Source organism: Doryrhamphus excisus, linkage group LG8, assembly GCF_037039965.1.
Source record: "Doryrhamphus excisus strain RoL-2023G ecotype Guam linkage group LG8, RoL_Dexc_Guam_v1.1, whole genome shotgun sequence".
Taxonomy (NCBI): Eukaryota; Metazoa; Chordata; class Actinopteri; order Syngnathiformes; family Syngnathidae; genus Doryrhamphus; species Doryrhamphus excisus.
In genome coordinates, this window is record NC_136364.1 from 20,391,582 (window position 1) to 20,528,734 (window position 137,153).

The 137,153-nt window shown below is 40.1% G+C and overlaps 5 protein-coding genes across 10 annotated transcripts in view; 3 read left to right on the top strand and 2 right to left on the bottom strand.

Moving 5' to 3' along the window:
- The window catches only part of LOC131134459 (transmembrane protein 120A-A-like), a 40,338-nt gene extending 1,073 nt beyond the window's left edge, over positions 1 to 39,265 (bottom strand). For 2 of the 3 annotated variants that reach the window (XM_058079778.2, XM_058079774.2), the window contains exons 1-10: positions 39,059 to 39,265; positions 30,986 to 31,107; positions 4,877 to 4,995; positions 4,650 to 4,766; positions 4,502 to 4,561; positions 3,616 to 3,711; positions 3,277 to 3,366; positions 3,133 to 3,198; positions 936 to 997; positions 769 to 861 (exon numbers count right to left, since the gene is read on the bottom strand). In XM_058079778.2, coding sequence (XP_057935761.2) covers positions 769 to 861; positions 936 to 997; positions 3,133 to 3,198; positions 3,277 to 3,366; positions 3,616 to 3,711; positions 4,502 to 4,561; positions 4,650 to 4,766; positions 4,877 to 4,995; positions 30,986 to 31,107; positions 39,059 to 39,080 — 847 coding nt within the window. In that variant the 5' untranslated portion in view covers positions 39,081 to 39,265. Of the gene's footprint in view, positions 1 to 768; positions 862 to 935; positions 998 to 3,132; positions 3,199 to 3,276; positions 3,367 to 3,615; positions 3,712 to 4,501; positions 4,562 to 4,649; positions 4,767 to 4,876; positions 4,996 to 5,841; positions 6,262 to 30,985; positions 31,108 to 39,058 lie in introns of those variants that run through there. The other variant, XM_058079775.2, reaches the window with a different exon arrangement.
- gdpd1 (glycerophosphodiester phosphodiesterase domain containing 1) lies at positions 7,267 to 15,285 on the top strand. The gene is made up of 11 exons (XM_058079779.2): positions 7,267 to 7,453; positions 7,586 to 7,725; positions 7,957 to 7,999; positions 8,074 to 8,209; positions 9,572 to 9,617; positions 9,813 to 9,934; positions 11,013 to 11,102; positions 11,178 to 11,311; positions 12,959 to 13,018; positions 13,125 to 13,176; positions 14,024 to 15,285. Exons 2-11 carry the CDS (start codon positions 7,590 to 7,592, stop codon positions 14,156 to 14,158), a joined length of 954 nt encoding a protein of 317 aa, XP_057935762.2. The 5' UTR covers positions 7,267 to 7,453; positions 7,586 to 7,589; the 3' UTR covers positions 14,159 to 15,285.
- Positions 39,266 to 50,386: 11,121 nt separating the features above from the next.
- Positions 50,387 to 104,069, bottom strand: hip1 (huntingtin interacting protein 1). Of its 4 annotated transcripts, XM_058080899.2 has the most exons (32): positions 103,783 to 104,069; positions 98,602 to 98,727; positions 77,889 to 77,952; positions 77,398 to 77,540; positions 76,036 to 76,092; positions 75,368 to 75,448; positions 73,923 to 73,999; positions 72,834 to 72,895; positions 70,554 to 70,694; positions 68,222 to 68,279; positions 68,021 to 68,096; positions 67,613 to 67,756; positions 67,296 to 67,393; positions 66,584 to 66,656; positions 66,258 to 66,441; positions 64,824 to 64,912; positions 64,607 to 64,723; positions 64,359 to 64,460; positions 61,265 to 61,459; positions 59,971 to 60,118; positions 59,813 to 59,899; positions 59,613 to 59,720; positions 57,977 to 58,113; positions 57,786 to 57,896; positions 57,649 to 57,707; positions 57,081 to 57,174; positions 55,991 to 56,091; positions 55,780 to 55,885; positions 55,558 to 55,681; positions 55,413 to 55,474; positions 52,395 to 52,512; positions 50,387 to 51,216 (listed from the first exon to the last, which is right to left on the bottom strand). In XM_058080899.2, the coding sequence occupies exons 1-32, from the start codon at positions 103,783 to 103,785 to the stop codon at positions 51,206 to 51,208; spliced, it is 3,156 nt and encodes a 1,051-aa protein (XP_057936882.2). In that variant the 5' UTR covers positions 103,786 to 104,069; the 3' UTR covers positions 50,387 to 51,205. The 4 variants fall into 4 exon arrangements, with proteins under 4 accessions (XP_057936882.2, XP_078649125.1, XP_078649127.1 ...); XM_078792999.1 differs by lacking the exon at positions 50,387 to 51,216 and having other exon boundaries at positions 51,638 to 52,512; XM_078793001.1 differs by lacking the exons at positions 50,387 to 51,216; positions 98,602 to 98,727; positions 103,783 to 104,069 and adding exons at positions 88,242 to 88,321; positions 88,418 to 88,715 and having other exon boundaries at positions 51,638 to 52,512.
- A 107-nt stretch (positions 104,070 to 104,176) lies between these two features.
- Positions 104,177 to 106,461, top strand: bcl7bb (BAF chromatin remodeling complex subunit BCL7B b). Its single transcript, XM_058080903.2, has 6 exons — positions 104,177 to 104,342; positions 104,756 to 104,831; positions 104,911 to 104,998; positions 105,175 to 105,336; positions 105,733 to 105,836; positions 105,926 to 106,461. The coding sequence occupies exons 1-6, from the start codon at positions 104,230 to 104,232 to the stop codon at positions 105,995 to 105,997; spliced, it is 615 nt and encodes a 204-aa protein (XP_057936886.2). The 5' UTR covers positions 104,177 to 104,229; the 3' UTR covers positions 105,998 to 106,461.
- A 1,746-nt stretch (positions 106,462 to 108,207) lies between these two features.
- baz1b (bromodomain adjacent to zinc finger domain, 1B) lies at positions 108,208 to 121,615 on the top strand. The gene is made up of 21 exons (XM_058080897.2): positions 108,208 to 108,958; positions 109,714 to 109,830; positions 111,013 to 111,157; positions 111,519 to 111,711; positions 111,888 to 112,009; positions 112,136 to 112,333; positions 112,405 to 112,593; positions 112,674 to 113,949; positions 114,050 to 114,199; positions 114,316 to 114,454; positions 115,281 to 115,414; positions 115,555 to 115,669; positions 115,756 to 115,854; positions 116,143 to 116,320; positions 116,477 to 116,662; positions 116,768 to 116,915; positions 117,052 to 117,199; positions 117,308 to 117,426; positions 118,623 to 118,753; positions 118,832 to 118,938; positions 119,960 to 121,615. Exons 1-21 carry the CDS (start codon positions 108,840 to 108,842, stop codon positions 120,591 to 120,593), a joined length of 4,647 nt encoding a protein of 1,548 aa, XP_057936880.2. The 5' UTR covers positions 108,208 to 108,839; the 3' UTR covers positions 120,594 to 121,615.
- The last annotated feature ends 15,538 nt before the right edge of the window (positions 121,616 to 137,153 follow it).

A 137,153-nucleotide genomic window follows, 5' to 3' on the forward strand; every position in this document is an offset into this window, starting at 1 on the left:
TCTTGCCTGAAGTCAGCTGGGATAGGCTCCAGCATACAACCGCGACACTAATGAGATTAAGCAGTATTCATTTGTATTTGAATTTAAGACCACAACATCATCAATCCCAAAAGAGGGCAACTATTTTTTTTTTTATTATTATTATTTATTATTTTTATTTCCAAATGTTTTCAAATAAGATCACTGGTTAGGGGGCTAATAAAAAAAAAGTTGGAGAACCACTGCACTACATTATAAACATACTGTACTATACATTCAGGGTGGAATTGAACCCGGGTCTCCTAGCTGTGAGGCCTGCGAGCTAACCACTCATCCGCCATGCAGCTCCCGGGTCAACCATTCATTCATTCATTTTCTACCGCTTATCCTCACAATGGTCGCGGGGGTGCTGGAGCCTATCCCAGCTGTCTTCTGGCGAGAGGCGGGGTACACCCTGGACTGGTGGCCAGCCAATCACAGGGCACATATAGACAAACAACCATTCACACTCACATTCATACCTATGGACAATTTGGAGTCGCTAATTAACCTAGCATGTTTTTGGAATGTGGGAGGAAACCGGAGTACCCGGAGAAAACCTGGGAGAACATGCAAACTCCACACAGAGATAGCCGAGGGTGGAATTGAACCCTGGTCTCATAGCTGTGAGGTCTGCGTGCTAACCACTTGACCGCCGTGCCGCCCCGTACTATACACAAGTACACAAATATATTACATTAATTGTAAAAAAAAAAAAAAAAAAGCTCATGCTGTGTTTGTAAACCTTACCCACAGTCAGATCCATGTTGTGTCTTTCTCCGAGTGCTCGGAGTCTGTATAGACATCCACTCTGATAATAACACTGCAGACACTGAACAAAACCTACACATTCACAAAGATGCGCTTAGGTGCCTGCACAACCTGATATGACCAACTTTATCAAGACTTGAGCTTACTTTGATAAAGGGAGTAAGCCAAGAACTGGTTCCTGAATACCTTGTACAGGTTGCCATCTGGCCTTGAGAACAGAAGGAAGAACATTTGAACTTGGAAAAATATAAACGCAACCCGGTTATAGCACCACAGGTGTGCTTTTGACTGGCCACAATAAAAGGCCACTCAAAATGTTCCGTTTTCATGTGAGGTGAGGGGAGAGGGAGGCTGTGGCCTGTGGAATTTGGTTTGCTCCTCTGCAATGACTGTGAAAGTTTGCTGGGTATCTCGACTGGCCACACTAAAAGGCCGCTCCACATTTTTAGTTTTCATGTGAGGTGAGGGGTGGGGGAGGCTGTGGCCTGTGGAATTTGGTTTGCTCCTCTGCAATGAAAGTTTGCAGGGTATCTCAACTGGCCACAATAAAAGGCTACTCCAAATGTTCAGTTTTCATGTGAGGAGTGGGGGAGGCTGTGGCCTGTGGAATTTGGTTCGCTCCACTGCAATGACTGTGAAAGTTTGCTGGGTATCTCGACTGGCCACACTAAAAGGCCGCTCCACATTTTTAGTTTTCATGTGAGGTGAGGGGTGGGGGAGGCTGTGGCCTGTGGAATTTGGTTTGCTCCTCTGCAATGACTGTGAAAGTTTGCTGGGTATCTCGACTGGCCACACTAAAAGGCCGCTCCACATTTTTAGTTTTCATGTGAGGTGAGGGGTGGGGGAGGCTGTGGCCTGTGGAATTTGGTTTGCTCCTCTGCAATGACTGTGAAAGTTTGCAGGGTATCTCAACTGGCCACAATAAAAGGCCCATCCAAATGTTCCGTTTACAAAACACGACTATAGTCACATTTATACTCTTTTTATTTACAACATATTGCGCAACTGCAGGGTCTTGAGACACATGCTAACTCGCAAACTAGAGAGCTAGCGACCTAAACGGTAGCCTTCAAGTTATTTCCTTTAAACTTAAATAGCCAAAAACTTACCACTTCCACACGGATAGGGAGGATAACTATTAACAGTTATTTAACCTTTAACATGAACATTAATCAAATGTAATAATTTTTTCTGGGTACATGATACCATACAGCATCCATAAAGTTTGCTGGATATCTCGACTGGCCACAATAAAAGGCCCATCCAAATGTTCAGTTTTCATGTGAGGTGAGGGGTGGGGGAGGCTGTGGTCTGTGGAATTTGGTTTGCTCCTCTGCAATGGCTGTGAAAGTTTGCTGGATGTCTCGACTGGCCACAATAAAAGGCCACTCCAAAAGTTCAGTTTTCATGTGAGGTGAGGGGAGAGGGAGGCTGTGGCCTGTGGAATTTGGTTTGCTCCTCTGCAATGACTGTGAAAGTTTGCAGGGTATCTCAACTGGCCACAATAAAAGGCTACTCCAAATGTTCAGTTTTCATGTGAGGTGAGGGGTGGGGGAGGCTGTGGCCTGTGGAATTTGGTTCGCTCCACTGCAATGACTGTGAAAGTTTGCTGGGTATCTCGACTGGCCACACTAAAAGGCCGCTCCACATTTTTAGTTTCCATGTGAGGTGAGGGGTGGGGGAGGCTGTGGCCTGTGGAATTTGGTTTGCTCCTCTGCAATGACTGTGAACGTTTGCAGGGTATCTCAACTGGCCACAATAAAAGGCCCATCCAAATGTTCCGTTTTCATGTGAGGTGAGGGGTGGGGGAGGCTGTGGTCTGTGGAATTTGGTTCGATCCTCTGCAATGGCTGTGAAAGTTTGCTGGGTATCTCGACTGGCCACAGTAAAAGGCCGCTCCAAATGTTCAGTTTTCATGTGAGGTGAGTGGTGGGGGAGGCTGTGGTCTGTGGAATTTGGTTCGCTCCACTGCAATGGCTATGAAAGTTTGCTGCATATCTCAACTGACCACAATAAAAGGCCACTCCAAATGTTCAGTTTTCATGTGAGGTGAGGGGTGGGGGAGGCTGTGGTCTGTGGAATTTGGTTCGCTCCTCTGCAATGGCTGTGAAAGTTTGCTGGGTATATCGACTGGCCACAATAAAAGGCCAATCAAAATGTTCAGTTGACATGTGAGGGGTGGGGGAGGCTGTGGCCTGTGGAATTTGGTTCGCTTCTCTGCAATGGCTGTGAAAGTTTGCTGTGTGATAAAACTGTATATTTTGAATTTTGGCCTTTTATTGTGGCCACATCTGTGCAATAACCATACTGTATTTCAAGGTTAATTTATCTATATTTACCCACCATGTCAGCATTACACCAGACAAAAAAGCTGAGACGTAGTGATGGAAAACCCACCAGCCTTTAATTCTGTAACGTAAATAAAACATAAATTAGCTGCCAATCTCAAACATACAATGTGTATGTGTACAACAACTTTGGGCTGACCTGGAGCCATTGGAGATGAGGATGCTTTCCCTGATGGTCAATGTACAGTAATACCACACCAGCAGGAAATTAAGGATCGCATCAAGAAATCTGAATCATGGACAAAACCCTCCATGTTATACAACACATATCCACCTCTTTAAATCAGTTTTTAATGTCTAACTTTTTATACCTGACTACTGTGCCCCGCTTTTACCCATTCAACTATATTTTGAATATTTTGAAAAGTGCTATACAAATAAAATGTATTATTATTATTATTTATTACTTACTGTACATGTACGTGTGTGGATGAACTACATGAATTGGGAAAGAAAGGCACAGCTGCTGGATGCTTACCTGTAGCTCACAAAGAAATAGCATACAAAGGAGAATAGCAGCAGGACAACAGTGAGGTACAGCTTGAACTTCTCATATTCATCTTTGTAAGCAAATCTGGCAAAAAAAAAATAAGATTAAGATTAAGATATGCCTTTATTCGTCCCTCAGTGGGGAAATTTGCATTGCACAGCAGCAAGAGTACACAATCAGTTAAGCAGTACAAAATACACAATATAGAAAAATAAACAATATAAACAACCAAAGTATTATCAAAATCAACAGTTTTACCCAGAGTTATACACAAAGACAATCATTCAAAATCTTCCATTGTGACAAAATTTTTGGGACCTTTATGAATACATCACATGACTTAAACCAGGGGTCTCAAACTCAATTTACTTGGGGGCCACTGGAGCTAGGGCCTGGGCGAGACTGGGCTGCATCAGGTTTTCCCCCAAAAATTTGTATTATTTATTAAAAACAGAAAAATAAATAAACTTTGCTTTGGTTTCGATTTTCTATATAGCGCAACTGCAGGGTCTTGAGACACATGCTAACTCGCAAACTAGAGAGCTAGCGACCTAAACGGTAGCCTTCAAGTTATTTCCTTTCAACTTAAATAGCCAAAAACTTACCACTTCCACACGGATAGGGAGGATAACTATTAACAGTTATTTAACCTTTAACATGAACATTAATCAAACGTAATAATTTTTTCTGGGTACATGATACCATACAGCATCCATATCAAACTTGCGCGGGCCGCACTAACATTAAACTTTCATATCAAGGCGGGGGCCTCAAAATAGTGTCCTGCGGGCCACATTTGGCCCGCGGGCCGCATGTTTGAGACCCCTGACTTAAACTAACCCATAGAAGGTAAACAAAGGAAACCTGCACTTACTTTGATTGTTTGCTGAGAAGAGTGACGTTTACATTTCCGAGAACCAAACTGAGGTACAACCTGAAACACAAAATGTCCTTATTTTTACTCACGTATGTCAATTTAATTAAGACTAAGATATGCAGGTTATTGTCACTTCAGTTGTCACCCATTTTTCTTGGGGAGGAAGGCTTCCATTTCAGACAATGTATTGGGTCGGATTTTTATTTTCTCTTTGATTTGATCTAGGCTCTTTGCGTCTTCTTCGGACAGTCCTTTGCTGCATCTAGGTGATGACGTAAGAACACATGACCAGGATATATGAGACGCATGTCTTGCTTTCAGTGTCTATAGCAATATCTTTTCAGGCATGCATGTGTTTGTGTTGACAATTACTTTTTCACAAGTGATGATATCTCCTTGAGTCTTTCTCGATGATGGGAAATGGCGCGAGAGCAGCTGTTTTGCAGTTTGGAAATTTCATCCAATTTCTGTAGGTACAATCGATGTGTCTCCTGGATGATAGCAAAAAGAATTAGGTCTTAAATACAAGAAAAATGTGCAGTCCATTCATTCATTCATTCATTCATTCATTCATTCATTCATTTTCTACCGCTTTTTCCTCACAAGGGTCGCAGGGGGTGCTGGAGCCTATCCCAGCTGTCTTCGGGCGAGAGGCGGGGTACACCCTGGACTGGTGGCCAGCCAATCACAGGGCACATATAGACAAACAACCATTCACACTCACATTCATACCTATGGACAATTTGGAGTCGCTAATTAACCTAGCATGTTTTTGGAATGTGGGAAGAAACCGGAGTACCCGGAGAAAACCCACGCAAAACTCCACACAGAGATGGCTGAGGGTGGAATTGAACCCTGGTCTCATAGCTGTGAGGTCTGCGTGCTAACCACTCGTCCGCCATGCAGCTTCCAGGTCAACCATTCATTCATTCGTTTTCTACCGCTTATCCTCACGAGGGTCGCGGGGGTGCTGGAGCCTATCCCAGCTGTCTTCGGGCGAGAGGCGGGGTACACCCTGGACTGGTGGCCAGCCAATCACAGGGCACATATAGACAAACAACCATTCACACTCACATTCATTGGAGTTGCCAATTAACCTAGCATGTTTTAGCATGCAAACTCCACTCAAACTCCACATAGATATGGCCGAGGGTGGAATTGAACGCTGGTCTCCTAGCTGTGAGGTCTGTGCACTAACCACTCTTCCACCGTGCAGTCCAACTATACTAAATTTTCTTTTGGAAATTGTCTATAAAAGCAAAACATTAAGTATAATATATGAAGTAACTTCTTCAGCAATCTTCAGTTTGCATCCACTGTATTGAGCGGTTTCTTACCTGAGCGTGCTGATTTTCTTCTTCCAGGCATCCCCACTGCTGCATAACATCTGTTAAACCTTGAGGCATTTTGCGATTCCTTTTTGCGTTTGTAAATAATCCGATTTTTTTGATTTTTTTTTAATGCAAGCAGTAGAAAATGAATGAATGAATGAATGAAATGACTAGCAAAGGTGAGCTGAAGTAATACTCCTTAGGGTGTGTGTGTGTGTGTGTGTATGTGTCATAATAATGGATGTTTATTGCAGAGAACTTTGACTTGGAGAAAAAAATTCAGACTTGGACATTGTTCGAAGTTCTCCGTTTATCACAGTGCTCTGTTATCAAATGAAAAGCTTTGAGTGGAAGGTAAGGCTGACAAAAACTGTACAAGAAATTGTGACCTAATAGTACCTTGCCAGCAGATTTGGAGTATATCATCATGGGTTAAATATTTGCTTAAACACTTAGTATTCTTACTCATATATAATGCCTGACAAATTCCACAAAGTAGCATAAAGGCAGTGATTCTACTGTTTGAGTTAAGAGCTAGTACAATTAAAATGTTGCCAGCCATGTAAATAAAACACAAATAGCTCACATTAACTTTCTTTTGGATGCAACTGAAGAACACTGTTTTAATTTTCAGGGAAAACAAACTTATTCGGTTTGTTTGGGTTCAAATGAAATATGAAAGTAAATGTGACCAAAAGTATATATAAAAATATATATAAAAATTCTATTATATATTTATTATATATATATTATATTATATATATTTATATCTATATAATATTATATATAATATATAATATTCACAAAATATTCGCTCTTTTGTTTTCTTCTGAACTGAAAATATTATATGAATCACTGAAACTGATATTCAAAAACAGAAAAGCACTGAAAACCTTTCATACATTGGAGAACGTTCTAAAACGTTCTATTTTGTTGTTCTTATTTTCAAGCAATATCCCTCGCACATTCCTTTCTTTGTTATTTATTTTTTTATTTATGTTGATATTTTATATCTATATATATATTTTTTTATATCTGACTGCTGTGCCCCGCCCCGCTTTTACTCATGTTTTAATTGTGTATTAACGAATGAATGTTGTATTTTGGTGTGTCTTCTACACTGTTTACTTGCTTTGATTCAACTCCATTCTTCTGTAAAGTGTCTTTGAGTATTTTGAAAAGCGCTATACAAATAAAATGTATTATTATTATTATTATTAAAAATGTATTATTGTTCTGTAGAATTGCACTTTTATGTTCCTGTAATTCTGCTTATACTGTTTTATACTGTTTTGTAATAGAAGATTGTAATAAAATATATATAAAAAAAGAAAAAATACGGTTGCATTCCCAGTCCGATAGAGGGCAGTAGTGCGCTCTTATAGTAGATTATAAGCCACGTTCTGTGCGTATTTATTGACAAGAAGACGACGAAGAAGAAGAGTGAAACAAACAGCTGAGCGGTAGAAGGTTATGCACACAACTGCGAGAATGAAGCCGCACAAACGGTGACAACACACGGTATAACTGCCCGGTTATACACCAACTATAGCCGTTTGGGAGTAAAACCTCAATGTATTGCGAAAAAAGTGGATATTCGGACACGTTCATGACCAAGGTAAGCGTCGGAATTGTCAGTGTGGACGTGAAGTTAGCGTTCGTTAGTCAGCAAATGTAATGGACTCTTAATCGTTATAAACCGGAAATGTATATTTCAAACTCGTTTTTGTGTGTGTTTTTTTTTTACAAGGAAGATGTATGGCGCTGTGTACGTCGTGTCCACGGTGACAGGCTACCTCCTCACCTCAGCTCTGTTGCTAAAATGTCCTACTCTTCTCCATCGGAAGAAGAGAGAGATGTTCCACGGCAGGCACATTTCTCATCGTGGAGGTAAGTGCACTTAACACCGTAGTGTTTAAGTGCACTTTGACAGTCTGGTGACATCCAATGCAAGGTTTCAAATATTATATATATATATATATATATATATATATATATACTGCATTCAATACCTCTCATATTCTGTTGTCTTATCTCAAATCTATATTAATGTGATTTGATGTGCCTAATGTTGTGGACAGTGACTGTTCATACCAACCTTACTTCTTGTTGACGCTGCAGGAGCAGGAGAGAACCTGGAAAACACAATGGCGGCTTTTAAACAGTAAGTTGATGCACGAATCCCACTGGCAGTGAACAAAAAATTTACAGTCGAACAATATGCGTTGGTGCGTGCAGCGCGGTGAATCTCGGCACAGACATGTTGGAACTCGACTGCCACCTGACAAAGGATGGGCAGGTTGTGGTATCGCACGACGAGCATCTGCAGAGAGCGACAGGCATGGATGCGTACATCTGTGACATGCCGTATGCGGTGAGTAGCAGTAATGGTAATGGTTTTATTTCATTTGAACATGCATCAGATTACAATTGAGTGCATCCCATAATCAGTTCCCAGTTCCACATGTCCAAAAGGAGTAGGAAGAAGCAAAGCTTATTAAATCCTACCCCTCCATCTGGTACTTTTACAATCAGTAACTGTTACATTTGTTCACATCCTGCTTTCCATAATACAGTTTACGTTTTGTTTTTTTTTTTAAATAATGTACCAAAGTACGAGGTGATGTCTCAAGGCTTTATAAGCACTGCTCCATCAACCAGTTCCAAAGTCGCAAGGTTATGGGTTCAAATCTCGACTCAAACCCGTTTTCTCAAAAGAACTTTTCCTGACCCCGTTGGTAGACTTCCTGGTATCTGGAGGCTTAAAAGTGAAAGCATAAATTATGCGGTTGCTGCCGAGAGGTCTGCCCCCCCCCTCCCCCCCCACAGCAATCACAAGTGCGTCTCGTTATAAGCCACGACGGTTGCTGACCACTGTGCTAGACTATATATTCAATCATAGCTAACGTTTGTAGCTAAACTTTGCCAAATTGCTATCATTAGCTGACAACAATTAAACATAACTATTGTTACAACAAGCATAGGGAGGCACGGTGGTCGAGTGGTTAGCGTGCTAGGAGACCAGGGTTCAATTCCACCCTCGGCTATCTCTGTGTGGAGTTTGCATGTTCTCCCCGTGCATGCGTGGGTTTTTTCCGGGTACTCCGGTTTCCTCCCACATTCCAAAAACATGCTAGGTTAATTGGCAACTCCAAATTGTCCATAGGTATGAATGTGAGTGTGAATGGTTGTTTGTCTATATGTGCCCTGTGATTGGCTGGCCACCAGTCCAGGGTGTACCCCGCCTCTCGCCTGAAGACAGCTGGGATAGGCTCCAGCACCCCCCGCGAGGAAAAGCAGTAGAAAATGAATGAATGAATGAACATCAAGCATAGTTTACGTTATGTTTAATTGTTGTCATGATAGCAATTTGGCAAAGTTTAGCTACAAACGTTAGCTATCATTGAATGTGTAGTCTAGCACAGTGGTCGGCAACCGTCGTGCCTTTATAACGAGACGCACTTCTGATTGCTGTGAGGCGGGGCAGACGTCTCGGCAGCAACCGCATAATTCATGCTTTCACTTTTAAGTCCCCAGATACCAGGAAGTCTACCAAACGGGGTCAGGAAAAGTTCTTACATATGTTGCCGGTCACTTTTGAGAAAACGGGTTTGAGTCGAGATTTGAACCCATAACCTTGTGGGTAACAGCAGCGATATTAAGTTACCAAATATGGTAACCTGCACCTCCATATTTGACATCATATGTGTGATTAACTTCTGTTTATTCCGTGCAGGAGTTGCCTCCCTACCTCTGCAAACTGGGTGTAACCTTTGAAAGGGGTGAGTATGGCCAAGCTGGTGCTGTCATGCGGATATGAATGATGAAATGACTCTGACTTGATGATATAGAAAAATGATAAGCACTCCTGCAGGGTCTGTTAGATAATTACAATCCTTTTTATATCGTAAGGAACGGCCTTGGGCCGCTTACTGCGTCAACTTGACCCTCTTATCAACCTGTCCTTGTGTGTGCAGAATGTTTCTGCGAGGGGGGAGAGGATAAACGCATCCCTCTGCTGAAGGACGTTTTCGAAGCCTTTCCTGAAACGCCTGTCAACATTGACATCAAGGTCAACGATGACACACTCATCAAGAAGGTGTGTGTGAAGCAGATATTTGTCCTGAACTGGTCTATTGTTGATAGTATTTGTGTGGCAGGTGTCCGAGATTTTAATTTTAATTTTAATTTTAATTTTAATTTTAATTTTAATTTTAATTTTAATTTTAATTTTAATTTTAATTTTAATTTTAATTTTAATTTTAATTTTAATTTTAATTTTAATTTTAATTTTAATTTTAATTTATGGGTTAAATTAATTTTTTTATTTTAATTTTATTTTAATTTTTATCCTAACATAATTTCTGTTTTTTTAATTTTAATTTTAATTTTTGTCACGTACCGAAATACGAGGTGATATGACCATACAGTGACATAATGGGTACCATAGTAATGGTAGTGGTTTTATTTCATTTGAACATGCATCAGATTACAATTGAGTGCATCCCATAATCAGTTCACAGTTCCACATGTCCAAAAGGAGTAGGAAGAAGCAAAGCTTATTAAATCCTACCCCTCCATCTGGTACTTTTACAATCAGTAACTGTTACATTTGTTCACTTCCTGCTTTCCATAATACAGTTTAATTTTTTTTTTTTTTTAAATAATGTACCGAAGTATGAGGTGATGTCTCCATCAACCAGTTCCGACGTCACAAGGTTATGGGTTCAAATCTCGACTCAAAAGTGACCGGCAACATATGTAAGAACTTTTCCTGACTCCATTGGTAGACTTCCTGGTATCTGGGGGCTTAAAAGTGAAAGCATGAATTATGCGGTTGCTGCCGAGAGGTCTGCCCCGCCTCACAGCAGCCACAAGTGCGTCTCGTTATAAGGCACGATGGTTGCCGACCACTGTGCTAGACTATATATTAAATAATAGCTAACGTTTGTAGCTAAACTTTGCCAAATTGCTATCATTAGCTGACAACAATTAAACGTAACTATTGTTACATCAAGCATAGGGCGGCACGGCGGTCGAGTGTAGAGTTTGCATGTTCTCCCCGTGCATGCGTGCGTTTTCTCCGGGTACTCCGGTTTCCTCCCACATTCCAAAAACATGTCCAAACATTCCAAAAATTGTCCATAGGTCTGTTGTTGATAGTATTTGTGTGGCAGGTGTCCGAGATGGTCATCAAATACGACAGGGAGCATCTTACAGTCTGGGGCAACGCTAGCAACCAGATCGTCAGGAAGTGTTACCAAGAGGTATCGGTATTATACGTACATCCCGTTCAGTCCAATATGGAACCGTAAGACCATCTCGTGTGCAATGTTTTGCAGAACCCTCGCATTCCGGTGTTGTTCAGCTTTCCCAGAGTGTTGCAGTTGTTGGGCCTCTTCTACACCGGCCTTCTCCCCTTTGTTCCATTAAAGGAGCAGTTCCTGGAGATCCCGATGCCCAGTATTATTACCAAGTAAGTGTTTTGAGTGGAGCGCGGTGTTGCATAACACACACACGGTCTGGTTGGACATTGGTCATAACCGCCAAAAACATGCATCAGAAGCAGATAGCAATAGTCAACAAATACTTATTGGATCGTAATCGGGTCAAAGGGGAAGCTGTTCTACACGGTGTGGATATCAAATCAAATCAACTTTATTTGTATAGCACTTTTCCTGCAAAGACATGCAACACAAAGCGCTATACAGAATTAAAAACAATTACCACAATTAAAAGGAAAAACAATTACTACCTCCCACCCTCCATACTAGACACACACACACAGTAGGGAGACATGGCATGGCACTGAGGATCGAGGAAACGCCCCCTTTGGGGCCATCCACACTGGGAGGAGCCGCAGGCCGTGCCATCGGGGGACCAGCACCCGGGCCCCCCTGACTCCGACAAACGGGCGGACCCCCACGTCAAATGGAGGAACCCCCAGCCGGCCGGGTTGAAGGGACCCAAGGATGGCACCCACTCAGCAGACCCGACACAGGACCCCCAATGAGGAAATACTGGAGTTAAAAGCTAAAAAGACTAAGAGCATAAAATAGGACTAAAAAGATAAAAACGTAAGAAAAGTTCAAAAATATTAGTTAAAAGCCTGATTAAAAAGATGTGTCTTTAATATTTTTTTAAAAATATCAACAGTCTCCACAGTCCTGAGCGTCTCCGGCAGGCTGTTCCACAGGTGGGGGCCATAGTGGCGAAATGCTGCCTTGCCGTGGGTTTTTGTTCTGGGTTTTGGTATTGTTAAAAGGCCAGTCCCGGAGAACCACAGGGTCCGCGGGGGTGGATATGGTAAAAGCAGAAGGTGCAAGGCCGTCAAGACATTTAAAAACCAGTAAGAGAATCTTAAAAATATAAAGTAATATAAAATATAAAGTATACTGACATGTCCATGAAGTTCACTCGTGCATTTTCTCGTATCTGTTTGGGTTAGCCCAAACTTCCCTACCGCTGTTATTCAACAACACAATCCTAGTCCATCAAGCAAGTTACCAGTAAGCGAGTTCACCGAGCTCACGATCTCATTCCACATCACTGAATCCTTTATCTTTAAGCACCCTGTCACGGCGTCCACGACCAGCCCAACTATGAAAAGAGTGGACTCTACTCCCTTGACTCACTAGTTAAACATTACGTAACAGAATATAATATTATTTAAGTCGCATGCATATTTTGTCCTCCATAATTGGATACAAAAAAAATTATTAGGAAAGCAGGAAGTGAACAAATGTAACAGTTACTGATTGTAAAAGTACCAGATGGAGGGCTAGGATTTAATAAGCTTTGCTTCTTCCTACTCCTTTTGGACATGTGGAACTGTGAACTGATTATGGGATGCACTCAATTGTAATCTGATGCATGTTCAAATGAAATAAAACCATTACCATACATATCATAAAAAGAAAATTCCACACCTTGTGACCCCGGTGTATGTGCATCGTCATGCCACATATTTATGAATGGTCACATCATTGCATAACTGAGAGTATAAATGTTCCATTCAATAATCCCATAATGCCACTTAGACCAAAGGTTATTTGACTTGCAGTGTAAATTGTATAATAAATTAAATAAATGTATTTATGTATCATCTTTTCTCTTGTTACAGGCTATATGATCCACACAGAATAACCAAAAGCCAGCGTTTCATTACCTGGCTCGCAGACAGGTGACTTGCTCATCACTTTTTGTAGCCTTTGCGGCTTATATTGTTTTTTTTTAAGTGCTATATTTGCTATTCCCGCAAATGTTTTTTTGTTGTTTCCTCCAAACAGCTTATTGATGAGGAGAGCTCTCTTTCAGCATCTCACTGCCAGAGGAATACAGGTAAGATACTATCGCTTCATTTTTCCTTTTGCGTACTGTCGTGTGTGTTTGTCATTGCACATGTAACACCTTAGTGTATACCATAGCGCGGGGGTCTCAAACACGTGGCCCGCAGGACGCTAGTTTAGGCCCCCGCCTTGATATGAAAGTTTAATGTTATTGCGGCCCTGCGCAAGTTTGATATGGATGCTGTATGGTATCATGTACCCAGAAAAAATTATTACGTTTGATTAATGTTCATGTTAAAGGTTAAATAACTGTTAATAGTTATCCTCCCTATCCGTGTGGAAGTGGTAAGTTTTTGGCTTTTTAAGTTTAAAGAAAATAACTTCATGTTAAAAAAAAAAGTTAAATAACTGTTAATACTGTTAATTTTAATCTGAAAAAATAATTTGTCTACCCACAAACTATATGTTGTTAAGTTTTTATTATTTTCTGTTTTATTATTATTATTATATTTATTTATTACTGATTGATTTTCTTTATTCTTGATTTGTTTATTTATTTTTCATCTTATTTTGTGTAGAAAAATAAAAAGTAAGATATTTTTATTTTTCTACACAAAATAAGATGAAAAATAAATAAACAAATCAAGAATAAAGAAAATAAAAAGTAAGATATTTGAGAACAGTGGAATGTTTTATCAGAGCTTTTCTTGTAAAAAAATTGGAACCAAAGCAAAGATTTTTCATTTTTCTGTTTTTAATAAAAGCGTTTTTTTTTTTTTTTTTTGAAAACCTGATGCGGCCTAGTCTCACCCAGACCCTAGCTCCAGTGTCCCCCAAGTAAATTGAGTTTGAGACCCCTGCCATAGCGTGTAGTTATACCTCTTTATGTCGGGTTCCAGGTGTACATTTGGGTGCTGAACGATGAAGAAGATTTCCAGAGGGCATTCGCTTTGGGAGCCACAGGAGTTATGACAGACTTTCCAACCAGGCTAAAAGACTTCTTGGATCAGACTGACGTTGCCAAGCCTCGATAACACGCCTACTCCATACACCTCAAGCCCTTTAGAGCACACATTATCACCGTCGTGCTTCAGCATTATAAAATGTATACACTGCTATTAAGTATTTTATTCATTCATCCATTTTGATCACTATTATTCATTCATTTATTTTCTATGCCGCTTAATCCTCGCCAGTGTCGCACGGGTATGCTGGAGCCTATCCCAGCTGACTTTGAGCGAGAGGCGAGGTACACCCTGGACTGGTCACCAGCCAATCACAGGGCACATATAGACAAACAACCATTCACACTCACATTCATACCTACTATGGACAATTTACAGTTACCAAATAACCTTAAAAAAAAGTTGAATTATTTTACTTGAAAGTAACTTGAATTTGTTAGCATAATTTTTTTTTTTTTACTCAAAATGTCTCCAAGAAGTATGCACTGATACAATAGCGGTCTTAAAAAAAGTCTGCCATGACAAAAAATAGTCTAGGTGGGCAGCTTTTTGATTTTAATTGACAAGGCCGGTGTGGGCATTAGCCAATATGCGAGTAAACACACTGGGAAGTTGCGTTGAATTTCTACAAAGACAGTGTTGTAATGCCATCTTTTTCACTTTGCACAAAAAAAGGGTGTTTATAATCTGTTGATTGCAATGAGTGTTGTTATCTGTGGTAGTTTTTTTTTTAATAACACAAGAATGTGTCCTAATGATTGACTTTCTTTATGTGGGGAAAAAAAATAATTTGAGGACTATCAAACATTCTGTAAACAAGAATGTCAGATTAGTGCCAGCGCTTTTTTTTTTCCTCCATGTGCTCTTTGGTTTAGCCAGTGAGTTTAACTTTTATATTGATTAATATTTAATATAGAGTGAGTACCTCCCCCCCAAAACATTGTGTTTTGCAAGAATGTCATAGGATCTACCAGTATTACAGGTCTCACAGTCACTGATCGTTTGTGTTTTGTTTGTATTTCATGTCTTTCTTGCATGCTCGTGTGTAATATTCACTGGTGTCTTTATTTTAAGTCCTCAGGGTGTTCACACTTTCACTTTCTTTTCCACGTTATACAAATGGATATGGGGTTTATTGTAACTGATTTGTGGAAATATTGTGTAAGCGCATCATGCAATAAATGTGATACAATCTATTATATTTATTTGAGTTATTCTTTATTAGTTTTTAGCATAATTCATATATATGATGTTATTAATTCAATATGTAGTGTATGAAACTGGTAAATTAACTCAAAACTTATTTTGTAATACCACATTTGATGGGAGATTTCCAGATATTATAGTGACTCGCCACCAGGTGGCGATAACGAGTTAATATAGAAGTACAGTACAGTAGCTGTGTAATGAAAACAATTGCTCGTAATAGAAGGAAAAATGCTTGTCCTTACGATGAGTTCGACCGTGTATGGTTTTCACCAAAGCCCGATTTATTTGTTTATATGCACTTCCACGATACCTTTTAATAGGATTTATAAATATACTATTTATAATGGGCTGTTGCTCTAGTCTGAGCCAATCGGCTCAGTGTTGCTATGTTGTATCACTTCAATGACTGGCCAATACACATGTCATTTATTTGTCAAGCCACACCCCCTTTGCCAAAGAACAAACAGTCAGGCTGGAAAATGTTTCTCGTCAAAATATACTTGCTGTTGCACCGACGAAGCTTTGACATTGAGACTGAAGTAAGAACAGGAAGTTAACATTTATTCGATCAAGCCTGTAAATAATAATGCCTTTGTATGGGCTTTAAAGCCGTATAATCTCGGTAAATATGCACATATCATAGCCACAACATAATGCTAACCACTATCTCAACACTGTATCAACTTTGATGCATCGTAATACTGTGCGCATGCGCCAAGTTTGTTTTTAATGTACTAATGTATTTATATACACAGCAAACCACACTACAAAAGTCGTCTAATGACCAAACCCAGTACATTATAATAATCAACACCGATATATAATAAACACTATAAAAGGTACAAAAGGAGTAAATACAGTCCAAGAAACACAACCCCTGCTAAAAACGAAGCAATAACGGAAGTACAAGGAAGAGAACCATCTAGCTCCGGCTGACCGTGTCTCTACACTCTTTACCCTCCTCCTCCGTAAACTGTGCTGGGCATCGTTGCGCGTCAAAACATTGCGTCTGTGCACGACTTACCAGGGCCCAAAAGAACAGGAGGCAAGAGACAAGAAAACGAGAGGACATTTGCAGTATACGGAACACCAAGGCAACCTTTAGGATTGGCATTGCTACTACGAAAACGAGGAGGTGCGACATTTTTTTTAGGCTACGCGGAGGTGCCCTTTTCTCCCCCTCAAAGGTACAACTATTTTGTGTGCGTTGTTTTACTTTGCTGCATTTCTATGTGTCAAACACTATTATAATATCAGTGTAAGTTTATAATGAGTGTTATTAATGTTGCCAAAAAGTATTATTTTGTGTCGTGCTTAAAAGGTCGACGTATTTGGGCTGGTGTTTTTTTTTTTTTTTTTTTGGGAGAGGATAGTATGGCAGCCTAGCTCTATAAATAATACATACACTTTATCCTCACATTGTTTATTCTCTCTCCATAAGTGCGTGTCACATGATCCGCGTGAACGCGCGTGGCTGTCGTGAACCCCGATACATGACAACACATACGTAAGTGGTCTAGCCGGGTTATCCTATATAACCCTCTCAACGTCACCACCCGGGTCACTGCAGATGCTCAAACCTGTCAGTGTTGAATGGTGTGTGTGTGTTGTGTGTGTGTGTGTGTGTGTTGTGTGTGCGCGCGCAGGATTGCTGAGCTCAGGCATCCCTGCCATCTGGGTTCCGTGTGGTGGCTGAAGTTCTGGCCCAGATAAGTGTGCCACTGCCTGTGACCTGATTCATACAGTAGGCAACACACACACACTGCCGGCCCTCAGCCTGCCCCCCCCCCCCCCCAAATTCACAATGGCGTGTCTTGGTTGGTGTGTATTGATGACACTTGTGTAGAATCATGTTCACGCTGTAAACATGATGCTTCCTCCGTGTGCGGATATGGTTATTGATTATGGGTAGTTTCATTTCATTGGCATTAAATGCCTCTTACCCATTAGAATTTGGAGTCAACTTTGTTGACAAATTGTGCATGTTGATTAATTGGTTAATCAAGAGTTATTGCGGGCTGCAATAATCCCTATGTGTACTATAATATATCCATCCATATATGTTCTATAATAATAATAATACATTTTATTTGTATAGCGCTTGGTGGCATGGCGGTCGTGTGGTTAGCGCGCAGACCTCCCCATGCATGTGTGGGTTTTCTCCGGGTACTCCGGTTTCCTCCCACATTCCAAAAACATGCTAGGTTAATTAGCGACTCCAAATTGTCCATAGATATGAATGTGAGTGTGAATGGTTGTTTGTCTATATGTGGCCTGTGATTGGCTGGCCACCAGTCCAGGGTGTACCCCGCCTCTTGCCTGAAGACAGCTGGGATAGGCACCAGCACCCCCCGCGCGACCCTCGTGAGGAAAAGCGGTAGAAAATGAATGAATAATACATTTTATTTGTATAGCGCTTGGTGGCATGGAGGTCGTGTGGTTAGCGCGCAGACCTCACAGGCTAGGAGACCAGGGTTCAATTCCACCCTCGGCCATCTCTGTGTGGAGTTTGCATGTTCTCCTTGTGCATGCGTGGGTTTTCTCCGGATACTCCGGTTTCCTCCCACATTCCAAAAACATGCTAGGTTAATTAGCGACTCCAAATTGTCCATAGGTATGAATGTGAGTGTGAATGGTTGTTTGTCTATATGTGCCCTGTGATTGGCTGGCCACCAGTCCAGGGTGTACCCCGCCTCTCGCCCGAAGACAGCTGGGATAGGCTCCAACGACCCCCCGCAACCATCATGAGGAAAAGCGGCAGAAAATGAATGAATAAATAAATGAATAGCGCTTTTCAAAATACTCAAATACACTTTACAGAAAATGGAGTTGAATAAAAACAAGTAAACAGAGTAAAATATATGTTAAAATACAACATGCAACTCTATGGCGGGTGGTGGTAGGCGTATGCTGGAGTCTATCCCAGCTGACTTTGTAAGTGAGGCGGAGTACACCCTGGACTGGTGGCCAGCCAATCACAGGGCACATATAGACAAACAACCATTCACACTCACATTCATACTTATGGACAATTTGGAGTCGCTAATTAACCTAGCATGTTTTTGGAATGTGGGAGGAAACCGGAGTACCCGGAGAAAACCCACACATGCACGGGGAGAATGTGCAAAACTCGTGATTCGAACCCAGGTCTTCCACTTATGTTAATATATATTATTTTTTAATTGAGTTTGTTTTACTGCTGCTAACATGGAATGATGTATAGTAATAAATGATGTATCGTGATAATAAAGCCATTTCAATGGCGAGCAGTCATGTGGTTCCTGGACAGTGGAACACGTTTATGTGGATGCCTCACACTGGCTGACTCACATAGTTTGTTGACATGGTTTTCCTCCATTCATGCATATTTTTTACTCAGATTCTTATGTTTTCTTGTGATATTTTATCCATTTATGTAACAGAGCAGTGGCAATAATTTTGTTATTTTACAAATCATTTCTATTTTGGGTGTTGTGTGCCCCAATAAAGTCCAGTTTCTTATATGCAAGCTGTAATGTTTTATGAATGGCAACAGGTGGTTTGTTCTGTCTGTCACTATGCGTCGCTGGTATAGATAGATAGAACAAAGATGATTTTTTTAATGTAGCAATTTTTTTTAAATGCAATTGTATGATGTTGCAATGACCTCCCATGGCACAAAGTGACACTGGCTGGGAGTCACTGATTTAAGGGATTATGTGCATAAGCATAGTTATAGGAGATGGGACAAGGCAGGGCTCTACATTAAAAACAAACATTACTTGCCCATGGGGAATCCTTAAGGTGAGAACTACTTGCCCGAACTTGCCCCATGTAAAATGAAAAGACTGCCATAATGATATCATCTAATTTTTGTGGCATCACATGAGAATCTCAAATAAAGATTAAATGATTATTATTTCTTGTGGTTGTTTTCCTACATAGATCATGACGTTGCATGGAAATCTGGATTGTCAAGAGACTTCTAGGCACTTTGCCTTGATAAAATACTTGTTTAGGAGGCACTGTTTCATCAGTTTTTGGTGTTTTCCTTTAGAACAGGGGTCTCAAACTCAATTTACTTGGGGGCCACTGGAGGTCCGGTCTGGGTGAGACTGGGCCGCATCAGGTTTTCCAAAAAAAAAAAAATGCAATTAGTAAAAACAAAAATGTTTTAAAAACTTTACTTTGGTTCCAATTTTCTACAAGAAAAGCTCTGATAAAACATTCCACTGTTCTCAAATATCTTACTTTTTATTTTTCTACACAAAATAAGATGAAAAATAAATAAACAAATCAAAAATAAAGAAAATCAATCAATCAGTAATAAATAAATAAATATAATAATAATAATAAAACGGCAAATAATAAAAACTTAAGAAACCACATATAGTTGGTGGGTAGACAAATTATTTTTTTCAGATTAAAATGAACAAAGCATTATTAGAGCCCTGTGGACATGACAAAACACGACTATAGTCACATTCATACTCTTTTTATTTACAACATATTGCGCAACTGCAGGGTCTTGAGACACATGCTAACTCGCAAACTAGAGAGCTAGCGACCTAAACGGTAGCCTTCAAGTTATTTCCTTTCAACTTAAATAGCCAAAAACTCACCACTTCCACACGGATAGGGAGGATAACTATTAACAGTTATTTAACCTTTAACATGAACATTAATCAAACGTAATATTTTTTTCTGGGTACATGATACCATACAGCATCCGTATCAAACTTGCGCGGGCCGCACTAACATTAAACTTTCATATCAAGGCTGGGGCCTCAAACTAGTGTCCTGCGGGCCACATTTGGCCCGCGGGCCGTGTGTTTGAGACCCCTGCTTTAGAAGTTGTTGAAGAATTAGACGATATTGGCAGGGACGCCATGATAGATGTTTTCGTAGTCAAACGATCGCTGATTGGTTGATCGAGAACAAGAACAGGTATTCAAGTGCACTTGCCCGACGGGAATATCACTGATTGGATTTACTTGCTTGAATTTTGTTTTAACTTGCCCCGGGCCATCGGTACATTGTTATTGTCGAGCCCTGCAAGGTATCATTGGCATATGCACTGATAGTGGGTGAGTCACTGCAAAAAGACATAGTCCAAATACCATATATGCTGTGAAAATGGTCATCAAAACAACAAAGCCAGTGGTCTAAGACGAGTTTAGGGTGTGTTATTCGTGCAGTTTTCAACATAGAAGAGAATGTGAATTCTTAATATGCCAGCTCGTGTCTATTTGTGTCCTCTCTTTAAGGAAATATCACCTGAAAAGAGACGAAACATGATGGAAACACATGCAGTATGATTGAGGAGCTTTGCCCCATCAGTGAGATTTGATATGCGCGGTGGCTTAGTGATGTCATGCTGCTGTATACTGGGCTTGGCAACACTGATCGGGGAACCGGCAGTGCTGAATGGGCGTCGTGGGTGCAGTTTGTGTGCAGCATGGAAAGACACACCGCAACTTCTCTCTCTCTCTCGTTCGCTGTCCCTGTCTGACTCGCATCCCTCTCTTTGCGACCGATCGCCGTCACAAACGGCAGCGGCAACAACGGCGGCCGGCATCAGTGGGTTACATAACAAAGGTTTTTTTGTTGGGGATATACAAGGGCCCTTTCGGATGGTGAGACTCGTGGCACGTAGCCCTTTTGTGATGACACTCCGAAATGACCAGAACGGGCAGCTCGGTGACCTCAAACGATGTGCGACAGGACTGATGAATAGACAGTGGCAGCAGAGAAAAAAAAAAAAAAACGATAGAATTGTGCGGCAAGGCCTTTAGGCTGCAGATGAAGAGATGACACAGGCAGGCGGAACCAAAAGAGAAAGTGATCAAATAGACGAGCGCAGATAACACACACTGTGCTTGTGTGTTTGTTAGCGGTGCCACCTTTGATTACATCTTCTGCTGCTTCTGCAATCATTTTGTGGAGTCATCTAATTACTTCTTCCATATCATAATTGATTACAACCATGATAAGTCCATTTCTGCAAAGTTGGATTCCTTATTTATTAATGGGATATTTTCACAAGTAGACCTTCTAAATATATTTGAACATTGTTAGAACCCTCTAGACATGACATAACACCCCTATAGTCACTTTTACACTCGTATTACCCAACATAGACACATTCATTCATTCATTTTCTACCGCTTATCCTCACAAGGGTCGCGGGGGGTGCTGGAGCCTATCCCAACTGTCTTCGAGGCGGGGTACAATCACAGCCAATCACAGAGCACATATAGACAAACAACCATTCACACTCACATTCATACCTATGGACAATTTGGAGTCGCCAATTAACCTAGCATGTTTTTGGAATGTGGGAGGAAACCGGAGTACCCGGAGAAAACCCACACATGCACGGGGAGAACATGCAAACTCCACACAGAGATGGGTGGAATTGAACCCTGGTCTCCTAGCTGTGCGGTCTGCGCGCTGTGTCTATGTTAGCCGTGCCGCCCAACATAGACACAATAAAAGAGAAAATATGACAAAATATACTCATACATGTTAGCAATAGGATAGTTCCTTATTGGTGTTTCTTTTTTTCCCTCTATTTTCTTCTATAGGGGTTTTAAACCTCTTTAGAGCAGCGTGCAAGACAGTATTATCATCGTGTAGTACCTTGATATCATCCTCTAGTACAGGGGTCACCAACCTTTTTGAAACTGAGAGCTACTTCACGGTTACTGAATCATACGAAGGGCTACCAGTTTGATACGCTCTTCTGAAATAACAAATTTGCTCAGTTTGCCTTTAGTTATACATTATTTATAATGATTAGTAATACTCACCTATGTAAAGACACTGATCATGTTAATGATTTCTAACAATGATTATCAAAAATGACAACAAGGTGGGAAACAGATATCAATATTCAACACTTTATCTCTATTAATCACAGTATTTGTTACATTTTCAGATGATCACTTACATCACTACATTTTAGCAAAAAATATCCCATTTGCACAAGCCACTGACATGCCCTGTTAACAAATCATGAACTATGTTGCAACATGTTTCAAAAAGTTAACAATTATGTAATGTTAAACAAAATCAACTTACATATTTTTAAATATGTAATACATTTTTTATTTCACATTTTGAACTAGTGGCCAAGTCTGTGTTATGTTTAACAAAATTATAACTTTTAAATGTCATGAACACACTTTTAAATTGAACACAATTCTTCAATATTTTAATTCAACTTTGCCATGGCACTACCATGTTGTCACTGACTACATCTGGTATCCGTCCTTGGTTAGTGGGAAGACTGGCATTGCATGCTGTTCACCAGTGTGTTGTAATCTGGTGTGTAACTTGACACTGCAACTGTGAGTGAGTCTCTCAGATGTGCATCAGTGAGGCGTGTTCTGTGTTTGTTTTTGATGAAGTTCATGTCAGAAAATGCTGATTCACAGAGATAGGTTGAGCCAAACAGGCTGGCAACCTTCATGGCTGCTGTGCATACTCCACTGTACTTCTCTGTGTCAACAAGGCGCCAAAAGTTTGGTGCAGCCTGGTAGGCTTTGAGATGGAGATCATTTTGCAATGTTATAATTTCAATCTCCACCTGTCCAGCATCCAAGTTGAACGTTGCACTTAACTGCTCAGCAAAGCATGCTGTGTCCCCATTCATGAAAGGGTTGGAAATGAAGAACACACATGGTTCAAGCTGATGAAGGTCACAAAACCTATTCTCAAACTCTTGCCCAAGTCTGTTTATTACTTCAATGTACTTTTCTGCCACTTTTTCAAATGTCTCAGATGCAGAAGCATTGTCTTTCAGCACTGACTGCACAGAGGGAAAGTGCAGAACTTTTTTTCTCTGTAAATCTGCAGAGAATGCATTCATTTTGGCTTTAAATGCATTTAAAGCACTTATCATATCGACAACAGTCTTACCTTTGCCTTGCAGCTGGCAGTTCAGGAGGTTTAGTTTCCCAGTAATGTCCACCAAAAATGCAAGGTCAAGTGTCCACTCTGTGTCCTCTAGCAGTGAGACATCTTCGCCTTTGGACTGCATGAACTCTTTGATTTCACGCAAAAGAGACAAAAAACGATGCAAAACTCGTCCTCTGCTGAGCCATCTGATTTCTGTGTGTAGCAGTAGGTCCCCATATTCTGCTGACATCTCCTCTAATAGTACCTTGAAAATCCTGTGCTGCTTTGCTTTGGAGCGGATGTTGTTTATGATTTTCACAACGAGAGTCATCACGTGCCCAAAGCCGATCACTTTCGCACACAACGCCTGCTGGTGAATGATGCAATGGTAATGCAGAAATTTGGGGAAGTCTGGGTCACGTTTACAGTGAGCGATGAAACCTGTCTGTCGGCCGACCATAGCAGGAGCCCCGTCTGTTGTCACCGCTACCAGCTTTTCCAATGGCACCTTTTTCTGCACGAAAAACTCCTTCACCGTGTTATAAATGTCAACTCCTCTCGTAGTTGTCTTTAAGGGCAGTAGTGTCAGGAGTTCTTCTTTTGTGGAGAAATCATTAAACACCATCCGGATAAAAACCAATAACTGCGCTGTACTGCTGCTGTCCACGGACTCATCGCACTGGAGGCTAAACCACTTGCACTTCGCCAGATCCTGCTCCAACTGATCGACCAAGTTACTGGACATAGCTGATACTCGTCTTGCCATCGTAGATGCCCCCAGTTGGACGTCGGAAAGAGTGGAGATTAGGTCGCTTCCATTTTTCTCGTCTTTAAATACAGTGTTAGCAATTAATAACATCGCTTCTTTGACAACTTCTCCATCTGTAAATGCCTTTTTTTTCTTGATCAGAAAATGTGTAGCTCTAAACGAGGCTTCGGTTGCTTTTTGTGAGTTTTTGGCCGGCCTCGTAAAAAAAGACTGTTGCTTACCCAGAGCGGTCTTTAGCTCACGGGCTTTTTCTGCCCGTAGGGCGCTTGCAGGTGGATATTTATCATGGTAGCTTTTGTGACACGTATTGAAATGTCTCTCCACATTGTGCCGTTTTGCTGTCGCCACGGTCGTCCCGCAAATCAGACACACGCAGGTTTCTTTTACAGTCGTAAAAAAGAACTCCTCTTCCCATTCACTGTGAAAGAGATACGTTTTCTTTTTTTTTTTCTGCCATGTTTTTGGGGTACGAAAGTGCATACAGCGCCCGCTAGCTTACTCTCCACATCCCACAAGCTCTACTTTACTGCCCATAGGTAAATATTGTGCGCGTTAACCTTAAAGTATTTTTAAGATAGTATTTTTTAAATCTATATACATACAAGTGTGATTAAAAAAATAATAGCAACAGAACAAAATTAATTTTTAGACGCAGCTCTCTATGAGATGTGCTATTTTTGGAAACGGCCCGCGGGCGACTCATGTGGTCCTTGCGGGCGACCGGGTGCCCGCGGGCACCGTGTTGGTGACACCTGCTCTAGTACCTTGATATCATTGCGTAGTTCTCTATTTTCTTCCATAGGGTTTTTAAACCTCTTTAAGAGCAGCGTGCAAGGCAGTATTATCATCTTGTAGTACCTTGATATCATTGCGTAGTGCTCTATTTGTCTTCCATAGGGGTTTTAAACCTCTTTAGAGCAGCGTGCAAGACAGTATTATCATTGTGTAGTACCTTGATATCATCCTCTAGTACCTTGATATCATTGCGTAGTTCTCTATTTTCTTCCATAGGGTTTTTAAACCTCTTTAAGAGCAGCGTGCAAGGCAGTATTATCATCTTGTAGTACCTTGATATCATCCTCTAGTACCTTGATATCATTGCGTAGTGCTCTATTTGTCTTCCATAGGGTTTTTAAACCTCTTTAAGAACAGCGTGAAAGGCAGTATTATCATCTTGTAGTACCTTGATATCATCCTCTAGTACCTTGATATCATTGCGTAGTGCTCTATTTTCTTCCATAGGGTTTTTAAACCTCTTTAAGAGCAGCGTGCAAGGCAGTATTATCATCTTGTAGTACCTTGATATCATCCTCTAGTACCTTGATATCATTGCGTAGTGCTCTATTTTTTTCCATGGGGTTTTTAAACCTCTTTAAGAGCAGCGTGCAAGGCAGTATTATCATCTTGTAGTACCTTGATATCGTCCTCTAGTACCTTGATATCATTGCGTAGTGCTCTATTTTCTTCCATAGGGTTTTTAAACCTCTTTAAGAACAGTGTGAAAGGCAGTATTATCATCTTGTAGTACCTTGATATCATCCTCTAGTACCTTGATATCCTTGCGTAGTGCTCTATTTTCTTCCATAGGGTTTTTAAACCTCTTTAAGAGCAGCGTGCAAGGCAGTATTATCATCTTGTAGTACCTTGATATCATCCTCTAATACCTCGATATCATTGCGTAGTGCTCTGTTTTCTTCCATAGGGTTTTTAAACCTCTTTAAGAGCAGCGTGCAAGGCAGTATTATCATCTTGTAGTACCTTGATATCATCCTCTAATACCTCGATATCATTGCGTAGTGCTCTATTTTCTTCCATAGGGTTTTTAAACCTCTTTAAGAGCAGCGTGCAAGGCAGTATTATCATCTTGTAGTACCTTGATATCATCCTCTCCTTTGCAATATTCTCTCCAGCTCGGAGACTCCGAGACGTTCCCAAGCCACATGAGGAGAGCGTTGTGGGTATGCCCTCACGTTCTCTGCCAGCTGGACGTGCCTGGAACTCCTCCAATGGGAGGCACCCAGAAAGAAGCCAAATCAGATTAATGACTAACTGAACTAACTTGAGAGCCGATTGAAATTTAAGTTTAGTTTAAGCTAAAACCAAATAAATACATATATATAATATAATAAATGTTGATATTTGGTATTGGGTATGTCTGTAAAAAAGGGATTGTTTCCATGACAACTGAAGGATAATGTGCATGGATTATATCTGGCCCGTGATGAGGTGTGTCACGTATGTGACACTTTAATCCCTCCCACTTTGATAACATGTACATTTGAGTACATATGATGCACCTACACATGTTCATCCAGGCATTACAGAGAAATTAAGGAATACAAATATAACAAATGTAATGGTTCCCATTGGATTTACTTGTCGCTAGTTCTGTTTCATCTGTGTGTGTATCAGGGGGTTGACTCCTGACATCTGTACTGAGCACTGCTTTGTGCCCAAACCCCACACCTCCGGCACCAGGTCAGAGGAAGGCAAAAAAAAACAAAAAAACATAGCAACTAAACAAGGACCTGTTTCACGCTTTATTTATACCGCACCAATCCCACAGTCCCATCATGACTGGAACCTTTATCAGCCTCTGGCGTACATTAAAAATAATCATAAGGTAAACCAGTAAAGAGGTCTTCCGCATGTGTTACTTCTGGACTGACAGATCTCCTTCCATTTGGAGCTTTATTCGTTTGGCCAGATGCTTCCTTAAATACTGACAGGAAGTGCTGTATGTCGTGACTCTCATTAGTGCAGTGGTTCTCTTTTCATGCTCGACCCAAAACAGGGGTCCCAAACACGCGGCCCGTGGGCCAAATGTGGCCCGCAGGACACTAGTTTGAGGCCCCCGCCTTGATATGAAAGTTTAATATTAGTGCGGCCCGCGCAAGTTTGATATGGATGCTGTATGGTATCATGTACCCAGAAAAAATTATTACGTTTGATTAATGTTCATGTTAAAGGTTAAATAACTGTTAATAGTTATCCTCCCTATCCGTGTGGAAGTGGTAAGTTTTTGGCTTTTTAAGTTTAAAGGAAATAACTTGAAGGCTACCGGTTAGGTTGCTAGCTCTCTAGTTTGCGAGTTAGCATGTGTCTCAAGACGCTGCAGTTGCGCAATATGTTGTAAATAAAAAGTGTATAAATGTGACTATAGTCGTGTTTTGTCATGTCTACAGGGCTCTAATAATGCTTTGTTCATTTTAATCTGAAAAAAATAATTTGTCTACCAACCAACTATATGTGGTTTCTTAAGTTTTTATTATTTGGTGTTTTATTATTATTATTATATTTATTTATTACTGATTGATTGATTTTCTTTATTCTTGATTTGTTTATTTTTCATCTTATTTTGTGTAGAAAAATAAAAAGTAAGATATTTGAGAACAGTGGAATGTTTTATCAGAGCTTTTATTGTAGAAAATCAGAACAAAAGCAAAGTTTATTCATTTTTCTGTTTTTAATAAATGCGTTTTGTTTTTTTTTGTAAAACCTGATGCGGCCCAGGCTCGCCCAGACCGTAGCTCCAGTGGCCCCCAAGTAAATTGAGTTTGAGACCCCTGCACTAGAGAAACTGATAATATTTGTTTATTTAGCTATACGGCTAAAGACTGAAATTGAAACTGAAACCAGAAAAATGCAACAAAATGGAGAGCATACCAGTGTATTCAATAGTCAAATTGCATGTTATGTTAAGTACTATAAATTTGTACATGTTGGTAGGTGGCATTTTGAAGTTGTTTGGGTTGCCTCTGAATGCTCGGTTTCAGTGAGTTCCGGCTGACTTATATGGGCATATCCATATATCCATATAGTAGCTGTATAAACTGAGTGGGACCAATCCCAGGGCATGCCCAGGGAAGGGCCGTGGGTGAAATAAATTAAAATCCAAGGGAAATCCAAGGAAAAACAGCTGGAATAGGTGAAGATTCTGGAAGATATCGAAAGCTTTCTCAGTTATTACGTGTCGCTGCTCAATAGGAGTCCACAACTCGATACAAAAGGACAGAAAATGAGCATAATAGGTCCATACTAGGTCCCCTTTAAATTACTGTTGTTTTACATCATGAAACGCAACATCAGGACACTTACACTACATTATTACAATTAGTATACAACACTGTCTTGGTTAACATCATTAATTCCTTACATAAGGAGCTATTCAAACCAAAACATACTCTAAGCAAATACAATTTTTCCCATAAGAAATAATGTAAATTAGGGTTAGGTCACAATGTTCGGGGATATATCATGATATGACGATATACAACAATATAAAACTTATATTCAGCTGAGTCTTGTCTAAAAGGCTACCAACCTTAAGCCATATTAATGAAATACACTACATTTCAAAGTGTTTTATGCATGTAAAACTTTCATTTTAAAACTACAAAAACACATTTTGTGTTAACATTTTTGAGACTTAGCACAGAACAACAGAGTAAACCGTTGATGAGAATATAGACGGACGACAGAGCTGACTTGCGGTTCCTGTTTCCACCTATTAGCAAACTAACAAGGATGTTTTGTGATCGACAAATACAGTAAAAACACAGTTGGACTCATGCAGAGTATCAATTACTTAAAGAGACCTGCATTATGTATGCTAATCGGAAAATATAGGCAAATCTAGGCAGAAAAACATGCAAACCGAGGCTTACACTAAGGGAGGTTCCACTGTATACAGGACAATACACCTTGTACTTAAAAATCAGCCATATTTTTGTCAAGTAGCACAGGTTAACTGTCCAAACAGAGATTGAAAATACTACAGCCAACGTCTAATTGTCACCTTATCCCTCATTTGGAATGGAAATCCAAAAATCCAAAAAGTCAAAGACAGTTAACCGTGTCGTTTTGCACATGTACGCTTGGTCAGAACATCCGTACTTCCAACCATTGGACATAGTCCAGTCCAGCTCACTAATCTTCTCAGTGCACCATGCACACCAACACCAAGTATTTGAAGGCCTCTGTCTGTTTGCTATCATGGAGCGAGTACAGCATGAGGCTCACGGTTATGTTAGCCTAAGCAGATTAACTCAGCGGTCCTCATAGTGTAGACGACCATGCAGTGTGCAAGCTAACGGTTGCAGCTTGGGTAAATGGGAAGCGTGCCTGCGACTGTGGACAAACACACCAATGCAGCTGCTGCGGTAGTTCAAAGTGATTCCATCTGGCGCCAACACGCTGATGGTAGCTGATGGAGGAGGTTTGATTGGGCCTGCAGGATTTCCTTGATGTTTTCAGCTTGAAACCCAAGACATATTCAGCCTTGGCAAACACCTTCTGTTCTATCGGATTGATTATTTCCACTACCCGTTGCACTAGAATTGCCAATTTTCCAGGAATCAAACAAGCTAAATAGTCAACGGGTGTCAAGTTTGCTCACAGGGTTGACTCTCCTGAAAATGCTATCTCTAGCATTTTGCACAGAATAGCATGTCTCATGCTCTACCCCAATGAAGAACTATGAATGGATCAAGAAGGTGTAGTGTTTATGCCTTTGTCTGTGTTTATGTGGGTGACCGTAAATACCGTATGTCAAATTGTAGCACAGTGTACTTTAAATATTAAATATGTGTTGTTACACCCGCAAACGTAATAACTGCCCACAAACGTTAATACATGAAAATAGGCAAGAATCTAAAGAACAAGAATATAAGTGGCCTGTTGAAGACATTTAGTGAGCAACTTGTACTGTATAAGCAGAAGATTCTTTTAGTATTCATATTTTTCCCATTCAATTAAATTCAAATTTGCTTCATTGGTGTAAATATCACAACAATATTTACAAAACACCAAGAATCAATTCAACAAAAATGAATGAATTTCATGAATTAAATCAAGAAAAGATTGCATTGTACTGTTAAAGCTCTGTTTGTTGGCGTAGATTTTTAGTATTCATATTTTTTCCACATTCAATTAGATTCAAATTTGCTTTATTGGTGTAAATATCACAACAATATTTACAAAGCACCAAGAATCAATTCAACAAAAATTAATGAATTTCATGAATTAAATCAAGAAAAGATTGTGTTTTAGTTACAGTATATTATTATATGTGTGATTTTGTGTGTATATGGGGAAGAAATAGTCAAAAGAAATAATAAAATATAATAATAACAATAATAGCAATAATAATTTTATTAAAACAATTGCAATTATCACAATTATGTTATCCTTTTATTTATTTTTTTTTTTTCCCTTTATTTGGGCAAATATATGAATCATGACAGTGCATTTCTTTCTTTTAAATGAAAAATAAATTATAATTTAATAATTAAATAATAATAATTAATATAATAAAAATATAATATAATAAAAATAATAATTCCTTTAATGTATTCAAATGATACTCTTTGAATAATATTTTTTCCACAAAAAAAAAGAAAAAAATAATAATTATAAAATCCTCTAAAGGACATCTACACCTTCTCCCTCATTAAAAGAAGAAAGAACAAACAACAACAAAAACCACAAAAATCATTATTTTGTCTCATATTACATTTGTGGGAAGTTATTACATTTACAGTTTTTCACTTTCCCACATATGTAATAATTTTTTTTTAAATTCAGTATTATGTTTGCAGTAGGCAAATTTTATTATGTTTGTGGGAAATTTATTACATTTGCGGGATTATTACATTCAAAGCTGCAGATTTGTATTACATTTGTGGTTTATTACGTTTGTGGGCAGTTATTACGTTTGTTATTACGGTGTAACATGTGTTTTAGAGCGTCAGTAATATGCCAAATGCTTTAAAATGGCCTCCACTGATCCATCAGCAGCTCCACACATGCATCTGTGTTCATGGAGGCGACTCTTACGCAACCATAAGGACCATGACCGCTTTCATTCCCGCCCTGTGCTCAGGTGTTTACCTCCCGACCCACCGCGCACCACGGCCCTCACCTGTGTGTTGCGGTGCTTCCCTTGTGAGCCGACCTGGGCCGGCAGTCCCTTTTTGCACCGCCCGCCAACACCGCCCATGGTCAGAATGACGCGCTCCAAGACTTTTCAGGCTTACCTGCCAAGCTGCCATCGGACCTACAGCTGCATCCACTGCCGGGCCCACCTGGCCAACCACGACGAGCTCATCTCCAAGGTAACTGGCAGGCGACTGCTGGACGTGGATAGCATCGAGTTGGCCTAAAAAGTAAAAAAAAAAAAAGAAGTCAACTTAATAGATGCGCTTCATATGTTCCAACTCACGTGGCTTCACTTTTAAAAGACGAATGGTTGAATTTACAAGCTTTAAAGCAATTGGAAACATTCTAAACAGTAGAGAGAGGAATTATACAACCCTTGCACGTCAGGTACTATTTGGTTAGTGGTTTGAGTGACTTACAGTATATTATGAATGAATCACTTTTCCCCACATGCAATGAAAACAGCACTCACCTAACACACACTTTTGCTTTTTCCACTTTTCTGACCTATGAATGTTGTCAGGATGTTTTATTATTGGGTTAAACTATGCCTAAGTTGCAGCTAATGAGGTTTGGGCATTTGGAAGTGAACCCTGAAAGAAGTTTGGGATGGCTCTCAAAGCTCGATTTCAGAGAATTATTTTCTAAGACGGGCTCGCTGTGATGTAATAGTGAGCCTAACTTCCTTATATGGGCGCACAGCTGTGCTGCACCATGAACATTTCATCATATTAGTTAGTGTGACCAATCACAGCAGAGTGGGTGTGTCCGGAGATGGGCTGTGGGTGGATAAATTAAATTAAATTAAATTAAATTAAATTAAATTAAATTAAATTAAATTAAATTAAATTAAATTAAATTAAATTAAATTAAATTAAATTAAATTAAATTAAATTAAATTAAATTAAATTAAATTTTTAGTCTAAAGTTTAAATTTAATTTAATTTAAAATTTACTTTACTTTAATTTAATTTTAATTAATTTTTTAATAGTCAAGAGATTTAATTTAAATTAAATTAAATTACATTACATGTTTTAATAGTCTAAAGTTTAAATTTAATTTAAAATTTAATTTACTTTACTTTAATTTAATTTAAATTTAATTTTTTAATAGTCAAAAGATTTAATTTCATTTCATTTCATTTCATTTCATTTCATTTCAACATAATTCCAAGGAAATAAAGCTTCAGTAGGTGCAGATTCTAGAAGATCTAGAAAGTTTTCTATGCAGGTTATTGTGTGTAGCTGCTCTACAGGAGCCCACAACTCAACACAAAGGGCTGAAAAATGATCATCATAGGCCCCCTTTAATTATATCGTCTGTTCAAGTCCATATGAAAGTGTCCGTGTGTGTTGCGGCTCTAACCATGTTGATTTCTTATCGTCTCTGCAGTCGTTCCAGGGCAGCCAGGGCAGAGCATACCTGTTCAACTCAGTGTGAGTGTCCATCTTTTGTTCTTTGTTTCCTCCACCTGTTTTCAATTGGCTTAAATTGGCTGGTCGGAAAAAAACTCCCAAGCACGCTACCCTCGGGAGACAAGCAAGTTTCCATACGCTGTTGTTGCAATGCATATTGTTCCACAAAGGGTGGTAGTATTTCTTTGAGGGGAGGGTGTGTAGACTGAGCCAGTGCATGCCTCATGGGGCTGCCATTGTAGGTACAGAATAAGGACGTTTGAGTCCACACTCGGCAGCCAGGTTTTCTGTGGTCTGCGAGTGAGTAGGTGGGATTCAATGACTCACTCACATTAGTCTAAAGTTTCTCATGTTTCTTTTTTTATACCCGTTCTCGCTCTCGCAGGGTGAATGTGGGGTGCGGTCCCGCAGAGGAGAGAGTCCTGCTCACAGGCCTCCATGCTGTAGCAGATATCTACTGTGAGAACTGCAAGACCACGCTGGGTTGGAAATATGTAAGTGTCCTCGAGTGATTTGCAACGCTGCACACAAACTGCTTCAAAAGGTTGCAGGATGATTAACAGCCCTGTCCTAATTTTATTTGCGCCTCTTATTAAATTGGGACCTCCGTGCGGCTGTAGGCAGCTTTCAGGAATAGAAATGATGTATTTTTATTTATCTTCAGCGGTGAGAGCAAAGTAATACAATTTGTGGCCTCTAATGACAGCAATGTGAATGGTCCTTCACTCCATTGAACTTTAGTACTTTTACACTAAATCAAACAAATGTATTTTTTAAAACCACAAATTAAAATTAGGTATGCTGTATATGGTTTGCTGTATAAATTGATGACTGACATGTGTTATAATAATATGCAACATTTTGGCAAAGCCTATTTAAAAATGTAATCTAAGCCGCTACTTTTTTTTTTTACCCCAAGCTTTGAACCGTACAGCTTATGAATAAGATGTAATAACTCACATTCATATCTATGGACAATTTGGAGTCGCAAATTAACCTAGCATGTTTTTGGAATGTGGGAGGAAACCGGAGTACCCGGAGAAAACCCACGCATGCACGGGGAGAACATGCAAACTCCACACAGTGATGGCCGAGGGTGGAATTGAACCCTGGTCTCCTTGCTGTGAGGTCTGCACGCTAACCACTCGACCTATATATATATATATATATATATATATATATAACACTAAATTCATCACAAAGCAACTTAACACTCAACAAATATACAAGCATGTACCAATATGGCTGCACAGCGGTCGAGTGGTTAGCGCGCAGACCTCACAGCTAGGAGACCCGAGTTCAATCCCACCCTCGGCCATCCATCTGTGTGGAGTTTGCATGTTCTCCCTGTGCATGCGTGGGTTTTCTCCAGGTACTCCGGTTTCCTCCCGCATTCCAAAAACATGCTAGGTTAATTAGCGACTCCAAATTGTCCATAGGTATGAATGTGAGTGTGAATGGTTGTTTGTCTATATGTGCCCTGTGATTGGCTGGCCACCAGTCCAGGGTGTACCTCGCCTGAAGACAGCTGGGATAGGCTCCAGCATCCCTGCGGCCCTTGTGTGGATAAGTGGTAGAAAATGAATGAATGAATGAATGTACCAATACAAAGTTGAGGAATGACCTCTTGTAATTTCCAATGTGTTGACAAGCCCGTCATGAGTTTTCTTCACAACTCATGATGGGCTCCTTTCCAATAAAGAGCTGTGTCGACCTCACCAACTCGTGCGCATGTAAACCTTTACTTTCGGCGTGTAGAATGAAGCTACAGTATGGTCAGATGTCAGATGTTGTGGAGGGAAATTGGTGCATGCATGCTATGGTCCTCATATATCAGCAGAACCGAGCGTGTGCTGCTGTCAGAGGTGAGCCTTGTCAGCATGGATGTGTGAGTTTACACTGACTCAGAGGTGGACACACACACACACACACACACACAAGCACACAATATCCTTGTTGTTTAAGCTCCTGACTGCCGCTATTGACCGCCTGTCTGGGCCTCACCTCCGACTGTACCATTCCCAGGATAAACATTTCCCTAAACCCATTTCATGGGTGGTTATTATCTTTAGAGGAGTTTCTATTCCTGTGCCGACCGTACAAGGTGGAGAACATATGGCCAGCAGAAACACACACACACAGGTTGAATAGTACTTAATGGAGGGCGGGTGGTTGACTTTCATATCAGTTGCAGCTGTGTCGATTTTCTGCCATCGTCAAAGTTCTAGAGGGGAGGCTTGACCTAGTGGCCTTATACGCTAGAAATATGATCATGTGCTTCACGGCGCTCTAAAGCCACACGGCCAAAGACAAAACAACAACATTGAGAGACTCCACAGTGAAAGGCCTTTGATTCTGCAAGTGGGAATGCTTGTTTGTGTGCTATAAATGTGCCCTGTGATTGACTGATGACCAGTCAAGGGTGTATGTACCTCCTCCTACCCAAAGTCAACCGGATAGGCTCCAGATTACACGTTATTCTAATGATGTGTGTCTAATGGGTGCTGGAGCCTATCCCAGCTGTCTTCAGGCAAGAGGCGGGGTACACCCTGGACTGGTGGCCAGCCAATCACAGGGCACATATAGACAAACAACCATTCACACTCACATTCATACCTATGGACAATTTGGAGTTGCAATTAATGTTTTTGGAATGTGGGAGGAACCCGCAGAAAACCCACACATGCACGGGGAGAACATGGCCGAGAGTGGAATTGAACTCGGGTCTCCTAGTTGTGAGGTCATTCATTCATTTTCTACCGCTTATCCTCACAAGGGTTGCGGGGGGTGCTGGAGCCTATCCCAGCTGTCTTCAGGCGAGAGGTGGGGTACACCCTGGACTGGTGGCCAGCCAATCACAGGGCACATATAGACAAACAACCATTCACACTCACATTCATACCTATGGACAATTTGGAGTCGCTAATTAACCTAGCATGTTTTTGGAATGTGGGAGGAAACCCACACATGCACGGGGCAGAACATGCAAACTCCACACAGAGATGGTGGAATTGAAGCCTGGTCTCCTAGCTGTGAGGCCTGCGTGCTAACCACTCAATCACTGTGCAGCCCACGGTAGAAAATAAATACATAAACATATAAAATAAGCATTTTTTATCCAAAACATGTTTACAACCTTCTAAATATTAATTTGTTCATTTTCTACCGCTTATCCTCACGAGGGTCACGGGGGTGCTGGAGCCTATCCCAGCTGTCTTCGGGCGAGAGGCGGAGTAAACCCTGGACTGTTGTCCTTCTAAATATGTTTTAAACATTATTAGATCCCTCTACACATGAAGCTAACCAGATACAGTTTTGGTGCGACTGCGTGTTATATAAGTAACCTCCATTGCACCAGAAGGAGACCTTTTGGGGATGTGTATCCGAAAGTCCGGCAACGCCATGCACATGTTAGTGTTGACTGTCTTTAACGGTTAACGGTGATATGAATTAACCGTCAGCTCTCCTGTCCATCCAGGAACACGCCTTTGAGAGCAGCCAGAAGTACAAAGAGGGCAAGTTCATCATCGAGCTGGCCCACATGATCAAGGACAACGGCTGGGACTGAGCGACAAGCTCGCCGGGACACGACCGCAGTGGAAGAGGATGGGGTTGGGTGATTGGATGGGGAGGGTGGGGGTGGGGGTGGGGGGGTGTAGCGGGTGAGTGTGTGACTTTGGTTTGGCTGATTTACCATTAACCTCTCTGTAAGTCCCTGCCCATCCCTCCCTACAACACCTCTTACATACAAACCGACACTCAACACGTCAGGTCGCGGACACCCAAGCCGGGGCGGGCTAGTGAGCTGCTAGCAGGTGTAGATGACTAGATGGCTAACGACTGCATGAGACAAGACTCTTACTGAAACCTGATTCGGTTGGCTAGAGCGTGCGGTCAAGTTAAAACCAGCACCCAGCAGTCGGCCTCGCTTGACTATTCTGCCACCCCTCTAGATAGCGACGACCTAAGATGATTATAGCAAATCGACATCATTGGGGCGGTGCCAGCTGGGGCCGGTCATGAGGTTTGGCACGGAGGCCCGAGCACATGGGTCACAGCAGGTGGGTGCGGGGGATTGACGCTCACCAGGCTAAGTTTACTAAACACAAAAACAGGAGAGGGGGCAAGATCCTGCTCCAGTTCTGCAGGGGGCTTTTTAATGACCCCCATCTCGGGGTGGCCAATTTGAAAGAGATACAGCAGGAACTGCCTGGTAAAGCCCATCGCAGCCGAGAAGGCCGAGTTGGTTTTGAAATTAGTCGTGTAAAGCGATCTGCGGATCTTTGTGTAGGTATAGCAAAGATATCGAGCGGTTCCCAAAGTTCCTTCAAAAGCTCGACAGACGAGAGCCATCGGAAACCGTGACCATCGACTACCTTGATTCAAAGAAATGGCCAAAGCATGACGAGTTTCATGGATTTAAAGGTGGAATTATTTACATCACCACATTGTTTCACATCGTAATGTGCGGTGTCTGTGCATTCTCCATTACTTTGTTTACATTTTTTTTCTGGTTTTGTGCCAGTCACACAAACATATATATATATATCAATATATATTGATATGTATTAGGGCTCTCAAAAATAAAAAAATCATTATATAAAATCTGTTAGCATAATTAATGCATACGCAGTGTAGCATCGCCACAGAGTCAAACAGTTTTCTAACTTTTTTCTGACCTGAACACATCAACAGCAATGTAATTCCGACACTATATAAAGCATAGATCTCCATCCCGCAAAAAAATTTCTAGTCCCATCGTCATTGGAACGACCACGAGATGCATTCAATGTCTTTATGATGCGTGTAATGTGTGGTCTGAATAAACGTGTATATTGTAAGGTTTAATGCAAAAGTACAATTTGCTGCATTTAAATATAATACACGAAAAACATGTGAATTCAACTTCAATGGTGTCATGCAAACACGTATTGCTCATAATAATAAATTGACAATAAACAAGAAACAATGAAGTCTGTAAAATTAAATACTAAAAAAAAATCCAAAAATTGTTACAACTATAATGATGAAAATGGTAATATTAATGATGATTATAATAATGGTGATAATAACAACAACAATAATAATGGTAATAATGATACAGATTATAACAATAATGATAATAACAATAATAATATTACAATGATAATAATAACGGGGGAAAAAAGACTGTGAAAACAAGACATTTATAACCTTTTGCTTCAGCCTACTCCTTTTGGGCTTGTGATCAGATAGTTGAATAAAACTGTAAAATAATGGAAAGTTATATTTTGATTTATGTAAGAAATGCACTGTAATGTTTCATATATTTGCCCAAATAAAATAAAAAAAAATAAAATAAAATGATTCACGGTAAATAGATTTTCAGACATGCGACCACGATTAATCTGAGTTAAAATTGTAAATAATTTGACAGCCCTAATATATATATATATTTACATATATATATAAACATGTCCCTGCGTTGATTATGAAGAACAATGACCTTGTGTTGCTGGTGGCTAAACAATATCTGAGTACAATGGAATACAATACTGTCTATTCGGTTCACACACACACTACTGCATAAAGAAAGACTCACCTGTTGATCTCCATAATGTACCAACATTAAAAAAGTACATCAGTTTTTACGCCATGTTACTTTTCTAATGTGTATATCTCCTTGACAAGAGGAGTTCTACAATGCATGAGGCTTTTTTCCCCTCCTCCCTCCTCCCTCTGTAAATTGAGTGCTACCCTGATGGAAATGTTTCAAATGAGCGAATCCATTTCATTTTCCATCTGGTAAAATACACCACAAATATACGTACATACAGTATGCATGAGCTTAAGTGCAGGGTAGTCTTGAGCGCAAGTGGTGTCATTTCTGTGCAATCCAGTCACAACAAGATTTACAGTATCTATAAAGGATCCGGGTTCCAGGAAGTAGAACGTGTCACCTCAGGATTCATGTGATTTGTCCACTTGTTCCTGAGCTTTTTAAAAACAGGAACATTGCCGTAAAAAGTCCAGCCCCTATGTTAGAGTCTGGTACAGTAATATATTCAGACCTGTCACAACCAAAGAAAGCACCCGTCAACACGACCCTGACCAAACAAAATATTCGATTTTGCTTGGACGACGTTGTGCAAAAATGATGGTGTGTGTATGTATAGCTAAACGCTAAGACTGCGCATAGACTTCTCTGTCATATGTATCTTTTATTTTGTAAAACAGATCTTAATATATGAATATATTGTATTTTACTGTATTCACCATTCATGTCAACCTCTGTGTTACTGAATGTAAATAGCGTCCGTGTGTTATCATGTTTTTATCTGCAAGCCCTATGATGATGAATGAATTTGATTTGGGTCATATCACATATTCTCACCGGTTGGCTCTAAAAATGACTTTTTTTTTTCTTTTTCTACCCAAAATGTTTCAATTTTAAAGTTCTTTGAAAAGAGGGATGCTGATGTTGACTTCATATTATTGGATCATCATCTTAATAAAATGCACCTTGATATATGTACGTAAAAATGGATGTTTATTCCTTTAAAAGCAAGTACGGCGCAACCTCGGTTTTCGTCATTCGTCATAAACCGAATCAATTTACCCATATGACGTCATGTCAATTCAAATGAATGCATTCCAGCCACCCAAAAGTACAAAACACACTTTACAGACAATAATTATATCTACATTTACATACAGCCAACTAAGCAATACACATATAATTGATGAATAAAATGGACATTTAACAGCACTTTTACCTTTAATGAAGACACTTGTCATGAATGGACGGAAGTGTAGACGGAAGTATGGACGGAAGAGCCACACGGTCGCAGTTTCATTTTAGTCCATTACAAACTTAACTTTAAAGACTGTTAGACCTGTTTAGTTGCTCACTTGAATTTTTTGTAAAGTTCAACAGGAGGTACAATCACTACACACATTGACCAGCCTCACTTTTTGTGATGTGTCTCACGTAAACCGTTCCCCCTGCGACATATGTCACAGGTTCCTACCTTGATATTACAAACCCATTGCAACAGACGATACTTTCGTTAGAGGTTCCTACTTGATATTACAAACCCATTGTAACAGACGCTACTTCCGTTATATGTACAATGTTTTTTAATTTAATTCAGTAGTGTTTTTTCACTTTCTTTATCGAAGTTCTGTCACGTTGAACTTATTTTCAACAAAACACAAATTTATGTAACTCTTACATCTACGTAGTGCTCTTGAACGCCTCACCAGAGTACTGCGTGCTCTGCTTTTTGAGAAAGGAAACTGTGTGCGTTCTATGAGCAAATACTCTACTCTACCTCTAACACACACACAGTAAATAAGATCATATACAAAAAGATAATAGACAGTCCTATTGCTTACTTGTGTTGTTAATTCTGAACAGAAACATTAGAAATGACATTAACACAACAGCAGAGGTGTCTTGGCTAGTCACTATATTGACAGTTACTATGGTACCCATTATGGTACCAAAATTAAAATTAAAATTAAAATTAAAATTAAAATTAAAATTAAAATTAAAATTAAAATTAAAATTAAAATTAAAATTAAAATTAAAATTAAAATTATGTTTGGATTAAAATTAAAATTATGTTTGGATTAAAATTAAAATTATAAAAAAAAAATTAAAAAATTAAAACCCTTAAATTATGTTAGGATAAAAATTAAAATAAAAAAATAAAAAAAACTTACTTAAATTATATTAAGAAAGCAGGAAGTGAACAAATGTAACAGTTACTGATTGTAAAAGTACCAGATGGAGGGGTAGGATTTAATAAGCTTTGCTTCTTCCTACTCTTTTTGGACATGTGGAACTGTGAACTGATTATGGGATGCATTCAATTGTAATCTAATGCATGTTCAAATGAAATAAAACCATTACCATTACCATTACCATATTTTTGACATGTGATCCAAGACACAGCTCTTTGAGTCCAGGATCAACTGAGGAATTTGTTTTAATCTTGTTGTGCTTAATCTAACTGTGTCATGACACAGATAGCTCGAAAAACTAATTCTTCCTACTTTTTTTGATGATTTTTCTTCATTTATTCATTTCTGTCTCCATCCTTTTCGGACGTGTTGAACGGGTGTGGGTGTAAATATTGTGCTGCACATGAACGTAAGCATCGTATGTAAGCTGGGTAAACACAGTCAGGTGAATGGGCGAGTGCATCGTTTGCGGAGGAGTGCGATGTAAGAGTCACTCCTGTTAGTCACACATGAATCGAACCTCTTGTTGCGTGTACTTTATGTTTATGCCTCCCACTGTCCTCCTCACTCGGATTCCCACTCTGCTCCACTGCACTTTTTTTTCTCCATCTTTCATTGTCTCTCCTCCATCTTTGACTAGGTGGTTGTTGTTGCTGCTTGCAATGATCCTCCGGGGCTCTCCGTCTCGCTCTGTCCGACTTGGCTAAACCGCTGCAAATCTCACTGCAGCAGATGGTGCAGTGTTTGCATCGGGTCGGGTCTCCTAGCAACCTCGTCTCTCTGTGTTATGTTTAATGAGAAGGCAGAGCAGAAGAAAGAGGAGTCATGCTCGGCCTGCCTCTTAGGCGCTTCGTCGTTTTCACGTCTACCGTCTGTCTGCATGTGAAATAACAGAGCAGGCGACTTAACCGTGTGTCTCCGCCATTGGGTATCGATTCCATGTGACGTGTAAGAGGAGCACAGCAGGACAGAGACGACGTGATCTCGCATATCCTGCTGAATATGTCACCCCATGTGACCTACATTTGTGTTATGACGGCTGGGGAAGATCACATCTGGGTCATGTGGTGTTTAAAGACGGCACTGCCCCGCATTTATGCCGTTGGAAACATCTGTTTACAAAACTTTATTCATACGTCGTCTTTATCACCGCAGCAGTGAGCATTCCAGCACCTTATAAGCACCTTGGATGGAGGCCTGGTGGTAGAACATCACCAGGAGCAGACATCTCGGAAATGTAACACTGACTCAAGTACTGTATGATAAGTAAATCATATCTGGGTCACTCTGCTGCCTGGAAATAGTACTTGTTATATTGTCTGAGCAAGACCTCCAAAGTGTGGGGCATTACTAGCTTGGTAATGGTAATGGTAATGGTAATGGTAATGGTAATGGTAATGGTAATGGTTTTATTTCATTTGAACATGCATCAGATTACAATTGAGTGCATCCCATAATCAGTTCACAGTTCCACATGTCCAAAAGGAGTAGGAAGAAGCAAAGCTTATTAAATCCTACCCCTCCATCTGGTACTTTTACAATCAGTAACTGTTACATTTGTTCACTTCCTGCTTTCCTAATATAATTGAAGTTATTTATTTTTTATTTATTTTAATTTTCATCCTAACATAATTAAGTTTTTAATTTTAATTTTAATTTTAATTTTAATTTTAATTTTAATTTTAATTTTAATTTTAATTTTAATTTTAATTTTAATTTTAATTTTAATTTTAATTTTAATTTTACAATCAGTAACTGTTACATTTGTTCACTTCCTGCTTTCCTAATATAGTTTAAGTTGTTTTTTTACCGAATTATAGAGGACAAAATATGCATGCGACTTAAAGAATGATATTATATTCTGGTACGTAATGTTTAACTAGTGAGTCAACGGAGTAGAGTCCACTATTACATTTGTTCACTTCCTGCTTTCCTAATATAATTTAAGTTTGTTTTTTTATCCTAACTTAATTTTAATTTTAATTTTAATTTTAATTTTAATTTTAATTTTAATTTTAATTTTAATTTTAATTTTAATTTTAATTTTAATTTTAATTTTAATTTTAATTTTAATTTTAATTTTAATTTTAATTTTAATTTTAATTTTAGTCACGTACCGAAGAACGAGGTGATATAACCATACTATGACATAATGGGTACCATAGTAGTGGTAATGGTTGTATTTCATTTAAACATGCATCAGATTACAATTGAGTGCATCCCATAATCAGTTCACAGTTCCACATGTCCAAAAGGAGTAGGAAGAAGCAAAGCTTATTAAATCCTACCCCTCCATCTGGTACTTTTACAATCAGTAACTGTTACATTTGTTCACTTCCTGCTTTCCATAATACAGTTTAAGGTTTTTTTTGTTTTTTTTTAAATAATGTACCTCGTACCGAAGTACGAGGTGATATGTAATTTTCAATATTTTCATCTATTGTGAACCCCAGTTGTGTTGTTAGTTGTGTACTCACACTAGCTTAGGGGTGTCCAAACTTCCCCCCAAAAAATCAAGAGCATTGAGGAGCTATTTTGATAATTTTCATTTTATAAAGAGGAAAAAAAAATGAAGGATTTTTTAATTGGAGTTATGGTGAGCGACAGGTTGAAGACCCCTGCAATGGTGGTACACTTGGTGTGTTTTCTAACTGTTTACAAAGATCTCTTCCCAGCGGCATCTAATGTGTTCATCCATCACAGGAAACACACCCACGTAATCACTATAGCGACACTTACACAGGAAAAAAATAAATAAAATAAAAGCAACAACAGCCACAAGCCATGTCGTGATGCTACTGAAGCTACAGTAATTCATTGTTTTCATTTCCACTCCGTGCACATAAACACAATAGTGTATGACTTTTCCTGCAATTCCTCTACACTTTTGTCCTTCTTCTCACCCAAAGTGTCTTCACCTCCAGACAGTCCTAATCAATGAGTCCATGAAGCAGCTCCTTTGTTGTCTTTGAAAGCACCGTTTGCCTCCGAGGGAGGAATAGTACTCTCTTTTGCTGGTCTGTTAGCTTGGGTACAAATGTCTGCATGCATCAGCACAGGGGTCTCAAACACGCGGCCCGCGGGCCAAATGTGGCCCGCAGGACACTAGTTTGAGGCCCCCAGCCTTGATATGAAAGTTTAATGTTAGTGCGCCCCGCGCAAGTTTGATATGGATGCTGTATGGTATCATGTACCCAGAAAAAATTATTACGTTTGATTAATGTTCATGTTAAAGGTTAAATAACTGTTAATAGTTATCCTCCCTATCTGTGTGGAAGTGGTAAGTTTTTGGCTATTTAAGTTTAAAGGAAATAACTTGAAGGCTACCGTTGAGGTCGCTAGCTCTCTAGTTTGCGAGTTAGCATGTGTCTCAAGACCCTGCAGTTGCGCAATATGTTGTAAATAAAAAGAGTATAAATGTGACTATAGTCGTGTTTTGTCATGTCTACAGGGCTCTAATAATGCTTTGTTCATTTTAATCTGAAAAAAATAATTTGTCTACCCACCAACTATATGTGGTTTCTTAAGTTTTTATTATTATTATTATATTTATTTATTACTGATTGATTGATTTTCTTTATTCTTGATTTGTTTATTTATTTTTCATCTTATTTTGTGCAGAAAAATAAAAATTAAGATATTTGAGAACAGTGGAATGTTTTATCAGAGCTTTTCTTGTAGAAAATCGGAACCAAACGTTTGTATATTTTTCTGTTTTTAATAAATGCATTTTTTTTTTTTTTTGGAAAACCTGATGCGGCCCAGCCTTGCCCAGATCCTAGCTCCAGTGGCCCCCCCAGGTAAATTGAGTTTGAGACCCCATGCATTAGCACATCAGGGGAGAATCCACATCCACGGCTATCCACAGGCTTCCTGCCGTTTAGAGGTCAGGGTCTGCAACATAAATGATGCATTCAAAGGCCTTCACGTCTCATGCCACCTGAAGGCAGCACAGGATGACAGTAATAAATACAGTGGTGCGAAAAATGCTTACTGATTTTCTTATTTTTGTCAAACTTAAATGTGTTGAGTCATCAAAAAAAAAGTCAATATTAGTCAATGACGATGACATATGATTTTTTTTAAAATTAAAACCTACATGGTCCTGTGTGGAAAAGTTATTGTTATATATTACATATTGTTATATAAAATATATTATTGAATATATTCGTTCATTCATTTTCTACCACTTTTCCCTCACGAGGGTCACGGGGGTGCTGGAGCCTATCCCAGCTGTCTTCGAGCGAGAGGCGGGGTAAAATTAAAGCCTACCTAAAATAAAAAATAAAAAATAAAAAATAAAAAATAAAAAATAAAAAATAACAAATAACAAATAAAAAATAAAAAATTAAAAATAAAAAATTAAAAATAAAAAATTAAAAATAAAAAATTAAAAATAAAACTATATTAGGAAAGCAGGAAGTGAACAAATGTAACATTTTGTCGGAGCCTATCCCAGCTGTCTTCGGACAAGAGGAGGAGTACACCCTGGACTGGTCGCCAGCCAGCCAATCACAGGGCACATATAGACAAACAACCATTCACACTCACATTCATACCTATGGACAATTTGGAGTCGCTAATTAACCTAGCATGTTTTTGGAATGTGGGAGGAAACCCACGCATGCACGGGGAGAACATGCAAACTCCACACAGAGATGGCTGAGGGTGGAATTGAACCCTGGTCTCCTAGCTGTGAGGCCTGCGCACTAACCACTCAACCGCCGTGCCGCCCTGATCTGATACATTTAAGTGTAAAAATATTGTATATAAAATATGCTATGCATTGTTAAGAGACAGCAAGTCTTCCTTAATTGAGGCCGCCATTTATCCAGTGGGATGTTTGTGACGTGATTCCATGCAGCAGCAGCAATGGTGTGCAGGGCTGCTGTTGTGTCACATGGGTAAAGTGGTGGTGGTGGTGCCTGCTAGAAAGACAAGCCGAGCTATTTATAGTCTTTGCAGTCCCTCGCTGGGCCAGCAGAAATAAACAAATGCTTCCACTTCACTTTTGGGAGGTGAAGTAAGACCACTCATTCATATTTGACATATTTTTTTTTTACTTCAGTAGTGTGTGCAGTTTAAGCACTATCACCAGCATCATGTATATTTTATTTTAATTACATTAAATTATTTTTATTTGTTGCTATGTTAATGTAATTTACCCAGGGCCTTCAGAATCAGGAGTGATGGCCCACTTCATATTTAAGGTCATTCATTCATTCATTTTCTACCACTTATCCTCATGAGGGTCGCGGTGGGTGCTGGAGCCTATCCCAGCTGTCTTCAGGCAAAAAGCAGGGTACACCCTGGACCGATCGCCAGCCAATCACAGGGCACATATAGACAAACAACCATTCACACTCACATTCATACCTATGGACAATACAATGAACTCAGATTAAAACGAACAAAGCATTATTAGAGCCCTGTAGACATGACAAAACACGACTATAGTCACATTTATACTCTTTTTATTTACAACATATTGCGCAACTGCGGGGTCTCGAGACACATGCTAACTCGCAAACTAGAGAGCTAGCGACCTAAACGGTAGCCTTCAAGTTATTTCCTTTAAACTTAAATAGCCAAAAACTTACCACTTCCACACGGATAGGGAGGATAACTATTAACAGTTATTTAACCTTTAACATGAACATTAATCAAACGTAATAATTTTTTCTGGGTACATGATACCATACAGCATCCATATCAAACTTGCGCGGGCCTCAAACTAGTGTCCTGCGGGCCGCATTTGGATCCCGGGCCGCGTGTTTGAGACCCCTGCCAAACAGCATTCATATCAAACTTGCGCGGGCCGCACTAACATTAAACTTTCATATCAAGGCGGGGGGCCTCACACTAGTCTCCTGCGGGCCACATTTGGCCCGCGGGCCGCTTGTTTGAGACCCCTGCTTTAAAGCGTCTTTTCAGACAGTTAATGAGGCTTATAGTCAACCCAATGAACGGCGAGTGAAGCAGACAACAGGAATAAGACTTGATCCTGGATCCTCTAATCTTTTGAGATTATACTAATGTACCCGAAAAAGTGCGTGGAAGACTTCAGAAGCTGCCAAGACAACAAAAGGCCAGCGTATTTTATATACCTGTACAAACTTCAGCTTTAGCTCTGATTGAGAGCATCTTTAGTTTAAAGCCGAGCAAGCACTTAAAATGAGTCGATGCTTTTAGTGGGAAACAAACTACACCCCTGAAAAATCAATAAGGTGCATTACAAGTTTGGCTCTGCTTGGATTTGGACATGTAGTTTGGTTTACCAACGGGAACGCTATGCATGTACAGCCGTGCAAAAACATCGCACAAAACGTAGTGTCAGCTGAGACAGGAAATTCGACAGCGAGCGGAACACTCCAGCTGATCACATGTCAGACCCATAACCCAAGTTTTACCGATCTCAGCTGAAATCGAGCATCATACTTATTTGGTAATGGTTTTATTTCATTTGAACATGCATCAGATTACAATTGAGTACATCCCATAATCAGTTCACAGTTCCACATGTCCAAAAGGACTAGGAAGAAGCAAAGCTTATTAAATCCTACCCCTCCATCTGGTACTTTTACAATCAGTAACTGTTACATTTGTTCACTTCCTGCTTTCCATAATACAGTTTAAGGTTTTTTTGGGTTTTTTTTGTAATAATGTACCTCATTCCAAAGTACTTTTACAATCAGTAACTGTTACATTTGTTCACTTCCTGCTTTCCATGATACAGTTTAAGGTTTTTTTTCGTTCTTTTTTAAATCATGTACCTCGTTCCGAAGTACTTTTACAATCAGTAACTGTTACATTTGTTCACTTCCTGCTTTCCATAATACAGTTTAAGGTTTTTTGTTGTTTTTTTGTAATAATGTACCTCATTCCGAAGTACTTTTACAATCAGTAACTGTTACATTTGTTCACTTCCTGCTTTCCATAATACAGTTTAAGTTTTTTTTTTAAATAATGTACCTCGTTCCGAAGTACTTTTACAATCAGTAACTGATACATTTGTTCACTTCCTGCTTTCCATAATACAGTTTAAGGGTTTTTTTGTTTTGTTTTCTTTAAATCATGTACCTCGTTCCGAAGTACTTTTACAATCAGTAACTGTTGCATTTGTTCACTTCCTGCTTTCCTAATATAATTTAAGTTAGTTTTTTTTATTGTGATTTTTATCCTAACATATTTAAGTTTTTTTTTTATTTTAATTTTAGCAAACATCAACTGCTTGTATTGTTTCTTGAATTGGCTCATCGTTGTGCATTGTTATTTTTATTTATTTATTTTTTTTAATTTTCATCCTAACATAATTTACATTTTTTTAATTTAATTTTTTATCCTAACATAATTTACATTTTTTTTTATTTAATTTTTTATCCTAACATAATTTACATTTTTTTAATAAAATTTTTTATCCTAACATAATTTACATTTTTTTTATTTAATTTTTTATCCTAACATAATTTACATTTTTTAAATTTTAATTTTATGACCATCCAATGACATAATGGGTACCATAGCATAGAAGTGTTTCAAATGTAGTTCTTCCCTGAGATCATATTTCTCCTCTCTTGTAGAGAAGTATTGGATGACATTTTTAGCTAATTGGTTATTTTTAGCCTTATGCATTATTTTAGCTGTTTGAAGATGAACTATATCAGCAAGTTGAAGTATTTGTGATTTTAGAAATAAGGACTTAGTATGTTCTCTGTAGGCGGCATTATGAATTATCCTTACTGACCTTTTTTGCGGTACATTTAGCGAGTGAAGATTGCTTTTATAGTTATTAGCCCATATTTCAACACAATAAGTAAGATATGGTAGAACCAGAGAGCAATAAAGAGTGTGGAGTGATTTCTGATCGAGAACAAATTTTGCTTTGTTCAATATTGAAATATTTCTGGCTACTTTATGTTGTATATTTGTAATATGAGGTTTCCAGCTCATATTTTCATCTATTGTGATCCCCAGAAATTTATTTTCGTTCACCCTTTCAATGTCTACACCGTCTATTTGTATTTGCTGGTTCGTGTCATTTCTGCTTAGCAAACAGCATGATTTTAGTTTTATTTAGGTTTAAGGACAATCTATTCTTTTTAGTGTGACCCTTTCTTCTCTGACCTTTCTAATGATTTCGTCTGTACTCCCTCCAGAACAAAAATCAGTGGTATCATCCGCAAATATTTGGAGATATCACTGATGTACAAGTTAAACAGTTTTGGCCCCATTGTGTGTTGTTTTGTGCTGCAAGCCAATAAAAAAAACACTCCTACCTTCCAACTCTGAAGCTGAACTGAAAGAAAACCAGACACTTACTTGTGTATTGACAAGTTGAAATATTTATTGTAAAAACTGAAAAAATAAAAACAAAACCACCAACATAGTTTTTAGTATACGGTCCAAAGACACACGAGCGAGTTTTTGATTGACTACAGTGTGAGGCGGTTCGAAAGGCTTTTGGCTGAGTCGACGCAGGTTAAGACTACACGACCCCTTCATCGCTCAAAGTGCGTTTGTTTCGTCTTCTAAGACACCTTAATTACTGCGTTTTAATAGTATCCCAAATTGGACTCACCAAGAAGGTACTGTCGTGTGACGGAACACAAGTGAAGCGATTATTCAATCTAATAACGACATCACTGCAGTTTGAACCTGACCTTTACTTCACCTTGGGAACTAATACTAGTTCCCTACTAAAAAACTTCACTCTAAGAATTATTGGCAAATACTGTTTAATTCGAGTCTACGCAAAACCCGGTGAGAGACAACTAGTGTCGGAATTAGGCTGAAGACACACAAAGACACCACAGTCATGAGATGTTCTCTAAGTGAGCTCTTGGAGCAAAAGGATGACCTGCCCCACTTTACATTTTTACATTCCTGACTCCACAAACAATGATGCGCTTGAAAAAACGGAAAGATGACTTATGTACACACAGCTATGTGGTCTTCAAGCTAAGGAAGCGGTCCACCCCCCCCCCCCCCCCCCAAAAAAAAAAATCGTGTTTCAGGGGCAATGTGTGATAATTCAGCTCAATCGTTACAGTTAAAGAAGAAAACAGTCTTAATTACAGCTGCATGTCAATAAATGACAACATGGCGGAAACGTTAGTTTGATTTCAGAAGTTCAATTCAGACCAATTCAAGACTCGGGATGCTCCGATTCCCATCATCCAGGACTGAAATTGTACGATAACGATCACATGGATTAATTATACATTTTCTCTATTGATACGAAAGAACCTTAATTTCAAGAACGGTTGCTCTCGTCTAATTAATTTAATTAGCATTCAGATTATTAGCGTCACCGTCTAACAGTCATTCATTCATTTTCTAATGTTTATCCTCACGAGGGGGGTGCTGGAGCCTATCCCAGATATTTTCAGGCAAGAGGCGGAGTACACTCTGGACTGGTGGCCAGCCAATCCCAGGGCACATATAGACAAACAACCATTCACACTCACATTCATACCTATGGACAATTTAGAGTCGCTAATTAACCTAGCATGTTTTTGGAATGTGGGAGGAAACCGGAGTACCCGGAAGAAAACCCACGCATGCACGGGGAGAACATGCAAATTCCATACAGGGTGGAATTGAACTCGGGTCTCCTAGCCGTGAGGTCTGCACGCTAACCATTTGTCCACCGTGCAGCCATCCCATTGTTTCCATATTTTAAAATGTACTCTCCACACAGAGATGGCAGAGGGTGGAATTGAACTCGGGTCGCCTAGCTGTGAGGCCTGCATGCTAACCACTCGACCGCCATGCCGCTCCAGGGTCAACCATTCATTCATTCATTTCACAAGGGTGTTGATGGTAGGAGCCTATCCCAGCTGTCTTGGGACAAGAGGCGGGGTGGCCAGCCAATCACAGAGCACATATAGACAAACAACCATTCACACTCACATTCATACCTATGGACAATTTGGAGTCGCTAATTAACCTAGCATGTTTTTGGAATGTGGGAGGAAACCGGAGTACCCGGAGAAAACCCACGCATGCACGGGGAGAACATGCAAACTCCACACAGAGATGGCCGAGGGTGGAATTGGAACTCGGGTCTCCTAGCTGTGAGGCTAACCACTTGTGCACCGCGCTGCCTACCATAATCAAGTGATGCAGTTTAAATGCCGTTTTTTTCATATCTATCAGAGCATCCTTAGTTACAATATTTCACTTTTTTGGTAATTTTTGCCGTTTTATTAGCTGTGAGGTTTCGTCATCCATTGTTGAACAATCTATGGAATGTCGGAGTCTCGTTCCCATTTATTGAGATGCATCTGTTTTTTCCAAATAAAAAGCAGATTTAAAAATTCCAAAGTTTACACAATGAAAGAAGATGTTGGTGCTTTTTCCGTTGATATAAAAAAATACATTGTTAGGAATTAAAAGTGTAAATAACTGTTACTCACTGTCCTGCTATGACCTCTGATGCATTACAATGAGGGGTGTGAGCTTCCCTCCTTTGCAAGTTGGCAGTTGAGAGCGGGTTTCTGTGGAAGCAACCACTTAAAAAAAAAAAAAAAATAGAAACAAGATGAAAGTTTAACAGTTGATTTAACAGTCGGGTTTGTTCCAAAAGGTGAAAAAGGCAGAAAGTCCAGTGAAGACGTTGGACTTAACAGGTAGTTTAGAAAGGAGCGAGCGACACAAAAACTGACCTCCGGCTCCTCCCGCAGTGTCGCTTCTTCTTGTACTTCTCGTTTTCTTCCATCGACATCCGATTTGGGGGCTCACACCCCCACCCCCACCCCCACCCCCCGCTCTAGCTCTTTCCGAGCGAGTGTAGTTGTGGCAGACGTTGTGCTCGTCATGAGAATCAAGAGTCCCCACTGCAACCGCTAGGGAGTGTGTTCAAATTGGAGCACAAATAATAATAATAATAATTATAATAATAAATAATAATGATAGAAAGGGTTCAAGATCAAGTCCGGGTGATGCTTCCATTCCTAGTCTCGTTCCCTTGGCGCTGTCCGCAACGGAAGATCCTACACGTGCGTCGAAGAAGCAGGTTGAGAACAAGCACCGTTTCATTTGGCTTGATGAACAAACAAATGGAAGAGGAGAACACAAGCGAGACAAGACAGTAAGGGGAAGAGTGTATAAATAAAAAAAAGAAAAACTTTTCTTCAGGTAGAAGGCCATGTCGGGGGGGGGGGGGGGGGGGATCAACCTGAACCTGCAGAGAAGGACGAGAGCAGTTGATGACATTTAGGGCATTTCAAGTCAATCATCCGTACGTTTAGTAGGCCACTTAACCATCATGCAATTGAGAATTGAACATTTTCTTTCACTTTTTTTTTTTTTGGCGGGCAATCAGGAGCGCAGGAGGTCATTACTCGATTTCACAGTCTGACTCACGGTGTCTTAACACAAGCAAAAGGGTAAACTAACTAAAAAAATAACTAACTAACTTAAAAAAAGGGTAGCTAAGAAACATACAATACAAGTAACCAATGCAATACAACCATCACAACTACTTTAAACGGCTTCCCATCATGCATTTCTTCCCAGTAAAGCATTTCTTTGGCTATGACTGCCAGGGGGCATGTAAAAATGTAAAAATTAGAAGTAGTTTATGGTGTTATATTTAGTTGTGTTGTGGCATCATTGTTTAGACATTTGGCTATATAGATATGGCTGAATTTGTGTCAAATTGAAAGTTATGCTTGAAATGGAATTGAACTCGGGTCTCCTAGCTGTGAGGCCTGCATGCTAACCACTCGTCCACCATGAAGCTCCCGGGTCAACCATTCATTAATTCATTTTCTACCGCTTATCCTCACGAGGGTCGCGGGGGTGCTGGAGCCTATCCCAGCTGTCTTCGGACGAGAGGCGGGGTACACCCTGGACTGGTGGCCAGCCAATCACAGGGCACATATAGACAAACAACCATTCACACTCACATTCATACCTATGGACAATTTGGAGTGGCTAATTAACCTAGCATGTTTTTGGAATGTGGGAGGAAACCGGAGTACCCGGAGAAAACCCACACAGAGATGGCCGAGGGTGGAATTGAACCCTGGTCTCCTAGCTGTGAGGTCTGCACGCTAACCACTAGACCGACGTGCCGCCTAAGTTTTTATTATTTGCCGTTTTATTATTATTAAATGCGTTTTTTTTTTTTTTTTTTTGGAAAACCTGATGCGGCCCAGTCTCGCCCAGACCCTAGCTCCAGTGGCCCCCCAAGTAAATTGAGTTTTAGACCCCTGGCTTAGAGGGAACATTTTTTATGACCCCGCAACAGATTAAATTTACATTATTTCCCACAGGGTAAAAAAAAATAATCTAAATCCAAACCATTTCAACTCTGCATTATTTGAATGTGCTGCTGTGATCATCTTTTCCTCTCACCTTCCTCGTCCTCCCCCCAGCCCTCTGCTACCCCGGCCAGCTCGTAATGTTTCTTCCTCAGCTCTCCGAGACGCTCACGCTCCTTCTGCAGACGTGTTTCCAGCTCCAGCACCAAGACCTGAGTAATAAACACACACGTTGAGCACAAACACACACACTTGTCATCGTGAGGTTTCTTTCTACAAACCACTGAAAAGCAACCATCCTAAAAGGTTTATTTATAGGAGTCATACACAGGAAATTATGATGTGGACTCTGACAAGGAGTCTTTTCAGATGACAGTGTTACTGTTCGGATTGAATCCCACGGCTCTCATAGGGTTCTTTGTTTTTATTATATTTGTTTTTATTTTAAGCAAAGTTAATAAGGTTACTCAAAATTTCTTCACCTATGCTTCTCACAGCCACTAGGGGGCACATAGAGTATGCATTGTACAGTATGTGTGCACTGCAAATACAGTGGAACCTTGGTTAGCATCATGAAGGTCAGACTCAAAACATTCATTCATTTTTAACCGCTTTTCCTCACGAGGGTCGCGGGGGTGCTGGAGCCTATCCCAGCTTGGAACCTTGGTTAGCATCATGAAGGTCAGACTCTAACCAAAACATTAATTCATTCATTTTTTACCGCTTTTCCTCACGAGGGTCGTGGGGGTGCTGGAGCCTATCCCAGCTTGGAACCTTGGTTAGCATCATGAAGGTCAGACTCTAACCAAAACATTAATTCATTCATTTTTTACCGCTTTTCCTCACAAGGGTCGTGGGGGGGCTGGAGCCTATCCCAGCTTGGAACCTTGGTTAGCATCATGAAGGTCAGACTCTAACCAAAACATTCATTCATTCATTTTTTACCGCTTTTCCTCACGAGGGTCGTGGGGGTGCTGGAGCCTATCCCAGCTTGGAACCTTGGTTAGCATCATGAAGGTCAGACTCTAACCAAAACATTAATTCATTCATTTTTTACCGCTTTTCCTCACAAGGGTCGTGGGGGGGCTGGAGCCTATCCCAGCTTGGAACCTTGGTTAGCATCATGAAGGTCAGACTCTAACCAAAACATTCATTCATTCATTTTTTACCGCTTTTCCTCACGAGGGTCGTGGGGGTGCTGGAGCCTATCCCAGCTTGGAACCTTGGTTAGCATCATGAAGGTCAGACTCTAACCAAAACATTCATTCATTTTTTACCGCTTTTCCTCACGAGGGTCGTGGGGGTGCTGGAGCCTATCCCAGCTTGGAACCTTGGTTAGCATCATGAAGGTCAGACTCTAACCAAAACATTCATTCATTTTTTACCGCTTTTCCTCACGAGGGTCGCGGGGGTGCTGGAGCCTATCCCAGCTTGGAACCTTGGTTAGCATCATGAAGGTCAGACTCTAACCAAAACATTCATTCATTTTTTACCGCTTTTCCTCACGAGGGTCGCGGGGGTGCTGGAGCCTATCCCAGCTTGGAACCTTGGTTAGCATCATGAAGGTCAGACTCTAACCAAAACATTAATTCATTAAATTTTACCGCTTTTCCTCATTAGGGTCGCAGGGGTGCTGGAGTCTTCGAGCGAGAGGCGGGGCACACCTTGGACTGGTGGCCAGCCAATCACAGGGCACATATAGACAAACAACCATTCACACTCACATTCATACCTATGGACAATTTGGAGTGGCCAATTAACCTAGCATGTTTTTGGAATGTGGGAGGAAACCGGAGTACCTGGAGATGACCGAGGGTGGAATTGAACCCTAGTCTCCTAGCTGTGAGGCCTGCGCGCTAACCACTCGATCGCCGTGCCGCCCCAAACCAAAACATACTCTAACCAAATCATTTTTACCCCCTTAGCAATAATTTAAATCAGGGGTCTCAAACTCGCGGCCGTGGGCCAAATGCGGCCCGCGAGACACTTATTTGAGGCCCCCACCTTGATACCAAAGTTCAATGTTGAAATGACAGCTTAAAGCTGTGTGCACACCGGACACAATTAACATGATTTTGCCCCGCCCCATACTGTTACCCTACCCTGTTACCCCGCCCTGTTTTGCTTTGGATTAGCAATGAAGCTAAAGGCTTATGACGCTAGGGTACAAATAAATGCAAGAAATGATTTGGAATAAAAGGGAAAATACACGTCAAGATAAAGCATCTCATCAAACATGTTGTTAAAGTTACGACGCTGCTCCCAGATGGAACTGAGTACGATGCTAACTTGCTAATTGGGTCAAATTATTAAGTTTCATTAATGTTCATGTTAAAGGTTAAATAACTGTTAATACTGTACATTTGAATCTGAAAAAAATAATTTCTCTACCAACTCTATGTGGTTTCTTACGTTTTTCTTATTTGCTGTTTTATTATTATTATAATTATTTATTACTGATTGATTGATTTATTGTCTTTATTCTTAATTTGTTTTGTTTTTTTTTATCTTATTTTGTGTATAGAAAAATAAAAATGAAGATATTTGAGAACAGTGGAATGTTTTATCAGATATTTTGGTGTGGAAAACCGGAACCAAAGTACTGAAAAAGTGTAGGGTATAGCAGAAGCAAAAGCATTGAAGATAGTTTTTTTATTGATTTTTTTTTTCCAGTTTTTAATAAATGCGTTTTGGGTTGTTTTTTTTGTGAAAACCTTCACCCAGAACCTAGCTCCGGTGGCCCCCAGGTAAATTGAGTTTGAGACCCCTGATGTAAATGGAATTAATCCGTTCCAGAAAGGGATACATGAACATCGAAGGTTACTTCACTGAAATTGTGGAACAAAGACGCTATATGTGGCAGCGAGATCAACTTTTGTGGTATTTCTAAAATTCAGCTCTTATAAGTCGAGTACAGTTGTTTGTGTGACAAAAGGTCCTTGCACTTTTGTTTTGTTTTTCTTTCACTGCGGGGGCAGAGACAGCCTCAGACTGACCGGCTGAAGTGTCGGTCTGACTCAACTTCCCGCTGGATGAAAAACAATGTTGTTTCAAAATGGAACAATAAGCATATTCCAAAACAGGACTGACTATTATTTCGTGGGTGTCTCACCTGGGCGTCCATCTCTTGTCGTTTGATCTGTGTGAGCGTCATGCTGGAGAAGTCCATAGTATCTGGAACACAATGTTTCAATAACAACACAACTTTATGTGTATAATTCCCCAAAACAACCCAAAGGATGCTGAGTGGTACTAACCTTTGTCTTCAATCTGGGACTTCCCAGACTTGGTGGATGCCACAACAGCGGCAGTCGCCTGGGTGACGCCTCGCGACGCTTGCTGCAGGCGATGCAAGTTGGAGCTGTCTTTGTCTGCTTTTACCTGAGAGGGCGGCGGGAATTAGATTAGACATGGAGCACGGCGTTCATGAATCCCACCGGGGAGTTACGCTATCTTAGAAAGTTACGCTACACGCTCACCTTGGAGGCGGCAACAAGTTGCGCTGTGCTGGCGGCAATTTCATGAGAACATACCATCAACTCCTCAAACTTCCCTTTGCCCTGCACCACCAAATCAGCCGCATCGCTGCAGTGAAGAATACAAAACATGCTCACAATGAAATGCTGGAATCCTCATCATGTCGCTCGTGAAGGGTCTTAACAGGTAACACGTAAGGTAGGGGCTACTTACACCATGACAGTTGCACCCCAGCCGACTGCTTTGGAGGCAGAAATCAGGCCCTCTGTCCAGCGAGAATTCTTGGCATAAAATTCCTTAGTGGATGCCGCCCCCTGGTGGACAAAAGACAAATAGCAATCATTGATTCCTTTTTTTTTTTTAAGGAAAACAACACAGTCAAGCCCATAGAATTCATATTCATTCATTTATTCATTTTGTACAGCTTATCCTCACAAGGGTGGCTGCGGTGCCGGAGCAAGAGGCAGGGTGCACCCTGGACTGGTGGCCAGCCAATCACAGGGCACATATAGACAAACAACCATTCACACTCACATTCATACCTATGGACAATTTGGAGTCGCTAACTAACCTAGCATGTTTTTGGAATGTGGGAAGAAAACCAAAGTATCCGGAACATGCAAACTCCACACAGAGATGACCGAGAGTGGAATTGAACTTGGGTCTGCTAACTGTGAGGCCTGCACGCTAACCACTCAACCACCGTGCAGCCTAGAATTGGTCTTTTACATCCAAATTACTACATTAATATAAATTCTAGTACAGTGATATTTTAAAAGGTTTGATTCTTTTATTGGGCTGCACGGCGGTCGAGTGGTTAGCGCGCAGACCTCATAGCTAAGGTTCAATTCCACCCTCGACCAAGTCTGTGTGGAGTTTGCATGTTCTCCCCGTGCACGCGTGAGTTTTCTCCGGGTACTCCGGTTTCCTCCCACATTCCAAAAACATGCTAGGTTAATTAGCGACTCCAAATTGTCCATAGGTATGAATGTGAGTGTGAATGGTTGTTTGTCTATATGTGCCCTGTGATTGGCTCTGCCACCAGTCCAGGGTGTACCCCGCCTCTCACCCAAAGACAGCTTTAATTATCCCAATCGCGGGACACTCTCCTCCCTAGAAACCTCTTTTACCTGTTCACTTTTCAGGAAACCAAAATACTAAAAGAACATTTGGTGTTGTAATGAATAAAAACAGCAAGGTATTAGCAACGGGGATGATCCAATTCCCCCAAAAGTACTTGAATAAGTACAGAGAAAGTGTCCTGTCAAGTAAATAACATCTATAACCTACGAATATAACCTACCCGCCCACTCTCCACAATGTCCCTTTGCAGATCTTTGGAGGACAGAACAAGAGCCTTGATGGCCGTCATCAGGTCTGTGCATGACGCTAAGATCCTGCAGGGGGCGACAGAGCACAAAATGTCTTTATTAACTTAAACTGACCAAAATGTTATAATTGACATAAAGAACTCAGACACACACACACACACTTTTGTATGTTTACAAAAGCATGACACATTACGTAGCAAGCGGTTGTCACATTCTGAAGGGATTTTGTGGTCAAAGTGCTGAAATTCATTGCACATCTGCCACAAATGTGTGCATGACAGCGAGCCAGCTGGTCCGTGGAACTGTGTGACAAAGCTACTTCTCACATTTACATTACATTTTTGGGGAGAGGCCTTTTAAATAGAGACAGTTTTAAATGCAGCTTGTTGCGCTACGTAGCACGTGACGTAAACGGTTATAAATAAATAGTTACCAAACTGTAAACCTCGTAGTATTATTATTACAATCCATTTGAAGTTTGATCCCTATTAACGCTCTCTTTGAAACTAAATCTTCCCGTGCGGTAAAAAAATAGATTACCTCTCATTGACCTCCATCTTGATGCCTGTATCAACTGCTCGAGACTTGTTGAGCATTTCCTGTGGGGATACACACGGGAGTTGACTACTAAGTGTCATCACACTTGGGCACGAGGGCCATTGCTAGACATTACACACCTCGATCCTGGCAGCAGCAGATTCCACAGCTGCAGAAGTGGCCGCCATTTCCTGCTCCACGAGATCGCCCAGCTCGCCTTGCTGCAGCTCCAAACCCCGGGGACGCAGTTTCTGAATCGTTAAGGCAGAGTCTTCGTTATTGTCGACGTTGTTCACTGGTCTTGCACGTTTAAAAAAACAGAGACATTCACCTCTGCGGAAGACAGGATGGTTTGGAGGGCGGCCTTCAGATTGCAGTTGTCTGCTGTCGTCAGCCTTTCTTTCGTCTTCATGTGGCCCAGCAGAACCAGCGCCTCAGCGCCGCACGCCTTCACACTCTCTGACAGGGCTGTTGGAGGATGCACAAAATATAAGCAAGAAAACAACAATAACAAATAAACACTACTGCTATTAATCTCCATTATTGTGACATTTTTTGGCTTCATTCATTCAGTCATTTTCTACCGCTTTTCCTCACGAGGGTCGCGGGGGTGCTGGAGCCTATCCCAGCTGTCTTGGGGCGAGAGGCAGGGTACACCCTGGACTGGTGGCCAGCCAATCACAGGGCACATATAGACAAACAACCATTCACACTCACATTCATACCTATGGACATTTTGGAGTCGCCAATTAACCGAGCATGTTTTTGGAATGTGGGAGCACCCGGAACATGCAAACTCCACACAAAGATGGCTGAGAGTGGAATTGAACTTGGGTCTCCTAACTGTGAGGCCTGTGCGCTAACCACTCTACTACCGTGCAGCCAGGAATTGGTCTTTTTACATCCAAATTACTACATTAATATAAGAACAGTGATATTTTAAAAGGTTTTATTCTTTCATTGGGCTGCACGGCGGTCGAGTGATTAGCGCGCAGACCTCATAGCTAAGGTTCAATTCCACCCTCGGCCATCTCATGCACCTCAAAATAAGTTGCATAATCAGCCAAACCCCCCCCCACTAATTGCACCTACTTCAAAATATGAATTCAGTTTAACTATAGCTATAGCTCTACTATATTGTATAGCAGGGGTCTCAAACACACAGCCCGCGGGCCAAATGTGGCCCGCAGGACACTAGTTTGAGGCCCCCGCCTTGATATGAAAGTTTAATGTTAGTGCGGCCCGCGCAAGTTTGATATGGATGCTGTATGGTATCATGTACCCAGAAAAAATTATTACGTTTGATTAATGTTCATGTTAAAGGTTAAATAACTGTTAATAGTTATCCTCCCTATCCGTGTGGAAGTGGTAAGTTTTTGGCTTTTTAAGTTTAAAGGAAATAACTTGAAGGCTACAGTTTAGGTCGCTAGCTGTCTAGTTTGCGAGTTAGCATGTGTCTCAAGACCCTGCAGTTGCGCAATATGTTGTAAATAAAAAGAGTATAAATGTGACTATAGTCGTGTTTTGTCATGTCTACAGGGCTCTAATAATGCTTTGTTCATTTTAATCTGAAAAAAATAATTTGTCTACCCACCAACTATATGTGGTTTCTTAATTTTTTATTATTTGCCGTTTTATTATTATTATTTATTTATTTATTACTGATTGATTGATTTTCTTTATTCTTCATCTTATTTTGTGTAGAAAAATACAAAGTAAGATATTTGAGAACAGTGGAATGTTTTATCAGAGCTTTTCTTGTAGAAAATTGGAACCAAAGCGAAGTTTTTTTTATTTTTAATAACTGCGTTTTTTTGTTTTTTTTTTGGGAAAACCTGATGCGGCCCAGTCTCACCCAGACCCTAGCTCCAGTGGCCCCCCAAGTAAATTGAGTTTGAGACTCCTGTTGTATAGCATATCGCACACAGCATGCAGGTAAGTGACTCACACACACACACACAGTTTACCGTCAGCCTGCTCCACAGGCACCATGTGAGAAGTGGCACTGCCCTGAACAATGGTGTCGCCCACAAGGTGCCCACATCGGGTCACCACTTTAATCAAATGAGACACACCTGTGCAAAAAAAGATGCACACAAAACATAACTCACTCAGGAATTTTTGCATGCAAGACGCATGGAAGTCAAAAGACATGATTGGATGTTACCTGTGTCGTCAGCCAAGAAGGCGTCTCTGGCAGTATGGAGCTGGTCCACAAAGTCTAAAGAGGCTTGACACCTGGATGCCAGGTAGTCTGTGGAGGTGTGCGTTATTGGACATTACTACACGCCGCTAATTACGAGCCCAAAACGCGAGTAAAGCAACCTGCTGAGCTGGTGCAGCTGATGTGTGCCGGGTCATCGATCTGGGTGAGCGAGTCTTGGATGATCTTCTCTGCTTCTTCCACAGCTCCCTGCAGACTGCTCCAACGGGCCGCGACTAGCTGGCTCTCCAACGCCTGTTCCCTGCTCTCCTGCGGAGCATAAGTGTCCATCACTATAGAGATGACCGTTCACTCACACACTGATAAAAATATATTTAAGCCAAGCCATTACCAAAAAATGGCTTAATCCAAGACCTCCGTTACTGGAGGACTGGCTTTGTGTGATGAACACAATACATGACATGGAACTATTTACACGTAGATTGAGGACTGAAGAAGACATGTGTGGAGAAAAATGGGTGAAATGGACACTGTTCACGGACAAAATGGCACCATGACAGGGAATGTGGGATAGCCAAATTGTGTGCTGTGCATGTCCCCTTTTTGTTTTGAGTGTGTTTGTATTGCTGTTGACGTTTTGTTATATAAAATATTTAAAAATAAAAATAAAAATAAAAATAAAAATAAAAATAAAAATAAAAATAAAAATAAAAATAAAAATAAAAATAAAAATAAAAATAAAAAATAATACATTTAAGCCAACAGCCTCATTGGCTTTATTTACCAATAATTGACCTCTGATCTGGCGGCACGACGGTCGAGTGGTTAGCGCACAGACCTCACAGCTAGGAGACCAGGGTTCAATTCCGCCTTCGGCCAGCTCTGTGTGGACTTTGCATGTTCTCCTCGTGTATGCGTGGGTTTTCTCCGGGCACTCCGGTTTCCTCCCACATTCCAAAAAGGTTAATTGGCCACTCCACACACAGAGATGGCCGAGGGTGGAATTGAACCCTGGTCTCCTAGCTGTGATGTCTGCGCGCTAACCACGCGACCTATATATGTATATATATATAAAAAAACACTAAATTCATCACAAAGCAACTTAACACTCAACAAATATACAAGCATGTACCAATACGGCTGCACAGCGGTCGAGTGGTTAGCGCGCAGACCTCACAGGTAGGTGACCCGAGTTCAATCCCACCCTCGGTCATCTCTGTGTGGAGTTTGCATGTTCTCCCCGTGCATGCGTGGATTTTCTCCACTTCCTCCCACATTCCAAAAACATGCTAGGTTAATTGGCCACTCCAAATTGTCCATAGGTATGAATGTGAGTGTGAATGGTTGTTTGTCTATATGTGCCCTGTGATTGGGGGACAGCTGGGATAGGCTCCAGCAACCCCCCGCGACCCTCGTGAGGAAAAAGCGGTAGAAAACGAATGAATGACCTCTGACCTTGTCATTGAGCTGATTTTGCAGGGCTTCCGCCGTCTTCACGCCGCTCTCCCTCTCGCTGGCTAATGAGGTTTGGACTCGCTCAAGCTCCTCCCCCCGGACAGCCAGCTCGGTCTCTGCTTTGGACAAGGACTCGACGAGTTCTGCCTTCTCCGATTCCAGTGCAGCCAACTGAGTGCCGAGAGCCTCGCTTGACTGCAAAACATTCAAAATAAAGGCAGTGTTGAAAATACCGACCGAGTAAACAGCACCGTTAGTCAGGAAGCCTTGATTAGAACATTACGAGGCCGCCATGACGTGTCAAAATGTGGCTTCTAATGTGAAACATTGTAACACCGCAGTCTTTTTTAGTTTATTGCTTGGCACGTAGTCCCCAAAAGGAGTTTGAACGGAGGTCACGTCCACAACCAAACAGTAAAAAAAAGCCAAGTTGTGGTTGCGCAACTTGGCAAACCCAAACTATGGCAACAGCGTGACGTTTCGTCAGATCCTGTTTGCAGGAAGCTTGTGTGTCTTTTGGGGGTCGTCAACACAGTTTATCACAGCCGAGTGAGATCATGGCAAATATAAGAAAGCAAGGTCTGAAACTGATGAAGAAATGTTGAGAGTGGAAAGGAAAAAATGGATGTACTGTATTCTTTAGGGCACCTCATAATGAGATCTGCGGCACACAAGAAATAAGATGAGGGCTGTCTGTGACTGTACAGATTAGCAAGAAGGATGACGACTTAACGAGTATGGGCTTCAGAAATAGAATGACGAGTGGGAGGCTGAGAGATGGATGAGTGGGGACACAGAACTGGAAAACCTCTGGATGCATATATGAATTCAGAGCTTATTAAACATTAACTACACACATTATCTCCGAGGGTTAGATACTGCGGCTGTGTCTCTATTTGTGTAATTCTGTACTTACACTAAGCGTTTTGAGTGTATACCTGTGCTCACATCGAGTGTGGTAAAATGCACTCGGAAATGGTGACTGTACAGCAGGGGTCTCAAACTTGCGGCCTGCGAGACACTCGTTTGAGGCCCCCACCTTGATACCAAAGTTTAATGTTGAAATGACAGCTTAAAGCTGTGTGCACACCGGACACAATTAACATGATTTTGCCCCGCCCCATATTGTTACCCTACCCTGTTACCCCACCCTGTTTTGCTTTGGATTAGCAATGAAGCTAAAGGCTTATGACGCTAGGGTACAAATAAATGCAGGAAATGATTTGGAATAAAAGTGAAAATACACGTCAAGATAAAGCATCTCATCAAACATGTCATCAGATGATATTTTTTAGGATGATATTCTAACAAATGCTGTAGGAAAATAAAATAACTAATTTTGTTTAGAAAAACAAATAAGCAAATAAATTTTAGTCTTGGTTTGTTAATTTCAAATTGGCCATCACTTCATCAAAAAAAAAATAAGAATTTGAATATTTTATCTCTTAAAGCAGGGGTCTCAAACTCAACCAATAAAACTAACCAAATAATTTTTTCCCCCTTAGCAATAATGTAAATCAGGGGTCTCAAACTTGCGGCCCGCGGGCCAAATGCGGCCCGCGAGACGCTAGTTTGAGGCCCCCACCTTGATACCAAAAGTTTAATGTTGAAATGACAGCTTAAAGCTGTGTGCACACCGGACACAATTAACATGATTTTGCCCCGCCCCATACTCTTACCCTACCCTGTTACCCCGCCCTGTTTTGCTTTGGATTAGCAATGAAGCTAAAGGATTATGACGCTAGGGTACAAATAAATGCAGGAAATGATCTGTAATGAAACGGAAAATACACGTCAAGATAAAGCATCTCATCAAACATGTTGTTAAAGTTACGACGCTGCTCCCAGATGGAACTGAGTACGATGCTAACTTGCTAATTGGGTCAAATTATGAAGTTTCATTAATGTTCATGTTAAAAGGTTAAATAACTGTTAATACTGTACATTTGAATCTGAAAAAAGACAGGAATTAGAAAAGGAGGTAGCAGAGATGAGGATGCTGAGGTTCTCATTGGGAGTGACCAGGATGGATAGGATCAGGAACAAGCACATCGTACTGGGACATTACATGTTAGAGGCCTTGGAGATAAAGTCCGAGAGGCCAGACTGAGATGGTTGGGACATGTCCAGAGGAGAGATAGTGAATATATTGGTAGAAGGATGCTGCGTTTAAAGCTGCCAGGTAGGAGGCGTAGAAGAAGACCAAAGAGGCGGTTTATGGATGTAGTGAAGGAGGACATGAGGGTAGTTGGTGTGAGAGAGACAGACGCAGTGTGTTAGTTCATAATAGAATTTTACATCCATGAATAATGCTTTAATGTCTTTGAAATTAATTGTAACGGTTATATTTGGGTGCCCCTTTGCACTGATTGGAAATCTAATTCAGCAGAACTGGAGGTAGCAGAGATGAGGATGCTGAGGTTCTCATTGGGAGTGACCAGGATGGACAGGATCAGGAAGGAGTACATCAGAGGGACATTACATGTTAGAGGCCTTGGAGATATATCCTTGCGCATCTTTCCTGATCCTATCCATCCTGGTCACTCCCAATGAGAACCTCAGTATCATCATCTTTGCTACCTGTCTTTTCCTCAGTGGTACTGTCTCTAGACCAAACAACATGGCTGGTCTCACCACAGTTGTTTTCCTTTCCTTTCATTTTAGCTGAAAATCCTCTATCAGACATCACGCCTGACACTTTTCCTCCACCCGTTCTTTCCTGCCTACAGATGCTTCTTCACCTCCTTTTCACAATCTCCATTGTACCGCAGCAACAAACATTAAAAGTATTAATTTAACAATGTTTATTATAGTTAGTACAACTAACTGCACTATAAAAACAGTTCATATTATATAATTCAATGCATCACTATCTATCCAAATTCAATTGTGTCTTGAGTTCTGTGGGCTGTGCTAGACAGACGACTATGAATCATAGTAGGCGCCAGGCTTCCATTGGTAGGATCCAATTATTTATAGAAGTATATTTGTGGTTGGGTCGGCATGAGTGACTTCCTAAGATGACCAAGGATAAAAACGACAGCCGATAAGACGCTCGTTACTCCTGTGATTGTCACAATGAGCCAGGACAGACCTGTTGTGATGAGGCCATGATGGTCTTGATGGAGTCCAGCTCCGCCCTGCTGGACAGCAGCTCTCTGCGCATCTCCTCAAGGTGCTCCCTCTGCTCTCGTTCCTGGATCACCAAAAAAAACGTCACATGAGATACTAACTCACATAATCCCAGTTATGAACTTATGACAAAAAAAAAAAAATAAGCATCTGAAGTCAAACTTTGTATCGGTATTAAGTCACTCACAAGCTTTTGACTCGGATGCCCACCTGTCTGCCTGCGGCCTCCTGGGCGGCCTTCACCTTGTCCTGCATCTCTTTCCTCACAGCATCCACTTCATCCTGAGCTGCCCGAGCCACCGTCATCTGCCGTGTCACCTCTGCATTCTACAAACACACACATATAAACGGAAACTGCGCATAGATACACTACAGGTGATGAGGACGAGCATACTAAACAGGAAGTGAGATGTTTTTTTTTTCTTACCTTCCTCAGTAGGTCAGCGTGACTTTGCACCAGCTCGGTGTACTTCTCCTTCAGTTTGGTGTAGCGCTGCTCATTGGCCTGGGCTTTTTCTACAAAATGATGATGACCGATCACTTTACATGCCGTTCGTGTTAAAAAAAAACAGCTTCAACATCAAAATCGGAAGTTCTCAGTATACACTGTTAAAATTAAAATTAAAATTAAAATAAAAATTAAAATTAAAATAAAAATTAAAATTAAAATTAAAATTAAAATTAAAATTAAAATAAAAATTAAAATAAAAATTAAAATAAAAATTAAAATAAAAATTAAAATTAAAATTAAAATTAAAATTAAAATTAAAATTAAAATTAAAATTACTTAAATGATAGGATAAAAATTAAAAAAATTACAAATAAAAAAAACCCAACTTAAACTATATTAGTAAAGCAGGAAGTGAACAAATGTAACAGTTACTGATTGTAAAAGTACCAGATGGAGGGGTAAGATTTAATAAGCTTTGCTTCTTCCTACTCCTTTTGAACATGTGGAACTGGGAACTGATTATGGGATGCACTCAATTGTAATCTGATGCATGTTCAAATGAAATAAAACCATTACCACTACTATGGTACCCATTATGTCACTGTATGGTCATATCACCTCGTAATTGGGTATGTGACTAAAATTAAAATTAAAATTAAAATTAAAATTAAAATTAAAATTAAAATTAAAATTAAAATTAAAATTAAAATTAAAATTAAAATTAAAATTAAAATAATTATGTTAGGATAAAAAAAAAACCTTAAACTATATTAGTAAAGCAGGAAGTGAACAAATGTAACAGTTACTGATTGTAAAAGTACCAGATGGAGGGGTAGGATTTAATAAGCTTTGCTTCTTCCTACTCCTTTTGGACATGTGGAACTGGGAACTGATTATGGGATGCACTCAATTGTAATCTGATGCATGTTCAAATGAAATAAAACCATTACCATTACCATAAGCTGCTACTTTTTCACATGCTTTGAACCCAGCAGCTTTAACAATTATGCAGCTAATTTATGGCAAAAAAACCCCAAAAAACAGTAGTGAAATGGAGTGGCGACGTGGACTCTAATATCACGTTTTTAAAATCTTCTGACAAATTTCTTCTCACACTGCTTGCACCATGGCAGCTGTTGGAGAAAAAAAGGGTCTTGTCTCTCACTCGCTCAAGTGACGCTAGGAACACCAAGTGTAGGTAGAATTGCAAGGTTTATAGTATGCCTTTCTGCGTAACTGTTTTATGTTTCTCCTCTGTTTCTATTCATGTAACAACAAAGACCACCGCAATGTGTTGACTCCTTCACTGAGTTGTGTGTGTCATTTACTTCGTTACATGGTCAATTTGTCAGCTGTTAAGAACTTGTTTGCTCCAGACAAACAAAACAAACTGATTGACGTGGTTCTTACTTTCGATTTCTGTCAGACTCCGCTGCTCTTTCTCTGTGTCCTCTCTGACCCTCCTCAGGTCATCAAGCTCGGCCCTCAGGAACTCGCTCTCCCCCGCTGCCTGTAGCCTCAGATGGCTCTGCTCTGCAAGCTCCGCCTCCAGCTCACTGACACGCCCCCTCAATGCCTGACATAATCGTCCACTCTTGTAGTGAGAGTGAGGAGGGAAAAAAAAAAAAAAGGAAATAAGAATCACTTCATGGAAGAGATCTTGATTTGATAGTGCACCTGGAATAAAGAGTCAAAGGGTGGACCGTTATTTTTATTTTATTTATTTATTTTTTTACCTCCAGTCGGAATGATTCCAACTCATCTTTCAGGACTTGGATCTCCCTGGTCAGCTGCTCAATCAGTCGGTCTCTGGTGGACACAAAAGGACAGCAGCTGTCCGTTAAAAGCTCCGTGGATATTTTTTTTATTAAATGAGTGTTGAAAAGTAAAGCTCGGTCTCAACTAAAACAATGTACCAAAGGGCTCTGGAAAAGACATTCATATGTATATATATATTTATATATATATATATATATATATATATATATATATTTTTTTTTTGGAAAGCAGGAAGTGAACAAATGTAACAGTTACTGATTGTAAAATTAAAATTAAAATTTTATTAATTTAAATTTAACTTAAATGATGTTAGGATAAAAATTAAAATAAAAAAAAATTACAAATTAAAAAAAAACTAACTTAAACTATATTAGGAAAGCAGGAAGTGAACAAATGTAACAGTTACTGACTGTAAAAGTACCAGATGGAGGGATTTAATAAGCTTTGCTTCTTCCTACTCCTTTTGGACATGTGGAACTGTGAACTGATTATGGGATGCACTCAATTGTAATCTGATGCATGTTCACATGAAATAAAACCATTACCATATTTCTCCACCGAAGGATGAAAAAGGCTCACATGTAATGGCAAATAAGTCCACTTTAGGGGTTTTTATATGAAACTGCTATGGTTTCAAGTGAATATATAATACAAAGTTCTAAGACGCACTTATCATCCTTGCGCATCCCATTCTGATTGTTGAAGTTGAAGGGGTCGATTGCAGCAGAAGTGCCAAAAAGGTCATCGAACTTTGTCTCCGAAGGAGCCTATGCAAACAAAAGCAGATGATGTCAAAAGCTAAAGAAAGACAAACCATGTCAAAATATCATGGCTGAAACGGCTTCCTATCTTGGTTAAAATACACACATTTGATTTGGTTGTATTTGTATTATTATACAGTATTATTATACACAGTATATATCTACCACATATTTATTATTTAGCCTCCTAAAAAAAAAGATCTATTCAGATATTTTTATCTTTACCGGCAGAATCGGGATGTCCGTGTCTACTAGGTCCTCGGTTTCCACCAGATGTTCTGACTCTGGGGAAGACGACTCCGCTGGGATGACGACCACAGGGCTGATGTGCTCCGACAAGGCGGACGCACGTAGGAAGTTTGGCGGATTCTGCAAGGAAACATTTCATTTACGGTGTTATTGATTTCAAAATGTTACTCAGAGCACCATTTCCGCATCCTTCTCAGAGTTCTCATCAAAATGACTTTAAAAGAGTGAAAAGAACATGCCTGAAATGATTAATTAATCCCCTCTATAATCCGAGGATGCATGACGGCCCCGTAGTGCAGAAAGCACAAAAGTCAACAGTATAACTTCATCCTTTCCAGTACATTTGTCCATGCAGTACATGTGGAAACTTGAGTCCATCCTTACCTCAGGCAACTGTGGAATCTGAATCAACCTCTTGAAGTACTGCAAGTTACTGGAGCGATAAAACAAGCTCTTCAACCTGTAATAAAACACATTCAAAGAGTGGAAGAATACCAAGTATGACATATGGGACGACAACAAGGTGTTCAGAGCTCAGTCGCATGCATGCTAGGAGGCTTTTAGGTAATAGTGGCCCCTTCATACTTCTTAAACTGTTCGTGGAAGCGATCTCTGTGGCCTTGGAGAGTGTCTGCTGGAAGGCCTGCACAAAAAAATACATCCATAGTAAGGTTTAATTTATTTGAACATGCATACAAGTTACATTGGAATATGTCACATATTACAATTCAAGTTGGATAATGGTGATATGACCTTGTATGGTCATTATCCAATGATATGACCATACAATGATATAATGGTACCCATTATGTCATTGTATGGTCATATCACCTTGTACTTTGGTACGAGGTACATTATTAAAAAAAACCAAAAAAAACCAAAAAAAACCTTAAACTGTATTACGGAAAGCAGGAAGTGAACAAATGTAACAGTTACTGATTGTAAAAGTACCAGATGGAGGGGTAGGATTTAATAAGCTTTGCTTCTTCCTACTCCTTTTGGACATGTGGAACTGTGAACTGATTATGGGATGCACTCAATTGTAATCTGATGCATGTTCAAATGAAATAAAACCATTACCATGGTACCCATTATGTCACTATATGGTCATATCACCTTGTAATTCGGTAAGTGAATTAAAATTAAAATTATGTTAGGATAAAAATTAAAATAAAAAAAACTAACTTAAATTATATTAGGAAAGCAGGAAGTGAACAAATGTAACAGTTACTGATTGTAAAAGTACCAGATGGAGGGGTAGGATTTAATAAGCTTTGCTTCTTCCTACTCCTTTTGGACATGTGGAACTGTGAACTGATTATGGGATGTACTCAATTGTAATTTGATGCATGTTCAAATGAAATAAAACCATTACAATTACCATAATGAGTGAGTACTGGCAATCCAGGCACATAAGAACTACTACTGTATAGTTATTTCCCCATATCTCCACACAATAAGTTAGATATGGTAATACCAGAAGGCAATAGAGCATGGAGTGATTTTGGATTGACTACAAATTTTACATTATTCACTATTGATGTACAGTATTTCTCGACACTTTGTTGTATATTTTTTATGTGAGATTTCCAGCTCATCTTTTCATCTGTAATGACTGCCAGATATTTATTTTCATTCACCCATTCAATGACCACCTCAATGTAACTAGTTATCGAGTGAGAGTCATGTTTACAGACCAAAATTCAGTTTTTCCATCAACTCATTGCTGCTTAGGTATTATTGGCAGCTGTATTTGTATTTTCTCATGAGTTCATATCCTGCTGTGCAAAACCAGGCACTTTCATGTTAGCTTGTCGCCCCAAATCCAGCTCTCGTGCCATATTTACATCATGTCTGTAAGAGTTTGTGGAGTTTGACTTGGATAATAAAAAAAAGTCTTACATAAGAAAAATAAAATATTTAGAACAGGGGTCTCAAACACGCGGCCCGCGGGCCAAATATGGCCCGCAGGACACTAGTTTGAGGCCCCCGCCTTGATATGAAAGTTTAATGTTAGTGCGGCCCGCACAAGTTTGATATGGATGCTGTATGGTATCATGTACCCAGAAAAAATTATTACGTTTGATTAATGTTCATGTTAAAGGTTAAATAACTGTTAATAGTTATCCTCCCTATCCGTGTGGAAGTGGTAAGTTTTTGGCTATTTAAGTTGAAAGGAAATAACTTGAAGGCTACCGTTTAGGTCGCTAGCTCTCTAGTTTGCGAGTTAGCATGTGTCTCAAGACCCTGCAGTTGCGCAATGTGTTGTAAATAAAAAGAGTATAAATGTGACTATAGTCGTGTTTTGTCATGTCTACAGGGCTCTAATAATGCTTTGTTCATTTTAATCTGAAAAAAATAATTTGTCTACCCACCAACTATATGTGGTTTCTTAAGTTTTTATTATTTGCTGTTTTATTATTGTTATTATATTTATTTATTACTGATTGATTGGTTTTCTTTATTCTTGATTTGTTTATTTATTTTTCATCTTATTTTGTGTAGAAAAATAAAAAGTAAGATATTTGAGAACAGTGGATTTTTTTTATCAGAGCTTTTATTGTAGAAAATCCAAACCAAAGCAAAGTTTATTAATTTTTCTGTTTTTAATAAATGCGTTTTGGTTTTTTTTGGAAAACCTGATGCGGCCCAGTATCGCCCAGACCCTAGCTCCAGTGGCCCCCATGTAAATTGAGTTTGAGACCCCTGATTTAGAATAATACCGCTTTGACACCTGCACAAATTAGCATTGTCCAACAATGCGCTGCGGCAATGCGTGACATTTAGAAAAGTGAGTTTGTGTCCCGTTTACACACAAGTTACACTTGAAAATGATGCATTAAAATTGCATTAGCATGAAACACCACAACAACAATGATTGTTTCTACTTGAATTACTTATTGTGCGTGTTACTTACATGAATGTAGTTTAAAGAGCAGCTTAACCGTGTAGTCATACAGATGACTGCAGTCCAAGATGACTTGGATGAGCGGGGCCAGGCGACACTGGCCTGCCGCCGTCACTGACACAGACCGAGACATATCCAGTGAGCTGAAGACTGGGGGGGCGAAACACACAAACACAACATCAGCTAGCGCAGTGATTTTCAAGCACTGTGACGCGGCACACTAGTGTACCTTGAGAAACCGTCAGGTGTGCCGTGAGGAATTATCCAATATCACTTTTTAGAATTAACATTTATTAATCATCATTTGCAAATATTATGTCAATAGTATACATTGACCCAAATATTCCAATTGCATTTGGTTTATTTGCTCAAACGGAAACAATTGAACAGGGATGGAACATTCCTTTAACCAATCCGATTGAGGTATCTTGTACCCGCTCAAACGGAAAGTTGTCAGGGTGCCTTCTTCTTTGTGGTGTTTTTCTTCTTCTGTTGTTTATTGGCGGTTGGCAAGCAGCTCGTGTGCATTAGCGCCATCTGTGAAACTAAACCCTTCTATACTTTATTCACAAGTGCAGTTTTATTAAAAAAGAAAATATATATCTATATAAAACATGTCCTGAGTTTAATTATAAAATATTAGCAAGATTGAATTTGATCTTTTTCCTGTTTAAATTTATCCCGGGTGCGTTCTTTCAGCGCATGCTCAGATATGACGTAACACGCAGATCCAGACGTTCTTCACTTTTAAAAATGGAGGCCAGCAATCGGCACTGGACTAAGCAAAGTTTGTTTTTGATTCAAACTAAATTTCAAGACTGGACAGATGAAAAAGTGGCAATACGGAGTTTTTCCGACAAGTGAAAGAATAATTTGAGGAAGCCGGTATCATGTGATGTTGATGTTTACGTTTTACTGGGCATGCCCTATTGACTATTCTAGTTGATTTTCACAGCGCATGTAGACAAGAGATTAGAATATTCCTTTCTATGGATACCATTGTTTTCCCGAAAGGTCATTCGGAAAGAGAAAAAGTGGTCATGTAAAAACGTGGCTACTGTGGAGTGTCTGTGGTGTAAAGACCGGCATAGCAATGTAATATTGGTCCGTGTGGCAACACCTAGCTTGTTCCTCCGATGGACTTATTGATGCACGTGTGAGGTCGTGGTGACATTTTGTAACATTTTTAGTTAGTGGTGTGACACAAGATTTTTCCAAAGTAAAAAAAAACATGCCGTGGCTCAAAAAAGGTTGAAAATAACTGAGCTAGCAGATACATGTGTGAACGATTACGGCACTTTGATATGATAATAAAAGATGAATCACAGCAAGTCGCAAGTGTTCTTCTGTCATTGTGTCAACTGTCCCACCAATTACATTCACGTTTGTGTTAAGTATTAGTATTTTAATCTTATTTTATGAGCATCATAAATTAAAGGACATTACGTCGTAAGCTTCTTGTCAAAAGGTGATGTGAATCACGGCTGCGTTTGACTCATTCTGCCTCTTGAGAGTCGGAAAAATAGTCTAACAGAAAGGGACCAACAACCTGAACACTACCACTACTGTTCGACTAAACTCTGTCCCTCCATCATTAAGCCCCTCCTGTCCATCATGAGAGCCATGAGAGCCTTGCAGAGGCGTGGTTTCCTGCACTGCTCAAAAACCGAAAAAATAAAATAAAACTACACAAACACAGACATATTGGACCTCGCCTTTTTTAACCACAAATGATGAAACACTTTGAAAATACAGACTTACAGCGGTATGATGTATTTTCAATAAAAAAAAAAGTCATGATGTAATCTAACATAAGATATTTTAAAATGAATATTTTGGTTACTGAGCCACAGCCTCCTAATTTTATAACTATTTAGTTTACAGTACATACTGTATATCCATGTAAAATTGGATACAGAGAAGCCAAATGAAAGCGAATGGGTTGGGATTTCGACAGAAAGTCACAATAAACAAAACAACATAATTTCCTTCCAATTCATTTATGGGTTGCAGCTTTCCAGTCTTTCCTGGTCACATCCTAGCATTCTATTTTTAGCCACGTCCATACAGTGAGAGACATTCACCTGTGATGAAATCACCCCGACAACAACGGCACGTAACCACTCGACCCGTCGCTCCACTGGTCTGACGGTAAAAAGTGTCTATTTTTGAACACCATTACAATTCTTATCACGGCCTCTTTCTTGCCTAATCGAGTGTGAACTTTGTGCTCTCGTAAATGCGTGTCTGCATCACGGCTGATTACCCAGTCGGACCACAATAGCTTACCGCCAAGGAAGAGATTGAGCTCACACTCCAGGTAATCGAACATCTCCACGGTTAGCTGGAAGCTGGGGAAACAAAGCGCATTTGTTAGCAAACACGCTTCCTTATGAGGAAAACGGGAAATGTTTATGACATCATCTGGAAAGTTCTGCATAGCATCAGATTATAGTTATATATTTGTCCAAGGAAATGTACCTTTATTTGTATCAGACATTAATGGAATGGAATGGCCTTTATTGTCATTATTAAATGCAAAGCTTATTAAATCCTACCCCTCCATCTGGTACTTTTACAATCAATAACTGTTTTGATAATTGATAATTTGATAATAATTTGTTCACTTCCTGCTTTACTAATATAATTTAAGTTAGTTTTTTTTTATCCTTACATAATTTAAGTGTTAATTTTAATTAATTTTAATTTTAATTTTAATTTTAATTTTAATTTTAATTTTAATTTTAATTTTAATTTTAATTTTAATTTTAATTTATTTTAATTTTAATTTATTTTAATTTTAATTTATTTTAATTTTAATTAGTTTTAATTTTAATTTTAATTTTAATTTTAATTTTAATTTTAATTTTAATTTTAATTTTAATTTTAATTTTTTTATGCCCTTTATTGTCATTATACAAGATGTACAACGAGATTGGAGAGTTTCTCCTTTCAGTGCAGTAGTCAAGTTAAAAAAAAAAAAAAGCATACAAAAGTAGAGTAAAAAAGACAATTTAACAAGATATATACAAGATATCCAAAATATAAACATAGTATTGCACAGGAGCATATGCAGGAGCAGACATATTGCAGATATATTAATTTTAGTGCAATGATAAATGGGTCATAGTGCAAATAATGACTGGTGTATACAGATGAGTAAAGTCACATATGAGTGTATTGTAATGGGTTGTTAAATAAATAAATATGATTGAGGTAGTAACAGAGGCAGTGATGGAAATATTATTATTATATATAATTATAATAAAACTAAAACTTTTTGAAGTCCATATGAAATCCAAACAGATCAAAAAGGTCAATCGATTGCATTCGACTGCCGAGATCCATTAAGTAAAAGCAGCAGCTCGCCTTACTTACAAGTTGTTGACGTCATTCTCTCCTGCCTCTTCAAGCTGTCTGTTTGACATCTGCAGGTTGCCAGGGAACCGAGGGTTCTTTAAGAGAAGGCCACAAAAGAAAGGCTTCAGCTCAAATAACATGATGAGTGCCACCAAGGTCTACCTGAGACGGACATTTACCTAAATTAATAAGACCGTGACACCCAAGTCTACTTTTGGACCTCAGTTAAAAAAAGAAGAACTGCTAAATTAGCTCAACAACCATCTTATAACCAGGATTATAAGCAGTATAATAAATTCAAATTATTAATTTGTCAATTTACAGTATAGTATATATGTTTAAAGTAATGATGTTTCCTATGATTTTGCCTAATTGATGGACATGAGTTTCATGCAGGTTTTCACAGGCTCAAACTGATTTGGATACAATCACATGATAATGGTAATGGTAATGGTAATGGTTTTATTTCATTTGAACATGCATCAGATTACAATTGAATGCATCCCATAATCAGTTCCCAGTTCCACATGTCCAAAAAGAGTAGGAAGAAGCAAAGCTTATTAAATCCTACCCCTCCATCTGGTATTTTTACAATCAGTAACTGTTACATTTGTTCACTTCCTGCTTTCCATAATACAGTTTAAGGTTTTTTTATTTAATTTTTTTTTTTTTTTAATAATGTACCTTGTACCGAAGTACGAAGTGATATGACCGTCCAATGACATAATGGGTACCATAGTAAGTGTCAATATAGTGATATATATAGCACATCATGACTGGTTCAAGACTCGTCATCCTTGTATTTAGCAAACATCAACTGCTTGTATTGTTTCTTGAACTGTAATAATGATCATTGAAAAGAGTTAACACAAGGCCAAGTGAAAAATCTTCCATGTACTTAACTTCAGGTTGGGAAAAGTATTTTTATGCAAGTATTATGAAAAGAAATATAACATAATCAATTACTCCACAACTAAAAAACGACATAAAGTGGCTGTCATTTCTAAATGTAAATACAAAATGGAGCAAGAAGCATCGTAATATCTGATAGTTGTGATTGTTTAAACTGGAGTTACATTAAAAGTTCATAAAGTTCATAAAGTTTACAGGCTGCTCTGGCAACTCCAAGGTTAAACCTGCTTGATATCTGCTGGATTACTATATTGGGGGGGGTTACCAAACTTGCATTTTAAATATCCAATTGCCTAATTTGTCCCCGCATAAATGCTACATTTGTAAAATAACACTGAATAGTTAGACACACTCATCTCAAAGCATTACAAAGTATTTCCAAATATTTCACCAATACTGCAGATAGTCGAAAGGCCATTAGCATCATGTCTACGAAGACCCGCCCACACCCCCACAGAGACATCACGGCATTAAAATGAGAGCGTGAGACAAAGATAATGAGTGACGAGGGAATCTCAGAGGGTTTTTTTTTATAGGCCAGGCCAACTCACTTTGATGTGAAACTCCATTTTGGTGATGAGCAGTTTGAGGTAGATGCTGCAGAGCTTCCCATAGCCTTCACTCAAGTGACCCTGGAGGGGAGAGAGAGAGGCGGAAAAAGAGGCTGGATCACAGAGAACAAATATAGAGCCAGGGTCAGGGTACAGACAGTATTTCCTCTTCTCGGAAAAGCTTACACCTTAAAAAAAAACAAAAAAACAGGGAATTAAAGAGGACATTTTGACCCAAGGAGACATTTAATTAACATTCAAAGTGTGAGGTACTTCCTCCAGCTGGGCAGAACTACAACCACAGCACTCAAAGTACTCTGTACAACAGGAGATAAACTGGTTTACATTTAAAACATATATATTAGTTGACTATTCAAGTTGATTTTTGACATTTGACAATTTTCAGTGCAATCATATTTTCTACTAAGAGCTTATTTTTTAAAACATACTGTATGTTAATCAACTTTTTCCGACAATTACATACTATACACAACATGCTGGTAAGATACTACTAATCATGATTTTAAATCAGACTGTGATTCATCTTGGAAACTGTTCTTACATTAATACCACCACTTATCATTTGTTTTCAAATTCATCTCACAAAGTCACCATTGGTTGAATGCTCTGATAACCGGCAAGCTAATTAAATGCGTGTACTTTCTTACCCACATCCTGCTCATATCTGTCAAATCAGCCTTATTCCGAATCGAGTCCTTTATCACCTGGAAGGGTGGTAGCAAGCACAGAGGAAATGAGAGAAGGTCAGATGTTTACAAAAATAGAAAGGGTGCTGTATAACTGAATGGTAATCATAGGCATTAATAGTGGTAATGGTAATGGTTTTATTTCATTTGAACGTGCATCAGATTACAATTGAATGCATCACATAATCAAGTTCACAGTTCCAAATGTCCAAAAGGAGTAGGAAGAAGCAAAGCTTATTAAATCCTACCCCTCCATCTGGTACTTTTATAATCAGTAACTGTTACATTTGTTCACTTCCTGCTTTCTATAATACAGTTTAAGTTTTTTTTGTGTTTTTTTTTATTTTTCAAAAAAATATTAATAAATCATACCGTTTAATTTGAATACCTATATATATATATTTTTTTTTTTATTGTGAGGTATAAAAATGGCAAAATGAACACAAATACAAATATAGTCAGTTAGTGACCTGTGTTCAGCAAAGGTAGCTCTCTTTTAAAACACTTGAATCACCATGGCAACTTAGGGTAAACTCCGGAAGGGCGATACGGACCTACTGTATATCACGATATTTTTGGGATGTATCAGCGGAGTCTTGTGTAAAAAGCTGGTCTCAAATTGTTAAGCATATTTATTTATTGGTAATGGTTTTATTTCATTTGAACATGCATCAGATTACAATTGAGTGCATCCCATAATCAGTTCCCATTTCCACATGTCCAAAAGGAGTAGGAAGAAGCAAAGCTTATTAAATCCTACCCCTCCATCTGGTACTTTTACAATCAGTAACTGTTACATTTGTTCACTTCCTGCTTTCTATAATACAGTTTAATTTTTTTTGTTTGTTTTTTTAAATAATGTACCTCGTACATGACCATACAATGACATAATGGGTACCGCAGTAACTGTCAATGTAGTGATATATATAGCACATCATGACTGGTTCAAGACTGAGGTGAACTAGGTGAGGCGTTCAGGAGCACTACATAGATGTGTTACATAAATTTGTAAATTTTTGTTGAAAATAAGTAGAATGTGACAGAACTTTGATGAAGAAAGTGAAAAACACTACTGAATTAAATAAAAAAACATTGTATATATATAGATATATATAACGGAAGTAGCGTCTGTTACAATGGGTTTGTAATAACAAGGTAGGAACTTCTGACACATGTCGCAGGGGGAACGGTTTACGTGAGACACATCACAAAAAGTGTGTGTAATCATCCTTGTATTTATCAAACATCAACCGCTTGTATTGTTTCTTGAATTGGCTCATAGTGAAATGTGGAAATGTGGAAAGTGATGCCGCCGTTACGTACGTTTGGATGTCCGTCTCGCAGGAGCTTGTGGAAGACGTGACAGAACTTCCAGCAGAGCACCGCATTGCTGGAGAGAGGAAGTCGGTTCACCGCTGCCCAGAAAGTATGTGCGCCTTTCTCATGATGAGTGCCCAAAATGCAGGGTGATATAGTCAAGGAACAATTTTCGTCTGTACGGTACTGACCAATGAATACCCTCACATCCTTCAATAGTATAGGAAATTCCGGTATTGCGTTGAGTATATAGATGGGCTCCATGTTGACTCGCCCTGCTGTAATTAAAATAAAAAAACTCCGCTTGACTGCTTTTCCTTCTCTGCCTCAGCGTATACTTTGCATCCCATAGGATTAAATTAGCTCCACAGCAGATGAGGTTACCCTCGGTGTGTTGTGTTCATCTTGCACTAACATAACGTTCACCGGAGATCACATGGGACACTTTGGGAATCACACTTTCACTCCCCCTATGTGTAAACACAGTATGAGGATATTCCTTGCATGCTTCTCTTTGACGGCGACCTCCTGCGTGTTGATGGCCTTATTGATGCTGACAGCCTGCGAGGATGAGGAAAGAAATATACAAATAAATATAGTAAATATAGTAAATATATCAGCAAAATGATAACATCGTTTCATTTCACAACTTCACAAAGTTTCTCCTCCGCGCACACAGAATGAATGTCAGTTACGTCTTACTAGAGGTGATTTGACCTATTTTCTGCCATGTTAGTATTCAAGACAGCAGCTGAGAGGTCTGACTGAGTGCTTCTCTGCATTTGAGTAGCATGGCAGCCTCGATTTACCTGTCTTGATTACGGAGTACAGTTACCATCTAAAACAGGGGTCTCAAACTCAATTTACTTGGGGGCCACTGGAGCTAGGGTCTGGGTGAGACTGGGCCGCATCAGGTTTCCCCTCCCCCAAAAAACAAAAAAATGCATTTATTAAAAACAAAAAAATTTAAAAAAACTTTGCTTTGGTTCCAATTTTTTACAAGAAAAGCTCTGATAAAACATTCCACTGTTCTCAAATATCTTACTTTTTATTTTTCTACACAAAATAAGATGAAAAATAAATAAACTAATCAAGAATAAAGAAAATCAATCAGTAATAAATAAATAAATATAATAATAATAATAATAAAACGGCAAATAATAACTTAAGAAACCACATATAGTTGGTGGGTAGACAAATTATTTTTTTTCAGATTAAAATGAACAAAGCATTATTAGAGCCCTGTAGACATGACAAAACACGACTATAGTCACATTTATACTCTTTTTATTTACAACATATTGCGCAACTGCAGGGTCTTGAGACACATGCTAACTCGCAAACTAGAGAGCTAGCGACCTAAACGGTAGCCTTCAAGTTATTTCCTTTAAACATAAATAGCCAAAAACTTACCACTTCCACACGGATAGGGAGGATAACTATTAACAGTTATTTAACCTTTAACATGAACATTAATCAAACGTAAAAATTTTTTCTGGGTACATGATACCATACAGCATCCATATCAAACTTGCGCGGGCCGCACTAACATTAAACTTTCATATCAAGGCGGCGGCCTCAAACTAGTGTCCTGCGGGCCACATTTGGCCCGCGGGCCGCGTGTTTGGGACCCCTAATCTAAAATGATCAGCACCAATGCCTAAGGGAGAGTTACAGTCTTTACTAAACAACAACTACATATTTTTATTGACAGGCTTTAACCAACAGTCACTAACCAATAGTTAATATCGAGGTTCTGATATCAGCATAATTCACGTATCGGAACATCTGCAGAGATTTACGATCTGTGAGTCACATCTGTTGTTGTCAGCAAACATCATAACTAGAAGAGTATCAGTGATGCGTTCACGGCCACCCAAAACAGTTGAGACAGTGTCTGCATGTGTGGACACAGATCATAATATAATAATCGCTGATTATAGTTATCGGCAGATACGCAAAATTCATGTATTGTGTATATTAGTGCATTTTTAACCACGTCTACAGTGTGCTGGGCTGTGGAGCTGGTCTTGTTGCAATGTTTCACACAACAGGAACAAAAATAAATCATGCATATCATCCTCATGGGAAAACAAGTTTTGCAAAGACTATGTAAAATGTCACGTTGAAAAAAATAAATGCCAAAACAATTTACATAGTGGTTGTTGTATGGCGGTCTGGGTCAGGAGAGCGCAGGAGGCCTGTTTCATAATCACACTTCCCACAGATGTCCTGAGTCCTCTTGTGCCAGTGTGCAAGCGGTCAGAACAGGAAGTAAACCAGAGGGATCATGAGGGGGGGCGGAGTAAGCAACATAGCACAACTTTTGCACCATCTGTTTTTCTTTTATTGATTTTTTTTTTTTTTTTTACACACATGTACAACACCTGCTGTTGTTACTTGTTACATGTGTTGCAATTCTAAATCCATTCTAACCCCCTTTTTTCTACGTTTAAACACCCAGGGACCCAACTCAACTGGTTCCCACAGGAGGATGGCCCAGTTAGTCCACAGGGAGACTTTGTACTTTGGGTTGAATGAGGGAGCCAGCTGCCCCCAGGACTCCTAAAGTTGGCTGAGGAGGTTGACTGGCATCAATGGTCAATTACTTCCTTACATTGAGGACGCACGGTCCAGACTGACAATCGACACATTACAAAAAAAAAAAAAAAAGTGAAAGCATTGATTTAGCCATGGGGATATCTGATTCATTTCTTACATTTCTTTTAATATATTACATTATTTGAAGAGGTAGACCAAACAATTACAGAATTGATTCAAACAATGACTTCCTAAGAGAACATTCCATCTTTTATAACAACATATTTTCAGAATTGAGTGTTTAAAGCAGTGGTCTCAAACACGCGGCCCGCGGGCCAAATGTGGCTCGCAGGACACTACTTTGAGGCCCCCGCCTTGATATGAAAGTTTGATATGGATGTTGTATGGTATCATGTACCCAGAAAAAAATATTACGTTTGATTAATGTTCATGTTAAAGGTTAAATAACTGGTAATAGTTATCCTCCCTATCCGTGTGGAAGTGGTAAGTTTTTGGCTATTTATGTTTAAAGGAAATACCTTGGAAGGCTACCGTTTAGGTCGCTAGCTCTCTAGTTTGCGAGTTAGCATGTGTCTCAAGACCCTGCAGTTGCGCAATATGTTTAGTGACTGCATTCCAAAGAAGGAAGCCTGTCAATAAAATATGTAGTTGTTGTTTAGTAAAGACTGTAACTCTCCCTTAGGCATTGGTGCTGATCATTTTAGATCAGGGGTCTCAAACACGCGGCCCGCGGGCCAAATGTGGCCCGCAGGACACTAGTTTGAGGCCCCCTGCCTTGATATGAAAGTTTAATGTTAGTGCGGCCCGTGCAAGTTTGATATGGATGCTGTATGGTATCATGTACCCAGAAAAAATTATTACGTTTGATTAATGTTCATGTTAAAGGTTAAATAACTGTTAATAGTTATCCTCCCTATCCATGTGGAAGTGGTAAGTTTTGGGCTATTTAAGTTTAATGGAAATAACTTGAAGGCTACCGTTTAGGTCGCTAGCTCTCTAGTTTGCGAGTTAGCATGTGTCTCAAGACCCTGCAGTTGCGCAATATGTTGTAAATAAAAAGAGTATAAATGTGACTATAGTCGTGTTTTGTCATGTCTACAGGGCTCTAATAATGCTTTGTTCATTTTAATCTGAAAAAAAATAATTTGTCTACCCACCAACTATATGTGGTTTCTTAAGTTTTTATTATTTGCCGTTTTATTATTATTAATATATTTATTTATTTATTACTGATTGATTGATTTTCTTTATTCTTGATTTGTTTATTTTTCATCTAGTTTTGTGTAGAAAAATAAAAAGTAAGATATTTGAGAACAGTGGAATGTTTTATCAGAGCTTTTCTTGTAGAAACTTGGAACCAAAGCAAAGTTTATTCATTTTTCTGTTTTTAATAAATGCGTTTTTTTTTTGTTGTTGTTTTTTGGAAAACCTGATGCGGCCCAGTCTCGCCCAGACCCTAGCTCCAGTGGCCCCCCAAGTAAATTGAGTTTGAGACCCCTGGTTTAAAGCATGTTAACTTGGAGCTGGCATGCCTGGTTGGGCATAAGAAAGCAGGTCATTGATATGCTGATGGTAGGCTGGCTGTGCAGAGAAGAAGCATCTTCTGCCTGCTTAATGAAACAACTCACTAGCGGTCTTTCACATAAAAGGCTAATGAATAGTTTGAAGCATTGGAGATGATTTTTTTTTTTAGTTCCAAAAATGTAGAGCACACAGATGCAGCGGCAGAAAAAGCGGTCTAGGACAACAACAGACAAAGAAAGGATGCTGTTTGTTAAGTCATTGTTTAGGTGACCAACAATAAGGTCTTCTGGTGATGTCATTCACCAATCATCTATCCATTTGCTCCACTTATGCTTCACGGGGATCATGACCTCATCCACTCTGACAAAACCCTAGACAGTTTCTGATGTCTGGAGTACTGGGATGCTGGGTTTTTTCTGTTTTCTGGTCTATATCGGTCGACAACAATTGTTCTCAGAGTCGTGTAGATGAGAAGAGCACATAAGTGTAGCGCTTTTTCCATCTGATGGACTTGGAATTCAAACCACGGACAACTGATAACTGACGGACCGCTTATCCTCACAAGGGTCGCGGGGGTGCTGGAGCCTATCCCAGCTGTCTTCCGGCGAGAGGCGGGGTACACCCTGGACTGGTGGCCAGCCAATCACAGGGCACATATAGACAAACAACCATTCACACTCACATTCATACCTATGGACAATTTGGAGTCGCTAATTAACCTAGCATGTTTTTGGAATGTGGGAGGAAACCGGAGTACCCGGAGGAAACCCACGCATGCACGGGGAAAACATGCAAACTCCACACAGAGATGTCCGAGGGTGGAATTGAACCCTGGTCTTAGGCAAAGACACGGTTCTGAAAATGTAGAATTTATTTAACTTATTGATTAAGTTTTAGTTTTATTTAGTTTTCTGAATAATGTTTTATTTTTCAAAGAAAGAACATGCAAACTCCACACAGAGATGGCCCAGGGTGGAATTGAACCCTGGTCTTAGGCAAAGACATAGTCTAATGAAGTTCATTTGGTCTAGCGTTCAAGTGAAATACAGCCGAAAAACAATCTATATATTAATGAAAACCTGTCTCTCTAACACCAAAATGGAATGGTTCTGAAAATGTAGAATTTATTTAACTTATTAAGTTTTAGTTTTATTTAGTTTTCTGAATAATGTTTTTTTTTTAAAGAAAGAACATGCAAACTCCACACAGAGATGGCCGAGGGTGGAATTGAACCCTGGTTTTAGGCAAAGACATAGTCTAATGAAGTTCATTAGGTCTAGCGTTCAAGTGAAATAGAGCCGGAAAACAATCTAAATTAATGAAAACCTGTCTCTCTAACACCAAAATGGAATGGTTCTGAAAATGTAGAATTTATTTAACTGATTTGATTTAGTAATTGATTAAGTTTTACTTTTATTTAGTTTTCTGAATAATGTTTTTTTTTAAAGAAAGAACAACTTGGGTCGTATAAGGCATGCTTGAGTGAATTATAATAGTAATATGTACATTACCACATACTGTATGTTAGTATGCTAGTGTAGATATCTTATCCAACCAACCTCTTATGTAAAATTCTTGATTGACACTCAATAGAGAGAGGATGAAAACAGACAAATTGAGCAAATTTGTCAAATTCTAATTCCTGAATGACGCCTATTTAGACAACATATTCAAGTTATTGTTCATTTATACACACATATGGAAAGTTACATTGTACTAAAAGACGAGTGTAGTTCTACTTCCGAGCTGTACTTTCCACTAATTTAAATCCCAACAAAGGTTGGACGTTTTCATTCACTTGGGTCCATCTTAATACGACAATTCCCACCCTCCCCCCCCCCCCCCCAATCAGCTGTTTTGAGATCTAGCAACTAACGAATAGTGATTCAAAAGGTTGACAAAGTGCTCAGTCACGTTTCCTGTCTTGGCACACCCTGCACTGCCCATTTCCTGCGTCGCCTGTGCTGAAAAATACACTGCTCCACTTCTCCAGCAAAAAAAACCAAAACATAACACCCGCCCGACCTCAAACATTATTCATTTTACATTCACACTTTCTACTATTAGAATGTTAACTATTGTCACAGTTTAACGTCCGAGTTAAATCATTTCTTGATAATAATAATACAGTAAGTGGTCATTTAAGTGGCTCCAACGCCATGTCACTACTCATTTGTTTTTGTTAATTAACGCAAGCTTGGCTTGCCTTTACTACAAGGCTTTTGTGTTTACATTTGGGGAACAAGTATCCTGAAAAGTGAAGAAAAAAATATACCCCAGTTAATCCTTTTTTTAAGGCTGAATGAAGTCTTGCTAGTGAGAGATTTTTCCATTTTGGTTGAACTCCAAATTGTACACCTTTTGTGGCTTCAAGGTACCACGGAATTACACCACCCTTTCCTCCATGTTCCAACATGCACGGCCATTAAAAATTGAAAACCTCATAATACACCTCACGCCACCCATCACAAGTTACAACAGCTACTGAAGGCATCATGAAAGAATTCAAAACATAATTAAATGAAGCACATCAATTCTGAGCTAATGCATATATATATAATTGAAAAGGTCAGTGGCCCTGAACAAGAGTACACTGTGTTGCTTGTGTGACGACCGTTTTACTTGTTGCATCCGACACAAACATCCGCTCTCATAGAACGTCACTCCGCACCTCTTGAAAGGCTGGCACTGAGGAGAGGAAGGTAGTGGAAAAAAAAGTCCACTGTGAATACTTAGCAAACTGAAGGGAACTTGCAAAATCACCAATTCACAGAGGTCGTCGTGAACAGGAGAGCTTGTAATACAGTGATTTTCAAGTACTGTGACGCGGCACACTAGTGTACCTTGAGAAACCGTCAGGTGTGCCGTGAGGAATTATCCAATATCACTTTTTAGAATTAACATTTATTAATCATCATTTGCAAATATTATGTCAATATCCATTATGTCAATAGTATACATGGACCCAAATATTCCAATTGCATTTGGTTTATTTGCTCAAACGGAAACAATTGAACAGAGATGGAATATTCCTTTAACCAATCCGATTGAGGTATCTTGTACCCGCTCAAACGGAAAGTTGTCAGGGTGCCTTCTTCTTCGTGGTGTTTTTCTTCTTCTGTTGTTTATTGGCGGTTGGCAAGCAGCTTTCGTGTGCATTAGCGCCATCTGTGGAACAGAATCTAAACCCTTCTATACGCCGTTCACAAGTCCAGTTTTATTAAAAAAGAAAATATATATCTATATAAAACATGTCCTGAGTTTAATTATAAAATATTAGCAAGATTGAATTTGATCTTTTCCTGTTTAAATTTATCCCGGGTGCGTTCTTTCAGCGCATGCTCAGATATGACGTAACACGCAGATCCAGACGTTCTTCACTTTTAAAAATGGAGGCCAGGAATCGGCACTGGACTAAGCAAAGTTTGTTTTTGATTCAAACTAAATTTCAAGACTGGACAGACGAAAAACTGGCAATACGGAGTTATTCCAATAAGTGAAAGAATAATTTGAGGAAGCCGGTATCACGTGATGTTGCTGTTTATGTTTTACTGGGCATGCCCTATTGACTATTCTGGTTGATTTTCACGCCGCATGTAGACTGATAGGAATATTCCTTTCTATGGATACCACTGTTTCCCGAAAGGTCATTCGGAAAGAGAAAAACTGGTCATGTAAAAACGTGGCTACTGTGGAGTGTCTGTGGTGTAAAGACTGGCATAGCAATGTAATATTGGTCCGTGTGGCAACACCTAGCTTATTGATGCACGTGTGAGGTTGTAGTGACATTTTGTAACATTTTTGGTTAGTGATGTGCCACTAGATTTTTCCGAAGTAAAAAACGTGCCATGGCTCAAAAAAGGTTGAATATCACTGCTGTAATATATACAACACGAACACCCACTACATTGCCACTTAGCTAACATTCCATATATTAAAATGTTGCTTTAGACTTGATCACAAAGCAAGATCATAAAGTCTGCTAGTCAGTCTCCGCTGAATCCACTGTGCATCACTCATCCCGTCCAAATAAGTCTGAGGCACAGTGGAATGAAGACCTCTCTGAAGAGCCCATTAAAAAGACATACAGCTTTATCGCGTTAGAAGTGCATAAGTCACACATGAGGGACAGAGGTGGAAGACAGAAGCTGGTTAAAGACAGATAAACATATGCTGAAGGCTGGACTCGGCCTAATTAAACTCAGACCTACACTCCTGTGGCATTTTTATGAGCCTCTCGTAACGGGATGGCTTTCTGCAGGCTCGTGTGAAGCTTTCGGCTCTGGAGCTCCACTTCTGGGAGGACTGCTGATGTCATGTGGACGCACAATAAAAAGGAACATCTGTGCAGCTCAATGAGGCTGCGAGGGCCACTTTGTCAATGCGCTCCATCACCGATCACATGGAACCATCCATCACACACTCTCTGTGGATGTGGGTGTGTGTTCCTTAAGGAAATGATGGGGATTATCTAGGGACCAGCTACCACACAACAAGCCTCAGACATATTGCAACAACATGAATAAAACTTGGAATTAAATAGTTGAAATGGGGGCCAACAATTATCAGTTTCCTGATAATATCGGACAACTCTACCACTCATTTACCGTATTTTCTGGACTATAAGTCGCACAAGGCCAAAAATGCATAATTATGGTAATGGTTTTATTTCATTTGAACATGCATCAGATTACAATTGAGTGCATCCCATAATCAGTTCACAGTTCCACATGTCCAAAAGGAGTAGGAAGAAGCAAAGCTTATTAAATCCTACCCCTCCATCTGGTACTTTTACAATCAGTAACTGTTACATTTGTTCACTTCCTGCTTTCCATAATACAATTATACAGTTTTTTTTTGTTTTTTTTAATAATGTACCTCGTATTGTTTCTTGAATTGGCTCATCGTTGTGCATTGTTTGAGGGTCTTACTCAATCCATTCCATAGTTTGATTCCGCATACTGAAATGCTATGGCTTTTTAACGTAGTCCCAGCATATAAGTGTTTCAAATGTTAATAATACAGTTTTTTTTTAATTTTTTAATTTTTTGTCCCGTACCGAATTAGGTAGCAAAAACATACATAAGTCGCACTTTTTGCGGGTAATTAATTTTACAAACTACTTGACCAAAACAGACATTACATCATCTCGGAAGGCAAGTTCTAACAATAAAAGAATAGAGAACAGGCTGAATAGGTGTAAGATATGCTAACACAATGGTTATTCAGCTACATGAAAAATAAACATAAACAGAAAAGGTGTCCAGTGTTTATGTAACAAACACTTTTTTCCATTTATAAGTCGCTCTGGAGTATAAGTCGCAGGAACAGCCAACCCTTGAAAAAAAGTGCGACTTACAGTCCGGAAAATACGGTATGTTGAGTTGTAGTTATGAAAAGACTTATGTCAAATAGATTGCAGTAGATGTTTATGGTAAAAGAACGCCAGCTCCTGTGATGCTAAGAGAGTACGCTCACAGGAAATAGATGCTTCTATCACATATTTTGAAAGAAGTCTTACGCAGAGATTATGTTTTGATCTGACAAATCTTAATTAGCTTTGATCAAATCAGGATTACTACAGTTTCTGTTTGGACATTAAAAATGTGGGCAGTAGTACAACTCTGATGGAACAAAAAAAAAAGCCACACACCAAAACGGAGTGACGCTGTTGGTAGGTTTATAGCGTGTGTAAAGCACTTAAACATGTGCCATTGAACATATTACATGTGTGATCGTTCACAGTAGCGATGCCATCCTTCACTGTGTTATTGTCTTCTGGTTGCCCTGTTCTTGTAAGACAGCTTTTCTTTAAACAATTTAATCTTGTCGTCAAAAACGAGGTCTATACATGCTACTATCTAAAAACAACTTGCATCTATAGACTTGTTTTCATGTCACAGTATCTCCAGACAAGCTCAACAGCCAAAACATAGCGATAAACACAATAAACGGCCTTGGGGAGAAAAGTTGCACAATAAATTTGACTTTCCATCAAAACATTTAGACCATGTGTACCCCAGCACACGTCACACAATTCCACATCCGAGGATTTACTACTTGTGGTTCTCAGAGAAGCAAATAAAGCACTTTTATGTCAAATTGACCTAACACTGATCTATAAGATTCTCTCAGTCCTCCCCCACTCCTTAAAAGTGTACATCCCGCTTGTTCTTTCAGTGAAAGGCTGGTCTTGTTTCTTAAATGCACCTGCCCCGGCATATCGGGAACACCGGGTCGCTTGTCTCCATCACGCTATTCACTGAATCGCTTTTTAAAAAACTATTATTTATATGTGAAGTAAAGTAGTTGTGTGCACAAGCACACATGTTACTATATTAGTCCATATTAGTCATTTAAGACATTGGGATGTAATAACATGTTACCCCTCCATGGTTTGTCTCAAAAAATCCAAATTACAGTGAATCTTTCTTTAACATGTTAATAATTGTATCACTATGTTCTCCATTTTCTCTTTTGTAGTAAATTCACTTGTTTCCTTCTCCTTAGATGTAAAAATTTTTACAAGACTTTTCCCCCAAAACAAACCAAAAACTCGTATTTGTCAAGATGCCCTAACATGCCACACACCATTGAACACACCACCGTCCCCTTTTTCTCCCCCACAAGCAAAAACACAAACTTCCCATTTCGCAGCCAGAGACAACAAGTCGCTGCTTGCATTGAGAATACCTTCTAGCACACCACCCCCACCCCTCTTAAAAACACGGATGCAATGGAATCACCTATGCTTGAACACTTACAATTTTACTGAGATCCATGGTCCTTTTCCTTCGCTACAACGTTGACGCGAAGATCCGCTGGTTTGATCCAAAGCGAGGCGCTGAGGAACAAATGTGTTTCAGGAGAAGAAGGGGGAGGTGGAGCGGGCCGTTAGCTCAACATGTGTCCCGATTTGGTATTAAAATGCATCCCTTACCCCACTTCCTTCCTTTTTTCCCCCCCTTTCCTTTAGCGCTCTACGTGCTTCCTCCACGACTGGGACCGCCACGCAGCATGCGACCGACCGCCGAGGAGCGAAGGTGTCCGGGACTAAGAGCGGCGAGGACGAGCGCCGCTAAAAAAAAAAAAAAAAAAAAAACACTCGCACATCCCGACCGCTAGTGAACGTCTCAGCGCGGGTGTCTTTAAGTTTGCGGATATCCTCATTGAACACAATTACAACATGGATGGATGACGGTGCTCAAACCGGGATTCGAAACCCGTCAGGGGTCCTGCAAAAAGAGTGTGGGGGGTAAAAAAAAAACACTTTTCCCTTTCTAAACGAGGCTCCCAGCAACACAATGATAAAACTACCAGAGATACACAACTAAAACACACGTCCCATGCATTAACTCTTCACCCTCACACAAACACGCCGTCCTAAAAATGTGACCTCCAGAAGGCAGCTGTAACAATATCTATGTGGAAGCATGCAGGAATGTTTTACGCTGCAGCCTGAACTATGTCTGAAATGTGAAGGCCGGCAGAGTTGTCATTTGTTGTCTGGCTGCTCGATTGTTGTGGTTGGAAGTTGGGGGTCAGCGGGTAGATACACATGTCTGGTTTTGGTACCACTGTTCTTTTTTCAAAACAACAATATATTAATAAATCATGCAGTTTTAATTGAATGCCTATGCATACGTATGTTAGCTAATGTTATATATATATATATATATATACAGTAAAGTCTTGTTATATCGATATCGGTTAAAACGAATTACTACTTATTACGATACTATTTTCATTTCCCGGCAAATTTCTAGTCTTTTATGATATAATTAGCCCCGTTAGTACGATACACGGTTATTATGATAATCCGGTTACTAGGATGCCCTTTTCATCTCCCGCCAGCCAATTTGGTCTGCTTATATCGATACAAAAGCAGCTTAAATCAATCTTTGCTTAAGGATTTCAATACCAAAAAAGAACACGGCGAACGGCTGCTTCCAGTCAACTTTATTTTTCACACTTCCACCACCAGAGTGCAACACACACAGCGGAAAACACCCGTCCCTCGCGCCTACCCCTCCGGGTGGCAACACCTAGTTCCGGGGTGAATTATGTTCTGGGGTGAATTATGTCCCGGTAACCGGTAATCACTACAGCGTAAGTTTATTTTTATTTACTGTAGTACAAAATTTATTGTAGTACAAAAGCATGCTAGATACGCAATCCATGAACTCAAGGAGAAAATTACATGCCATATCAAAGATCCGCCCACTTTTAATGCAGTTTGGCGCAGGATCGGATATATGGATAGTCCGGTTATATCGGTATTTTTTCCGACTCCCGAGAATATCGATATAACAAGACTTTACTGTATGTATTTATTGTGAGGTATAAAAATAATAATAGGCGGCACAGTGGTCTAGTGGTTAGCGCGCAGACCTCACAGCTAGGAGACCAAGGTTCAATTCCACCCTCGGGCATCTCTGTGTGGAGTTTGCATGTTCTCCCCGTGCATGCATGGGTTTTCTCCGGGTACTCCGGTTTTCTCCGGGTACTCCGGTTTCCTCCCACATTCCAAAAACATGCTAGGTTAATTAGCGACTCCAAATTGTCCATAGGTATGAATGTGAGTGTGAATGGTTGTTTGTCTATATGTGCCCTGTGATTGGTTGGCCACCAGTCCAGGGTGTACCCCGCCTCTCGCCCGAAGACAGCTGGGATAGGCTCCAGCACCCCCACGACCCTCGTGAGGAAAAAGCGGCAGAAAATGAATGAATAATAATAATAATAATAATACATTTTAAGACACTTTACAGAAGAATTGAGTTGAATAAAAACAAGTAAACAGAGTAGAAGAGACACCAAAATACAACATTCATTCGTTAATACACAGTTAAAACATGAGTACAAGCGGGGGCGGGGCACAGCAGTCAGGTATAAAAAGTAAGATATTAAAAACAGATTTAAAGAGGTGGGTTTTTAGTTGTTTTTTTAAACTGGGAAGGTCAGGGCAAGCATGGAGTGAATGGGGCAAAGAGTTCCAGAGGGTGGGGGCAGTGATAAGGATCCGATACCCCAGGTTCAGAGCTTGGTCTTACAGGGGAGTGCCAGGAGGTTGGAGTCTGATGAGCGAAGGGGACGTGGGGGATTGTGTGGATGGAGCAGGTCTGTGAGATATGGGGGGGGGGGGGGGGGGGTCAGATCGTGGAGGGCTTTGTAGGTTATGAGAAAAATTTTGAAAAAGACATGAAAAATCGTTGGTGGAGTATTCTACAAAACAAATTTAGTCTATGAGCGACCTGTGTTCAGCAAAGGTAGCTCTCTTTTAAAGCAGTTGTGTCACCATGGCAACTTGGGGTAAACTCCGGAAGGGCGATACGGACCTACTGTATATCACGATATTTTTGAGATGTATCAGCGGAGTCTTGTGTGAAAAGCTTGTCTCAATTTGTCAAGCACATTTATTTATTGGTAACAAAGTGGCTAACTTTTCTAATGTTCTATGTTCCTTGTGTGTATTTACGGCTAAGATGAGCAACATTCAAAAATAAACATTCTTCTCATATTTTTTCATTCAGAAACTGCATGTCACACACAAGTTTTATCTCTTAAATGACTAATGTATTCTTATTATGTCTACTATATTGGGTAGTACTGTAATATAAAGGGGACCATAGGGGTGCTAGTTTATGTCTTGAGGGCTCTAATGATACAAACTGTATTTAGACGGTAATACGAGCCCACTGTGGTGTAGTGGTTAGCGTTCTAGACTTTGGAGCCGATACCTCAGGTTCGAATCTCCACTAGTAAGCACCATCGGTATTCGTCAGGAAGGGCTCAAGCCAAAAATCAGTATGGTGGTGAGGAAAAAGCCCAAAGAAACAAATGAACATTTAGAAGGTCATACACGGGTTCTCTATGCTCTAACTATGAAAAAGATTTGGTTTATATACAAGTAATAATACTTTGTCTGGACTCAATTAGTTACTATACTGCACAGTGTACTGGCATTAAACATCTCTAATGGTGATGGGAATCTAACCTGCGCCCTCTGCAGGTTGGGCAGCAGCGTGTACATTACGGCACCAATATTTTTAAATTAGTTAGAAATACATTTGTTGATGTATTTGCCTACGATATTTGTCCTGTGTTTTATTCTGACTATATCATGATCACCATATTACATGCAAAATCATACAATCATTTTTCAAGTAAAAAGCATCTCTATTGGAAATACTGGTTCTGTATTTACTTGGTATGGGATCAATACTAACATGTAAAGTACTGTCCAGTTGGAAGACTACGTATCCTTCAAGGGTGAAAAAGACCATGAACAGCATGAGAGCAAGTCTAGGTGACTGATGCCCCCAACTGGATTGTTTAAGATCATCAACTGTGAAAAACTGGTGTGTCAAAATCCTTTTACCAGATAAACCAGTACATGCCTTCTGAATGCCAGCACTCGCGTGCAGAAAATCAAATGCATTCAATATATTTGTATGTCCTGCTGAATGAATGAATTAATTTGACTGTCAGGATGGAAGATTATATGCCCAAACTCACCAAGGGGGTGATCAGACATTTACAAAAAAGTATCAGAAAGGCTGCATGTATTTTACACACAAATACAAAGTAAGCACTCAAATATTTGTCAGCTTATTAATAAATAAACACAATATCAAATAAGTCCAAGAAGTATCCGAATTTTTATTGTCCTTTTTTGAGGGCTTAATAAGCAAACACTATTCATAAAAACAAAAAACAAACAAAAAAAACCCTTAAACCGTATAACGGAAAGCAGGAAGTGAACAAATTACTGATTGTGAACAGTTACTGATTGTAAAAGTACCAGATGGAGGGGTAGGATTTAATAAGCTTTGCTTCTTCCTACTCCTTTTGGACATGTGGAACTGTGAACTGATTATGGGATGCATTCAATTGTAATCTGATGTATGTTGAAATAAAACCATAACCATTACTATTAAGGGTGGCACGGCGGACTAGTGGTTAGCGCGCAGACCTCACAGCTAGGAGACCAGGGTTCAATTCCCACCCTCGGCCATCTCTGTGTGGAGTTTGCATGTTCTCCCCGTGCACGCGTGGGTTTTCTCCGGGTACTCCGGTTTCCTCCCACATTCCAAAAACATGCTAGGTTAATTAGCGACTCCAAATTGTCCATAGGTATGAATGTGAGTGTGAATGGTTGTTTGTCTATATGTGCCCTGTGATTGTTTTTTCTCGCCCGAAGACAGCTGGGATAGGCTCCAGCACCCCCCGCGACCCTCGTGAGGAAAAAGCGGTAGAAAATGAATGAATGAACCATTACTATTAACATTAAAAACAACAACAAAAGAGTCTGTGTCTCACCGGCTATGAACCCCACCACATTTTCTGGAATATTCTTCTATTTATCTCACTGACATTAGTGACAATAATGTTTTTTCAAACTTCAATCATCCAATCCGCTAAACCAATGGCAAGGAAGATTTGTAAACAATTTTTATGGGCATAACCCAATACTCAGCTCTGCTGCCAATTCCACAAACGCATGAACCTTACAAATGGGGCAGCATTAAAAAGGCTTTCATACGGTGTATGATTTATTGTCAAAAAGCGGTATTACAACAAAAAAAATCATTAACCATACACAAATTTCCACCGCTTAGTTATGGGGTTATTATCCAAATTATCAGTGCATTTCAACTATAGTGTATAAAAACAAACAGATTACAGATCAGATTACAATTGAGTGCATCCCATAATCAGTTCACAGTTCCACATGTCCAAAAGGAGTAGGAAGAAGCAAAGCTTATTAAATCCTACCCCTCCATCTGGTACTTTTACAATCAGTAACTGTTACATTTGTTCACTTCCTGCTTTCTTAATGTTATTTAAAATTTTTTTTACATTATTTAAAAAAAATTTTTTTTTTAATTTTTTTTTTTGTCACGTACCAAAGTACGAGGTGATATGAGCATCCAATGACATAATGGGTACCATAGCAACTGTCAATGGAGTGATATATATAGCACATCATGACCTCTTCATCCTTGTGTTTAGCAAACATTAACTGCTTGTATTGTTTCTTGAATTAAATAACAATACAGTAAGCTGAGTTTTAAAAATGGTATAACAAACTGAAAAGGTGGCTTCAGAATAAAAAAGGTGCATTGGCAAGACAGCCTGTGTTAGAATGAGAATAGACTCTGTGAATTGGGGTTAAAGTCCTCGGGTGTTTCATTTGTCAGATAAACTGTCCCATAATCTGACACTATCTGTGTCTATCTGCTAATAGAGACTCAGTTTGCATGCGTGGCACCTAAACTTAGATATTTTGGTTAATTGTTGAAAGCATTTCTTGTCATCCGGCTTGTCATTAATAATCTTGGGGGTAAAAACTAATTTATCTGACAGTGGGAACGCAACCCATGCTGGCCAATATTGTTATGTATGCAAAACTAGTGTTCAAAGTTCAACTGACAACATTGGCACCACATTGCTGATGTTTTATTGGCACAACTAACTTAACTTAATGTATTTTTCCCCCTCTCTTTCTCTCACCAATATAGCACAATTACATAACTACTGTGTACTACTATTGTATTACTACTCTTTCTTTTTCATATTCAACTTGATTTCTGTCAGTATACATTCCACGTTTCATCCTGTGACAAATCAAATGATAATGCACAACCCTCTCTTCTTCCTGTTAACCGTCCTATGTCTAGTATGTATTGTTTTATAACTATATAGTATTATAGTACTATAGTATTTACGCAGCAAATAACGGCAAATAATAAAAACTTAAGAAACCACATATAGTTGGTGGGTAGACAAATTATTTTTTTCAGATTAAAATGAACAAAAGCATTATTAGAGCCCTGTAGACATGACAAAACACGACTATAGTCACATTTATACTCTTTTTATTTACAACATATTGCGCAACTGCAGGGTCTTGAGACACATGCTAACTCGCAAACTAGAGAGCTAGCGACCTAAACGGTAGCCTTCAAGTTATTCCCTTTCAACTTAAATAGGCAAAAACTTACCACTTCCACACGGATAGGGAGGATAACTATTAACAGTTATTTAACCTTTAACATGAACATTAATCAAACATAATAATTTTTTCTGGGTACATGATACCATACAGCATCGATATCAAACTTGCGTGGGCCGCACTAACATTAAACTTTCATATCAAGGCGGGGGCCTCAAACTAGTGCCACGTGTTTGAGACCCCTGGTTTAGAGGCTGTTATTTCTGCAAAAGGAGGATTTACTAAATATTGATGTAATTTTTCTGTTGGGATGCCCAAATTTATGCACCTGCCTACTTTTGTTTAAGTATCTTGAAATTCTTGAAAATGATCAGTGGTGCCCAAATGTTTCCATACGACTGTATATTTACCACAAAGCTGATGATACCATTTTAAGATCGATGCCACTTGCAACAAAAGCACAAAGTCCTCAAAACCCCCTCAATCATCTCTCTAGCTGTTTGCATTGCAGTCAAGCACAGAAGAAAAGTCCAAAACATTCTGCAAGTCAAAGCCATTGTTAACGTACTACCAGCGAAACGCCGGTACACTTTGTTGCATGATCTGACCTGTCACTTATATCCGGTGTTTGTATTCTCTGTCCAGTCTGTGCAACGACACCACAATCACCCGCCTGCTGGTTCTGCTGCCTCAGTAATTTTAGTCTTTGTTCTTTCATGCCTGCTTCCTGCATGTACTATGTATATGGATAATCATCTATAACGCCACCATATTTTGATTTGCAGGATGTAAAAAAAGAAGTGAGGTAGATGCCAGACAATGGGACTTAATCAGGAGGGAGACGGAGGACAAACAAGGAAGAAATATGAATACGTACTATCCGGTAAATATGCTAGTTGATCCTATGCTCCTACACCAAAGTGCAGCCCCAGTTCGAAATTCAGTCCAAACAGTACAAGAAAGGGTACATACCAAAACATAGCGTATATCCATCCACTTATAGGAGCAAATATATGGTAATGGTAATGGTTTTATTTTATTTGAACATGCATCAGATTACAATTGAGTGCATCCCATAATCAGTTCACAGTTCCACATGTCCAAAAGGAGTAGGAAGAAGCAAAGCTTATTAAATCCTACCCCTCCATCTGGTACTTTTACAATCAGTAACTGTTACATTTGTTCACTTCCTGCTTTCCATAATTTTTTTTTTGAATTTTTTGAATTTTTTTTTTTTTTTGAATTTTTTTGAATTTTGAATTTTTTAATTTTTTGTCCCGTACCAAAGTACGAGGTGATATGAGCATCCAAGGACATAATGGGTACCATAGTAAGTGTCAATATAGTGATATATATAGCACATCATGACTGGTTCAAGACTAGATTGTTTCTTGAATTGGCTCATCGTTGTGCATTGTTTGAGGGTCTTACTCAATCCATTCCATAGTTTGATTCCACATACTGAAATGCTATGGCTTTTTAACGTAGTCTTCCCTGAGATCATATTTCTCCTCTCTTGTAGAGAAGTATTGGATGATGCTAATTGGTTATTTTTAGCCTTATGCATTATTTTAGCTGTTTGAAGATGAACTATATCAGCAAGTTGAAGTATTTGTGATTTTAGAAATAAGGAGTTAGTATGTTCTCTGTAGGCGGCATTATGAATTACCCTTACTGACCTTTTTTTGCAGTACATTTAGCGAGTGAAGATTGCTTTTATAGTTATTAGCCCATATTTCCACACAATAATTAAGATATGGTAGAACCAGAGAGCAATAAAGAGTGTAGAGTGATTTCTGATTGAGAACAAATTTTGCGTTGTTCAATACTGAAATGCTACGACTTTTTAACATAGTCCTAGCATAGAAGTGTTTCAAATGTAGTTCTTCCCTGAGATCATATTTCTCCTCTCTTGTAGAGAAGTATTGGATGACATTTTTGGCTAATTGGTTTATGCATTATTTTAGATGTTTGGAAATTAATTATATCATAACTATATAACTCTGAACAAAATAAGGGAGGCTGGCAGTCGAATTTTAAGGCCTTAATTTTGCAACACAATGTGTTGTCAGTCAGCGGCACAAACTGCATACCCCAGCTGCGGAACTGGTGCCCCAGAAGCCTCCCACAAGCTCTAATTATGGTGCATATCTATCCAGAGATTACTGCCTCGACTAACTCCCAAATAAAAAAAAATATCCTGTGGAGCAGTTGCAATCTAGGAGTACACAGACATCTCCAACATTGAGCTGAACCGTGCGCCTATTTACGGGTTGTTTTTCTTCTCGTAGAAAGACAGAACATGAACATATTGTCATAAAAAAACACATTTCAGGTTAAATTCCAAACTCTAAAAGCTAAATTAAAGGGTCAGTTGCTGTGATGAGACTAAACAGGTCATTACAATCAAGCAATGTGTGCTACTTGACTGCCGTCTTCCTCTTCCATTCTTATTATATCCCATGTGGACGCTGTGACAGAGCGGATTTGCAACACTCCCTTGCTGTTTACTCAGCACAGTGGCGTGACAGGATGATACATATATGCTTTAAACCACAGGAAGGAAGCAAATCTTACCGTCATGTGTCCAAGGTCATGAATCTGACATTAACACAAATAATATAAACTGTGAAAAATGTCACATAATAATTAACATTCACCGATTTCAACTTGGAAACTACAAATTATTAGCCAAGCGGCTGATTGACAACCGGATGACCAATAACGACAATGCCAATCCCAGTGTGGGTTTGCACTGCACACTGACAATGCTTTTGTATTTAAATTGACAGACACAAAGGACTATTGTTCGCCTTTCGGCACACAAATCGTGTCAACCACAGTCCAAATCCCTGTGACTCCAATCCACAGAATACGATACTCTATAGCACATATGTCAATAAAGGGCCGAGATGCTGCAGGTTTTCTCGAACAGGTGATTTAATTGATGAGCTCCTTGTATTGAAGGAGCGCAGAATCCATGTTATGAGTTTATAAAAGTTGAATCTTTATAAACACAACGTTTCCGCTGATTGCGAGGCAAGGCAGTGATCTTAAAAACACAGGAGATTTGCTTCACAATAAAAAGAGGTAAAACCAACAGATTGAGGCGGCTTTAGAACAAAACAGATGAGATGAGATTATCTCTTGTTGATCCCCCGCCAAGTAAAAAGCAGATTTATTGATTCCTTGCACTCCCTGCCTCAGCTCAACAGTCAAACATCAACTAAGTTGCACACACGTTCATAACAAATACAGAGGCAGAACATCATAATTACTTATTAAAAATCAATCATAAGGATGATCAAATTTATGATTGTAAATGCTGATTATTGCTTTTTTTAATTATTTTTACATATTTCCAGACAATGTGACGTGAGAGCTTGACAGTGACCTAGTGACCATGCATGGCTTGGAACACATAAAGCCACGCATGCGTCATTCCCTCTTTCTAATCCACGATGCTGTCTTGCGTGGGAGAAGCGTGTGTCAGTGGTGGTGGTGGTGGTGGTGGGGTGGGGGGGGGGGGTCAACCGCATGAGAACTGACCACATGCAGGCTGGTCACATAGCTGGTGTTCACATTCGCTTAGTAATGTCTAGGTCTATCAGAGCAGTTTGGCCACCTTGGTTCATTTGACCTACTTAACCCCCCCTTCTCTCCTCTCTGTGGAGAAGTGGGGGACCGGGACCACCAAGCAGCAGGATCCAAATCACAAAAGTGACCTGGCATGCTCGCTAGAAGTGTACTTCACAATAGTACATTTAGTCTCCGTGTATTTGTCTTTATGGTAATCCAGGACTGAGTTGGCGTGGGTCCTGGTATAGTGAGGGTGGGAAGTCACAAACAAAGCTCCTGTCTAGTTTCTACCCAGCTGGTAGGCTAAACAGCACAATTATCTGAATTCAAAAGGCCACTGACCTACATCTCAACAGCTCTTTTGTTGTAGGGACTCATTGGTATCTGCTGATCACACACATTGACTTACAGTGAACGCACCACTGACGTGATTAGTAAGCAATGTAATGCAATGTGTCACATTAAAACATGGCATCATTCTCATATAGGTTCTCTCCCACTTCAGGGACGTCTGTTTTGCCATGTATGACTGTCACTCCCCACATTCCCCCACCTGAAAAAAGCAAATATACCACTGGTTTGCTACACACCTGTCCTCTCTCAAAGTTTTCCTTCTCCAGCTCCAGGCTGTTGGCCCCTCCGGTGCGTCGAATCACTTTGGGGATGGCGTTGGGTACTTGCTGCATGGAGCTTTTTACGCGATCCATCGTCTCAGCCTGACAAATAAGCCAAAGGAAAAAATGTCTGTTGGAAAAGTATAGTGTTAAAAAAACATAAAGGCTACATTAACTATGGCGGGGAGCTGCCCATGCTGTGTTGGACTCGCCGTCCTGTTCAGCCGACCATTTAGCCTCTGTAAATAACACCCCAGTCAATGACAGCAGCAGTCTCCAAAAGCCCTGTAATCAAGCCAAGCCGTGATATACTACTTCCGCTGTGGGTTTTTCAAAATAAAACTCGCCACCCATATTGCTGCGTTTACTGGATTACAGTCATCGGCTTCTACAGCGTAAAGCAAATACGTAACACGCATTGCGTAATATATACCACTTGTTGATAATCAAGAAAATAACACTGTTCTTTTTCGTGGTTGTAATTGCTATTTTTCATAATTTTATTTCGTACTTACAGCTGTTAAATCGGAAGTATTTTATGGACCCAATTTCAAACAACTTAACCCCCCCAAAAAAACAACACATGCTTATTTTATGATGCCTGCAGCGACGCCTCTCAAAACTCTTCGAGGGTAAAACCTCATGTTTTTAAGTTACAGCTGTACTCAAAGCCATGGCAGGAGTGTCCATTCAATAGGTTTGTAGGTATTCTTCTACAGCAAGCGAACAAAACAGCTCTTATAGACGGCAGTTTCAAGCGAACCACTGGGGCCGCCTCTTTGAAGTGAACGAGCCGTCGTTTTCCTTGACTTTCAAGGCGTACGTGATTGGCCAAAAACGGAACGGTTCCATGTTGAGCATAATAAACATTTGATATAATTCTATTTTTACATTAGAAACTCATATTACACTTACTTTAGTGAATAATCAATTCAAGCAACAAAAAAATCTGAGGAGCCAAACAAATCAGTTCTTTAAAAAAAGCTGAAATTCCCATCACCAGTGTGAGCAGTGCTAGCTGTGCTAGCTAGCCAACACTTGCCGACCACACAGGATAGTTTGACCGATTTGTCGATATTTAATGTACACGTGCTCTCCAAAAATCACTGCTCATTTGACTGACTCGAGTAGTTTATTCCAAACATCATGTTTACACTTGCACAATTCAACATGTCCAAAAAAGGAGTAGGACGCTTAGAAGTTTGTTCTGGAGTTGCAACTAATTAATTTCTTAGTCGATTAATCTGAATCTTGTTTTGATTAATCGAGTAATCAGTTAAGCCAAGGCTCTTCAACTTGCCTGTTGCGGCTCCCTTTGCCGCGATGTACTCGCAATGTCTCATATTTTAATCGCAAAATGCAACCATTTAGTTGCAGTCTGGAGCCCTGATGTGTGAACTCTATGCTGGGCTTTTCAAGTCAAAGTTGGCGACATTTTGTTTTCAGTTTACACAAATACAGGAACCACTCGAAAAGGCATATATAGTTTGGTGTTTATATTATTTCAGTGTTGTTAGTTGAAAAAGCTTACAACTTTTAAAAGTTTATATGCTATGTCGTGTTTTGCAGCTCCAGACTGTTTGTCATGACTGCAAGAGGAAGCGAAATGGCTCTTTTCATGGTAAAGGTTGCCGACCCCTGGGTTTGGCCCAAATCATTATGAGCCAAACACAGCTAGGGGTTGGGTCCAAATCAAAAAGGAGGCAAAATGTTGATCACTGTTCTCCAAAGTCGAAGCTGATGTGTGTTAATGTCTTATTTTGCCTCGAACACAAAGATAATAGGTCTATTTTCATGGATGACATAGGAAATTAAAAAATATTCACATTTGAGAGATAACAACAAGGACTAAATTAAGACTATATCAATGAGTAAAAATCTAATATAATGACTAAATAAATACAGAATATGCAAAATCAGTAAACAACATTGATATGCTTGTATATGCAACAAAGTAAAACCTATAGTACACTGTACTCTGTTTTTAGGACATTTTTAAGTTCTGATTTAAACCTTTAGTTTCTGAGGAGGACATGTTTCCACACCATGGCTCAAGACCACCCTCAGCTGGTCAAATAGTGGAATCAAAAATACAATCAGAGTCAAAACTGGCTATTTGCAACTTTACAAAAAGTAAGACAACAAAAATATATATATATTTGACATATATATATATTATATATTGTGCATTACAACAAATTGCACTCAGTCACAGTAACAGTGCTATACAGCCGCTATACCCGGGTGTGTCACATCGTATTCACTGAGCTAAGTTTTTCCACATATTGTGACAGCATTATTCCACAATAGAAGAAATATTTTTTTCTCCCCACACAACCCCTTAAAAACACCCTGAAAAAAAAAACATTTGGTGAAATGTTTGCAAATGTATTAACATTTTAAAAACAACAACCGTTACCACTGCTCATCCTTGAGATGTTTCTAAAAGCCCAGACTTGAATCCCATTTTCACATCTCTGCACAGATGCTGTCCATCCAACTTGATGGAGCTTGAGAGTTCTGCAAAAAGGAGTGGTTGAACATCCCCAAAGATCGGTGTGCCAAGTTTAAGGCCTGCAAATAAAACACTGCAGGGGTGTGACTGCTACCAAAAGTGCATTGACAAAATACTGACGCCGTGAATACATTTTTTTTTTACGTAAACGTGCAATGTCATGTCAATGTCATTGTGGAGTGATTTTTAGGGGGAAAAAAAATATTTACTTAAATAAGGCTGTCACAAAACATAATGTGAAAAAACTGAAGCGTAGTGCGTCACTTGCTATCAGTACTAACTTAGTTACAACTACCCCTGCAGTTACCTTGATTTTTTTTAAATACAAACTTTATTTACAGAGGTGTGTGAGTATCCTTTGTTCATTCATTAATTCATTTTCTACCGCTTTTTCCTCACGAGGGTCGCGGGGGTGCTGGAGCCTATCCCAGTTGTCTTCGGGCAAGAGGCGGTGTACACCCTGGACTGGTGGCCAGCCAATCACAGGGCACATATACGTAGACAAACAACCATTCACACTCACATTCATACCTATGGACAATTTGGAGTCGCCAATTAACCTAGCATGTTTTTGTGGAACGTGGGAGGAAACCGGAGTACCCGGAGAAAACCCACGCATGCACGGGGAGAACATGCAAACTCCACACAGAGATGGCCGAGGGTGTAATTGAACCCTGGTATCCAAGCTGTGAGGTCTGCACGCTAACCACTCGACCACCGTGCAGCCTAGTATTCTTTGTTGAAGTGTTTTATTTTTTTTACATACATTTGATTTAGTGCATATTGTGCATTAAAGATGCCAAAACCAATCCAGCGTACACATGCTAGGCCACCTGAACCATCAATATCATATTTGTGTTATAGGCGAAAAATAATATTAGTGTAATATCTAATCATATACAGTGAAGAAAATAAGTATTTGAACACCCTGCTATTTTGCTATTTCTCCCACTTAGAAATCATGGAGGGGTCTGAAATTTTCATCGTAGGTGCATGTCCACTGTGAGAGAGATAAACTAAAAAGAAAAATCCAGAAATCACAATGCATGATTTTTTAACAATTTATTTGTGTGATACAGCTGCAAATAAGTATTTGAACACCTGTGTATCATCTAGAATTCTGACCCTGAAAGACCTGTTAGTCTGCCCATTAGAAGTCCACCTGCACTCCATGTATCATCCTGAATCAGATGCACCTGTTTGAGGTCGTTAGCTGCATAAAGACACCTGTCCACCCCATACAATCAGTAAGACTTTAACTTGTAACATGGCGAAGACCAAAGAGCTGTCCAAAGACACCAGAGACAAAATTGTACACCTCCACAAGGCTGGAAAGGGCTACGGAGCAATTACCAAGCAGCTTGGTGAAAAAAGGTCCACTGTTGGAGCTATCATTAGAAAATGGAAGAAGCTAAACATGACGGTCAATCTCAATCGGAGTGGAGCCCCATGCAAGATATCACCTCGTGGGGTCTCAATGATTCTAAGAAAGGTGAGGAATCAGCCCAGAACTACACGACAGGACTTGGTCAATGACCTGAAAAGAGCTGGGACCACCGTTTCCAAGGTTACTGTAGGTAATACACTAAGACGTCATGATGTGAAATCATGCATGGCACGAAAGGTTCCCCTGCTTAAACCAGCACATGTCAAGGCCCGTCTTAAGTTTGCATATGACCATTTGGATGATACAGAGGAGTCATGGGAGAAAGTTTTATGGTCAGATGAGACCAAAATAGAACTTTTTGGTCATAATTCCAATAAGCGTGTTTGGAGGAAGAAGAATGAAGAGTACAATCCGAAGAACACCATCCCTACTGTGAAGCATGGGGGTGGTAGCATCATGCTTTGGGGGTGTTTTTCTGCACATGGGACAGGACGAGTGCACTGCATTAAAGAGAGGATGACTGGGGCCGTGTATTGTGAGATTTTGGGGAACAACCTCCTTCCCTCTGTCAGAGCATTGAAGATGGGTCGTGGCTGGGTCTTCCAACACGACAACGACCCGAAGCACACAGCCAGGAAAACCAAGGAGTGGCTCCGTAAGAAGCATATCAAGGTTCTAGCATGGCCCAGCCAGTCTCCAGACCTGAACCCAATCGAAAATCTTTGGAGGGAGCTCAAACTCCGTGTTTCTCAGCGACAGCCCAGAAACCTGACTGATCTAGAGAAGATCTGTGTGGAGGAGTGGGCCAAGATCCCTCCTGCAGTGTGTGCAAACCTGGTGAAAAACTACAGGAAACGTTTGACCTCTGTAATAGCAAACAAAGGCTACTGTACCAAATATTAACATTCATTTTCTCAGGTGTTCAAATACTTATTTGCAGCTGTATCACACAAATAAATTGTTAAAAAATCATGCATTGTGATTTCTGGATTTTTCTTTTTAGTTTATCTCTCTCACAGTGGACATGCACCTACGATGAAAATTTCAGACCCCTCCATGATTTCTAAGTGGGAGAAATAGCAAAATAGCAGGGTGTTCAAATACTTATTTTCTTCACTGTATCCTTCATTGATAATGAATAAATCAAATGCTTTCAATCTACTGTGGTTCAATTAAAAACAGCAGCTCCACACTTTGGATACCACTTCCATTAAGTTGCAGTTTCATAGAAAATGTAAGATAGGATGGCACCTACCATTTTATCGGTGTCTCCTATAAGTCCTTTGTGGTCAGTTGGTTTGTTGTCTCCAGTAACTTATTTTAACAGCTACAGTTAAAAAAATGGCCTAAATGGCCTAAAATTAGTGATCAAAACATACAGAATTAAAAAATCTATCAACGTCGTTTTTACACTTTCATCTCTTTGGACACTCCGAATTAAAAACACACAATACCAATGTGTCCATGTCCACGTATTACGCTAAATGAGGGCTGGTATGTGTATTTTAACTCGAAAAAAGCAAAAAAATAATTTACTAGAATGACATTATAGCTAGCTTGCTGCAGTAACAGTACTTAACACATGCGGTGGAATTTGGAGGCGTGTATGAATGTACAGATTACAGTGAGGGAAATCTCGCGAGATCTCCACGGTATCGCATAAGCGGGGGCTAGATCTTAAGTTTTCCTCATGCATCATTAGATGATTCATAACAGCGTCAAGATGTCGGGACGATCAGGCCGCGCTGAGACCAGGAGCCGCGCTAAAGACGACATTAAAAAGGTTCTGGCCGCCATCGAGAAAGTGCGCAAATGGTATGTTGCCTGTCTTGTTAACAATATGGAGGCAATGTTTTAGCTGGCCATTGGTTGTTAGCTGCTACGTCGTTCAACTAACTTCAGTCGGAAAAGTTCGATGATTGACGCGGCATGTAAGCCAATCAAGTGTCCCGGTTTGCCAAAAGAAGGCGGGACTATTGGATTTTTTCCGCCAGCATCTGTCAATATGGCTGCAGCTCTGCACTACTTATTCCGAAGATCCAGTGGACGACTTAATGTGACAGTAATAACCACAATTCGTTATCCACGACAGTGTTATGTCCACGCTACAGATAAGGAGATAAGGAGAAAACACTGGCATGTACTCTAAGACGTGGATCAAATCCACCGATTAGAGGAGATGATTGTTAGCTTTTGTCTAAATATAGCTAAACTACTTTAATCCTCAGGGAGAAGAAATGGGTGACTGTTGGAGACACGTCCTTGCGTATATTCAAGTGGGTCCCAGTGACAGAAACGAAGCAGGTGCTGGTTGCAGTTAGGAAACTCCCTGATGTACAGTATATGATATGTGTGTGACTCATATCAGTGCATTTCATATCAGATCTATCGTACCAAATCTACCGGTGGAGGTGTCAGAGGACTAAAGGATGTGGTTCTTGAAAACACCAACTCTTTGCCAGATTTTGCTGGTGAGTCTCCAAGTGGACAATGCATATTTTTATAGCAAAAATACCGGAAATCTAGCATCCTTTGTATTCATGTGCTGTACTGTAATTTACTATACTACAGTATGAGAAAGCAGAAACTACAATATGACCACACGGGTGTAGTATGCTCAATATGACTCTGATATTGTTTTCATCAGATGAAAATAGCAACCAGAGCTTTCTGTCCGATGTCTACCATACCAAGATGGACAACAACAGCAGCAGCACCTCCAGCTCGCAGCAAGTCAGCCCTCCACATACCTCAAACCTCCGCGCTGAAGACTCTCAACCACCAATGCTAGGCCAGGAGACTGTGGACGGTAAGTTGATGGCTTTCTCACGTTAGCTCTTTCGGTCTATAAAAGCAGGGTCGCCCTTGGCCAAAACGAGGCCTGAAGCAGAATTGTATTTGTTTTTAATTATTTTAAAAGGCAGCAGCTGTACCATGACACCTCCAGGCACAGGTGAGCGGGTGAATTGTGCCATTTTATTAGATTGGGGTGACTCGTGCCCTAGCCCTGATGGCAGTGATGGGCATTTATTGCCCCCTTGTGCCCTGTTGATTGTGGAGCCCTATACACAGAGTTTGTTCTGCATGTAGGAATGGGCGGCCCTATATACAGTATATGATTTGGTGTTTGACTTATGACTTATTTTTACATTTCTTCATCACCAATTATTACGTTTATGAAATTAATGACACCTCATGAATCCAGAACCAGACCACTCTGGACAAGATGGAGCAGATGAGCCTCCTACTCTGATTAAGGAAGACCTTCTATTATCAGGCACTGCAAGACGGAGCACCCCAGACACACAGGTTTGACATCAAACAGTATTTTTCTTCATTATATTATGTTCGCCAGTGTAGCAAATCCACCATTTGATATGTTTTTTTTTTTGCTACAGGAAGAATCGGATGAATCAGGAGCACCTCCTTTGAAGAAGATTTGCAGTGGAGAAAGTACAGTTTTAAGATAGCTTTATGCAGAAGCATAGAAAACCTATCCATGGCTATTTTCACAGAAGTGGTCAATACCATTAAGGCTCTGATGTTCTCTTGATATACATTCAACTGGCAGTTCATTTGGAAGGTCTGTACAATCTGATCTTGGCTTCTAACAGGTCTACAGGCATTTTTTTTTCTTTGAATTTTAGATGTGAACTATTGAGAGTGCTGGTCATTTTAAAAATGTTTTTCTGTGGATGAGAAATTATTTGTAGACTATATTTTGTTGCGTGATTTGCAGATCCAATCCACACATTTCCGAAATACAGGCAATTGAGGAAAGGGGTCATGCAACAGAGGGTCCAGTGCCTTGCTTGAGAGTGTGTCAGCTGTGCTCAAGGAAGTGGAACGATATCTCCAACAAATACTCCCAATGACTATTCATTTTTGAATCTCAAATATCATTGACCACATAATAAAAATGAAGATAAATTTATTAAGGTCCTCTTAAATCAGGGGTGTCCATAGTCCGACCTGGGGACAATTGGCAGCCTGCATGTTCTCGATATATTCTTTGTCGCCTATAACACAAAGCTAATATGTAGATTATTTTAGCATTGTAAGGCACAAACATGTAAAAGTGGCTTCAGGCGTCCTTCATTTTTTCCATCAGTGGAAATTGTTTTTGACAACCCGGCCTTAAACCACCATTCTAGTAGTTTTTCAGAAAAACTGAACATTTTCAAATTGGTATTGGTATCTCACTAATTAATTAATTTACTTACGCCCATAATGCAAATTCCAAATTTGAGCCTGGGTGACTTTATGGCTGGCTTTGGCCATATATACAACTCAATTTCATTAAAATTATGTCTTCACAGTATAATAAACTAACATCCTTGGTATACACTGTTGGATGTGTTACAATAGTGTCATTATTGTAAAGAGACAATTATGTGTAGTTTATTAAGCTCTATTATGGAATGAAAATATTAGCAAACCCTCTTCATGCAGTGCGGGTTTACATTACAAACTAATACCACAGAAGTAACACTTGATATATTTGTTGGGACCACCTACTGGTGGTGCATGCTACTTGGACACAAAAGTGAAAGTTTTTCGGGTCTTTCACCTTCACACACCCTGGCCTGGGTGATCAGTCCCCAGCTGGTGTCTGGGTGCCCGCTGCATCAAGACCCTCTCTGTGACCTTTAAGATGTTCCTGATGGTTCTGTGGGATTTCACTCCAAGGAGCGAAAGGGCCACCATAACTTGTGTTGCTTGGAGTTTCCGGGTCCTGCGGGGAGACTCCGTACCCAAGTCCTGTGTCTTACTGGATCCTGCACTACACTGGCTGTGTGTCCTAGCGTTGCTTCGCTTGTTCCATCCTGAGGCAGACAATCCTTGTCTGGTGGATCTTCAGGCCTTTCAGGTTTATGTAGACATAGACTATGTATTCTGTTGTTTGTTTGCTTGTGTTTTTGCCTGTAGTTATATCTGCTCAACATGCTAAACCTTAGCTTTGTTGTCTTTTTAATTAAACTGATGGATACATTTACATACAAGTCATGGACAGTGTACTTAGTATTAACATATTGTTTAAAAAAAAAAAAACAGTGTTATGCAGTTGAATGCCACCTGTGCATTTCTTCCGATCATGTGTTTTGTCACTTTTTGGACTCCACAGTAGCTTTTTACAAGTGCACCTTGATTATTTCAGATATTAATTTTATGCCCAACTGAGAGTTAAGGACATACAATATTAATACGAATTGTTCAATTAAAAAATGTAATCTTGTTTATAACAGACGCTTTGTAAGCCATTCCAAACACGTTCACGGATGCTTTAATTTAAATTTGTTCTTAATTATTATACCTTCAGGCAATTACTCTTCATTAATTATCAATGCGTGGCTTTGTCCTATTGTTCAATGTGACGACACAATGGGATTAGAATATACAGTTTGTTCTTGTTTTTAACAACCAAATGAGCAATGAGAGTAAATGTGATTTATATGTTTTTGTGTGTTTTGCTGAAAATATGATAATATTCATTAATGTGCGTTAACGTATAACCTGTGTTTTATATTGTGGTGGGCAAAGCTCTATTATATTAGGTTGTCCTTGACGGATAATGGACATTCGATGGTAGCCAATTGGATGTCACTTTACGCCAGTTTGACGAGTGCGCTCATGAAGAGAGCCAATGGCTGTCAAGGGAGGGCGGGGCCCGGTTGCGACGCCGCTTGCTGCCGGGGAAACGGGAGAGTTGAGGGTGTGCGAAATTGTGCCGGTGTGCGAAAAACTCCCGCCATTTCGACAAAGAATTAACATCTTCGGGACATTGATTTACAAAAAAAAAAAAAACAAAATTGTTTTTTTTTATTAAACGAAGAATGAGCATTCGAAAACTCCAACAACGACCATCAAACTCCGCTGGAGAAGTGAATACCGAGTGAATTGTTCTTCGCGCCAGACATCCTGCTGGACTGTGGCTGTTGCCGCGAATTTAACTTGCGTTTTGCGTGCATCCTCTTCAAAGGACCTAGAAGCTGGCAAAATAGTTTGGAATACGACCAACAACCTCTTTTTTTTGTCCGGGACACTACTTGGAGAACAATATGACGTCGCTGCTAAAGCAGAGAAGAGACATTGGATGACTCAGAAAGAAGTGCAGTGTTTTTGTTTTGCAACGACATAGCAAACCGGGCTATTAGCAAGCCCCTAGCTGCTACACGCTTAGCTCCAGGCCTACCGGTGGTTACGGGCGTTTGGATACACGCGAGAGTCATTTAATTTAACAACAGTCTATTAGTGCTTTGCCGTGGGTATTTCATTAAACAGTCGATATCGCGACCGTTTGTGGATTTTACAATGGCGCCGCTTTTGGGCCGGAGACCTTATCCATTAGCTAAACCGTTAGCCGAGCCGCCAGGCCCGGGAGAAGAGGTCTACATCATCGAGCACACCAAAGAGGCCTTCAGGAACAAAGAGTATCCTCCACTGTAATGTTGTTTACCTTGTCTTGACGCGGACCCACGCATGTGTGATCATTTATCTGTGGCTAAACCAATACTTAACTCACGTACATACCCGTGTTACCGTGTTAAATGTTAATGTGTTGTAATGTCAATTTATACACCTTTGGCGTTACCCTCGTGCAAAGCTACCACTAGCTTGCTAGCTTATATTTACATCGTTTTTAAAAAACGTCTTTTCCCTCAACTGGTTTATTTTGGTCGTATCTATTATGTTAAGTCATTTTTGGGATATGTTCCAGAAAATCGTCCTTCCACTTTTATAGCCTATGCGAATCGACTGTCAACCATTGTCCTTAGCAGAGTAATGCTACTACAATGCTAATGTTTGGTGTCTCTTTTACGTACAGTCGAATACACTACGACGTACGGTCAGTGTCTTCTTTATCGGTTGAATGTTGCCGACTGACGTTGTCTCTGAAAGCGGTATTTAATTCATTAAGTGTCTTCCGACGCTAGCTGTTGTGCTCCACAATTGTCAACACCCACGTAGTTGGCTAGGCTACGCGCAAGCCTTCACCACCACTTTAATCTGTTTCTTATTGAACCCTACGTTGCGGTTGTATAATACAATTTTAAGTATTTATAATAAGCTACGCCCATTGGTTTCTTGTGTATAAATATCAACATCAGGTTTTTACATTGATTAAGTGTGTCTTGGTTTAAATGTGTCTTTGTATATAAAATATACCTTGACAAAATGTCCCCAGAGAGTATGAGGCCCGCTTGAACAGGTATGAGGAGCGCATCTGGACATGCAAGAGCACCGGAAGCATTCAGCTTACACATAAAGAAGCATGGGAGGAAGAACAAGAAGTCACAGAACTGTAAGTATTAATTCCTAAATGTGTCATTGTTTGCATTACAGTTTACAGTGGTTATCTTCTTAGCGATTGTGTTGTGTATAACCTGTACACATGGTTTAATGTGTTTTGGATATGCACACAAAGTGCATTGCATAAGTACAGTTGCATATTTCAACATGTCTGAAAAGGAGTAGGAAGAAAGAGCGCTTATTTAATCATACCCTTCTCTGTGGCATAGTAGTTTGAACCAGAACTGTTTGAGCGCAAGAGCCGATAATAGAAAAAGTGTGCATGATTCAGATCTATTGTGACCCTATAGTCATCATGTCAAGCTAATTGTTAATGTAACTGTGGAATAGATATCGTGACAGTAGCTCGGAAGTGTCAAGCCCAAACCATAGTCGTGGTGAAGGTCATGAAGCGTTCTACTGGGCTATGATTGGATAAAGGTGGTGCTCCGCCTTCTTGCTATTTCAAGGCTGTGCATGTGATAGCGTCATCCTACTTCTTCAATGGTTCTGTAAAGGCTCCCCAACTAGAACCAGGCTCACATATGAAAACCGACTGAGAGATGTAAACTCTTTCCAGACTGCGTACTGTATTTAAAAGAAAACTATTACTATCTGCTACCATGTTTCAACTACGGTATACTTGGGAAGTATCTTTGCACTGGTACAACGGTTTCAGTATTGCAAATGTCAGTTGTACAATTTGTGTAATGTCCAACTTACTTAAAGCAGTGTAAAGTGAAAGTGCTATAGCCGCCAGTCGCTAATAAGCACCGCACACAACATCAGAATTATTCTGTGCTGCTAAGCTCAGTGATCTTGGGTGATTATGACAATGCCAGACTGTAATCCCTTTGCTGTATTACTAATGTACAACTAATTTAGCATCAAACTTATTTGGAAGTTGTTTATTACTTGATTGTAAATTAAAACAGTCCAAAATCCAACAAGTTCAAGTTCAGTAACTATTGTATGGTAGGAAATACTCCCAATAAATCCTCCTAAATGACAGAAACTACATCAGTTGTTCTGCAGGGTTCATGAAAAACAATTTACTGTCATATTGCAAAGATCTAAGATGCTAATCATCTGCCTGAATAAACATCCTGCACGAAGAATGTAAATGTGCATGCATGCTAGATATTGAAGATATTGGTTTGTCTTTTGTACAAAAATAACCATTTTATCTGTGCAGGCTTCAGGAGGAGTATCCCCACTGGTTTGAGAAGCCCATCTTGGAGATGGTTCACCACAACACAGTATCTTTAGATAAACTGGTTGAGATGGCCTGGGTGGAAATCCTCACAAAGTATGCTGTTGGCGAAGAGTGTGACTTCATGGTCAGTTTGATCTTTTTTAGATTACCTGTAGTTGTTTTTGGTTTCTCTCATAACAATGCTCTTAATTGAGAATTAATTAGAACTGTTTTCATATTTTAATAAACTAAGTTAATCAGCTTGTTCTGTAAGGCCACAGTGTCATCAGGATGTATTTTCTTTTTTCAATTATCTCTTATTGAAGTTTTACAAATGATGTTGAAAAAAATGCTTTTCTTAATACCAGTTCTCCGAAAGGAATGTCCATTATGCACATACAAACCAAATTCCTTTAAGAACTTGTCAGGATGTATTTTCAATCAAAATCACAGCTACTAAAATGCTATTGTCTTGGCACTTGCTCACTTTTTTTTTTTTTAATCAGGTGGGCCAAGGTAAAAGTTTACGAGTAAAGGTGATGAAGACTCATCCCCTCGAACAACCTGAAGGTGAACCTGGGGAGAAGAAACTTGAAGGTGCCTGTGACTCACCATCCAGTGACAAAGAGAACGCCAGTCAAGAGAACCAGAGGAAGGAACCTCCCAGCAGAGAGGAGGAGAACAGGAGAGAGAATCTCAGTGAGTTTGAGCATTAATTTCAAATCCCGGGTGTGTGGTACTCAAGATTATATTTGTTTTTACTGGAAAGATGAAAAATTAAGTGGCAACAAGCGTATATTTGAACTACTGGCATGGTGTTCACATATGAATAATACATTTAATATTTATACTTGACACTGTTGTTTTTTTTCCAGGTGATAGAGCACGACGTTCACCAAGAAAGCTTTCCACTGCCACAAAGGAAGAAAAGAAGAGGTGGGTGATACCCAAATTCCTTCCTCATAAGTATGACGTGAAGCTGCTCAATGAGGACAAGGTTGGTATATTTTTCTTGTTTGCAAATACATAGAATTGTTCGTTTCAAACTCCCGTCATCAGCACTAAATTGTTGTAGTTTGACATTTAAGGGAATTGATTCTACTCTGTCTGACCAATGCCGCAGGTGATTAGCGACGTGCCAGCAGACAGTCTTTACAGAACCGAGCGTCCTCCAACCAAAGAGATCATCCGCTACTTTATCAGACACTACGCTCAGAGGCTGGGCATGGGAGAGAGTGCGCCCTGGGTTGTTGAAGATGAATTGGTGAAAAAGTTTAATCTCCCCAGTAAATTTAGCGACTTTCTTCTTGACCCACACAAGGTACTGCGCTGATAAATTTCATACCTAATATTCTTGTATCGGCTTATGTTTTTTTTTTGTTGTTGTTAAAGTTTTTAGCTGAGAATCCTTCTGTAAAACGCAAGAGCTTAACGTCTCCGGAGGGTAAACCTAGGAAGCGGCAGAAGACCCTTTGCACATCGGGGGAGGACTCAGGAAATGATAAAGGAGAGAAGAAAAGGACGAGCAAGAAAGATGCTCAGGGGACGCCACTTAGTCCCACCATCTGGGGCCATGTGCAGGTAGGCTACATGGTTTGTTGTGGGGTTTCACACTTCACACAATATTTGCTTTAATTGCCTCTTTTTTTTCCCCGTGACAGAAAATAAAAATGAATGGTTCACCATTAAAAGTCAAAAACTCTGGAACATCTAAGAAAGGAGAAGGTAAAAAATCTGGCGACAAGAAGGATGGAAAGAAAACTGGGAACAGCGGTGATAAGAATGTTTTTAAAGGTTCTAGAAAAGACGCTAAAGCTGGCGCTAAGACATCGAAGATGAAGCAGATGACCCTGCTGCACCTAGCTAAGAGTCCTGCTGCCGGCAGCCCCAGAAAACGGGCCCGCAGCAGCAGCACCGGCACTGCTAAATTGGGGAAACCATTACATCCAATGGCTCTCCATCTTATTCGCTACTACAAGGAGAACAAGGGCAAAGAAGACAAAAAGAACGTTCTGTCCGCTCTCTTCACTAAAGCTGCAAAGGCCTTGTCCCAAGACGACCGGGGTAGGCTACCCGATGAGCTGCAAGAGCTGGTGCAGAAACGCTGGGAGAAACTGGAGCAAAAGAAACGCTGGGCAGCTATGAGCGAAGAGGAAAGACAAGAAGAGATGAAGAAGAAACGAGAGGATCTCAAAGAGAAACTACGAGAAAAGGCTAAGGAGAGGCGCGAAAAAGAGATGCTTGTCCGTCTTGAACAATCCCGACGATATGAGGACCAGGAGATCCTCGGTGGCAAGACCCTGCCGACATTTAAGCTTGTCGACATGCCCGAGGGGCTCCCGAACACTCTCTTTGGAGATGTTGCGATGGTTGTGGAATTCCTTCACTGTTATTCTGGCCTACTGATGCCAGATGACAATTACCCCATCACATCTGTGGCCTTGATGGAATCGCTGGCTGGAGAACGAGCTGGCTTCCACTACCTAAACCGTGTTCTGGTGGTACTGCTTCAGACGTTGCTGCAGGATGAGCTGGCTGAAGGCTACAGTGAGCTCGACATCCCGTTATCTGAGATCCCCCTTACACTGCACTCTGTGTCAGAGCTGGCGAGGCTGTGTCTGCGCCCTTATGATGCTCAAGGCGAGGAGAGTAACCAGGGATCCATGGACCTGGCCTTAAGCGGCTTCGACGATGTGGTGACCAGCGAGTTCCTGGAGAAGCTCGAAACCGTAGAGGTGTTTGAGCTCAGCCCAGAAGAGAAGGTCAGCCTGCTTGTGGCGCTGTGCCACCGCATCCTCATGACCTACTCGGTGGAAGACCATGTCGACGCCATGCAGCAGCGGACCGCTGAGCTGTGGAAGGAGCGTTTGGCAATGCTGAAAGAGGTGAACCGCAAGATGGCTGAGAAGAAGAAGCAAAAAGAGACCGAGGGAAAGGGTAAGTGCAGTTGCAATCAAAGAAGTGAAACATGACCTGGACAAACAAATATTTTTTTGGTTTTAAAATAATGCCTATTTTATTTTGTACATGACCTCAGATGATAAGAAGAAAAAGGATGATCCAAAGAAGGAGATCAAGAAAGAAGTAAAGATAGAGCTGGTAGACTTGATCAGCTCAGTGAAGAGCAGACAGCTGATGAGCATACAGGCCAAGAAGGAAAGGGAGGAAATGGACAAACAGAATAAAGGTGAACCTTACTTTACCTCAGCTTACCCTGCTACTTATTTTTCAGATGATGGTCAAACAGGCCGTCATGATTTGGCTCGGCACCAAATTTGTTCCTGTATTTTTTTTATCGCTAAGAACGCATGGAGGAGGCGGCTGAAGAAGAGCGACTGCGTCGACAGAGAGCTACAGCGGAAAAGACTTTTAAGGAGGGCATAACCAAGGCCAGGCTTGTTCTCCGCCGAACCCCACTCGGAACAGACAGAAATCATAACAGGTAACCCCTCTAAAATATATATATATATATTTACAACAATTATTACCGTAAATTCCGGACTATAAGCCACTACTTTTTTCCCAAACTTTCAACCCTGCGGCTTATTCAGTGATGCGGCCAATTTATGTCATTTTTCTAATGGCCGCCAGGGGCTCACTAGTAGAAAAGGTAAGATTAAGACCGGTGGAATATACATGCGTCGAGGAAGACTGCAACTTCTTGTCTTGTGCATAAATTAAATTAGCGTGAACATACCCTCATCATGGAAAATTGCAAAAAGAAAGGCATGTGACGCAGCTTTCAAGCTAAAAGCAATCGAGCTGTCCGATAAAGAAGGAAACAGAGCTGCTGCACGTAAACTTGGCATAAACGAATCGATGGTGAGACGCTGGAAACGACACTGAGGACGATGACTTTGATGGCTTCAGTTCAAAGGAGGAAAAAATGAAGACGGCTTACCGTGATTTTTACCAGTATGTTCTTTTTTACCAGACCTGTTATACTGTGTTGCTAGCGTTTTACTGCCGCGTCACAGGCACCATTTGTGAAGAAAGTTATATTATTATTATTGTTAAGTTATATTATTAAAACTTTGAAAACTCTCTGTGTACCATCTTTCTTTGTAAATATGTTCACATGTTTTAATGTGGGCACATGCGGCTTGTGTATGTACAAAATCGGTTTTCCTCTAAAAAAATGTAGTGGGTGAGGTTTATAATCAGGTGCGCTCTATAGTCCGGAAATTACGGTAGTCAATTGCCTTTAACAAAGGTGAAGGAATTAGAAAATATTGAATGTAACGTGTTTGGTGTTTTTTTTTATCCAGATACTGGCTTTTCTCCGATGTTGTTCCTGGGCTGTACATCGAGAAAGGCTGGGTGCACGAAAACATAGACTACAACTTCACTCCTCCAACAGAGGAAAAAACAGCCGATCCTCAGTTGGATGACGATGACGATGGTGAGGCTACGACATACCACCCGTTCAAAATGCATTTTATGAGTAGGGTAATGTGATTTATAGTAGTATATTTATGCTCATTTGCAGCCAAATGTGATTTTGTATCGGTATTATACAATTAAAGATTGCTTTCTTTGCAGGCACTGATGCGGATGACGGAAGTATCAACGGTGCCAATAATTATGGGGCACAGCAGGTGGCACCAACAGACATTTGTATGGAAAATACGATTCCGAAGCAAGGACAGAATCTCTGGTTAGTGCTAGCCGTTCATCTTTGTTTTGAATATTTATATGCTTTTCTTTAATATCTGGTTTCTAATGTCCTAATCCTGCCAACAGGTTTATCTGTGACAGCCCATCGGAATTGGAAGAACTGGTGGAAAGTCTTCACCCTCAGGGAGTGAGAGAGAGTGAGCTGAAAGCAAAGATAGAAAGCAGGTGAAGGGATGCATGCTCAAGAGAGAAATATTTATTGAAATATATATATATATATATATGAAATGTCGCTCCAAATCCTGTTTTTCATCTCCCTGGGCCGACTGTCCAGGGAGAATCCATGTCAGAAGTAGTATAAATATAAAATAAAATGTCAGAAAATTTTACCATAAATTTTACCTTTTTTTTTTTAAAATAAAAAAAAAATAATTAACACATTTATTTCTTTTTTTTTTTACAAAGCAGCAGCAATTAAAGTAAATAGGATGCTGATCACTTGTCCTTGTACAGGTACCAGGACATCATGCACTCTATTAATTTGACTCACAAGGACAAACCGGGTCTTCGGGTCTCCGAGAGCGACACTGAGCTGCTGAAATATCTACGCAGCGATATTCAGGAGATCGCCTCACGCCTCCTCAAGGGAGGCTTGGGCTACTTTGAAGACGATGCGGACATTGAGGATCAGGTGAGCAGGTTTTCCATTGGTTGTCAGTGTTCTCATTTATACAAAGCTTTATTTCATCAATGATGATGAAATAGTTTTTTTCTTGTAAGCAAAATATCAAATTATGGAAATTGTCTATAAAAATTCCTGATTGTGCTTGGCATCCTCTGTACACAGCTGGAGAATATGGACAACCTGAAAGAATTAGGAGAGAGTATCATCACTATTCAGGCATGTGTGATCAAGAAATTCCTGCAAGGATTCATGGCCCCCAAGCAGAAAATGAAGAAAAAGCAAGTGGCGGAAGACAACAATAAAGCCGAAGAGGTGGATGAGGAAAAGAAATTGGCAGAAGAGGCCAAGGTATGTGTGAAAATGTGCCCATACATATTTCTGCTCCCTCAACTTGAAATGCCTTCCATTATTGTAATATTGTCACCATTATTCGCTTAAAATGCATTGCGTTAGGTTGCAACAGCGTTAGAGAAGTGGAAGACGGCCATTGGAGAGGCCCAGACCTTTTCCCGCATGCATGTGCTGCTGGGAATGTTGGATGCCTGCATAAAGTGGGACATGTCTGCAGAGAACGCCCGATGCAAAGTCTGTCGCAGAAAAGGTAACAACTCTTGTCAAGATCTTTTGGAACTTGAACCCCGGTAGTTAGTGAGGGGAGGTATGATCTATGAACTGATCAAAGCCGAGTGGAGATGCGGAGGAATGAATTAAAGAGAAAACAATCTTGAATCTTTTAGGCGATGACGAGAAACTTATCCTCTGCGACGAATGTAACAAGGCCTTCCACCTGTTCTGCCTGAGACCCGTGCTGCACCGTATTCCTGAAGGCGAGTGGTTATGCCCGGCGTGCCAACCTACGTTGGCCAGACGTGGCACACGCTCGAGGTAAGTTCCTATCAAAGCAGCCTTGTTTCATGCTGTGCCGTGGATTATTTTGCCGCTTAGTTAAAACTACTGTGAATAGCTCAATGCTAGTAAAGTTATGCTCTTCAGGGACTACAAGGAGGATAGTGATGAAGATGAGGAGGACGAGGAGGACTCTGAGGAGGAGGACTCTGATGAAGAGGACTCTGACGAGGAAGAGTCTGAGTACAAGTCCATGGGCCATAGCTGTGAGTATCATTGTCATTTATAATCAACTACGGGCAGCAATAAAGTAATTTCCGTCAAGTAGTATTCCTTATTTATAAATCAAATATTTTGTTAAAGTATAGAAGACTTGTTTGCTTACTCCACATAGTTTTTAATATTGTTAAAGCCTTTTAGACATAGAATAACCCGCATATAGTCACATTTACACCCAAGCCAACCAATATATGTAATGTAATGTAATCAGGGAAAAAAAGACTCATAAATAAGACTCATATGCTTTTTGTCTTTCAATAAGCGTTCTTCCGGACATGTGGACAGGAAGTGACATCGGGAATTCAGAATTGAGTTTTAGCTAGAGTACGGCCACAACATTACCGTGATGATGATTTTTATTTTTGTTATTGTGCCTGTTATAGCATAATTAAAACTTTTTTAAAAAAATTGATACCCAGTGGCCAGTGTAGACAACAGTTCATTAACTGTATTTGTAGTTTAGTCATTTCCATGCTTGGAAATGCTTAATTTAGGCCAGGATTACGTAAAATGTTCTTTAATATGCATATTTTTGACTAGTAGTGGGTCGTACTCAACCACAAAGTAGCAGTCATTTTATAATTTTTTTTGAAAAACTATCCTTTAAGTGATTTTTTTTTAGGAACAGCATGTCAGGTATAGTATTTTTTGCCAATGTTTTTCCTGATTTTTATCCTTTATTTATAGTTCAAGTTCAAAAACACTTTATTTATCCCAGAGGGGCAATTTAAAGGACACAGAGAGCAGCATATGGAATAAAAATGTAAGAAGCAGACAAGGACAAGTAAAAGAGCAGACACTACTGAACACACACATACCTAAAAGAATAAATAGTAATTAAATATTTTTTTTTAAAGTATAATAGATGGAGGTTCTGCGAAATCTGCATAGGGAGGGATCCAAGTTCAGAAGCTGGACTGCTGTAGAGACAAAGGTAGTTCTCCTTTGTGTTCTACATCGTGGGCATCTTAGTCTCCGACCTGATGTAGCGCGTGGGAGGGGTCCTGTAGGATCCTAATGTGCAGTCCGGGTTATTTACTGATCGCAGTGTAGAGAAAGAGCTTTTACAGGATGGCCAATGATTTTGCAACAAACTCTTGAAATACTGAATAAGCGAGTCCGGTTCTGTATATGCAGTGAATAAAACCATGAAATGAATGAATTATACTTTATTTCTCAATAGTGAGGCCCAGGAAGAAAAGTAAACAGTCTTCAAAAAGTTCCAAAAGTAAATCCAAAAAGAAGTCCTCGTCCACAAGTCAGAGTCGCAAGCAGAGGACTGGCCCCAGCAGCCCTGCGGACATCGATGAACTGGTAAGAAACCGATGCCTTCATTTGTTGTTCTCTAGTGTGTGATGTGTTCTAAATGTTGTATGTGTTTCTTTACTGGAGGTGCGTCAGACTTCCCAGTCAGGAGTACGCAGACATGTAATGGAGATGGAGAAGTGTGAGGAAATCCTCAAGAAACTCACAAAGTTCCGTTACAGTTGGCCCTTCAGGTGAGTGGACATTTTTAAATAAGGGGATCTTTTAATTTATTTGCCTCTACATAACATTGCCTTATTAATAATACACATTAGATCAGGGGTCTCAAACTCTATTTACTTGGGGGCCACTGGAGCTCGGGTCTGGGTGAGACTGGATCACATCAGGTTTTCCCCCAAAAAAAAGCGCATTTATTAAAAACAAAAAAATAAAAAAAACTTGGCTTTGGTTCCAGTTTTCTACAAGAAAAGCTCTGATAAAACATTCCACTGTTCTCAAATATCTTACTTTTTATTTTTCTACACAAAATAAGATGAAAAATAAATAAACAAATCAGGAATAAAGAAAATCAATTAATCAGTAATAAACAAATAAATATAATAATAATAAAAACTTAAGAAACCACATATAGTTGGTGGGTAGACAAATTATTTTTTTCAGATTAAAATGAACAAAGCATTATTAGAGCCCTGTAGACATGACAAAACACGACTATAGTCACATTTATACTCTTTTTATTTACAACATATTGCGCAACTGCAGCGTCTTGAGACACATGCTAACTCGCTAACTTGAGAGCTAGCGACCTAAACGGTAGCCTTCAAGTTATTTCCTTTCAACTTAAATAGCCAAAAACTTACCACTTCCACACGGATAGGGAGGATAACTATTAACAATTATTTAACCTTTAACATGAACATGAATCAAACGTAATAATTTTTTCTGGGTACATGATACCATACAGCATCCATATCAAACTTGCGCGGGCCGCACTAATATTAAACTTTCATATCAAGGCGGGGGCCTCAAACTAGTGTCCTGCGGGCCACGTGTTTGAGACCCCTGCATTAGCTCAATCAACAAAATATTTAACTCATTCATTCTCGTGCCGTGCGGTAAACATCCTTTCCACTGACCCCTTTAAGTCTGTTTTTTTCCCCCCGTCTTGCTAAAAAAAGAAATAATGGTGATTATGACTGACATGTGATTACGTCTGATTGATGCCAAGTTTAATTGGTCTTAAATCTCCTCCAGGGAACCCGTGTCCCCAGAGGAGGCCGAGGACTATCTGGACATCATTTCCCAGCCCATGGATTTCCAGACCATCCAGGGCAAGTTCAGCCAAGGCCTGTATCGCCACGCCCAGGACTTCATGGAGGACATGAAGTTGGTCTTTTCCAACGCGGAGGAGTACAACGAGCAGGGCAGCACCGTTCTCTCCTGTATGACCAAGACGGAGCAGGCCTTCACGGAGTTGCTCCAGAAACTGCTACCTGGCCTCAGTTACCTCAGACGACGCTCACGGAAACGCGTCATTCAAGCTCCTGAGTCATCAGAGGAGGAGGGGGACGAAGAAGAAGAAGAAGAGGAGGAGGAAGAAGAAAGAGTCTCACAGAAAAGAATTCAGAATAGCAAATCAAATACAAAGAAAAGCAGAAGTAGACGTCAAGGCCAGAATGTTGAAAGCGAGGAGGAGGACGACGAAGAGGATGATGGTCCAAGGAGAAGTAAGAGGACCTCATCAAAGGCACGTGGGAAGGAGCACGATAGCGACGGCGAGCGGAACACTCGTAGAACTCGGCAGCAGGGTGCTCGGGCTGACAGGGTCAGCAGTGATGAAGAGCGACCCAGCCGCCAGCGACATTCCAAGAGACAGAAACGCTCTTGAAGACCCAGGCAGCTTTTTTTTTTTTGCCTTGTCGTCCTTTTCCTCCCATTTTTGTATTTGTGATAAGACACCTTTTCAACATCAAGCAGGGAAACAAACCTCAGAAGGACCTTTTTCTCCTATTTCTGTTCATATTTTTGGAAAAAAAAATCAAGAGAAAAGTGATTTATATTTGTAATATGTGTTTTTTTTTTCCTCTTCACTGAGAGGTCCTCACAGCTCTTAGACACAAACCAGCTTTGTACGTGTTTCTCTGTACTGCTGGGTTCTAATCCGTAGCATGGAAGTGCACACGGAGTCTCGGCATCACTTTTCCCGGGCTTTTTCCAAATACTTTCCACTCCATGGACCGTTTTTCATGGACTAAAAAGACAGTGCCCGTGTAGCTCAGACACCCAATGCACGCCATAAACACTTTTAGATAATGTACAATATGAAAAATGTGTATCGTGGTGTCGAAATACAACAAAACTCTCCCAAAACGTCTTTTTACTTTACTGCCCTAATTTTCAACTAGCAACCTGACTAAAAGTGTCAATTTTTGTCTGAAAACATCCCGGTACCTCAAGGTTGGTGTGCACTATTTTGTGAACAATGTATTTAAAAAAAAAAAAAAAAAAAAAAGGTGAAAAATGTACCAAACATGCCAGCATCTGCAGGACCACTTTGCTGAAGTAATGTGCATAAACATTTGTAAAACAGTGTTTAAAAACAACAGATGTTTGTTATCAAAAGGATATTTTTGAATAGTTTATATTTTTTGCACATTTTTATTTGGTTTTGTAAAATGACTCATAAATGATGTCTACATTGTTTAAAATCAGGGCTCTCCTATTTGTGCAGAGAACATGTATAAAAAAAAACTATCATAGTAGAAATAGTCCATTTAGTCACGTGCATTTTTGTAAGGAACACCTCAGTGAATGATTAACAATCAAAAAAGTACTATGTGATTTTAGAATGGCTCACATGCTATGTCCTTTCTGGGCCGCCAGATGGCGCCCTTCCCTTGTTTTTTTTTTTTAAAGCAACATTTCAGTGACAACTGCTGCCCAACAGGGAAGGACAGAAAGGACACCAGCATCAGACCCAATTCAGTCCTCTTGTGTCCATCCTGTGCTATTTCACGTGTTAGCTTTCATTCTTATCTCATGTTTCAAGTTTTTGCATTACATTATTTGTACACCAAACAAAAAGTGACTGCCCTTCTTCAGACACCTGACTTAACTACAGAAATCTTTTACCCAATCTCTCCATATATATATATATATATTTATAGATTAGACAGGTTTAAGGACTATTGACTATGTAAAGATTTTCCAATAAAGGCTATGAGTAAGACTGGCAGTTGTCCTTTTCTGTTGTGATGACCCCCCCTGGTGTCGAGTCGTTAGCACACAGGCTTCACAGCTAGAAGACCCAAGTTCAATTCCACCCTCGGCCAGCTCTGTGTGGAGTTTGCATGTTCTTTCTTAAAAAAAAAAAACATTCAAAAAACTAAATAAAACTAAACTTAATCAATATGTTAAATATATTCTACATTTTCAGAACCATTCCGTTTTGGTGTTAGAGAGACAGGTTTTCATTAATTTAGATTTTTTTCCGGCTCTATTTCACTTGAACGCTATACCTAATGAACTTCATTAGACTATGTCTTTGCCGAAGACCAGGGTTCAATTCCACCCTTGGCCATCTCTGTGTGGAGTTTGCATGTTCTTTGTTAAAAAAAAACATTGTTCAAAAAACTAAATAAAACTAAAACTTAATAAGTTAAATAAATTCTACATTTTCAGAACCGTTCCGTTTTGGTGTTAGAGAGACAGGTTTTCATTAATTTAGATTGTTTTCCGGCTCTTTTTCACTTGAACGCTAGACCAAATGAACTTCATTAGACTATGTCTTTGCCTAAAACCAGGGTTCAATTCCACCCTCGGCCATCTCTGTGTGGAGTTTGCATGTTCTTTCTTTAAAAAAAAAAACATTATTCAGAAAACTAAATAAAACTAAAACTTAATAAGTTAAATAAATTCTACATTTTCAGAACCGTTCCATTTTGGTGTTAGAGAGACAGGTTTTCATTAATTTAGATTGTTTTCCGGCTCTTTTTCACTTGAACGCTAGACCAAATGAACTTCATTAGACTATGTCTTTGCCTAAAACCAGGGTTCAATTCCACCCTCGGCCATCTCTGTGTGGAGTTTGCATGTTCTTTCTTTAAAAAAAAAAACATTATTCAGAAAACTAAATAAAACTAAAACTTAATAAGTTAAATAAATTCTACATTTTCAGAACCGTTCCATTTTGGTGTTAGAGAGACAGGTTTTCATTAATTTAGATTGTTTTCCGGCTCTTTTTCACTTGAACGCTAGACCAAATGAACTTCATTAGACTTTGTCTTTGCCTAAGACCAGGGTTCAATTCCACCCTCGACCATCTCTGTGTGGAGTTTGCATGTTCTTTCTTTAAAAAAAAAAAAATTCAGAAAACTAAATAAAACTAAAACTTATTAAGTTAAATAAATTCTACATTTTCAGAACCATTCCATTTTGGTGTTAGAGAGACAGGTTTTCATTAATTTTGATTGTTTTCCGGCTCTTTTTCACTTGAACGCTAGACCAAATGAACTTCATTAGACTATGTCTTTGCCTAAAACCAGGGTTCAATTCCACTTGCATGTTCTCCCCGTGCATGCGTGGGTTTTCTCCGGGTACTCCGGTTTCCTCCCACATTCCAAAAACATGCTAGGTTAATTAGCGACTCCAAATTGTCCATAGGTATGAATGTGAGTGTGAATGGTTGTTTGTCTATATGTGCCCTGTGATTGGCTGGCCACCAGTCCAGGGTGTACCCCGCCTCTTGCCCGAAGACAGCTGGGATAGGCTCTATCATGAAATGAATTAAAAAAAAAAAAATTTAATATAAACTTTAAAAATAAGACATAAACCTGAACAAAACAAGTCAAAATCGAGCTCGGAGAGGCCAAAAGTACTTTTGTCCACTCTCAAACAAACCAACAACATGCTGGCCATGCTCGGACTGACCTTTGAACCCTGCACAAACTGACAACTGGATCATGTGACCATAGTTGTGTGGCAGCAGTTCACCCAGCAAATATTTACCTCAAGTCCAAGGGGCCGTGTGGCAAAGAGGAAAAAATGTCCACATTGACCCGGCATCGTGCTGAAAGTGTGGGAAGTCACCATCAGTCCTCTCTTATAAAGTACACATTACTACACAAGTACTACACAAATGCAGAAATAGTTATTACAGCACTTCATCTCATTATTTTAGTAGCATTATTTTTCACTGTCGGTTTTTCAAGCAAGTCAAATGCGTGAATGGTTAGTTTTTACATCAGATGCCCTGGCTGGGAATCGAACCTGTGACCTCTATCTGGCATGAAATTCAGAAGCGTGTGTACCCTCAAGGATATCGGATTTACGATAAAATACAAACAGAAGTGTGCCACAATCAGCACACTGCAAAAAATGAAATTCAAGCAAGATTAAATATCTGAAATCAAGGTTAAAAAATAAACCAGAACTAATTTGAACTAAGCTGGGATAGGCTCCAGCACCCCCGCGAAAAGCGCTAGAAAATGAATGACTGAATAATTTGAACCAACTGTACATGATTTGTGTGGGAGGAATTGAACCCTGGTCTCCTAGCTGTGAGGTCTGCGCGCTAACCACTCGATCGCCGTGCAGCGGAGAACATGCAAAACTCCACGCAGAGATGGCCGAGGGTGGAATTGAACCCTGGTCTCCTCGCTGTGAGGTCTGCGCGCTAACCACTTGACCGCCGTGCAACCAAGCATATTAATTAATTAATTCATTCATTTTCTATCGCTTGTCCTCACGAGGGTCGCGGGGGTGCTGGAACCTATCCCAGCTGTCTTCGGGCATGAGCCGGGGTACACCCTGGACTGGTGGCCAGCCAATCACAGGGCACATATAGACAAACAACCATTCACACTCACATTCATACCTATGGACAATTTGGAGTCGCTAATTAACCTAGCATGTTTTTGGAATGTGGGAGGAAACCGGAGTACCCGAAAAAAACCCACGCATGCACGGGGAGAACATGCAAACTCCACACAGAGATGACCGAGGGTGGAATCGAACTAGTTGTGAGGCCTGCGCGCAAGCCACTCATCCGCCGTGCAGCTCCCCTTTTGAAATTCATTCATTAATTCATTCATTTTCTACCGCTTATCCTCACAAGAGTCACGGGGGGTGCTAGAGCCTATCCCAGCTGTCTTTGGGCTGGACTGGTGGCCAGCCAATCACAGGGCACATATAGACAAACAACCATTCACACTCACATTCATACTTATGGACAATTTGGAGTCGCTAATTAACCTAGCATGTTTTTTTGGAATGTGGGAGGAAACCGGAGTACCCGAAAAAAAAAAAAAACGGGGAGAACATGCAAACTCCACACAGAGATGGCCGAGGGTGGAATTGAACCCTGGTCTCATAGCTGTGAGGTCTGCGCGCTAACCACTCGACCACCGTGCAGCCCGGGTAGCATACTTTTATTTCTAAATGCAGGATGATTCAGTTTTTCAAGGGACGACTGGCAACCCTATGTAGTCCACTTGACCACAGTGCGAAAAAAAGCCCCCCTAGCAGTTATTGTGGATGTACAAATCCTGTAGTATCCTAAAGGCGCCATTTTGACGCCTGTCCCATCATTCTTTTCCCAAAGAGCAACACAGAGTTAAGCTCTGATGATGATGTCATCGTCTGTCATATCATGACACTTTTTGTCATGTGCTCGATCTTCCGGAGAAGACAAAGAAAAGTCAAATATGCCCCAAAAATCATGTGTCAACTCATATGACCACAGTAACGACGTTCACTAAACTCCTATCTCCTTTTGCTTTAAGTGGAACTTATTATTAATACATTATCCTAAAAAAAAAAAATGCAGTCTTTTCCCCCAATTTTCTCTACTGATGTGCCTCCTTTTTGCTTTGATGATATAACCAAAATATGAAGGGATAAAAGTGGGTGAGCACAAAAACGGAGGAGTTCAGAGGATGCGTTTTTTCCTCTCTCGGGAGCACGGAAGCGTCTTCCCAAAAGGGAAAAGCGCTCGTCTGAAAGAAGTCTTCTTGTAGAGACCGAACCGCTTCCAAACAGCAAATTTGCATATCAGTCTTTCATGGTCTGTGCCATGACTGCAACCCGACACATCAGACGCCCCCCCCCCCGAGATGAACGCTGGGCCTGCTATGGCGGCGATGATGTTCTGTCTGGCTTCTCGTGGTGTGAGGTGTTGGTGCTTCAGGTCTTGATCAGTCATACTTAAGAGTTTTACATCAGCGGATAAATGTGAAACATGTTATAAGGCAATGTTAAAAAGAAGCAGGAATAAAATAAAAAAAAAAAAAAAAAAAAAAAGCCCGGAGTCGCATGAGGATTTCTTTGAACTCGGGGATCCAGATACGGTGGCGGAAACAATTGGATGAACGTTCTGTGTGGGAGATGAAAGGCAGTCAGACTTGTTGATGTAATAAGTGGGATGAAGCCTTTCATGATTTCTACTAAGGCTTCATCTTCCTGCTCAGTCAAGCTCCAAAATATATCTCGGAATTCTTTGTGAAGCTTAGAAGAATGTAATTAACTTCCTCCTACGGTTTTATGCTGCACAACATTTGCCTCGGGGACAAATTTCCTTTTATTCTATTTTTTTTTTTGCAATTAGGAACTATCGGGATGTTTGATGTCGGAGGAGGGAACGATAAATAGGTCTCTGGCGGACTACATTGGGTTGCCAGTCGTCCCTTGAAAAACTGAATCATCCTGCATTTAGAAACAAAAGTGTGCTACCCGGGCTGCACGGTGGTCGAGTGGTTAGCGCGCAGACCTCACAGATAGGAGACTAGGGTTCAATTCCACCCTCGTTCATCTCTGTGTGCATGCGTGGGTTTTCTCCGGGTATTCCGGTTTCCTCCCACATTCCAAAAACATGCTAGGTTAATTAGCGACTCCAAATTGTCCATAGGTATGAATGTGAGTGTGAATGGTTGTTTGTCTATATGTGCCCTGTGATTGGCTGGCCACCAGTCCAGGGTGTACTCCGCCTCTCGCCCGAAGACAGCTGGGATAGGCTCCAGTCCAACATGATAGAGTGAAAAGAAGTTCTCCTCCTATTGTGTGTGGAAGTGGTACGTTTTTGGCTGTTTTGTTTTGTCTTTGGGCTGCACGGCGGTCGAGTAGTTAGCGCGCAGACCTCACAGCTAGGAGACCAGGGTTCAATTCCACCCTCGGCCATCCATCTGTGTGGAGTTTGAATGTTCTCCCCGTGCATGCGTGGGTTTTCTCCGGGTACTCCGGTTTCCTCCCGCTTTCCAAAAACATGCTAGGTTAATTAGCGACTCCAAATTGTCCATAGGTATGAATGTGAGTGTGAATGGTTGTTTGTCTATATGTGCCCTGTGATTGGCTGGCCAGGGTGTACTCCGCCTCTCGCCCGAAGACAGCTGGGATAGGCTCCAGTCCAACATGATAGAGTGAAAAGAAGTTCTCCTCCTATTGTGTGTGGAAGTGGTACGTTTTTGGCTGTTTTGTTTTGTCTTTGGGCTGCACGGCGGTCGAGTAGTTAGCGCGCAGACCTCACAGCTAGGAGACTAGGGTTCAATTCCACCCTCGGTCATCTCTGTGTGGAGTTCTCCCCGTGCATGCGTGGGTTTTCTCCGGGTACTCCGGTTTCCTCCCACATTCCAAAAACATGCTAGGTTAATTAGCGACTCCAAATTGTCCATAGGTATGAATGTGAGTGTGAATGGTTGTTGGTCTATATGTGCCCTGTGATTGGCTGGCCACCAGTCCAGGGTGTACCCCGCCTCTCGTCCGAAGACAGCTGGGATAGGCTCCAGTCCAACATGATAAAGTGAAAAGAAGTTCTCCTCCTATTGCGTGTGGAAGTGGTACGTTTTTGGCTGCTTTGTTTTGTCTTTGGGCTGCATGGCGGTCAAGTAGTTAGCGCGCAGACCTCACAGCTAGGAGACTAGGGTTCAATTCCACCCTCTGTCATCTCTGTGTGGAGTTTGCATGTTCTCCCCGTGCATGCATGTGGGTTTTCTCCGGGTACTCCGGTTTCCTCCCACATTCCAAAAACATGCTAGGTTAATTAGCGACTCCAAATTGTCCATAGGTATGAATGTGAGTGTGAATGGTTGTTTGTCTATATGTGCCCTGTGATTGGCTGGCCACCAGTCCAGGGTGTACACTTGCCTGAATACAGCTGGGATAGGCTCCAGCACCCCCAGCGATCCTCATGAGGACAAGCGGTAGAAAATGAATGAATGAATATTCATAGCTAGCCTAGTGCCGGGCTAATACAGTGTTGAGTCATAACTAACTCAACTGACTCATCTATTCTAGGAATCTTAGAATAACAGTATGGGAATTCATACCAGGGGTAGATAAGCAGCAATCCAAACCCTCTTGGTCATAGATTTTCAAAAAAAGCGACTATAGCAACAAATCTAGTGACTTTTTAGGGAGAGTTTTCTTTATTTGGGGACTTAACAGGGAAAGCATTGCAATGATCTGCAGTTTTCTTTCACTGAGGAGTCGCACAGGCTGTCTGCAAGTCACAAATCACACTGCCATTGGCTGGCCACCAGTCCAGGGTGTACCCCGCCTCTCGCCCGAAGACAGCTGGGATAGGCTCCAGCACCCCTTGTGAGACCGAGGGTGGAATTGAACCGAGGGCTCTTGACCTGTGAGGTCAGCCTCCAATTTATTTATTCTAAAAAAAAAGTGACGGGCGAGACGGGCAAAGTAAGAAACAAAAAAAAAGTACCACTTCCACACGGAATGGGAGGAGCAGTCATGCGTCAATGAAACATTACTGACACAGAGTGACCACAATACTCCATATGACATGTCTTCATTGTTTATTGACTGATAAATAAATATCATCATTCTCTTTCTACTATTATTCGTCTGGATTTGCCAAAACAAAATAGATTAGCTAACGTGCTACTCCTCCCTTGGAACAGGTTGTGGAGGTTTTATGTGATCCTGCTGCTACCGACTATACTTTGTTGACTTTGTCTGTAATAGTGAACTTCCACGACGGCCTGCTGCTGTCTCATCTCATGTTTCCTTGCATATGCCTTGTGAGGGGGGGGGTGTCTGCAATAAATAGATTAAAGTGTGCAATGGACCACTATCCAACCCCTTTCGCCACTGCAGCGGGTGACTCACTTAAAAAAAAAAAAAAAAATCTGCAGCTGTCGGGGCTAACTTAAGTTCAGACTTAATTTTTGTCTGAGTAAAAAAAAAAAAAAAAAAAAAAAAAAAAATGTGTGTGCATGTTTACAACATCAAGGCAAAGAAAGTGAATAGAAAAGGCAAAACATCATTACATAAATGTGTGTGTGTGTGAAGGTGTGCTTGTGTCTTAATAGGAGGCCGTCACAGCTCCATAAAGGAGCCTTTGAATGGCTGCCCTCTGCTAAATTCATAGCAGATGTGAGGGAAAGAATATCCAGCCAGGTTGAGTGGCCCTTCACTGCGAAGGCGACACGAGTCCAATGCCAGGGTTACGCACACGCATGGCAGACACACACACACACACACACATTTTGGGTGAATGCCAATCAGCAAGTAGGGAAGTAGAGAGACCAGAGTTCCTTTCAGGCGCCCTAACTTTTAACTGCGAGTAATGTTCTCCTTTATTGAGAGGTTACTTCATCCATTGGATCATGCCTTCTGGTTCCTCCTCTGAGAGTACTTTATGCCACCTTTCTTGGCGCAGACTAGCCGCTAAAGAAGGTGTGGTGGTGTGGTGGTGTTGTGGTGGGGGTGGCGGTCCGGGTTTGCTTGTGGGAGACTGGCGCCTCACCGCCAATTAGCATTCCCTCACACTGAGAACACGGCCAGGTAGCACATGATCCTGCAGAATTCAGGTTTTGCTGGGGTGAGGTGGGACTCGTTAACTTAAGCATTGCACTGAACGTAAACGTCAGCGATATAAGGCATTTTTTATTCAATGTGGTGGGCAGATCCATCATATCGATACCAAGGGTGGTGTCGGTATCGGCTGGATGCTAGTATGCTAGTTAGTTCATCTGTCTTTTTTTTTTTGTGCTTAATTTGCCAGCAAAAAGCCAATGTGTGTTTTTTTAAGTTAAGTCAAAAAATACCACTTCCACACAAAATTTGAGGATATTTTTTTTCCCTACTCCATACTTGTCAGACATGCCATGGCTGACTTCATGCAATGTTAAGGTAATGTAATGTATCATATCATATCGATACCAAGGGTGATGTCAGTATCGGCTGTATGCTAGTATGCTAGTTAGTTCATCTGTCTTTTTTTTTTTGCTTAATTTGCCAGCAAAAAGCCAATGTGTTTTTTTTAAGTTAAGTCAAAAAATACCACTTCCACACAAAATTGGAGGATATTTTTTTCCATACTCCATACTTGTCAGACATGCCATGGCTGACTTCATGCAGTGTTAAGGTAATGTAATGTATCATATCATATCGATACCAAGGGTGATGTCAGTATCGGCTGTATGCTAGTATGCTAGTTAGTTCATCTGTCTTTTTTTTTGCTTAATTTGCCAGCAAAAAGCCAATGTGTTTTTTTTAAGTTAAGTCAAAAAATACCACTTCCACACAAAATTGGAGGATATTTTTTTCCATACTCCATACTTGTCAGACATGCCATGGCTGACTTCATGCAGTGTTAAGGTAATGTAATGTATCATATCATATCGATACCAAGGGTGGTGTCAGTATCGGCTGTATGCTAGTATGCTAGTTAGTTCATCTGTCTTTTTTTTTTTTTTGCTTAATTTGCCAGCAAAAAGCCAATGTGTTTTTTTTAAGTTAAGTCAAAAAATACCACTTCCACACAAAATTGGAGGATATTTTTTTCCATACTCCATACTTGTCAGACATGCCATGGCTGACTTCATGCAGTGTTAAGGTAATGTAATGTATCATATCATATTGATACCAAGGGTGATGTCAGTATCGGCTGTATGCTAGTATGCTAGTTAGTTCATCTGTCTTTTTTTAAATGTATTGCTTAATTTGCCAGCAAAAAGCCAATAGATGTGAATGAGTGCTTTTTTTTAAGTTAAGTCAAAAAATACCACTTCCACACAAAATTGGAGGATATTTTTTTCCCCTACTCCATACTTGTCAGACATGCCATGGCTGACTTCATGCAGTGTTATGGTAATGTAATATATCATATCATATCGATACCAAGGGTGATGTCAGTATCTGCTGGATGCTAGTATGCTAGTTAGTTCATCCGTCCTTTTTTTGCCAGCAAAAAGCCAATAGATGTGAACGAGTGCTTTTTGAAGTTAAGTCAAAAAATACCACTTCCACACAAAATTGGAGGATATTTTTTTCCCTACTCCATACTTGTCAGACATGCCATGGCTGACTTCATGCAGTGTTAAGGTAATGTAATGTAATGTATCATATCATATCGATACCAAGGGTGGTGTCAGTATCGGCTGGATGCTAGTAGGTTCATCCATCTTTTTTTTTTTTTGTTGCTTAATTTGCCAGCAAAAAGCCAATAGATGTGAACGAGTGTTTTTTGAAGTTAAGCCAAAAAATACCACTTCCACACAAAATTGGAGGATTTTTTTCCCCTACTCCATACTTGTCAGACATGCCATGGCTGACTTCATGCAGTGTTAAGGTAATGTAATGTATTATATCATATCGATACCAAGGGTGATGTCAGTATCGGCTGTATGCTAGTATGCTAGTTAGTTCATCTGTCTTTTTTTTTTGCTTAATTTGCCAGCAAAAAGCCAATAGATGTGAACAAGTGTTTTTTGAAGTTAAAAAATACCACTTCCACACAAAATTGGAGGATATTTTTTTTCCTACTCCATACTTGTCAGACATGCCATGTTAAGGTAATGTAATGTATCATATCATATCGATACCAAGGGTGATGTCAGTATCGAACGTGTGCTAGTATGCTAGTTAGTTATCTGTCTTTTTTTTTATTTGTTGCTTAATTTGCCAGCAAAAAGCCAATAGATGTGAACAAGTGCTTTTTGAAGTTAAGCCAAAAAATACCACTTCCACACAAAATTTGAGGATATTTTTTTTCCCTACTCCATACTTGTCAGACATGCCATGGCTGACTTCATGCAGGGTTAAGGTAATGTAATGTAAGCTAATGTCTCAACATCTAATGACCAGAATACTACATATGTTGTACTACTATGCATACTACATACTATGTAGTAGTAGTCCAGGTCACACTTGTATTTGTTTTGACTAATAATAGACCATACTCTACTATGAAATTGTGATCATTCATTAATGAATTTCGGAAAAACTGCGATATAAGCGAGGGAGCGATAATCGAACCACGATATCGCGAGGGTCTGATTCATTTTGTTAAATTGTTCACAAATAATTGTTTTTATTCGCAACACTGACCCTGCAGTACAAGTGTGAAGGTGTCAAGTTAGAAAAACAAGCACATTATTTTATGGACGATTTTGAGTAAAAATTATCACACAATATATGTGACATAAAAAGTGACACCATAACTACAGGAAGAACATCCAGCTGTTTGCTGCATATTTTTATTTATATTACTTTGTTTTCATATTTTTATGCTATATCATTTCTGGTCGTTTCGTACAGTCGCAAAAATCTTACTTCTAGTGGCTAACAATTGAAAACATTAAAATTCAATGGGTGTTATTTAATTGTGATAGAATGCAGGATAATACTGCCATGCTGTAATACAGTACTTATTTTGCACTGAACAGGAAGTCACAGTGTGCACACTTTACTGCCATGTAACTGCCAGTAGATATGTTGTTGTCATTTGAGGAAGTTAACGTTCCTACAACAAATTTTTTTAATAGAAATGACACCTCTGGATCACAATAACGATGGTTGTAGGTTTGAATCTCATGTCACGCCTCTTGATGTGGAGTGCCCCCCATGCTTACGTGGGTTATTGCAATTTCCTACCACAACCCAAAATCATACCTTAGGTTAAGTGGGTACTTTAAATTGGCGTGAACGTGAGGGTGGATGGGTTGTAGACTGATGCTTACTGATCCTGAGCCAATCACAACTGATGGATGGAAGCTTTGGCTTTACTACCTGTGTTGCTATAAACAGAGACTACATACAGTGGGCTTTTTTTAGTGTAACACGAGGAGGGAATCCATGTGCCAGATCATAAATATGGCCCCCAATGCTTGTGTCCACAGGCAGTTGTTCTATACAAACCGGCGAACTGTTGCTCTCACTGTTGTAACACAAGGAACAATTAGTCCAAAGGGAATCCATTTTCTGACACACAACATGAGCACTATGCAGCTGTACTGTATGTTTCTGCCAAAACTATGAAAAACGTGTCGAGGATTCAGTGAATATTTAATATAAAATGCCTAATAAATAGATTTTCTCAAAAGCAACTATAGCAACAAATCTAGTGACTTTTTGGGTGCTGTTGGAGAGTTTTTTATTTGGGGACTTAACAGTGAAAGCACATTTGATCTGCAGTTTTCTTTCACCGAGCAGTAGCACAGGGTGTCTGCAATTCACACATCACACATGCCGCTGAGGAACAATTAGTCCAAAGGGAATCCATTTTCTGACACACAACATGAGCACTATGCAGCTGTACTGTATGTTTCTGCCAAAACTATGAAAAACGTGTCCAGGATTCAGTGAATATTTAATATAAAATGCCTAATAAATAGATTTTCTCAAAAGCAACTATAGCAACAAATCTAGTGACTTTTTTTTGGGTGCCGTTGGATAGTTTTCTTTATTTGGGGACTTAACAGTGAAAGCACACTTTGATTTGCAGTTTTATTTCACAGAGCAGTCGCACAGGCTGTCTGCAATTCACACATCACACATGCCGCTGAGGAACAATTAGTCCAAAGGGAATCCATTTTCTGACACACAACATGAGCACTATGCAGCTGTACTGTATGTTTCTGCCAAAACTATGAAAAACGTGTCCAGGATTCAGTGAATATTTAATATAAAATGCCTAATAAATAGATTTTCTCAAAAGCAACTATAGCAACAAATCTAGTGACTTTTTTTTGGGTGTCGTTGGAGAGTTTTCTTTATTTGGGGACTTAACAGTGAAAGCACGCTTTGATCTGCAACACACAGCAACAAGCTCGCTAGCTCAGTATGTCCGCAGTGTGTCGTTATTTTGGAAATACACAACTTGAAATGAAAGCACTTATTATGAGGTGGGGGGTGGGGGGGGGGGGGGTAAGGCGTCTTTTGTTTTTCATACTGTGTTGCTTTGGCACATTCTGAATTAGCCCAGTTTATAATTTCCCTGATTGCATTAGTCTAGACCAGAGTCATGGGTAGGATGGAAAGTAACAAAAGTGTAAGAAATGAAAAATCCCGGGCAGGGAAAAATAACACTGATAGGTCTAAGAAAATTAAGTGGTTAATTCTAAGAGTAACAAAAAAAAAAAAAAAAAAATCTTCAAAACAAAAGTCACAGTGAGAATACGCCTCTCTATGAAACTCAACACGCCACACTGGGCAAAAATCTTACAATTACATGACAAAAATGGGTGCGACCACAGCAAATTATGACATTGGACTTGGCCTCTCTCTCTCTCTCACGGCCATGTTTGAGAGAGCAGGTCAGAGGAAAGCAGCGCCTCTCTGCCACCTTTATGCCAGCTTCACCTGATTGCCAATCCAGCACACCTGAGATGCTCCTTCCAGGTGCAGATGAGCATTTCAATTAGTCAGGAAAAACACCAGACTCAGAAGGAAACCGTCTTAAATCTGTCCAGTCACCCCATTAAAAACTCAAAAATCGGTAAAAAATACGTTAATTTTCTACCGCTTATCCTCACAAGGGTCACGGGGGTGCTGGAGCCTATCCCAGCTGTCTTCGGGCGAGAGGACTGGTGGCCAGCCAATCACAGGGCACATATAGACAAACAACCATTCACACTCACATTCATACCTATGGACAATTTGGAGTCGCTAATTAACCTAGCATGTTTTTGGAATGTGGGAGGAAACCGGAGTACCCGGAAGAAAACCCACGCATGCACGGGGAGAACATGCAAACTCCACACAGAGATAGCCGAGGGTGGAATCGGACCTAGCTGTGAGGTCTGCGCGCTAACCACACGACCGCCGTGCAGCATGTACTTCATTTACTGTATAAATAATTTATGTTCATACAAAAAAAAATAAAAACTAAGAAGTTGGCCGAGTGGTTAGCATGCAGGCTACGAGACTAGGACACCAGGATTCGATTCCCCGCTTGGAGTTTGCATGTTCTGAGGGTTTTCTCCGGGTACTCCGGTTTCCTCCCACATTCCAAAAACATGCTAGGTTAATTAGCGACTCCAAATTGTCCATAGGTATGAATGTGAGTGTGAATAGTTGTTTGTCTATATGTGCCCTGTGATTGGCTGGCCACCAGTCCAGGGTGTACCCTCACAAAAACCCCAATGGAGTCAGTGCCTCACCAGCCATGAGCCTCATCACACATCACATCACCGAATGGAAAGATCTGATCGATCGACCACTGATCAGTATCAACCAATATCAATGAAAAAGCATGATATTGGTGTATCCCAAAACAAGCATGTCTGCCGTGTGTCTGTCGTTGTGAGAGTGATATCAATTTTGCACCTTGCAAAATATGCATTGCATGACACGCGTGTATGAGATTTCACATTCAAATTCTCATTTTGAAAAAGTTTATCTCAGTTTTATGCTTCCTTTCTTATGTCATATAGCCCAGAGGTCTCCAACCACAGGGCACCAGAGAGCCCCCCAACCCCCGAACGACTATACTAGGCAAATTTTCATTCCGGTTTTGGTTTTATTTCATTTGAACATGCATCAGATTACAATTGAGTGTAAAAGTACCATCTGGTACTTTTACAATCAGTAACTGTAACATTTGTTTACTTCCTGCTTTCCATAATACAGTTTAAGGTTGATGTTTTTTGTTTTGGTTTTTTTACAATTTAGGTGATAAGAGCATCCAATGCCATAATGTGTACCATAGTAAGTGTCAATATAGTGATATATATAGCACATCATGACTGGTTCAAGACTCTTCATCCTTGTATTTAGCAAACATCAACTGCTTGTATTGTTTCTTGAATTGGCTCATCGTTGTGCATTGTTTGAGGTGCGTTGTTTGTTTTCAGTTAATAATGTGAGAAGACTAGAAATAAATGCATTTTTTTCATGTTCTGTTGCCATCCCGCCTGTAAACACACTATGATGACCTTAACGCAGCCCTAAAAAAAAAAATCACAAAAAAAAACACCAAAAAAAACAAAACCTCTTAAATTGTATTATGGAAAGCAGGAAGTGAACAAATGTAACATAGGATTTAATAAGCTTTTTTTAATTTTAGTTTTTTCACGTACCGAAGTACGTGACAAAAAACAACAAACAAACAAAAAAAAACTTAAACTATATTTGGAAAGCAGGAAGTGAACAAATGTAACAGTTACTGATTGTAAAAGTACCAGATGGAGGGGTAGGATTTAATTAAGCTTTGCTTCTTCCTACTCCTTTTGGACATGTGGAACTGTGAACTGATTATGGGATGCACTCAATTGTAATCTGATGCATGTTCAAATGAAATAAAAGCATTACCATTACCATTACCATTACCATTACCATTACCATTACCATTACCATTACCATTACCATTACCATATATTCAGTATCTTCTCTATAGGCCATCTCCCATGCTCCTCTTGTAACAACGTCTGTCTCCCTTTCTCTACTAACAACTTTCCTCCTCCAGTCATATGAAACTCAGCGTAGAGACAAATGTGTAGGAGGTTGCCTGTCGGGCATCACTTTCCCCTTTTAATTAAAACCTCACACCCAAATAAATGTAACAGTCTCACACCCACTCATATCCAGCCGATGAAAAGATCCCGCCAGGGTCTGAAGCTTCTCCTTAGCGAGGATAAATATCTAAGTGGCAGCTTTCTCTGTAAGTCAATCTACTCCCTCTGTCGTTTTGTCGGATTAGCCGGGGTAAGGAAAACACGAGGATCGCGTTCCGTGCGTTTCCCACTCACTGGCTGTTCAGCATAAACACCCGGAGTTCTTGGCTTGCCTCACATCCGCCTCCTCGGCCTCTCCTTAGGGCCCCCGGGTTCCAGAGTAGCGTTTGTTTTAGTAGCGCAGCCCCACAGGAGTGTTTGGTTGTGTTGTGAGTGTTTGATGATGTTAAGTGTAACATGGTGCATGTGTGTGTTAGCTAAGAGGTAAAGGTCTCTGAATCCTTCCTGGATTTGTCCTCCTCTGCACTGATTTGCTCTTTGCATGAAGGACACGATGAGTCCCTCAGGATGCTGGTAGCAATTCATCTTTCTAGTGCCCCCCCCCCCCCCCCCCCCCCTCCTGCTGAGCTGTTGCTGCTGTACCTTGCAAGGATGCCGGGCATCATGATGCTTTCTAGAAAGGACCAGTAAGAAGACGCAGGAGATGTTTACCTTCTTCTGCATTCTCAGGAAGCAATGGCGGACAACTACAACTGTTTCTG

What these genes read in the sequence shown, in the direction of transcription:
- gdpd1 (XM_058079779.2), top strand. Translation starts at nt 7,590, where the DNA reads ATGTATGGCGCTGTGTACGTCGTGTCCACGGTGACAGGCTACCTCCTC. An exon ending in GGGTGTAACCTTTGAAAGGG is followed by an intron (nt 9,618 to 9,812) that starts GTGAGTATGGCC and finishes TTGTGTGTGCAG; the next exon opens with AATGTTTCTGCGAGGGGGGA. An exon ending in ATTACCTGGCTCGCAGACAG is followed by an intron (nt 13,019 to 13,124) that starts GTGACTTGCTCA and finishes TCCTCCAAACAG; the next exon opens with CTTATTGATGAGGAGAGCTC.
- hip1 (XM_078792999.1), bottom strand. An exon ending in CCATCCTGTCTTCCGCAGAG is followed by an intron (nt 57,897 to 57,976) that starts GTGAATGTCTCT and finishes TTAACGATTCAG; the next exon opens with AAACTGCGTCCCCGGGGTTT. An exon ending in CTGCTGCTGCCAGGATCGAG is followed by an intron (nt 57,708 to 57,785) that starts GTGTGTAATGTC and finishes GTATCCCCACAG; the next exon opens with GAAATGCTCAACAAGTCTCG.
- bcl7bb (XM_058080903.2), top strand. Translation starts at nt 104,230, where the DNA reads ATGATTCATAACAGCGTCAAGATGTCGGGACGATCAGGCCGCGCTGAG. An exon ending in ATCGAGAAAGTGCGCAAATG is followed by an intron (nt 104,343 to 104,755) that starts GTATGTTGCCTG and finishes TTTAATCCTCAG; the next exon opens with GGAGAAGAAATGGGTGACTG. An exon ending in CTCTTTGCCAGATTTTGCTG is followed by an intron (nt 104,999 to 105,174) that starts GTGAGTCTCCAA and finishes TGTTTTCATCAG; the next exon opens with ATGAAAATAGCAACCAGAGC.
- baz1b (XM_058080897.2), top strand. Translation starts at nt 108,840, where the DNA reads ATGGCGCCGCTTTTGGGCCGGAGACCTTATCCATTAGCTAAACCGTTA. An exon ending in GAACAGGAGAGAGAATCTCA is followed by an intron (nt 111,712 to 111,887) that starts GTGAGTTTGAGC and finishes TTTTTTTTCCAG; the next exon opens with GTGATAGAGCACGACGTTCA. An exon ending in CTGCGGACATCGATGAACTG is followed by an intron (nt 118,754 to 118,831) that starts GTAAGAAACCGA and finishes TCTTTACTGGAG; the next exon opens with GTGCGTCAGACTTCCCAGTC.